Raw genomic sequence first — 144179 nt, forward strand, 5'->3', positions numbered from 1 at the left:
TTTTAAGGTTATTGCGATAATAAAGCCCCATGATATTCCTCATATAAATAACATCTCCCTCACAACGCGCTACACAATGATGTTATGTGGTGAAATAAGTTTAAGCTGTTATGACGAACCCCGAATATGAAGATTTGTGCTCTAGGCTTGACATAAAGTGCTATCTACTGTAATTTTGAGACTCTTATTTCGAAATACAAGGGAGGAACTTCTTCATTAAGCCTGTTGTGTCAATAGACTTAAATAAAAAAAAATGAATAAGCCTCCACCTATTTACTTCACTTGGACACAAAAACGAACAGTGACAGAGGGACAGACAACCACTGTGAAAAAACTACGCCTGGCTAACCGTTAGCCGCTAGTGGTGCTAAAGTCGGAAGTTGTTTCAGAGCTTCGTATCAGGCAAACTAAAGGCCTGTTTCACGGTTGATTATTGAGTCTGAACTGCATTTAATCATGCCGGGGTTAAAAATATAAAACAAACTTAAGGAACAGAAGATCTTTCAAACACAGGTTCATGTTTAGTAAAACCTCTATTCAAGCAAAATGTAATTTTCTGTGCATTCTTTGTAATACCGCTTTAGAATGTAATCCTTAACAATGTCAGTCAGAATACCAATCTCTACACTGATGACACAGGTGTTTATTTTCAGGCAAACGTGGTTGCAGTATTGTCCCTCTGAAGGTTGCATTTTTACGGAGCCCCTAAAGGGACATTGAAAGGGAATTTTAAAGAAAATTACTCTCTGGTGCGCACAAGAAAGTAACTAGTGTGCACCAGATTTTTTTTATTTTATTTCCCTTCAATGTCCTTTTAGGGGTTCAGTACATTTGACAATACACAGCTACATTTATTCCACCTCATACTCATAGTAGCCTAAATACTTTGCTGTTTCCAAACAAAAAGAAAATACATTCAGCTCTCACATTATACATATTTAAGAATTCAATCCAAAATATAATTTAAATACGTCGCAAAAAGCCTCACTGGATAGTTGTTCTTGTTTCTAAGGTTTATTGCCAGTATCTGCTGCTTTTATTCTGATACCTTCAGTTAATTTGTTGCATGATCTGTATTATCTAATTTCTGTTTTTACTATGAGGTTACAGTGCATATTTATACAAAACATGTCTTATAACCCAATGTATCTATATCAAGAAAGTTAAAATAAGGTTTGTGAGAATCACAGCTCTTTGGTTGAGCTGGGAAAACCTGCTGCGCTGTCATAGCCTGGAGGAGAAACACTCAGAGGAAAAACACATCCTCCTGTCTCCTGGCCTGACGGCAGCCAGAATGCTGAGAACTCAAATGCAACAGGATGTCCTGTTAGCTGCTCCTTAAGATTGAGAGTTTGGTGTCACCACGCTTTCACTATTCATCCTGCTTCTCTGCCAGACACAATTCAAATTTTCGGTTTTTTTTTTTTCTAGCTGAAAGCATTTACAGGAAATACTCCAGCCTGGTTTGGCATTTAGTGAGGGATATGGATGAGAAACACTTGAGTAAAAAGCGCTGATTTCAAATGGTCTTTGTTACCCAGTAAATATTTAGCTGGACTCTGAGGGAAAACTCTGCCTACCCTGACGGCTCTACAGCAAACTACAAACAGAAAAAAAGTGAAAGAAAAGATGTATGTTCTAAGGATTAATTAACCGGTTGTACTTTAATTTCTTATGTCTCTTTTTTACAAACATGCTGCACAATATGTGCTGAAACCCCAGCCCAATCGTTTGCCCTCTTCTCCAATAAATATGGTATATTCTTGCAACTCTGACCCTTGTTGACCGGTTAGTGACTAGTGTTGTTAGAAAATGACATGGAGATGGCCGAACACGAACAGAAGGTTGCCAAAACCTGACAATAAACCATCTGAGGCAAACACAACTACCACTTGGCCTCCTTGCAACCATGACAGTGAGGAAGGGTCCTATAGTATCAAATATTACTATTTAGAGGATTTATGCTGAGATTTCACAGGCAGCCATACATGCATGAGCCAAAGAGACAGCTAATTGGCTAAACCGTCTATAATAGTGATAGTGATAGTTGGAAAGCTGAGAATGGCCTTTTTGGTGCCATTTATTGTTATCTCTTCAACTCTTTTTGAGATGCATCATTCTTCAGGAAGAAGTTGAGCCGCTGAGTTGAGTCTGCTTTGGCAGATTTTGTTATAAATTTAATGGATCACTCTTGGGTTTTTACATTAGATTTAGAAATTATCCTCGGGGAAGTCAGCAAAAAATACTTGCTTTTGTGTAAATTCTACTATGGTCAGGTGTTTGGAAAACTCACACATTTGCAAAGGTTTGGGGTTTGTTTTCACTCCATTCACTATCACACAGGTTTTGTTGTTTTAATACACATTACAGTAAATCTGTGTCTTAATGCAATCGGGAAGAATCCTCATTGCCAACTACTCAAGAGCCAGTCCACCGGCCGAACGACCATGTGGATGTGCAAAATATTGTGTGCTTGGAGACGGACTCTGAGCCAAAGGGTATAACACAAGTGCACCATTGCTACATTTTTCCTGCTTATTTTTGTCCTTTGATATATTTACAGCTGCAAGTGCACATGTAACTTGGACATTTGATGGTTAGACGAGGTTTGTTCTTTTGTTTTTGACTGGCCCAACAGTAGGAATGCCCAAGTCCAGACCTTGAGAGCTACTGTCCTGCAACTTTTGGATGCATCCCTTCTCCGGCACACCTAAGGAATGGAGTTGGGAACCCCAATTCTAGAGCAACCTCTCTGACTCTAGCTGAACAGCATATCACGGGTCTCCAACATTTAGTCACTTTTCAGATATGATAGCTGACAGTGTTTTTGAGATCAAAATTAAGGGACGCTTACAAAGACAAAAACATGGCATTCTAAAGTACTTTTATGCTTCTATTTGTTTAAGGGGAGAAAAAAAAATCAATATTTATGACTAGGCCAACAATCGACCTCTTTGCCACATAAACATTGATCTAACCGTTTGAGAATAAAAAAAAAAATCAAGAATCACATATTTAGTGGGACAAAGAGGGAAAAGGAGGCCATTGAGCTGGTGTGTAAACATCAATTTAACTCTGAAATGGTCTCTTACCCTCAAGGACCACACGCAAAGAGAAAGACAAGAGATCCTTAAAAGTGGCTGGTAACATGGCAAAAATCCAGCCCTCGTTTGGAGACCAGTGGGAGCCACATAATGAGAGTGATTTTAAATAAGGGTCTCAAAGAGTCATTACTGAGTTAAGCTGGGCTTAATTAGCATGCTGATTTGATAGTACACATGCTGGCTTGTGACATGGCAGTGCTTAAGTTAATGTAAAATATAATGGAGAAAAAAATTGAGCCTTGAGGGAACAAAAGTCTGGTGAAAGCAATTTGATTTGCTACTTAAACTCTAACAGCTCTGCGTTGTGTGTATTACAAGATAAAATGTCCTGGGTAATTAGTTTTTTATTTCATTTTCCTCTTTGGGGCTTTCAATTTGAACTGCCTAAAAGGCCAAACTAAGTTGATACGTCACTGTTGCAGAATATAAGAACATCCACAACATATAACTCAATGAAATGTGTACAGTTAATGCACACCAGTGAGAACCGTCATTAGAACAAAATAAAAACTGGCTTAACTTCATGTCTGTAAGTTGTTGGCAGTTTACTAGCTCAATTCTTCTTCTTCATCCGATCACTTCTGACCATCTTCCATGTCCTTGTTAAAAAAAAAAACATTCCCTTGACATGATACTGCCACCACCACCATGTCTTGGCAACTTTCTGATCACTATTGTTCTCTAGAAACCTTGAACTGGGATTAAAGAGCTCCTTACATTTCAGATTTTTGCTACTAAAACATGCTGAAACCCATTTTTTGTGTCACCTCACAGTTTAGGCGATACTTAGACGTAAAATACTTTGCCGTTTGTGGCAGTATTTAAGCAAGGCGCTGTAAACCACAGATGTTTGCAACATGCTCCAGAAACATTTGGTCTTTCATTGTTGCTAGTGGACACATTTGAAAAGGGATATGCTACACAGATGAAGGATGAAAGTGCATGAGCTGAAAAATCTCTCAGGCTGGGAGCTGGTTGTGTCATCTTTGTTACAATGAGTACTTTATAAGAGGCCTCCGGACTGCGCCGGGCCATTCAGCGCACTGGTGCATCCAGAGAGCGTAACCCTTCCGTTGTTAGAAGACAGAGCGCTACCTATAGCCTGTGGTCCTTGGAGCCCTTTGCACCCTGAGCCTTTCCTCGGAGAGTCACGACACTGAGTGCAGCAGAGGGACTAAATGCCCTTGAGCACAACAGGCACTTTAGCAGCAAACACATGTCAAGATGTGAATGTGCCCATTGTGCCTGACCCACCAGAGGGCTTGTAGCCGCTACCAGGGAACGCTGCCAAGCTGAAAGTCCCATTTACCTCCTGTCATGTAGAGGAGCATCCATGTAATTGCATGCCAAATATTTTTTATGAAATTATTCTGCGCACTCTGACTAAGTGCTTCAGCTATCAAACAGCAACAGAACCAGCATGAAGGAGCAGAATATTGAATGTGTTTGAGAGAAAATGTGGAAGTTTAATATAAAAAGAGCTGCTCATGAATTATCATTCAGCGCCTTGTCAAATCATTCATACCTCAGGAAATGTTTCGCATAGTGTCACGTTATATACAGCCACAAACTTTAACGCCTTTGATTAGGATTTTATTAAACAAATCTAAACACAACACCACACAATTTTCAAGAAGGAAACAGAAGGAAATGTTAAACTTTTTACAAAGAACAATCTGAAAACTCTGCATTTACACACACACACACACACACCACACCCTTCTACTCTAATACCCTTAAATAAAACCCTTTGCATTAAGAAAGGCCTACCCCTGCCTAAGTATAAATCCAGCTGTTCTTGGGGAGGACTCAGACGTATGTTAAAAAAAACTTTAGTGAAGAAACAGCATCACAAGACCAAAGAGCCCAGCAGATAGGTCTGAGATAAAGCTGTGGAGAGGTTTAACGCAGGGTAAGGTTATAATCGAATATTATATGCACTGAACATCTCGCAGAGCACTGTTCAATTCATAATCTAATTATGAGAAGCATAGGGGAGAAAAAGTGGAGGATTATTTTAAAGAGTAATGCACAACCGCAAAGGGCATGGCTTTCCATTTCCACTGTCAGGCTGGATAATCATAGCATTAATCAGCAATGCAGCCAAGAAGTACGTGGTGACAAGGGAGGAGCTGCAGAGATCCACAGCTCAGGTGGGGGAATATGTTTACAGGACAGCTATAAATTGTCCTCACTACAAATCTGGTCTTTATGGAAGCCTGAAGAAGCCGTTTGCTGTTTGCCATTATCTATGCAGGTTGCATAGATGCAGGTTGCATCTATGCAGGTTGCATAGATAATGGGTGTTATGTACAGATAAGACAAAATGACACTGTTTGGCCTACATGCACACTTTGAACACTGCCGCCATCACAGTGAAACATGGTGGTGGCAGCGTCATGCTGTGACGATGTTTTTATTCAACATGGACAGAAAAGTCAGTCAGAGTTCATTTGAAGGATGGAGCCAAAATATTTGAAGCAACAAACAACCGGAGACTGGGGTGGATGTGCGTCTTCTGGCAGGACAAAATGGAATAGTGTAATTTAATGTGTTAGAATGGCACATTTAAAGTCCACACCTAAGTTATTATGGAAATGAGTGGCAAGATTTAAAAATTGGTTTGTATAATTTTGCTCTGCTTGAGCTATTTTGCAAAGAAGCGGCCAAAATGTCTGTCTCCAGATGTGCAAAGATGGCAGAGACAGACACCAAAAGATTTGCAGCTGTAATGGTGCCATGGGTGTTTCTGCAAGGTATTTACTCAAGAGGTTGACTGTACAGTAAATGCATGCCGAGCTTCTCAGATATTAGTATTTTTGTATTTGAATAATATGCAAAATATCTCTCCCACTTCACAATTGTGAACTGCTTTGTGTTGGCCTATCCAATAAAGTCCATTAAAGTGTTGGGGTTGTAACATGACAAACGTGAAAAAGGTTAAGGTACGAACATTTACGCATGGCACTGTAGTTCAGTATCCTGATGAGCAGCATAGTGAGCGTGCCTCTGCATTGGCATTGCATCTGTCCAACCACTTATTACAGAGTGGGCTGCATTATGCCTGGGTTAGCAGGCTGGGCCAGGGAGTTTGGCGTTGTGGTTTCTGGGTGTGTGTGCCGATTTAGATGCACAAGTGTGTGACCTATCAGAGTTATTTTTATGGAAAGTGTGCATGTTTAACTCTGTGTGTATGCACAAGTGGTCCAAAAGCTGCCAGTCTAAAATTAAAATCCGGGTTTTCAAAATGTCTCTAATTAGAGAGGGGAGGACTGAGGTCTATTTTGAGAGCTGTGGCGGTGCACGCCCTTCCCACATGTGTGTGCACAAGCAAACTAACACACATCCACAGTTCCCCGGCTTGCAGTAAGTCTTATTAGACAATCCATCAAGTTCTGCGAGCAGTAACTGTCCGTGGAATGTGTTTCTATACACAATTTATTACAACAGTACAACCAGTGGCCTTTAAAGACATAAACAAGTAGCTGCCACACGATATTAACAAAAGCTGAATCACAGCTGCTTTACTGTAAAGATGCAATAAGTTATTGCAAAATTTGGAGTCTTAGATTCATCAAAACGGGCCAAAGTGGAATGTTTACGGCTGCAGAGCAGGAACACAATGACCAGTTTAATCACTGTCTAAAGTGTTTTTACAATTTTAATGAGGCAATTTAGTGAATTTAGCTGTTTGAGAGAGAGAGAGAGAGCGAGGAATGTGGTGTATGCCTGGCTAACATTGTCTCATTGTTCTGTCTCATAACAAGCCTCTGTTTTCCTCTCCTGAGCAAAGATGGCTGGGAAATCAAGCTGCAATTTGTTTTAAATAAAAAAGGTTGCCTAAAACATTTCTGCTCCAAATACCATAATTTTTATTATTTTTCTCAACGCATAATTAAGCTTTGCTTGTAGGCGTTTTTCTAAATCACAGCGCATGTTCGGTACGCCGACATTGTTTGGTTTCTCGCGACTAGTTGCAAAAGCGCCACGTTCCGCAAAATTATTAAACAACAAAGATGGATGTTACAAGATCATGGTAGACCAACATGCTTTCCAGTGACTGATTGGATTACGCATCAAGGAATACGTCATTACACTATATCTATAAAGTGAGTTATTGCGTCCACAGAGATTTTAATGAATACTCATTGTTCTGTTTCACAACTGGCTTCTCCCCTCTGATTGGTGCAATAAACTAAAATAGATAAAGGAAATTTGGTGATGGAGTTTAAAATTTTGCAATCTTTAGCCGTCCTCATATATTTACATCGAAGGGGAAAAATGTACATGCTATATATATCTAATTATATGTCATCCACAATCTCCAGGTGTTTGCTTTGGACTGTTTTTGTTTTTTAGTTCCTGGATCGTGCTTTCTAAAATTTACTCCATGAAGCAGCACCATGTAACCTTTTGCCATTAGGGGTGCTAGACCCTCTAAAGTTACATAGACAAGTTTTTGAGTAGGGACCACACAGAGCATTGATACGTGCCAAGTGCTACATATTGACCTGAAAATGTATTTAATATATCCCAAGCTAATACTTGGGTCACAACGTACACAGTGCTGCTTTAAGCGAATGTTTATTTCCACTTTTGTAGATTAGTTAGTGAGTTCTATCCTTACTTCATCCTATATCTTCTGTCAGATTTCTTCCTGTGTTTCTTCCTTGATTTCTTACACCTGCTCTCCATGTCTTCTCTCTCCACTACCTCTGTATATAAGCTGCCTGGTCATCCCGTCTCATTTGCTGATTCTGCCATTATGCTACCTCTGACTCATTCCTCTGTTCCTCGTTGAGTCTTGTGTCCCTTGTGTGTCCTGTAAGATGCCAGGGGAACTGCATTTGGCTAAAGTGTAAAGTTTGGTGGAAAGAGGGTTTATGGTGGGGCACTGTTTTTCAGGGGACGCGCTCAGCCCTTTAAGGCTGGTTCACACGGCAGGTTTTTTAGCACGATTTTTTCCCCCGATCTTCCCCTTCCCCGATTATTGGTGTGGCTCTTAAGATAATATTAAGAGATATTTCTGCCATGTGTCGCGTGTTAACACCGTTTGGGTACACTCGGTGGAACGCCGGGACCGCTCCGATCTCAAATCTGGGATATTCAACATGTTGGACGGTCCCCCAAGGTCAAACGAGCAGGCAGCCTGTTGAATGTGACATGTAGCCAATCAGAAAGCGAGTTGAGAGAAACCCCCCCCCCCCCAAAAAAAAAACAGCTCATATTAAAGTGGAGCAAATAAAGAGCCCCTCGTTCATGTTCTCTCCACTTATTCAACCAACACCTATTCTTTTCTTTTTTACTCTGTTAAAATTAGTCCACAATCTATCGCCATTATTCTTTCTTGCCATTCATGTTTCTGAATTCACGTTTGATCTTGAGAGGTTTTGTTAGAGTTCCCATGAATGACCCTGAGTAAAATCTGTTTGTCTGTGGTGTGTTGTGCTTATTGTCTGACCGGACGCCACACGCTGTACGAGCAAACCTGGTCTAGCTACAGTCTCTTATCGTTACGTGTGGTGTCGCTCAGGCTTTGTAAATTGGCCGACTATTTTAAAATGTAGTTTATGCTCCCCTCTCTTTTCCCTCCCCAGCTCCTCCCTTTTCATTAGTTTCTGTAAGAGGAACACTTAATGTTTCAGCATACCCGGACATTTTCATGCTCCAGACTTGAAGGTATAAGTCTGAGGATGTTCTCTTCCTCTTCCATCATGCTTGTGCACCGGTGTACAAAGCAAAGTCCATAAAGAAATGGGAGATTGTGTTAGGTGTGGAAGACCTTCACTGGTCTGCACAGAGTCCAAACCTTTACCCGATAACACCTATGGAAAGGATAAGAGCAGGGACAACTAACCAGGCTATGTTGTCCAACCCCAGTGTCTTATCTCACAAATGCTCTTCTGCAAAAACTATAAAAATTGATGGACTCCAACAGTTTTTGTTACAGCTGCAAAGTGGGACCCATACCATGATAAACCCAGTAAATTAGGAATGGGATGACACTCATGCTCGTGGGTGTGAAGGCAGACGAGTAAATAGTTCTGGTAATACAGTGTATTGTTTCTTTGTTTTATTCAGTCTAACATTTCTACTGTTTTGTTCTTCCAATTTTTGTGACTTTTACTATTCTAAAGTTGTATTTTTTACGGTATTAAATAGGTATGTAATACATGTTATAGTAGGCTTAGGCCTTAGGGTTACGGCATCTTTTAGATTAAAGTTATTTCATAAAAAGAACTGTACGCACTGCAACCAAGTTTTCTTTCTAAAGAATGCACGTATCAGAAAGACGCCCCCACAAGGCAGCCACAGGCCTCCCCAGCGCCTGTGGCTCCCACTATTTCAGTTTGTGTTCCTGTGTTGTTGACCCCGAGCAGGAACTTTAAGGGCCGCTGTGGTCAGACACAGGGAGCGGGAAGTTAGCGCTGGCAAAGAAACGCAGAAGTCAGGCATTTTTGGAGTAAGATAAGAAGAGAACGGCGAGAAGGGAAAAACTAAAATAACAAAAAGCCACTTGGTGGGGGGGGGAGGATGAAATTACTATGACAACACATGACTGTTTTTGCCAAGTTTTGAAATATGTCAGCAGTCCAATCAACAAACACAACAAGGTGATAAGTGAAATATGCGTTCGGCATCCAAATATGCAGGAAGCTGCAGTGCTGGGGGGGATATGGGACGGGGGGGGGGGGGCGCTGGTGTCCCACTGTGGTCTTACTCCAATGACCTGCACTGGCACAATAAAATCCAGGGTTTGTGTGGCACTGGCAGGTGCTGCAGCTGTAGTCCAAAGCTCCAAGTATCCAGTGTCAGGTCTTTGTTTGCTTTTTTGATTTATTGCTGACCACCGCCCCACCTAACATGTGCAGTGGAGAGCCTGCTCCCCTCTTCTCTCAACACCTTTCCACACATAAATAAACCCCACCACGGCAGGAATGCCTGGGTTCAAGCTTTCTTGCCCACTACTGGAATTCTCCCCGCTGATAAGAAGAAGGCTAGGGACATTTTGTCAACATCCTCCCATCTCAACACGTATGAATCAGGGGATAAACCGCCAGAACAGCTGCAGGCTCCTCAGGGTAGGTCTACATTTGGCACAGCCGAGAGAGTGACAATGTGACTCAAAAGATAAAACGGCTTTGAAACGCACACAGAGTTGTGCTGTTGCTGTTGAATCACGCTGCGGTAATGAGGGGGGGCTTTGAAATGACATAAATTCAGAGCACTCATCAGATGCGGAACCAGGAAAAAAGCAAAACATTAGGGTCAACCACAGGGAGCCAAACGTGCTCTAAAAAAACAGACAAATGTGATTATCTTAGATTTACAGTGCTTTGTGAAACTAGCCATATCCCTGAACCTTTTTTCCCATTTTGACCTGCCACAGGCACAAATATCAAGGTATGTACAGGTTAGGATTTTATGCAATACGCAGTGGAGCAAAAAGAGAAAAAGAATATTCAGTTTTGAAAATGTTCCACAAATATAGATCTGAAAAGTGGGCCTGTTGGAAGGGGAACTTCCTCACTAGTCTGAAGTTTTCTGCAGCCAACAATGTATCCTAGATTGCCCTGCATTTATCTCCATCTATCTTCGCATCAACTCTGACCTGTTTCCTGCTCCTGCTCAGCATGATGCGGCCACCACTATGTTTTTATCAATGGACTGGCCTCTTCAGGATGATTTGCAGCATTGGGTTTTTCACCACACAAAGGTTTCTGCATATAGATTCTGCATACAGTTCTCATCTAATCTAATAAGATTATCTACACAGTTTTGTGTGCCCCCCATGTGTCTTGTAGCAAACAGAAAACCAACAGCTTTTTTCAGGCCACTGTTAGGCCAGATATCTTTGATTCACAACTCATAGTTGTCCTGTCTGCAGATCCTAAGATGTGGCTCTCAAAGGTTCAAATGCAAATGGGAGAGTCAGACTACAACAACAAAAAGACAGGGGAGAATGGCGGCGCAATAGAAAATTCAGTCATTTATTTAGAAAATAAGAAATTTCACAAGGCTTTTGCTGGGGGAAAAAAAGGGAATTTATACCAAACCGGCCAGACTTAACAATTTAGCAGCAGACGCTGTGACCCTGGACTGATTTATTGTAGAGTTTACTGTTTTGCTGTAATCCCCACCCTTATTTTCACAAGCCACCGCTGGAATTGATCAAGAGTTAGTAGTGGTGGCCACTAAGTTGTTTTGTTGATACAGCAATGGAGAAATGCAAAGTGGGGACATTTTAGTGATTAGACAAACGAGACTTCTAAATGGTAAAAAAAAGGGCATCTTATCCTGGCAACTTTTGAATGATATCTGCAGCTGAGGCTGGGCAATATATCAAGATTTTGTTAAATATAGATGTTTTTTAAAATGAGATATAAGATGAGACTGTATCGTTTAAATCCAGATGGTTTGTGTTGCGTTAGAATTAAACTTTTATGTAATCCAGTAGGTTATTTTTCAGCCGTTTCTCATATTATCTACAGCTGTTTGTTAAAAAATGTGGATGTGTGACATTTGGGATAACGCTGTCATTCAAAGATGCTGTTTTATAATTACTTTATGAAAAGAAAAATATATCGAGACAGATATCATGTATCAGTAATCAGAATAAAATCGAAATATTATTTCTGGTCCATGTCTGCAGCTCCTTTAGGGGTACTGAATACAAATACAGGCAACGCTTTTTATATTTTTATTTCCAAAGAAAGAAATAAAAAACATCACTTTCATTACACTTTGATGTTATGCATTTGTTTTTGTATGTTCGTCATCTAAAATCCCAATAGAATACATTGATTTTGTGGTTAAAACATGATGAAATGTGGAAAAAGATTAAAGGAGTAAAGGTTTGTGCACTTCTATCTTGCCAGGAGTAAAAGCTAGAAGTGCTAGGTACAACTGCTCCTTTACTACCTCAGTTGTTAATGATAAAAGTTTGGTTGCCCGGCCAGGATATTTTGGTTTCAGACCCACAGAGTCCAACAACGCTGATATTCATGCTGGACTTTCCTGCAGCTGTCTCGAATGAAGAGGGCATGGTGACCCCCCACCCTGAACATTTGTGCCCACCCGCTTAGGTTGGCACCCACCAGAACCAAAGCTATCAGTCACTGTCTATGATGACAACTGAACTATGCGTGGGGAGGAGTTCGGTTTTGACTTTGGTAGAAGCCACAGGATGAAGCACAAGCTCCTTCACACATAAGCTGCCACCGTACATTCTCTACATTTGTCTGTTATCCATTAAAGCATTACAACGGGCACAGCTGCTAGCATGGAGCACTGAGAGAGGCTCTTTCTCCACCGTGATTTCTAAGCAAAAGTTATGATGCATAAGATCTGTATTCATCTTCAGGTATATTTCATGATTATGTTCGTCGTCCCTTATAAAGAGTTCATACCCTTAATACTTTCTATCGCCGTAACCACAAACTTAAATGGATTTTAATGGAACTTTGTATAACATAACAATACAAGTTAGCCCATATTTGTGAGCTAAAAAGTGAAGGATTCCTTGTTTTCAGTCCTCTTTGCTTTGATATCCTTAAATAAAATCTAGTACAACTAACCACCTTTACAACTCACTTGTTTTGCAAAGAGATTTATTCTGTGTGTAATTGAATATGACCGTCCAGCTAAACTGACAGCTCAGAAGCAGCCAAGAGGCCAGTGGGAACTCTGGGGGAGCTGCAGAAATCCCCAGCTCAGGTGGGAGAATCTGTTGAGAGGACAATGAATAACTATTCATTGTCCTCTCTAACTAGGCACTCCAGCAAAAATATGACCTTTGTGGAAGAACAACAAGAAGAAATGTATTATTCAAATAAAGCCTTAAGAAGTATTGCCAAAATGTTGCCACAAACCATCTTGGAGACACAAGAAAACATGGAAGAACTTGCTAAAATCAGATTAGAACAAATTTGGACTGTTTGGCCTAAATGGGAAATGCTAAGTGTGGCTGAAGAGTCTGAAGAGACCAGGCCAGTAGTGAAACACGGCAGCGGCAGCATCATGCTGTGGGGGGGCTTTTCTTCTGCGGGGACAAAGAGCCGGTCAGAGCTGGTCAGAGGAAGATGGATTTAGGAAAATACGGCTACCTGGTGGTGGATCATCACATAACATTTCCTATAAGTAAGATTTAAATTCGCAATTTCACTAAACGCGTAATGGTTTGTGTGGTGTGAGTACTTTTGCATGTCACTGTAAATTCTGTTCCTTCACAATCTTCAAAAGACAAATAATAATTAGAATGGGAAGCGGCACTTTGGAAACAAAGTTATGTTGCTTCAAGAGGCGCCTGGCCTCCTCCTCTTCTCTTTCACCCCAGTGTTGTAGATCTGTTAGTCAGGGGCTGGGGAGTTTTCAGTCTCCAGGGGCACATCCCTCTGAACCGCCTGCCAAGCTTCTCCCCTCCATCCTCCCTTCTCTTTTTTTTTTTGCCCCCCCCCCCCCTTTTCCTTCTTTCCCACTCCTCCTACCCCTCACGTTGAACTTTCTCCTACTCCTCGACCTCTTATCAACCTCTGCCTTCTTTCTTCCACTTTCACCCCAAAACATTTCTCTTCACTCTCACCCTCCTATCTGCTCTCCCCTTCCCTTCTCCTCTCTTTTCCCCTCCTGCTCCCCCTTTTTCCCAAAGCGGCGATCCGGCTCCTTTGCAGCCGTGCATAATTAGGCCTAAACACAAGCCTGTGCAGTCTCACATCTGGAAGAAGTTTGGACATGGCAGTTTCCTACCAAGTCGACTAAATATTTAGGTTGAGAGTTACTGCATGTGGATGAACTCATGATAGAATGGGGTGGGAAGAGGAGAGAAACCGGGGAGCTGCAGATAAAGGAAAATGGGGGGAAAGTGGGAGCTCACGAGGGAATGTAGGGAAGAGGTTCTGTATTCGCTACGTGAAATAAGAATAAGCATGCAGATAGGATGCAGTGTGACGAAGGAGCAAGGGACAGATGGTCAAACTGGGGTGCCTGCTCGCTCTTTTGGTTGGCACGAACAGCAAACAGCCAGCTAATAGTTTTAATAAACAAATCCCCATTGGGATTTCCCATGATGCTGAGGGGCCTCAGCTTGAACGTTCACAGGGGCCAGCTGTTGAGCGTTAAACGAAGCAGTCGGCCCCGGAAGCCAAGGACCGGGTGTCCTTCAGTCTTCGCCTATTCCGCTTGGAGTAGAGCATATCTCCAGGCAAGCCTCAGGAGAGAGAGAGAGAGAGAGAGAAGGTTCCTCGAAGCGGGCACGAAGAACCCTGCCGCACCTGGGATACCGTCTGCAGGGTCTGAGCAGACTGAGGAATGTCAGGAATAACACGAACATCAGCGAGAGTTCCCAACATTCCACATCTGGAGCTAATGTCATGAGCTGCGCTGGGAACGCGGGGCGTTCAGAGAACTCGCTGAATGCATCAGGAAAAAACAAAACCTTCCAGACGCCGCTGTTTCTCAGGCAAGGTAACAAAAATGGCACCCTGGATTGTTTGCGCCTTGTGAAAGGGCCACGGAACGCCAAGCGGGCTGCACGAAAACAACCCGACCGAAATTAGTAGGTGCGGGAATGGAAGATTATCTTCAATCACCTCGACCACTGCCAACCGAGCCGTTCCATCCTCCACTTTTCAGCAATGTGTTCCACAGATGTTTGTCTTGCCTTTATTAAGCGAAAACACAAGGCCCTATAAATGGACTGGTGGCTGGCCGTAGTGTCCTGGAGCTAAAATCTCTTCCACTTTACCTCATATGCTGGCTGCAGTGAAATATAATTTGCTCTCTCCCACATGTCTTCCGCCTTTTTATATTTTGTCACACTTAACTGTTTCACATCAACATACACATTTTAATCGTTGAAAAAGATAACCTGACTAACATAAAAAATGAAAGATGACAATAATACATTTAAGCAAATTGTGAAATCATAAATTGACTGTGATTATCCATATTTGTTGGGTCCCTTCTACTTGCCATTCCAAGGTCAGATTATTGCAAACCCTGCAGAATGAAGAAATCCCCAAAACAGCTCCTGTCTGACAACATGAAGTAGACTAAAAGATCCCAAAAGATAACACAGCTACCTTTCACATTTTAGAACAAAACAAAATCATTGATATTTATCATCTGGGAAGGGGTTAAAATTATATTTCAATGGCATTGGGACTCCATCGAATCACAGAGAGAGCCGTTATACCCAACCAGAGAAAACAGGAAACAGTAAAAAACCTTCCCAGGAGTGGCTGGTCTACCAAAATTACTCTAAAACAACATCTGAAGCAACAAAGGCCTCATTTGTCCCAGTTAAGGTCAACGTTCGTGAAACAACAATAAGGAAAAGCCAGGGCAAGGACAGCATCCATCGGAGTTCCTGTGCCAAAACCAAAGACAACACAAAGGTGCGTCTCACATTTGACATAAAGCATCTTGATGATCCCCAAGACGTTTGGGAAAACATTCTTTGGACGGACAAGACAAAGGCTGAACACTCGGGAAGTTGTAACTCCCGTTCCATCTGGTATTAATTTAACCCAGACTTTCAAAACAAGAACATCACACTAACAGTCTGACACGGCGGTGGTAACGTGATGGTGTGAGGCCGATCTTGTTTTTCAGAACCTTAAAATCTTTTTTTGTAATTAATCGAACCATGAATTCTGCTGCCTAGCAGGAAATCCTGAAGGGAAAACAACGGCAAGCGCATTTGGGCTGTGCGACAGGACGATGTTCAGAAGAGCACACGCAAGTTCATCTCTGAATGACAAAAATGAAGGGTTTTGGAGTGGCCTAGTCAAAGTCTGGACTTTTATGGAGTGACTGTGGCATGGCTTTGAACAAGGTTGTTCAAGCTTAAAAGGTCACCGTTTTAAGCAATTCTGCATGACAGCGTTGCACACACTCCCTCCACAGCAATATTAAGGCCTTATTCCCAGTTATCCTAAATGCTCCATGGCAGTTCTTGCTGTCAAAGGGTGACGCAACCCGGTATTAGATGTAGGTGGCAAACACTTTTTCCCATAGGCCTGGGTCAGTTAAGACACCTTTTGGCTTAATAAATGAGATCAAAATTTAAGAAGTGCATTTGATATTTGCAAGGCTTATCTTTGTGTTATACTGAAATTTAACATCTAAGTGGTGACCAAAAATAAAAACAAAAACAGAAGAAAAATCTTTAAGAGGGGCAAATACTTTTTTTTTCCACAGCGCTGTAGACAGTTTTCTTCTCCGTGTGCATCTTGCGTCTCCCTCACTTTGTCAGAGAATGGACAGAGCAGCCTAGTGTGAGAATGAGCAACGGTCTAAGGAACTCTGAGCAGCTGTGAATAACGTTCTGCATCGCGAACGGGCCGAAACGCCACCCCAGAAATATGTGCCACTAACAGATCAGCAATCTATCAAGAATGATAGTGTGTTTTGGCCCGTGTCGAGGCCCTTTTAAGTGCGCTCCAGAAAGACCACACAACTAAGAGGCTCATAATTAAAAATGTTGCACCAAAGCTGTGCTGTTCCCGCTCTCAGACGGAGACAGAGACAGGCTGTTGCTGTCTTTGACGTGAGAGCCACGGCCGCCAGTTCAAGCACAGGCTCCCATGTAAAAACGCTCAGAATGTGTTTCTGTTTATTCGTTTTTTTTTTTTTGCAAGGCCGAGTCGGCCGGACCATGTGTGGAGGCGGAGGGCCGAGGAGCGAGCTGGAAGCAGAGGGCCTGGTTGAGGCAGATTTAAAGTGACAGAGTTGAGCCGAGGAGGCCCGGACCCTGACGATGATCACACCGCTCCTTAACGCTTCACAGAGAGGAAACCTTCAACCCTCCGCTGCAACGTGAGAGTGGATCAAGATGGAGACGCCTGACCTTACAAGCTCTCCAACAGCTCCAGGTTCTCGGCACAGTAAAACCTGACAGCAAGGAGGCGGAGACCCGACCGATTCGAACACAGCGCCCTCCAAAAGTATTTACACCCCTTTCAAGATTCTCCCAGTTTGTTTTCATGAGGTTACGACCTCAAACATCAGCATGATTTGTTGGTATTGTAGGTGGTAGAACGGCACATTGTAGCACCGGACTGTAAGGCGGAAGGAAAATGATACCTGGTTTTCCAATTATTGTTCACAAATTCTCCACTGGACATTCATGCGCCTGTGCTTTGACTTAAACCATTCCATTGGAGCTCCGGCTGTGTGTTTTGGGTCGACGACAAGTTGCTGCAATCGCCGTGTTTCACAGTAGTGATGTGTGTTCAGGGTGATGTGGAGTGTCATTTTCCTGTCTTACAGTGTTGTGCATGTGGGGCAAAAAATTTAATTTTGGTCTCCTCCTCCTCCTTCTCCTCCTCCGTCTACATGTTGCGCCACATGCGGCCTGCAACGAAACTTTAAACAACGCTTCTTTTTGCTTTCTTTCTCAATAATGGCTGTCTTCTCGCCACTCTTACACAAAGGTCAGATATGTGGAGTGCGTGACTAACAGCTGACCTGTCAACGGATTCCTCCACCTGAGCTGTGGATCCCTGCAGCTCCCCCAGACCTACCCTCTCTGATTGGTGCTCTCCACGCCCTGCCTGCCGGGTTAGGCGGGCGGCCATGTTCTGGTAGTTTTGCTTTTATACCATATTCTACTCTTTTCCGTTTTTAAAGGATGAGTTGGGTTGAACTGTGAGATGCTGAAAGCTGGGGATATTGTTTTATACCCTAACAGCCTTATTCCCAACCTGCCTGCTGCGTTCGCTCGTCTTCATTATGCTTTTTGGTTCTCCAATCTTCTCTAACAGACCTCTAACTGGAATCTTTACTAGCTGGAAGTCTGGACTGGGGGGAGATTCATATAAACACACTCCACACTTTTTTGTGGTATAAAAATATATACATTTTCAGAGGCCGGAATAATTTTCGCAAGGGACTCTAAGTCTTGGCATGGAAACTTTTTAAGTTAACAGTGACTATCCTTGACTATCTCTGACTATCCCATGGAGGTTTGCTTGACACAGCAAAAGGACAAACCCCCAAAACGAGGGAACCTGGATGCACACGAGTCTGTTCAGAAGTTAACGTTTCAACTTACAGAGTGACGGTCCTGTTGGGGAACAAACTGAAGTCCGGAAGCTCAAGCAGCTCCTCCTTGCTGCAGCTCACCCTTCTGCCCACAGACTGTGCGCCGTGCGCCTTGGGGCGATCCTCCGCGCAGCTGCAGCCGCTGGTGGAGGCCAGCGGGCCAGGGCAGACCTGGACGAGTCCCTCTCCGGAGGAGGACAGCAGGAGCAGCATCAGTACCAGACGCCTCGGCAGCAGAGGGATGCCAGCTGCGGGCGCAACCATTGTCCTTCGCCTGGATCTCACCTCAGCTGCACCCCCGCCTCCAGTCATCCCATATCTCCACAATGAAGATCTCGGTTGGAGTTTAAAAAAGGGGAAAAGAGGCACACTAAACTCACAGACCTTGAATAGATGAATGGATGATAAAGTCCTTCGCTCAGTAATGAACTCCCATCTCATCCGGTCATTCCAGAAATGTTCAGAGCCGCTGGTTTCCCAAATGTCCCGTTATGTCATGGCAGCCCGGGCGCACGGCTCCCCCTTGCTCCAAAAGGTGAATAAATCCAAGAGACGGGGGTCCATCCGAGAGTTTACAACACCAGTTACAGCGAAGGCTTTCTAAATCCTGTAAAAGATAGATGCGATTTAGACTAAAAAAGATTTACACTCATTGTAGGATTCGTGGGAGTGTCCAAATTACCGTTATCTTTCCCTTTGAAAGTCAACCCCTGCGCTGATCTAGCGCAGAACTGACGCACATCCAGTCCGGGTCCCTGTTATTTCTAAGGAAGCGATGAATAAAGTCCCATCTGTAACCTTACTGTCTCGTTTCGGTGATTTTCCCCAAGTTTTGCTCGGCTTTTCCTCGATTCCCGGGAGGTCCCCGCGCACGCACGCACAGCTTAAACTGAATTTGAACCGGAGGGGGAGCACGGAATAAAACCGGACAAGAAGTGAGTTTGTTCCTCATCTGCTCCCGAGTAATTGCTCCAAATAAAGCGAGGGGTTTGCATGTGTGCTTCAGTCAGTCCCAAAACTCACTCATTTGAGGCTATACTACCCAAAGTGCGCCCATTCCGTCCCCGTCTGCGCTCTGGTCCCCGCGGTCCTAGTGCGTCTGGATCAGGGTCACCCCAACAGAAACCACTTCATAGTCCCAGAGCAGCCCCAACATTGAATGATGCCCTGAACGGATTTTTACTTCACATGTTCCCTTTAATCATTAGCACAACATATTACAGCCAACTATAAAGCCATTAATTAATTAAATTAACAATGTGACATTATGCTTCATAATCACATTATTTCATTCTATTCACATTTTAACAGCATTCAAGTAGAAATAATTTTTTGGAAGAGCAATTTCTACTTTTGTCAATAAATATTTGTGTAATAATAATAACTCAATCACCTGGAATTTAGGTGCTTTAAACTGCTTTGGAAAAACAATCACTCGGTTCAAAAAGTGAAACTCACACTACATGTAGACATATCACTGCGGTGTATTACAGTTAATTTGAATGATTATGGCTTACAAGCAATAAAAACAAAAGTAATATTTACAAAACTTAAGATGTTTATTAAAGGTCTATTTCAAAAAAGAATCTAATTAAAAGATGCATTGTGACCTTGGAATGGCCTGTGTAATCACAAAGAAAAAAATGCTGATTTAATAGCTCTCCAGAAGATATTGACACGTTCTATAAGGAGGATAAGAGGAGAATGGACTGGATCCGTTTAATGCGCAAAGTTGTGTTTTGAGATGTAATTAAAGTTTGCATTTCATTTCTGAATCAAAGTACCACAGTCTGGAGGAAGAGTAAAAGGTCCAATGTTTTGTTTGTTTGGTTGTTTTTTTTTACAGCCACTGTGAAGTTTCCAGTCAGCGATCATATTGAAGATATTGGTTCATTGTGTGTTATCAAGTGCAAGCACAGCATAAACGGAACATTTTAGAGCATTTCCTTCTTCCCTATGAAGGGAAACTTGTTTTTTTTCCATATTCTTTTTCACATCTTCAGTGCCTGTACACTACATTTAATTATAGTTATTGAAATCAATTATTGTTTTAAAGATGATTGAGATTCATCTTTAATAGTCAGACTAATAAAAATATTAAATTAGCTTTATTAAACTATAGAAAGTTAAACCACAGTGCCACGAAGGGGACTAATGTAACAAGAGCAAGAAGCTTTCATTTAAAGAAAAATGTTCTCAATAAAGTACAGATTGGACTTTTGTTTTAAATTAGCTGTCTCCATCTACAACACAGGAAGGTCTTGCTTTCAATGTGGGCAGGAGGAGCGAAGTAAAGTTATGAATGAATGCTGAAAGCCTCTAGTGTATTGTGTACCAGAGCGGATCAAAGGCTGTCCATTCAATAGGCGGGGAAACGAGGAAGCAATGACTTTTATAGATAGGCTGCACTTCACTAAATTCTGTATTGTTCCTGGAGAAAGACCGATGATCAAATAGAGGACTGTACGCGTGAAAACGAACAAAGACTGAGCTGTAATAATGGCGGTGACAAGTGTTTGCTGGCACGGCTGGTTGAGATGTGTAAGTTCATCCTTTATTTCAGCAGCATGATCTCAAGCTTATAACGTGAGCGCAGTTTTTCAGGGGCAGAAAATTCCATCAGAAAGAATGGTGATGTTTAACAAAATTTACCACAGGACTATTAACACTTCATACAACCCTGTTTTGCCAACAGCACTTTGTTCCAGAGAAACTTTTCTAGTATTGGAGCATACATAGAGCAGGATCTCTTGTCTTGCCTTTTTTACGCAATCTCTCCAGAACAACTGGAGTCCTGGGTCTCGCAGGCATACATCTCCCCAGCTTACTCCTCACGTTTCCTTTTGGATTCAGTTATGCGGACTGAGGACATTTCAATGGATGAATGTTGGAATTATATCTGGTGAACTATTCTGGGGTTGCATGGTGATGCAGTTGTGGGCACAGTTGCCTTGCTGTAAGAAGGTCCTGAGCTCCCATGTTCACCCCGTGCTTTGTAGGTTCTCTCCAACTTCCTCTCACAGTCCAAAAACATGCATGTTAGGTTAATTGGGATCTTCTAAAGCCATTAAATGTGAGTCTGTGAACGCTGGGGATAGGCTCCCTCCTATCTCCCCGTGTGACCCAGCATCGACAAATGGGCGTAGACACTGAACCGTACCGGGTCGATTCGGCCATAGTGGCTTGATCAACATCCCGATAATAAGACCCAAATGCAACCCAATTTTAGTTTTCTGATACAGGTTTTAAAACTCTTTGTTTCAAAGAATTCATGACGCCGAACACAGACAGCAATAGAGAGCCACAGCGTCACAGGTCCACCTTAACAGGTATATAAAAGTGGACATGAAGCTCTTTCCCAATGTTTTTGTTGTTTTATGCCAGATTCAGGTGGAGTGTTCCTGGCTGAAAAGATCAACCTTAGTCTCTTCTGAACAAGCTAAAGTCCCAGTGGCGATCAGCAAACTGTACAGATCTACTTTGGTGGTGGCAGGATGCAAATGGAGTTTTCTCGACATGCCTCTTTGAAACTCAGTTGGTGTGAAGATAACCTACTAGAGGTTGCCAGTGAGACACGCTGATCCCACCATGCAGCTCCTGTCCAACACAGAGCTTTGGAGATTTGTCCTTTTCCTCGCTTACCGTCCTCCTGACTGAGTGTGTTGGTAAAATGGACTGGAGTCGTGGTCTATTGACATGTACATGTTTCTTTGTATAGTTTCTTGCTGCCCGTTCCTGATTTTTGAAGATCAACAGACACCTGCCTGTCTTGAATGACATGTTCTTTTGTCTTTCCCATTTTGGAGAGTGACTTAGTGAAAGTGGGCTGCATTGCATGTTATTTAAGCCCCAGGGAAAGAGGAAGTCTTGCGTATTTCATCTATTCTTTACACCAAGCCCACCTGGAACATTTGCTACCAAACTTGTCTGTGTCTTTATTCCCGCAAAGCTACTCCTGTACCGGTGGATGCCGCAGACGACAACAGCGAGCTCATCGTACAAACAATGGGCTTTAATGCAGGCCTGTTTGCAGCTATCACCACAGCAACAAAGCCAATTGGTTGAGAACACAAATGGGTTTTTGTCCACTTCAAGCATGTCAAGCCGTGGCCAAACATAAATGTTTCAAAGTCGACAGAGATTGAGAGTGTTGCTCTTAGCATACCATATGTTGTTTATGTTGTAAGAGTAGTGAAATATACGGCCTTACCGATCCACTGAATGTGTTTGCACAAGCAAATGCTTTGATTTAGTCCCGGACCAACTCTGAAAGAAAAATAATAATATTCCCAAGCCTCGATGTCGTTCTTGAAAAATGTATGTTTTGATTTATTTATCTGCTTCTTTTTTTTTTTTTTTTTTTTTAAATTGAGCCCCGCTTCCTGTATCCTCCGTTCAGATCTGCAGTTCATTTCTTTTCTTACTGTGCGCACACAAAAGTTCCCAAAATATGGTGGGTTATTCTTGTTTTTAAAAATAACTTTTGATATATGAGCAGCCCGGAGAAGACGGAGACTGCGGCGATTCAAATCTGGAGAGCGTTTCAGATTTTTTTATTTTTTTTTTTTGTGCGGTGCAGCGGGGAAAGCTTTTGAAAAGGTTACTTCATGCAATTGGGCTTGACATGTGTTCACTGACACATTCAAACTGCAGGTCCCCCCAGTCATGCGAGCAGCCCGGCAGTATATAATGGTGCACTGTGCTCTGACCCCTGCAGCAGACCCCCGGTTTGTTATTCCTGTATGTGATACTGTACCCTGGAGCGGGGCTCAGACAGCCAGCATGGTTACCGAAAGAAAGCACAAGGAGTAGATGGGCGCCTGTTCTGTAATGAAACAGAGGGGTGTTTATCCAAGCTGTTAAATAAGGCTTCAAGTACAACACCCCCTTCACCGACTCCAGCCCCACAAGGCCCAAATCTCTCTCATCTGGAGAGCACAGTTTCCATTTTAAACTTTACGTCCCAAACTGCACATTACATCAAATTGCACTTAATGGCATCCAGACAAACTTTAATGTCGTTCCAACATTTTCTCTGCAGCCAGCCACCCCCCCTCTCCACCATATAGCTAAGCAAGCAAGCTCTCCTTTCTGTCTTCCACATCTGGACTCCATTCCAGGTGAAGAATGGGGAGAGCGGAGAACCCTCAGGGAGAGAGAGGTGAAAAGTAGAGAGGGCTGGAAGAGCAAGGGGGGGGGAAGAAAATACACAAAAAACACAAACTGTGTTATTTTTTTAATATTAGGACGGAGGTTATGCAAGATTTTGACAAATATTAGAGATGGCGGCTCGTGAGAGGCATGGTCCGCGTTTCCTCCTGCTCAGACGGTCGGGAAGAAAGAACCGAAGCGCGACGCTGTTTTCTGCACAATCAGAGCACCAGACCAAGTGACTGCTGAGATGAGGTAAAGCTCAGTATTGTGTTTCTTCCAGTGGATAAACAAAAGAAACTTCCAGCCAGGAAACTTTTGCCTGTTGCTTCCCTGGTAATTCAGGGACATCTAGTGGTGATCCATGCAGCACAGCTGTGCAGCTCCCGCTCCCTCTGCTCTTTAAGAGTTTGTGGTGTAATGTTTTTTTCTTCATCAAAAATGTCTGCTTTAAACACATGTTTAACAGTGAGCTTAATTACATTGTAATGAACATATAGATATAACCACAGGCCTTTTTTTACACTGCAAAAAGGGAACTAAAAGTAACATTTTCTTGAAATTAGTGTATTTGTTCTTGATTTGAGCTGGCAAGTTTAAATGATCTGCCAATGGAATAAGAGTTTAGCACTTAACATAGAGCAACTCATCTCCATCGTCATATTTCAAGTACCATTTATCTAATTATCTTATTGGTCAAAATACCTGTTGCATTGGCAGATTTTCTTATTTACCTGAGCAAATCGAGCACAAATGCACTTATTTCAAGAAAATTTTATTCACTTTTAGTTCCCTTTTGCAGTTGTTGGTATACAGTACTGGTACCGGGAGGGAGTCGGACGCTCTGTTGGTTTCAGAGCTGCCTTAATTTTCCTTGGCATAGATTCAGCAAGGAGACACCAGTTCATATTGCCATCAAAATATCACACAGTTTCTGCAGACATGCTAAAAATCTTCAGTTCTGGCATATCACAAAGGTGCTCAGTTGGACAACGATCTGCTGGAAACCATTTGAATACAGCAAACTGATTGCCACGTTCAGGAAACACATTGACCTCTGTGACATGGTTGATTATCCTGCAGGAAGTGACCATCAGAAGATGGGTACACTGCCGTCACAAAGAGATGCAGATAACCTGCAGCAACACTCAGTTAGGCTGTGCCAAGAAATTATCCCTCACACTATTACACTACCACCATCGGACTAAATTGTTGGTATAAGGCACGCGGCATCCATGCTCTCATGTTGTTCTGACCCTGCAGGCTGAAGGTTGTAGCTGAAATGGAGACTCACTAGACCATTTTTCTCCAATTTGTTGCAGTCCAGTTGGTGTGAATCTTTGGTGAATTATAGCCTTAGTTTCCTGTTTTTTGCTGCCAGTAGTAGCACCCACAGTGGTCTTCATCGGTTTCAAGGTGACGCATTCAGATGTTCTTCCTTGGTTGTAATAAGTGGTAATATGAGCTACTGCTGCCTTTCTTTATCTTCAGTCTTCCCATTCTCATCTGACAAAACAATGGACCCCCTCCCCCCATATCTGATACTTGGCTTGAACTTTAACAAGTTGCTTTTACCACATCTAGATGTCTTAAAGTATCCAGCTGCCACTAATTGATTGGTTTATTTGCCAGTTGTGTAGCTGTTATACACGTGTATACCCAATAAAGTGGCCTGGTGAGTGTACATACAGGGTTGCATGTATACAGTGGTATGGAAAATGTGAGTGACCCACTTTATTTAATTTTTTATCAAAAGTGTTTAAGAACATAAAAAATATTAGTCCAAGACAACCCAAAATACAGTTTTTAAATTGAAGGTTTTTAATCAAGGGAGAAAAAAAAAATCCAAATCCAGGTTAGTGATTGCCTCCTAACCTTAATAACTGGTTGGCACAACCTTAACAGCAACAGATGTAATCAAGCCTTTGCAATAACATACAGTGAATCTTTTCCAGCGCTGTGGACTTGTGGCCCACTCACTTTTGCAGAATTATTGTAATTGAGCCACACTGGATGGTTTCTGTTTTGAGCATAAACACCTTTTTAAGGTCCTGCCACAGCAACCTAATAAAATTCAGGTCAGGACTTTGACTAGGCCACTCATCGGTCTTTATTTTGTTTTTCTTCAGCCATTCAGAGCTGGACTTGCTGATGTGTTTGGATCATTATCCTGCTGCAGAACCTAAGTTGGTTAAATTCAGCTTAAGGTCACGAACAGATGGCCGGACCTTCTCCTTCAGGATGTTTTGGTAGACCACAGGGTCTACCAAAACATCAAGGGACCATTTGTCACAGCAAGTTTCCAGGCCTTGCAGCAGCAAAGCAACCACATTGCCTTTTGACGGATTTTGATTACATCTGCCCCTTCTTTCACAGCAATCACTGACGGAGTAATGTCTGCTTAACACGGTTTAACTTGTGTTTATAAGATTGCATCAACCGTATTGGGCTGATCATTTTGTGCAAAATAAAATACAATAAAAATGGGGCTTTGTTACGCCCTAAATGCCGCACTAATTCAGGCCTTTCATACAAAATACATCTGAGTGCCACCAATCAAAAATAAGCCGAGTTGTCTCCACAAAAACTGACAATAGTTTGCAAAAATGCAATATTTGTTCTTTGATCGAGACTAAATAGGCAGCGGTGGCGTCACCTAAAGGATAAAAGAAAATAAATTGCTGGAATACTGCCCCCTTGTGGCAGGTAAACTGATTATTTTTATTCAAAGCGTGTATTTAAAGTAATATTCCATAGCTTGTGAAAAAGTTGAACATATTCTACAAACTCATTACTAACTAAACCATAATACATCCGGGCTTTCTTCTATTTTACTTACCGCTCTGAGGCCGCTCCAACTTGCTTGTATAAATATGTTGCCGTCTCAATTCAAGAGACGTCAGCGCCATTTTCACGTTCATCAGGTTGGTGTAATGTGAACGTAGGGTCAAACAGAATATAGAAATCCTCAACAGCAATATACAAACACCTAATAATAATAATGATGAGGCAGGAAATGAGTCACACTTTAAACATATGTTCAAACAGTCACACCAGGAGAGGCTTCAGGCTGTGCAACTTTATTATATTCCACAAAAGAAATGTGAAGATTAAAGTCCATCTCTGAGTACTGTTAGAACAGGACATGTGCTGCATCAGATCTTCCCAAAGCATTGAATGTCCCACGCATGCAATATGCATTTAAATGAGCTATAATATAACATTATAGTCACACAAATATCAAAAGTACTTATATATTGAATGGATATCTTGTCCCTCTAAATTAACAAAAGAAACAAACAAATCATCATTTTCACCCCATTAACAGTTCTTATCAATTCAATCTTGCAAAAAAAAGTACAGATGAGTCCAAAAGGCATTTTGGTCTGAATCTACCACTCTCCACAACTCTACAATAACTTGGCCACCATCTTTTTCTTTATCTTTCTCATATGCACACATGCACACAACCATACACACGATATGAAGCGATGCAGAAGCCCCGTCTCAGCACGAGAAAGCTTGCACTCACACACACACACACACACACACACACACACACACACACAGCACCATCTGTGTATTGAATGCGAAGTTGGTTAGTTATTGGTCCCTTTTTGTCTCTAGAATATTCAGATGGTGATCCTCGTCCTCCAGGAATCGGTTGTAATGAACCACTTTTAAAGCATTTTTGCCATGGAAATCTGGCCTTAGCAATATTGTAGGTAAAGAATGATTTGCAGAGGTCATAAAGGCCGCGATATATGAGGAAAAAACAGCCGAGGTCTCATGAAGCAACATAAAAGGCAAGAAAGTGTGTACAGCATTATAAAACTGCTATATTTGATTAAAGGTCAGAAATGAGTAATGTCCTCCCCCCAAAAAAATATTTTCAAGGTGTATCAGTGAGTCAGATGAGGTGGTGTTTCAGGCAGGCAAACGGCACTCTGTGCAGAGTGGGACAGGTGAGGAGGGGCCAACTCATTGGCGGGGGGACACAGCAGTCTTATTGCTATACCTCTCTTTGGCATGTTTCTCACAATAAATTACATCTTCAAACCAAAAGTGACCTCTCATCCTCAGGTTAAGCCCACAATCTGTGCAAGTGTAGCACTCCGGATGACGGAAGTGGTCCTCGGTGACGCGCACCGCCTGTGTCCTGTGGGGGAGAGATGAACACGTCAAACACCTGAAAATATTTGTCTTTTCAAATTTACTAGGCTGGCTTTTTGCTTAAATGCCGTCTGTCCTATCCAAATTTTGTCTTTAGGGTCATTCCTTTTGTAATTCTTAAATTTCTTTCTGTAAGTGCCAAGTAATTATTAATTTCAGATGATTAATTCTGTAGGGGCTCCTTGATTTGATTTAATCTAACTGTACATTAAATTTACAAAAAGTCATTTTCAGTGGATCTAAAAATCAATTAATGAAAAACAAAGTCCCTAGTCAACAAATGATTAGAATCCATATGCTAGCCAAACCACAGACAATTTTTCCACTGCCTCAGAGATTTAGATCTCTTACAAGGCAATTTGAAAAATTGCTTTTAATGATGCGTTTGAATTTTTTTCCCCCTAGTTTACAATGATACAACTAATGACTGCAAAGGACTATAAAAACAATAATTGGGTGCCTGAGTTTGAATTTATTGTTGATTTTCTATAATCACATTTGTACACACTATCACTGTTATCAGGATACATGTTCCTTAGGAAGTTGCAGTGAAACAGAAAACTTTTTGTGGACTTCTATAAGCTTCTGACACTTTTCTGCATTGATATCTGACCACTTTTTCTTTTTTAATGGGTTTGTTTCCAGAAACCCGGCTTTAAGCACGGCTTCAGGATATGAGCTATGCACTTAGAATCCACGTATTTCAAAACCAGATGCGTTTTTTGGGATCATCGACCTTGTGGAACAGCCAACCGTGGACACAATTCAAAAATCTGATCTGACGCTTCAGCCCAGACGGTGTTGTGATAAAGGAAAATGAGGATGTTCAGAAACAACGCTGGATCCATCCAGGCTCAAACCTATTAGGAACTGGAAAATATCTGCGTCACTCTCCACGTGGGAACAGTTTTTACAACCGCACGGGCTGAGGGCTTTCAGATTTAGAAAGAAGTCTCTGCTGCAAAATGAACGGGGAAAATCTGCAGCTGCCCACATGGGCTCTATAGTTTTGACATTTTCTGGATTATGAAAACACTAAATACACAATGAATGCAAACTTGTACACTCAGTTGTCATTAAAGTTCATTGAGGTTTTGTGTTGTACGCACCTTTCACCCTTGAAAAGCAACAGTTCAAAGGCATCATTAAAAGTTCAAAGTCACATGCAAGCTGATGAGTGTTTATGACCTTCTGATGAGAAGCATCCATTACACTAGTGAGCACAACGCTACAGGCGGACTTACACAATGCTTGTACCACACTTCTCACAGTTGTGGTGTTTGCTGACGCCTCCGGCAGATGTTCTTTGTTTTGGGGCGTTGGGGGAAAGCTTCCCAGGAAACTGCAGGGCTGCCTCTGAAGACAAACATGGATATGAACAGAGCTGCTGATAAAGACATTCTGACCATCTATGTTTTCCAACATTTTCCTCCCCCTTTTTGGCTGATGCAAATCCCAGCGGAGCTTCACTAACCTTTCTCATCAGCCTCCAGGACTTCTTGCAGCATTTTAAAGGTGTTGGACTGACGAGGTGCAGCGCGGGACTCCTTGTTCTCCTGGATCATCTTGTACACCTCCGAGTCCCTGTCGAACCGCTGCATGGCGAAGTCAGAACTGGAACTACTGCAGAGGGGAAAGCAGGAGAAGAGATCAGAGGAGGACAGGAGGCCAAGGCGGTCTCCACGCGGATGATGTGCGCCGCCTCGCACAGACAGCACACATCAAAAGCTTCAGGTGAACGCTTGCCGTTGGGCAGGAACCTGTTAGGCAGGTATTCTTCTGTCAGCCCAGGTGTGGGTTGGGCCCTCAGGCCTGTTGACCTCACGTCACGCGGCATCAGTCAACGAAACCTGACAGCCTGTCCAACCTGTTGCCACTCTCAGCAAAATACCTAGAGAGCTGCTCATCAACACACGTGTTGTGTGAAGAATCTGCGACAGTTTAATGAACGCTACAACAGCGGCACAGGAAGAAGGTCGCAGCTCATGAGAGCAGCAGCGGGTCAAAGATTTATTTTTTTTTTTAAAGGCTGATTTTCAGGACAAAATATTTAAATAATGTTAGTTTTTTTTTTAAAACGTGAAGTTTGTTTGCAATTTATAAATGTATGTTTTGATGTTCAAATATAATTTTTTTTCCCCAAACCCACCGAATTGACTAATTTAAAATGTGAAATTAAAAAAACATTTGAAAAAGAATATCAGTCATATCGACTTAATAAAATATGGATTTATATTTATCCAGAGTTTATTTAAAATGATGTAATGGCTTACTTATGTCTTTACTAATATAAAAAATTCCGTTCTTATATGCAATTTCATTATTTCTAAAGATAAATACAAAAAACTTCTGAAAATCATTTTTCCTACAAAACACTACAATAATTTGTAATTACATAAAAAATACCTAAAATTTGATACAGCAGTTAATAGATTAGATAAAATGCTGTTGGAAAAGAATTATACACATCCCATCAATAACCCATGAAACAAGGAGGCAAAATACTGAATAGACACATTTCTGTATTTTACATGACTACTAATTTTCAACGTTTGATGTTCTTGTTTTTATTAAAACCACAAATATGTACAGAAGCGTTGACTTCTTGTCTTCCAATTTTGTATTCAGTCTTCAAAGGAAGTTTGATTGAGATTGGGTGACAAAACATGCTTAAAACTTACAGTTTGTAGAAAAAAAAAGGCTTTTCAGTAGAGCCTTGTTATAGAGTCAAGTGACCAAAACACAAGCTGAGGTTTTCAAAGCTGAACTTTTATCTCTGTAGGGGTTTTATTGTACGTTTGTTTGTCTGAACTGTATTTCAGCTTCAGACAGTAAACTGTATAAACATGATTTCAGCAGAACACAAAACAAACACGCTGTAGGCCTTTCCTCTGCATCAATGAGCAGAGGTCCAGATTAAAAACAGACCTCTGAAGCACGACCTCCAAGTTTTCCACATGCACAGCTCCACCCAAAGCTACCCATTTCCTCTCACATTATTCTAACATGTTGTCACAAAACGGCTACAGACAACAAAAAAAGCAACTTAACAAGCAGTCAGACACACTGGCAGGTGGTCAAAACGTAAAGATCTAATATATCAGATCACATGGACACGTCCTAATTGCTCAGAGTTGACTGGTCACATCTTCAACAAGCAGAATGCAGCATTTATTTATCTGACAGAAAGCTGCAGCTGGCTGCACACCCACACTGGCCCAGAGAAGCAACGATAACAATCTAGTCAAAGTAGGGACTCAACATGCGAGAAGCCAAAACACAGAGATCAAAAAGCCACATTCCAAACCGCATTTCTGGACCTGATTTCCTGCTGGTGTAAAACAAAAATGTAACTTTTGTACTGAAGTAAAATCTAAACGACATCTCAATGACTCACTCACCTCAGGGAGAAAAAAAGTAAGCGCTCCGCCACAAAAAGTCCTTTAATTTCCAAGTCTGTGAAACTACTCAGGACAACGTGGAAGAAGACAAAACCTAATATTAGCAGAGACCTCTCGCTAAACCCGACGAGACAGAACAACAAGATTATGAGTGAAAGGTGTGCCCCGGCCTGAAACTCATTGGCCACGCAGCGTGAGGGAGGCGTCGCTGCTCCTTTGACTGGCTGCAGAGAAGCAGGGAGAGGCTTATTGTGCTGGCTGGGGGCTACAGACAGGGGGCCGATCAGGGGGAGAAGTAATTGGTCTTTTTTGAGGAATATATGCTTGTTGGATAGGACTTCTAGCTGCTGACATGACATATGGCTAGCCTGAGTAAACCAGCGGGGATCTAGGGCCAAAGTCAACCATCCTGCTCTGAGAAAACACAGGCACCAGCTTCTCCAGCAGTTTGTGTGAAAGCAAAAGCATTACAAAAGGAGCTAAAAGAATCATTTGCACTTCTGCTGAGACAAAATGCATACCAAACAAAGTAAGTTGAATATCCACACTGGAAAATGAGTCAAATTACAGCTCCATCAACTCCCAGGGTGTGGCTCTGAAACTGCTCAGCTGCAGAGTGAAACAGTCCAGAGTTTCCAAAAGGCTGACAAGGTGCCCAGAGCAAACAGAGGTGTTGTCCAGGGATGTCAGGCTTAAGGCAAGATTGTGTTTTGTCCCAAAGATCCTTTCCATGGTCTACTTTTAATAAACAGCCCTTACACAATGACTCAGCATATCCCATAATGCACCAAAGCAGCTCATTTCAGCTCACGATAAGGGGGCAAAAGCTGAAATTGGGGTAGAATCAGATGCTGCTATGAAAACATTGACCCTTTCTGAGTCAAATAATGACAAACCAAGTTGCTCCCAACAGCATGTTCCAAAAATGCAGCTGGCTGATACACCGAGTACTTTGCACAACGCCTCAACTTCCCCTCGAGCTATTCAGATGCTCATGCATGTTGGGCAGTACGTACTTGTGAGTAACTGTACATTTTATTCTAAGTGTTTTAAGGGCGTCCACAGTTTAGAAGCAAAAACTAAGTATTAATAAAATTCTTGCCAAATGATTCCAAGCATCATCTGACAAAAAAGCAGTAAGAGCAAAAAATTAAAAGTCTTTCAAATTTCAATATGGTTGTGTTTTCCCACAAAATTAAGATTTATTTCCATTCTGCTTGCGCTTAACTGTGGGTCCCTGCTTCAAGTGGGGGAGTTTGAGCAACTTGTGGTCTTGTTCAAGGGGGAGAGGAGAATGGAGCGAGAGCTCCATTCTTGTTGTTTTTTTAGACAAATTGCCTGTTTGAGTAAATAAGATTTGTATTCATAGTATTGGTATTTATATAAAATATTAGAACAGAAGTCAAACATTTGGTGGTCACTAAATGGCAATCTGAGGAGTTTTTACCTGCGCCGGGGGGACATGGGGACATCCCGGTCAGTGGGGCTATGAGGTGAGTAGCGTCCTGGTGGGGTTGGGGTCCTGCTGGACCCAGAGGGGTGTCTAAAGTCTAAAGGAAAAAACTCCTAGAAGAAGAAAAAAAATATTACAAAATGAGAGCAAAAATTAACAGGGATCAAAAGCCTAAACACACCCTGCAAAAACATAGGAATCAGTTTTCTCTGCCACGGCTGCAAGAACAAGACGACATTTTGTTCTCGCAGCTTGTCAGCTCAACACATCATCTGGGCAGAACTCATTCCCTGAGTGCCATTGGTCTGATTTACTGCTGATAGAGAGGCCTTGCACTTTCTTGTGAAGTATGAAATGTCCTGGCAAGAAAGAACTTTGTTTGTACAACCTGGGGAAAAAGCACAAATGTATCTGTTCTTGTTGAGTATATAAAGGCCTTAAGAGTAACAGTTCTGTAAAGTTCACACTGGTAATGCAAAATCTTGTTCCTAACACGTTTCTCTGTCTGCGATAACGGCAGTCAAAATAATCTAGAAAGAAAGTTACTATCCAGTCAAAATAAAAGACAAGACACTGATGTCCTCAATACTGTATAGTCATAGGGTACATCATCGTATCTGACTAAAACCTAAAGAGGGTACTAAAGCTTCATTTAGCAAAAGAACAGTACATCATCGCACTTTGTATTTATTGTCCTAAGTTGATATTAAGATACATCATCTCGACTCTGCCGATCAGTATCAGCAGCCAGCATCAACATTTTTAATCCAGATCACCTTTTATAGTAAGAAATCTGCTTCACTCCATTATCTTATTTTAGCCACTCCAGATGGTATGTTTTAATTACAGTGTTGCTTTTATAAATGAGCCTTCATCCACTAAAATAGTTTTCGAATGCAAGGCATGTAGTGCTGCTGCTGAAACGTTTATGAAACTAAGTTTTACATTAACAATAAATCAGGCTAGAATGCTGTGGCTCATTTACGTGAATGGTGTTCTTCTACCAGAAGAGGGCGCCACATACCAAACGGACACTGAGCTAAAGAACACGATATCTGAACAGATGTGGACAATGTGTCAGCTGCTTGTGCAAAAACAAGCCAAATCAGAAAGATATACTTGCATTAAGACCAATGGTCGACTTATTTATCTTAAATTAGATCAGTGTTATTAGGTCATCTGAAAATAAAATACAAATGTGTACGCATGTTGTGAAGACCAGGACAAGCTCTGCACGGTGCATACATCATTCAAGACACTTTTACTGTCAGGAATTCCACAGCTTTAGTTTCTAACCATGTCCACCTGTAATGCTGACCACCTCAAGCTGCCTAAAAGCATTTTTATTCACTGCAACAGGCAAGGCTTATCAACTAAAAACTGTTTTTAAACTTCAGCTCAAAATCATCTTGAATAACAGCCATCATAGTCCCTAAAAACTCTTAGAGACTAAACCTCTTACACAATAAAGCTCAATGAGTTTTCCTCCCTGTTCAGTCACCAGCTGGCATCAGTGCTGCACAGGCTCCATCCAAGAGAAAAAAGAATGACTCCACCCAACTTTTTCAAGCGGTCTGAGACTTGAGTCAGAGCTGATGGTGGAACCCGACAAAAACACAGTGGCACGGATGAAGTAGAAGATTTGTGCGGCCGTTGCCAGCACCCGCTTCCAATCCAGCGGCTCTTTGAACAATAGCTCTGTTCTCAATTGAGTCCAATTTTCCTCTTCTTTTTTCTTTCCAGAGTGGGCAGATTAGTGGTGCATGCCAGGGAGATTTTTTTTTTTAAAACTAAAAACGATCATTGGGATGGCTCTGAAAATCTTTTTCCCCATAAAAACCCAATAATATGACTCAAGACTGAGGATCCATCAGACTGCAAAAGTACTCATCTGTTTGCTCTCCTGCTGTGAAGCAATCTAAAGCTCATATACCTGACGGACACACGTGCTTTAGCAACTTTTTTCAGATGGACCAACCGAAGCCCAACAGTATGTGCACATAAATCCCTGCTAATGCAAAAAAAGGGAGATGTTCGCCAGATGGGCTTATGAGTGTTTCAGAGACTGCTGAAATAGAGATTTTTTTTCCTCACAATGTTTTAAAAAGTATCCAGTGAGCAGCAGTTGTGAGGATGAAAATACCATGCTTATATCAGATGACTGAAAAACAACAGTAGCTCTGATTATCACTCATGACAACCAAGAGTATGAGGCAGCATTTAGATGGTAAGGTCAGAATTTAGCATTATCAGCCTTAAAGGAATGGATCCATTCATGTTTTATAAAGGGGGTATCTTTTATTTGCACAATTCCAGCCTCCTGTCTCTGACCATGCACATCACTTTTATGATGACATATTTACCCATCATCTGATGGTCATTTCCAACAGGAAAATACAACCTGATGCAAAGTGAAAATCATAATAAAATGGTTTCTTGAAATGAGTTCACAGGTTCACTGTTCTCCAGTGAACCCATAGTCAAAATATCTACAGGGTTATTGGGATGTGCTGGAAGAAGACGTTTGCATCATGGATGTGCAGCAGAAAAAGCCTGCATGTCAACATGGACCTAAATCTCAGAATATTTCCTTCTCCTGGTTGAATCTGTGAAGAATTAAGGTAATGCTGAGGGAAAATCTGAGGGTACAGCCCAGTATTCGCAAGGTGTAGCTAATAAAGCGCCTGGTCAATGTAGGGAACTGTGGTGGATGCTTGGCTTTAAACTTATTGGTCAGACTTTGTTCTGTGAGTTCTATTTCATCCCTCCTGACCGCCAGAGGCGGTGCTGAAAGCACTGAATGTTCCCTTCGGGCATGCGCAGTTCGAGTAATTATACCAACAGAGTCACACCTGTGACGCCGGATGACCACTCGGAGGCTATATAGCCTGCTGTCATCCTTGGCTCTGTTCCTTTTTTCTTCTCGCAAGCGGTTCGCTAACTTCCCCGTTGTGTGACGCCCCAACGCGCGGAGTTGCGGTTTTTCCTCCGCCCTCCCAGGGCTGCAACGGGTTGATTGTGGAAGTTCTTTGGAAGGTAAGTAAGCTGTTTGTTGGTGACGGTAGCGTTCGCGCCCCCTCTCCCAGCTCACGGCTTTTCGTTACCCTGTTACCTACAGCTGGGGCTGTTGATTGTGTACGGCTAATGTTGTTAGCCCATTTCGGTTTACCAGTTTATACCTGGTGACGGCAGCGTGTTCGCCCCCTCTCCCAGTGTGACTAATAAGTTAATTTACCGAGGTCTAAAGACGACTAACGTTGTTAGTTCTTTGGTATATCAGTTTATACCGGTGACGGTAGCGTGTTCGCTCCCTCTCCCAGTGCGACTAAGTTAATTTACTGAAGTGTAAAAGACGGCTAACGTTGTTAGCGCCTTTGATTTATTGGTTTTATACCTGGTGACGGTAGCGTGTTCGCCCCCTCTCCCAGTGTGACTAATAAATTGATTTATTCAAGTGTGAAGTACGGCTAATGTTGTTAGCCCATTTCGGTTTACCAGTTTATATCTGGTGACGGCAGCGTGTCCGCCCCCTCTCCCAGTGTGACTAATAAGTTGATTTACCGAGGTCAAAAAAACGACTAACGTTGTTAGCTCCTTTTGGTTTACCAGTTTATACCTGGTGACGGCAGCGTGTTCGCCCCCTCTCCCAGTGTGACTAATAAGTTGATTTACTCAAGTGCGAAGTACGGCTAACGTTGTTAGCGCCTTTGATTTATTGGTTTTATACCTGGTGACGGTAGCGTGTTCGCCCCCTCTCCCAATATCAGCCTCCTTGTGTTTGCAGCCTATTTCTTGGCTCTGCCATAACTGGTGACGGCTGCGTTCGCGCCCCCTCTCCCGATTTTAGCGCATTTTCATTTAATTGGGTTGAGCCTTGCCGACCTTAGACATGGATGGCTTCCATAGCAGCAGGGATTGTGGGGCTGCCCTCCAGGCAGAGGATGGCCACGACCTGTGCCCTACCTGCCTTGGACATGAGCACCTTGTGGAGGCGTTGTCCGAGAACCCCTGCATGAATTGCAGTTTTATGCCACATGCAGTGAGGGTGGCCGGTTGGCACAGTTGTGCCCCCAGGAGGGTTCTGACCTTCCGCCCTCTGGACAGGTGGATCCCCCCAGGCGTTCTAAGCGCCGTGGTGGGTCTGCGGTCTCAGCACCCCCTCCTCGGAGGAGACGGGCCAAACTTGACCAGGGCCTGGCCACAAGGGTGGAACAGTTGTCAGCGGAGTTGGCAGAGATGAAGTCCTTGCTGCAGACACATCGGTCTGATACCTCTCTTCCAGTGGCTGGGCTCTCCTCCCCACCCATGCCTGAACTAGTTGCGGAGGAGGACGTCATATCTCTGGCTGCCTCTGCTTCTCATTTCAAAGATGAGGAGGAGGCAGGGTCCTCTCAAGCCTCTGACAATGGGTTGTTTTCATCCCGGAGTGCAGTTGGGGAGGCCAGTGACAGTTCCATGCGGGATGTCATGTCCATGGCCCTGAAGCAGCTGCAGCTAGAACTCCCGCAAGGAGAGGTGTCCGACTCCGGGAGTGCCTTTTTCAGGCGCGGACAGGCCCCTACTCCATTTTCTGTACCTCCATCAGAGGAGTACCTTAAGGAGTTGCACGCTTGATGGCGGGACCCGAGAGCGTTATCACGGCTCTCCTCAGACGGTCGGGTGTTGGCTGCCATGCACGAGTCGGTGAAAGCCGGCCTGGACCGTATGCCAGCAGTTGAACCAGCTGTTGCTTCACTGATTGTGTCACCAGATGAGGCCCTACGTCCTGAGGTCAGGTGCCCACGGACTCAATGCCGGGTTACAGATGACCTCTTGTGTAAGGCATACAATGCAGGAGCGCGTGCGGGACGTCTTGGCAACTCCCTGGCGCACCTCATGTTCGCCCTCTCTACATCCGTTCAGGACGCTGGTGGTGCAGCTGCAGCGGTTGGCTTTAGTGATGCAGCGTTGCAGGTCTTTGCGCTGATGACCAGAGAGCTCGGTCGAGTCATGTCATTCCTTGTCCAAGCTCGTAGACAGGTCTGGCTTGCACAGTCTCCTCTCACGGAGGCTTGCCGTAGGACCCTCAGGGGTGTCCCGGTCGTGCCAGGGGAGTTGTTTGGGTCAGCTGCCCTGGAAGCACTGGAGCGGACTATTCAGGTGCGTCAGACCAGCCAGCAGCTTTCTGGCCTTCGCAGGAGCGTACCCCCCTTTCCTCAGCGTTCAGGGCGCCCTGCTACTACCCCCAGCGTTCGGCCACGGCCTCAGACTGGTGATGGATCTGGTGGTTCCTATCCCCGTGATCTGCGGCAGAGACCCAGCAGGGACTTTCGTAGGCCAGTCGGCCGCCCAGCTAGACCGACCCGGGCCTCAGATCCTGGACGTCCTCCCCCCAGGGCTCCCAGAGGCCGAGCGGATAGAAGATGACGCAACCGGGCCAGCCGTCGGACATTTTTCCCATCAGCAGCTACGTTTCTGGGCTGCTCACTCTGTGGATCCATGGGTGGTTGCCACCCTAACCCATGGCTACAGACTCCAGTTCCGACGGCGGCCCCCTCTCTCACGCCGGGTCAAAATGACCATTATCACCGACCCGGTGAAATCCTTGGCACTAGACCAGGAGCTTTCCGCCCTCCTAGCCAAGGGAGCAATCGAGGCTGTGGATCCTCTGCGGCAACCCAGAGGCTACTATTCCACGTACTTCCTCGTGGCAAAGAAGACTGGCGGTTTTCGCCCCGTTCTAGATTTAAGGGGACTCAATCAGTACCTGAAAGTCCTTCCATTCCACATGCTCACCACAGCAGAGGTCCTTCAGACTGTCGTGGCAGGGGATTGGTTTACGTCAGTAGATCTGACAGATGCCTACTTCCATGTACCTATTGCGGCAGAACATCGCCGCTTTCTCAGGTTTGCTTATCAGGGTCGCCATTGGCAATTCAGGGTGCTCCCATTCGGGCTCTCCCTTTCCCCGAGGGTGTTTACTCGTTGCGTGAAAGCGGCCCTCTCTCCTCTGCAGGCCTCCGGAGTAAGGATTCTGCCATACCTGGACGACTGGCTTCTCTGTGCTCCCACTCAGGTAGCTGCCTCTCGGGATACGTCCCGGCTTCTTCTACAGGTGTCACGGTTGGGCCTCAAAGTCAACCTTGCAAAGAGTTGTCTGGTTCCATCTCAGACAACCACCTTTCTTGGGATGCATCTGGACTCCACTACCATGAAGGCCCGTCCGTCTGTTCGCAGGGTGGACGACATACTCCAGTTTGTCGGTCGATTCAGGCTGGGCAGGCAGTTTCCTTACAGCATCTTCCTGCGAATGCTGGGCAAACTGACATCGGTCACTCGTGTCGTGCCCTTGGGTTTGCTCCTTCTGCGCCCTTTGCAGCGGTGGCTCAACAGCTTTCACCTAGATGCCAGGCTGCACAGACGTCACAGGCTCATGGTGACGAGGCTGTGCCTCCGTGCCCTAGCTCATTGGCAGGACAGGACCCTCTTGTCCTGTGGCGTTCCAATGGGGTTAGTGGTGTCTCGAAGGGAAGTGGTCACCACGGATGCCAGCCCCAAGGGCTGGGGCGCCGTGTGGCAACACAGAGCGGTTCGGGGTCTCTGGGGACCAAGGGAGCGCACCGAGCACATAAACGTGCTGGAGCTGCGGGCTGTGCGCATGGCCCTCAGGTGCCTTCTGCCCCACCTAGAAGGACGGCATGTGTTGGTTCGAACGGACAACACCTCTGTTGTTTACCATATCAACCACCAGGGAGGCACCAGGTCAGCACGTCTCCTGGAGGTGTCCAGGGATCTCCTGGAATGGGCGTTTCCCCGTCTGTCCACCCTGCGCGCAGCATATCTACCAGGGCGGCAGAACCAGGTTGCAGACTCTCTATCCCGCCAGGCACCTGCTCCGGGAGAGTGGTCTCTTCACCGCGACGTAGTGCGCAAGATCTGGAACCTCTTTGGCCAGGCAGAGGTAGATCTGTTTGCCACAGAGGAGTCAACCCAGTGCCCCCTATGGTATTCCCTGACAGGGGTCGGGGGCGCACTGGGCCAGGATGCGCTGGCTCATCCATGGCCACAGGTTCTCCTGTATGCCTTTCCACCCCTGTCGCTGATTTGGCCTACTCTACGGAGGGTTCTCGAGGGAGGCCACAGGGTGTTGCTGGTAGCTCCGTTCTGGCCAGCACGCCCATGGTTCCCGCTGCTTCGGAGTCTGTGTCTCAGTACTCCATGGCGTCTTCCAACAAGGAGGGACCTGCTGTCTCAGTTGGGGGGACAGATATGGCACCCCAACCCTCAACGTCTCCAGCTGTGGGCCTGGCCCCTGGGAGGCTGACTGGGTGTTCAGAACCTGTCAGACACACCATTTTAAGTGCTAGAGCGCCCTCCACTAGGCTGCAGTATGACAACAGATGGCGTCTTTTTTCTCAGTGGTGCTCTGCCCACAATGAGAATCCGGTTACCTGCTCGGTGCCCACAATTCTGGAGTTCCTCCAGTCTCTCCTTGATAAGGGCCGCTCTCCTTCGACCCTTAAGGTGTATGTTGCGGCAATTTCATGTCGTCACCTACCTGTCGACGACCGTACAGTAGGGCGCCATGATCTGGTCTCTCTTTTTCTGCGCGGTGCTCGTAGGTTACGCCCGCTGCCGGCTCCACGAGTGCCCGATTGGGACCTACCATTGGTTCTTGCGGCCCTGTGCCATCCTCCATTCGAGCCTTTGGCACAAGCGGACCTCAAGTGGCTTTCTTGCAAGACCGCCTTTCTGTTGGCTATCGTGTCGGCTAAGAGAGTCAGTGAGTTACATGCTCTCTCTGTCAGCCCTACATGTATCAGGTGGGCTTCAGACGACTCCGGTGTTACCCTGTGGCCTAATACTGCATTTGTGCCTAAGGTGTTGTCTACTTTTCACCGTAACGAGCCATTGCAGTTGGCTCGGTTTCAGCCCCAGTCAGGTGCAACCGAGGGGTCTGAGTTATTGTTCCCAGTAAGGGCATTGGAAGCATATATTTCTGCCACCGCAAGTCTAAGACGCTCAGACCAGCTTTTTCTGTGTTATGGGGGTCCGAGGTTAGGCTACCCTCTTTCCAAGCAGCGTCTGTCTCATTGGATAGTGAGTGCCATCTGCCACGCCTACGCTGTAGGTCGCCGCTCCCTGCCAGTCAGGGTGAGGGCACATTCCACCAGGAGCGTCTCTGCTTCCTGGGCGGCTTTGAGAGGGGTCCCTCTGGAAGCAATATGTGCTGCTGCATCATGGGCTTCCCCGACCACCTTCACGAGGTTCTACAACGTCAATGTGACTGTCCCTCATCCACTGGGTCAGGTCCTTTTACAAGGTTCTGCTGGGCCCTCTCAGTGAGGTATGTGCTCAGGATTCCTTGTGACATAGTTGGCATTAGTCATTCAGTGCTTTCAGCACCGCCTCTGGCGGTCAGGAGGGATGAAATAGAATGAAAGTTACCTATGTAACTACGGTTCTATGAATCCCGGATGACCGCCAGAGCTTCGCTGTCACTCAGAATCCTTGCTTCTGCGAGAAGATTCTGTAGGAACAGAGCCAAGGATGACAGCAGGCTATATAGCCTCCGAGTGGTCATCCGGCGTCACAGGTGTGACTCTGTTGGTATAATTACTCGAACTGCGCATGCCCGAAGGGAACATTCAGTGCTTTCAGCACCGCCTCTGGCGGTCATCCGGGATTCATAGAACCGTAGTTACATACGTAACTTTCGTTTGATTGTTTTAGAAAGCAAAGTTGACCTTCTCTAACAAAATGTCAGCATGTGTGTTTATTTTGGTGTTTCGTTGGAAATTGTTGATTAACGTGATAAAATGTATTTTTACAACAAACCAACACTCCATGTTCATCACTAGGAGTCCTTGGTAGAGGCGTTACCTTACAGAGCAGAGTACTGCTTAGAACAGCAAATGTGCTTAAAGAGTAACTAAAACCCAAATCAACTTTTTGCAGATAAACTGTATAAATTGTGCCTTAAGGGCACCATCTTTACGTCACTGTGCAAATCTTGACATTTGTGTAAACTTGTTTAATTCTGCAATATTGGCCTAAAACTGTCTTAGTGCTGACCTCTATGGGTTCAAACGTGGCTACTGCAGGTGAATTTTCCTATTGGTTAAAACAGCACAGCTTGTTACAAGTCTACTTCACAGCCCCATGTTTAGTAATAAAAGCATCTCACTCAGACATACGCCCCTGTGAGTGACAGTCAGACTAAAGTCTGCTATATACCAAAAACTGAGACATTTGCTCTCGCTCCCACGGCGAATCATGTCATTTTGTTCTTGCAGCACTTATCTTGGGGAGTCTCTCTGATCGTTTTCGAAACCACATCCCAGCAGAACTTTTTTTCTCCAAAATAAAGTCGTGTCCGACTACTGCACTGTGATTGGACAGGGTTTGGATGGGCGTGTTTAGGTTGGAAAAGCGGAAATGTCTCACGCATCTGTCGAACTTAACACTGTGGTTGTGCTGTTTAACTTCTTGTGGTTTAAGCGGTTGAACGTGTCACTTCCACTCACTTGCAGTGTTTCATCTCCAAATTATCCAAGCGTGGCAGTCCCAACCCTGTAGCACCACATGCCCTCACAAGCGCTTTGGGCTCATTGGACTTGATAAAGCACTATACAAGCACAAGCCGTTTACTATTCACCATTTCCATATAGCACCAGAGCACACCGCAACCTATTATCTGCTGCTCGACTTTCAGCTCTCCGCCTGCTCTGTGTTCTGCTCCCTTTTTGTGCTCCCCTCCCTCAATAAATATTCACCAATTGCAAATAAGGGTTAACCATTTTGTTCTCCTCCTCTATTCCTGCCATTCTGGTGTTGTCTGTCAAATTTTAACAGTCTTAAAGCAGATGTGATGTCTTTTGTAGTGGGGCGGACTTTAACAACCTAAACTTCTCGTTAAGTATGAATCAACAGAGCCAAAAACTTTTCTCATGCTCTTGCCACACAGACAACAAAAACAAAACTCTCAGTTCTAGTGGCGTGTGTAGCAAGCTTTAAGAGTTGAAATCATGAGCATTGATTAATAGTGTTTAGCATTTGTCACTGCTTTGAACGTTAGCCTATGTTAGCAAAATCTATCTGTCCAAAGTCACTTGTCCAGTAAAGTGCTTAGTAAAGCCAACAAATTAAACAACCTAATTCTTTGTGTTGATCCTTCAACCCTGTTGAAGGATTCTCCTCAGTGCCTAGGACGTTCATTATGGGGAAATAATCAGGAGTTTTTAGTGCGCTTTTTAAAAAAACGTCATATTCCTCTTTTTTTTTTTAAATCACAATATTTCCTTTTAGTATACGTGTACACTAATCAAAAAGAAAATACACCTTTGACCATTTGACCACATACATGCATAACCAAAGGGGTGTCCCACCATCAGTACCTATTCTGCAGAATCCAGTATCAGAATTTCAGTCCAATAAACAAGACACAATTGGCATACCGTTACACTGCAACTCTCTATAACTATAACTTAAGTTATCATTGCTCCCTTCAAAAGGGTCCAACATATTACTCATAGTTGATTTAGGAGCTTTGAAAATGGCACTCTTGGCCATCCCAACAGTGTCCCTATTCTTATTTACCCAAAAACTCGGGGAGGGCTACATCTAAAGAACAGCTTGTTTTTTTTCTTGTCCAGATAGCCACATGGCCATAGAAGGGAGAGAATGTTGAGGAATATCAGCAAGTTTTCAGCGGTTCCTGTGGCTGCCAAGAGGAGGAAGCTTTGATTAAAGCTATACAGAACTGTAATCTAAAGTTCATAGTCAACAAACCCAAGATCATTAGGGCAAGTCTCTGGTATGCTGCCCTGGCTTCGAGTTGCACATCCAATACCACATACAGCTTTTAACTTTACAACCGATGATCATTTAGCTGCAGAGGCATGAGAGTACATGCTTTAAAAACATGAGTGTTTGTAATAGACCTTATCATATTATAAAAGCACAAAGTACTACTAAAATGAAAGGTTTCATTTATTACCGTTTTGTGGCTGTTTTTCATACATGTTTTTCATTAGAAGTAGATGGCATATTTTTCATGAACTTTACACATTTTTTACTGTTATGAGGAGCCTGACCAAAGGGGATAGAAAACCAAGTTACTTTTTGTTTCTCAATCTTTGAACTTTTTCCATAAATTGTGCCATGGTGCTGCAGAGAGACAGCTGCAGAAAAGATGTTCCCCTTGTGGAATATTTATTTGAATAATTCTTTAATTTATACTCCACCCAACAATGGCTATGGAAATGTTTCTAAAACTAAACAATATGTTCTTCTAGAAGACTAGTACAAGCTGGGATCTAAGACTGTTTTAGTCCTCCAAGTCAATAAGGATGCCAGTTTACGTGTTGCACTCTACTCAAAAGTTGCACAAATACAAATTAAAAGAACCAAACACTGAAGATGACACAATGTTGTAAAAGGGTGGCTGTCGGAGACCAATGGGAGACACTGGGGACAGTGCCAGTCGATGAGACTTCAGTCTGGCTCCAAGCAAACCACTTTGCATCATCATTACCACCCTGCAGCTTCAATTACAGGGCATTGGCTGCAGTACATAGAAGTGATGCCCAGGAGAAACATGTATTTTGGGAAGTCTGGTGCTGCTGTGAGAGGGTGCTATAACTGCTGATTCTCTATTCAGAGTAGGCTGCCTCCCATTAGCTTTCAATTGGTAAAGGTCCTGAGTGAAGATTAAGACTCAAAGCAACTTTTTCTTAAACTTCGACGGATGGACAGCACCGTAAAATTTGAACCCAAGTAACGATGCATTGCTGTTTCCAAACCGGGTTATAAGGAAAACATAAATGGCTGAAAAAGGCAAAGCTTTACTTCATTAACATTAACTTTTGCTATACAACATTCAACTACTGCTGTTTTATAGTAACTATCAAATATTGTGTCCACTGCAGCTACAAAGCAACTACTGGAACAGTAAATTGTTGTGTACATACCAACACACTATCAGATGCATCCATCCAGCACATGCTGTGTTTACATACCGCCGAATGATCTGGCTGCACCCATCATAATTTCTGTGACAGAGTAGGGAAAGGCCTACCAGCTGAAATTGCTTTTAAAATGTCTAGAACGTTGCTTATGTACACCTTTGTTTTGTAATACTCAACAATCAGCAAACCTAGGAAAGCCGTGAAAGCCTTTTGTTTTTGCATTACCCAAACCACAACCAATACAGTTTGTTGGGTACAAGGTACATTATTAAAAGGAGACATTGCTAAACACTGATAGCAAGAGGAAGCTAATACTACATAACATACAGTCACAGCACCAGTAATTAACTTCCACATCATCAGATCAGATAAATAGCAAAGACAGGTCAGATGGAAGCTGCTTGGAACCATGAGTCAGTCCAAAATACAGGAAAAACTGCTTGGAGGATTTCATTTTTATATTCCTAGCTCATTATTATTTTATTTCCTATTGGAGTTGACCATTAGAACCCCAGTACAGAGCCCAAATAATACAGCAATACATAGATGAAGCTTTGAAAGTACAACAAAGTCCTTTCAATCCCCTAAAGTAGTCCACATATGAATTCTAGGCAGAAGCTTACCCAGTCCACTATTCAATAACAAGGAATAAAGTGTTGCAGATCTTTGGGCTAAAAGGGTCCAATACATCCTTCTCACCCCATTCATTCACAATAGCTACACACCATCTGCCTGCTGCAGATATAAACCACATGTGTAAGCTTTCAGAGCATATGAGCAATGGAGGGAAGATGACAACAGGATGACTGAGCATGCAGTAATTCCTTTGCACTCAATATATACTATTTTATTTGTTTACCTACAGTTAAAGTCTTGACATCAAAAGTAAACCAACCAGATACTTCTATGCATGCACAGGTCTGAGAACAGAAATCTGATAGTTTTAAGACGACGATGGAGGCAGTAACTGGGGACTGGACTTGCACACTTTTCAGCATGACGGTTCTGACTAGAGACCAAAAGAGCATCTACATTGTTCTCCTAATCGCTGAACCAAGGTACTACCAAGTCGCACTGTTAGGGGTTTTACATCTAAAATGCAGCTTGTCACTGTCTAAAATATGACATCATATTTTAGCTATGGGGAGGAAGAAAAAGTGGCTCAGAAGGTTTAGAACTATTTTATAATAGCTGCAGAGCTGAGGATGGCACCTGATCTTTCTTTTTTTAAGATGATCAGTGGGAAAATAAACAACATCTTGGATTTTGTGTATTTGTTTTACTACTACTTTATTACTCTTTGGTCCAGACCATCCCGGACAGATGCTTCCAAAGGATCTAAACCAGGCAGTGATGAAGTTGGTCAGGATGGCACTAATGATGGAGCCCAATTTAATAGGAATGTTTCTTTCATGTCAAACATCTTTAGAAAGATCAGATACTGCCTAGCTTTGTTCACCAGCTGGTTATTGTGTGATCAAGTGAGATTCCTATTTGAGCAAAGAATAACTTAAAACTGTGTACAGTACAATTGAGCCCCTCTGATGATGTGCCTTCTTGGTTATGTCCACATTAAGACAGGGGTTAGGGTTAGACTGACTTTCCATTGAGTTATGCTGAATTATCACCGGTGATGAGACCAGTCACTTCGGTTGCATCTGAATGGTTCAGAGGGATGTTGTGCAAATATGTGGAGACATAATCAGTCAATGAATACTGTAGCAATGGTTTCAAACTGCAGTCCAACTTGTAGACGCATTTCTGCTTCAACACACCTGACTCAAACATGAGCTCATTAGCAGAGCTTGACTGCATGCTAGTGAGGAAGTTTATTTTGATTCAGGTGAGCAGGGCAAGGGATGCATCTAAAGTGGCAGGAAACCGGCCCTTGAGGATTTGAGCTTGAGACCGCTGCTGTAGATGATGGGGCTAAGGACGGGAACTCAAAGGTTTGCATTGTTAGAGAGAAATTAAAGATACCATCAATGACAACATTGTTCTTTTAAAAGCCACAATGAAGCATTGACTTTGCATCTTGAACACATCCTTTTAGGACAAGGTTAATTTAAGTAGTTGTCCATGTCAGACAGTGACAGGAATATGTTTTATAGCCACAACTGCTCTCTCACACAGCATTGCCTTTGCTTCTAATATAAAGAAAATAATGATTCCTTATGGATGGATGATCATATTTTCTTATTTAATTATGCTTAATAAGAAATAGGAATTGACTAAAATCTGTATCAGCAGGTTCTAAACTGGAAATCTGACAATCAGTGAATTTCTATTTTTTGTTATATAGTGTATAAATTAATACTACTACATTATTCTCATAATTAGGAATAAGCCTGATAATACTGTGGGTGGGCTAAGTCAGCCTCTATCCCACATTGTCATTAAAAATCTGAGGGATGGAAATGAATCTGAAGGTTTATTGACACATATTTGGTGCCACGAAAAACAATTTCTCCCATTTTAACAAGTTTATCCAAAAAAAGCTTCAGTGGAATCGAATATGAAGCTCATTAGACATCTGGAGCTCATTATGGACTATAAATGGTCACATAAATGCCCCTACTAACATTTTAAAGAATCAAAACAAGTTTACTGTAATGCAAAGTCAGTGAAACAGAAATGAAGATGAGGAGAGACTTGTGAGTCTTAAAAATCTACAAATCTGAAGTGTGCAAGCAGCAGTGGATTATAAATGGACATCTTTGTGTGGAACTCACCACAGTGGGAAAGGAATGCGTGAAATCTTTAAGGAAACAAAATATTGAAGATTTACATTTCCACCAACTACAACATAGTTAAAAAACAACAATTTAATCCCATCCATCCAAACTAAGAAAGCTGAAGAATTAAAATTACTATGAATGAGTGTTTATTTTGAAGATTTTGACTGACAGCATACTGTATGTAGTCCTCCTATAATGCCTTAAACAAGAGCAGCCTGACACCACAAACTCACTCCAATTCTCCAAATAAATCTAAATCTTAGCCAGATTTCTGCATTTTATGGTTTTCTCTAAAGTTCGGGACACTACATTATATCCTAACAGAATTTACCCATGATTCCCAACTGGGAAAGTTTTGCTCTTGCAGGTGATAGACAGCAAAGCTAGGTGCAATAAAGATATATGTTTGAGAGAAATCTGGAAGAGGGAAAGTCTCGACTTGAGTTGCAGCTCAACATGTCCGTTTTTTAAACCAAATCTGGATGCAGACGGATAGTGTGAATAGATCACGGATCCAACAGAACACAAGTATTGGCAGCTGACAATTAAAAGACGAGGCGAGACGAGACACATGAAAGTGCTTTGGAAAACGTCTGAGCTTGCTTTTTGGAAAGAGACTAAACATGACCAATAGTCATTTGGGGTATAGAAAAGAAATGATGGCAAATTATCCCATATTTTACTTCCTTCTTTTTATCTTCTTGCTCTTAAAAGTTTGCATTCACAAACAACAAATTGCTTGATTATAGCCATCACCGTGTATGTTTTTTTTAAACAAATTGAATGTCACCTTGATGACAGTTCATGCAGAGTTGTTGGTCTGCCAGATGAAGTCTGTGATCCAAGTCATAAATGTTGGGTATGATCACCAGGTATTGTTTGTTTGTTTTTTACATCAATTTGCTTAAGTCAGTCCATTTGTATGTAGTCCAAAGTCTTATAAAATCAGCAAAAAAGTGACCACAATCAACACAATAATTTACCACGTTCTTCTTCTGCCAAAGCTCAAATGCTTCACTGACTTTGATTAAAGACAACTACATACAAGACATGTCTTGATTCTTAATGTTTATTGGGAATTCTTTCTTACAAGTAAACTAAATTGTCTCTGTATAGCAGGATTATTCCACTTTTAATTGCAAATGTTATCCCACCATAACGATTTGTGATCAACAAATGTAAACCATTGCTCTAAAATACAGGTGTTTTCCAGTGTAAACTTAAAGCTACCTATTCTGTTTTCTTTGGCGTGAATACATTGAGGATTCGTTATTAATGCCGTTGCCTCGAGAACAGCTTCAGGAATGATGAATCCCCGGCCCTCAACCACCTTCGTAAACAGCATCAACTCACAAAAAGGGCCCTCTGCTTCCCAACAGCATCTCCCCATTAAATGCAGAGGGCCAAGTATTCCTCATATGTACACCCGGAGGGCTGGAAAGCTCAGGGAATCAAAAAGGGCCCCAGTTTGATTTTCCACTCCAGGGGAAAGAAAAACAGACTGGCTCATCAGTCAGTGGGGATGAGGAGAGGCATGCTGCCCATGGAGTGGCCACAATAGACCCAAGCTTAACGGCTAGTAGGCCACGTGAAAAGGCCTCACACTGGCCAGTCACAGAACTCGCTGTGCAGAGGAGAAGAAAACATCCATCCACTAAAACCACAGCCAGTAGCATTCCCTGGACACTGACTTGGCTTACCCCTGCACCAACATGCCAAGCCAAACAGGAAGAGCAGGCATAGCAGACCTGAAATAGTAAATCATTCAAAGCCATCATCGTCACGTAGAACATATGCATTTGTGTACTTGGTGACAAATGAAAAATAAAAGTCTATTTATCTCAAGTTTCCACGGGTAACGGCAAACATTTTCTACCAGCATTAGTTTACAGCCAGAAAGGTTTCGTTTGGCCTCTGAGAAAAACCTTCTTTTCCATTTCTGAGTCTACTGTTTCAAAAGACCACAGCTTTGCATCACTATAACCTTGAAAATGGTCCAACAAATCGCCTTATGCTGCTATGCCTGCTTGTCAGCTCTGGACATGGAGACAGAACGCATGGAGGCAAGCTGACTCCTCCGTCTTTGAACAAAGTGCTTGGTGACACATTTCAATGCCAAGAGCATTCAGTTGAATTTAGCAGAGAGGAAAGGTTTGGGCTACAATTATCTAAAAGCGTGTGTTACCCCGACATATTTGGCCAAGCTGAGCTTGAAGGAATATTTATACGGCAACAATTGTGTCACAGCAAAGCATCATGCAGGCCACTAAGGCAAGCCTCCGCAACCTCAAAATGGACCCTTAAAAACACAGACAGGGAGCTCAGACATAATGACCGACTTATGGTTCATGTCTCAGAAGGAGCAGTTTTGTTTTGGCCCCATTCAGTGCAATCAAGGTCTCATTGTGGCCACTTCTTGATGATATAAACAAACGCTCTGAATCATGACAGTCATCGACTGCTTCAGATTCTATCTCAGTTTACAGGAATCTAGGAAATATTTACCTTTTGACTCAGCGATGAGCTTGCAGCTATTAAAGTCTGCAAATACAAACATGCCAACCACATCCTGGCATGATGGCGCAAATGGGCAGGTATGTCAAAACCATTAGTTTAATACTGCAGTTTTAAACTCTAGAGGCTTCTTGCTTTTCTATCATATAATCCACCCAAAGCTATGGTGTTTTTAAGAGTTGTGTTTTAAACTTTAGCAGGACTAAGGCTTCCAGTAATGAGGAACAAAGTGCCTTGTAGAAGGATTCATACCCCTTGAACTTCCACATCATGTCCACCACCACAATCTTCATTGTATATCATTGGGATTTTGACAAAAGCTAAGTACTACTCTGTGAAGTGGAAGGTAAACTATAGCTGGTCTTAAAACTTGTTTTACATATAAAAATCTAAAAAGTGAGGTGTGCATTGTATTCAGCCTACCTGAGTCCATCCTTTGAAGAACCACCTTTTTTCTGTGATTACCGCTGCAACATTGTTAAGTCAAGCTTTTACAAATATAACCCATCTAAAGACTAAAATTATTACCCATATCACTTTAAAAATAGCTTGAGCTCAGTCAGTTTGGAAGCAGAGCTTCTGTGAACATCATTTTTAAGTCTTGCCACAGATTCAATTAAATTTATGTCTAGATTTTTGACTGAGCCATTTGAACACAGGCATATGCCATCACTAAGCAATCCCATTTAGCTCAGGCTGCGTGTCGGGGATTGTTGTCTTGCTAAGGGGGAAACTCCTCTCTAACCTTCAGTCTTGTGCAACCTTTAACAGGTTTTTGTCCAGGATTGACCAGATTAAAGTCCATCCATCTTCCCAGAAACTCTGACCAGGTTCCTTGACCCTACTAAAGAAAGACATCGTCATGGGATGAAGCTGCTACCACCATGAGTTTTCTGCATGTAAGCCACATAGTTCAATGGTAGTGTCATTTTACCAGAAAACATTATTCTACATGCTTGTTATCCCCTTCATTTGTGACACGAGAAACAACGGAAGATGCTTATTTTGGCTTTCTGTCATCTTTGGCTTTTGCAAGGCACAGGATAGCGATGTGAAAGTGTTGAATGTTAAAATGCAAAAAAAACAAATTTTTGAGCATGAAATTCTAATCCTTTTACATCATCATACATGTGCTCGGTGTGATGCTGCAGGCAGGGTTAAAAATACAAAACTGAAGAACATTTTGCATTTACATTAAGATTAACTTGGGAATGTCAGACGCTCCCTGGTGTCCCCGCTGCTCAATCTCGGGCCCCCCTCCAACCCCCGCCCCCATTCGCCGTCCCAGCTCACATCACACAACGAGCATTGTGACACGAGGGAAAAGCAGCACCAGGTTTCCACAGCATCTGCCATCACAGCCACTATTGTCACAAGGCTCTTTCTCAAGCTATCCAACACCATGGAAAACAGGGGATCCAGTTGCGCATCCCAGTCTCTCAGCTCAGGAAGCGAAGTGAGTAGTGGAAAAACCTTTTAAAGGGGTTTTCAGTGATCTTGATCACCTGATACAGCAGGGCTCTGCACCTTTCAGGCAGGACAGAGGGCCTTGTCATGGACTTTCCACATCTCCGCACTCATTGGGCTTCAGAGTTCCTGTCAGTCTGAGGAGCATAATGCACAATGAAGCCATGGCAGGCCTCTTCCCGGCCATTTCCCCCCAACAAGCCGTATGAAAGAAATCTACTCATACAGAGCTGTAGGAAGCTTACCATCACTTTAAATACAACTTAATGATCAGAGGACTGAGTCAGCCATAACAAGTAAAATGCTCAACAATATGTTAGTATACAATAAACAATTGCTCAACAAAAACTAGATTTAAGGACACGAGACTGTAAGGATTCTGGTGCAAGAAAAACTAAAGCCAAAAAGATCTAATCAAAGAAAACAGGAAACTCCATTAATACAAAAAACATGCTAGCTTGTTCCAAAAGTAGTATATTACTTCCAACGAGCTTGCTAATGAATCCTTCCATCAAAACATAGCTCCTAATGTGCTCTTTGGATGGCCGACTTCCAGTTCGCTCCTCCATGATTTGCAGGAAGCCACATCAAGTTGGAACTCCTCTGTGGGTTTTTGAATGTGGTTTTAAATGCTAAAAAAGCACAACTCTAATATTTCGCAGTGGGCTTTTTCGGGTCACAGTTAGAGAAGGCACCATTTCAAACCCGATGGTAAATCAAGCCACAATTTGCATAAGTGAGCTCAAAAAGAAGACGTACCAAACCAGCAGTAAGCAAATATGTTTTCACCAGCTACCCAAACCAAAGCCCCTGACTTAAATGCAGAATACTTCATTGAAAATTCCTACAGTTCCTACATGCATCACATTTTTTTGTAGTTAGATCATTCTTGGAGAAATCCATGCAGTGCACGGCATTCAATAAATCTCTCAAAACGTGAGTTTTTTTTTTTTATATGATTGAACTGTAAAATATAAAGTGGCAATTAATTAAAAATATTTGAATATCAGAATAAATATTTATTTTAAATAAAATTTAAATCAATCACCTTAACTTCAAGAAATCTTCATGAGATCTAAAAGGGCAAATTGATTTATCAAAGTAATTCTGCCAACGAATCATTTGTTGCTATATTTTAAAGCACGTTTTGGCACAGACTATAACAAACAGCTCTGTTGTTTAAGCTAGCTACTGACCTCAACTCACCCAGCTGAGTAAACACTTGGCTTTCAAATCACCAGAGATAAGCAACGGGTGAACCCATTTTGACTTTAGGGGTTAAGCATAAAAATGGCAAAAGCTGGCATGCAACAGCTCCTAATTTCCCAAGAATTACTGCTTTCATTGAGAAACATTAACATAGCTGGAGAAAATTAAATCAATACAGCGAATTCATTTTACTCAACTGCACCGTTTCTTTTCATGGGAAAAATAAACACCTAAACTAAGCTGTCCTTATAATTTCTAAGCAGAAAAAGAAAACATATAAAGCAGCATATAAATTAAATTACATGCTCCAAGGTAAGGTATTACAAAATGCCACCCAGTGCACATGGTTTTTATTTTTCATAACCAACTAAATCTGAAAAGGTTGGTTGTGTCTTTGTATTCAGTTCCCCTTTATACTCCAACACCCCCACTTCCACTCGTGTGTAATTTGATCCAGGTATAATTATCGTCCTTCTCTGAAGGCCTCAGAGATTAGAGAACAATAGTGAGGTAAAAGCATCATGAAGATCAAAGAACAAAGAAAACAGCATAGTGAATGTGAAGAAGTCTAAAGCAAAGTTAGATGATTTAAAAAAAATAAAAGAAAATGCAATTTTTTGAGCTTTCGCAGAGCATTGTTCAGTCCATCGGCCAAAAATGTAGACTGTGGCACAACTGCTAACCTGCAAAGAGATGGCTGGTAACCTAAGCTGACAGGGTGCGCAAGGAGAGCATTAATGAATGATGTAATAAAGAGGCTCAAGGTAACTTTGGAGGAGCTGCAGAAATCCATGGCTCAGGCAGAAAGCTGTAGGAAAAAAATGGCTGTGCAGCTAAAAAACACCTTTATTAAAGAGTGAAAAAAAAAAAACTATGGTTGAAAAAATCCAATAGGTTTAACTGATGCAGGGGGAAAAAAATGCTCTACTTGAGATCAACATTGAACATTGACCGACATCCAACATGTGTGATGGAAACTGCACAGCAACATCATGCTGTGGGGAGGCTTTTCTTTAGCAGGGATAAGTTATGCTGTCAGAACTGATGGGAAGATAGAGGTAAATACCTGGATGAAAAGGATTTTAGAGCCTGCAAAAGAGTTGAGACTAAGATGAAGGGTCACCTTCCAGCATGACTAAACATTCAGCCAAAGCTACAATGAAGTTATTTAGATCAAAGTATATTAATGTGAATCACCAAATCAAACCCTAGACCTATCTCAAATTTAGTATCTGTGACAAGGCTTGAAATTAGCATTTACAGATGCTAATCAGCCAACCTGACTGAAATATTTGATTATTCTTCACATTATAGATTAACCTCAGTTTCTACCTGTGCAAAGCTTTTAGAGAGTAAAGGCGCATCCCAACTACAAAGATTTGATCTAGGGGGTGGAGCATGGCTAATATAAATGTGCACCACACTTTTCAGAATTTTTATTTTTTATTTTTTTTACTTTTCAATAAAATCTGATGTCATTTTCCTTACACTTTCAAAAGAAAGAATTGTGTGCTATGCACAAAAGGCAGCTGGAAAACTAGCCCAGTGATAGTTTACTCTAGCAACTCTAGAACAATGGTCTCATCTCTTGCCGCTAATTTTGTTTTCTGCATTCCTGACAGGTCTCACAATCTCAAAAATTGAATACATTTAAAGTATAGACAGAAGTCCTTGGTTTCAGTTCTGAATAGTGTCAAATTTTCTGGGCGACAGAAAACACCTTAACATCCTCTAGACTCACTTGCACCCACTGGACCCAGGATCCAGTGCAGTTTCAGAAAATCTCCATAGCTTTGAGTGACAATCCATTCAACAAGCAAAGAATCCAAAAGGATCCATATTCTCTTCATTATCTCATGAACTGGACCTTCTCAGCCAGCTGCCTTCTAAAAAGATGACTTGATTGTTTTTAAGTTCAAACCTCTGATTATTTATCTAACTTGGTCTTGTCCAAAGTTAGAAAAAAAATGTCTGGAATTCTTTGAGCCACCACAAAAGGTCTTCAATGTTTCTTTCTTTCGTTTTGTTGTCATTTCACATGTTTTGTCATCTACTGGGACCAAATGCATGAGATCAAGTATGTAAGCATAGCTGAAATAGCTTGTGATGAACTTTCCCACAACATTTTTCTCTTTAATTCAACGAAGTCTTTCCAGATGCCCTGGTCTAAACCCCGGTTTTTGTTGGAAAGGGTAAATAGACTGAGCAAAGATTACAAGCAGTCTTAGAACCCCAAGTCTGTATTTTACTTCTAGTTTACTATCCTTGGAGACCAATGAGTCTCTGCTCAGACAGCCAAAGGTTAAAACATTGTCATGACACAATGCCATGATTTCTTTGTTGAACTGATCTCTGAATGGCTTCATACTGCTGCAAAGAATAATGCCAAATATTTTTAAACACTGACCTTTGATGCCTATACACTCCCTTCTATAAAAATGTCAAAGCTCTCTGTTCCCTGCCTTTCCTGTCGCATGTAGCAGACTGTCCACAAACCCTTTTTAGGGCACCTTCTGCGGTATTGGAGACTAACAATCCAATGGGAAGGGCAAAGAATTCAAATATGTTATTCTTGCAAACTGGGTCATTGCAGTTAAAATAAATATTTCAAATAATGGAAAGGCGAGAAAAGCAACCACGAAAACTGCATATCTCAGTCAATTCCAGTCCAAAACTCTAGCTACATATGCATGACAGATTTATTTTCAAGGAGCCAGTGTATGTTCCATGTACCCAGACAATATTGCTGCTGCCTATATTCAATGTCAAAAAAAAAAGGGGGGGGGGGATTCAGGAAAGACAACCTTAGCAAACTGTAAAAAAAAATTATGAAAAAAAACCTGTTCTATCTAATTAAATACATTTTACAGTATGAGGACAACTTCATTATTGCAGAGTAGAATAGCATTAGCTACCCAAATGTTGGACATAAACACAAGCATCAGACAAGTAAAATTCTGTTCTGACATTAATATTGAATAGAAAACTCAAAAAGAGTTTGGCTGAAACCAACCTGGGACTGGGGCCTTGACGGTTGACGGTTATTTCTGTCCTCTGGTGACCATGAGCGCAGCTGCACGCTGTAAAATTTGGACACAAAAAAAAGTCACTGATGACAACGCCTTTGAGCTTACCAGTATACAGTGCATCGTAAAATTATTCACACGCCTTTAACCTTTCCCACATCTAGCTAAATTAGAGCTATATTTTTCAGCGTCACACAACCAACACAAAGTGTTTGCTGTGGAGAGAAAAGTACAGCAGGCATGCTGCTGGTGGCAGCATCATGCTGCGGGGCGACCTTCCAACTGAGCAAAACCCAAAACATACAGCGAGTGACAGGGGAATAGTTTACATCAAAGAAACCTAATATGTTTGAAGGCAGGTGTTAAAATCCAGACCTCAATACAATTGAGTTCTGTGGAAAGACTTGAAAATGTTTGTTGGCACCAGAAGTCAATCTGATCTAAACTTGAAACATTTTCCAGAGAAAAACTGGACAAAAAATAAGATCCACCTCGAGATGCACAAAGAGAGTAAGACTGTTCTACAAAGCATTGACTCATGCAGTCTAAAGATGGATGCATGCAAGCATTTCCATGCTTTTTGTAAAAGATTTTGAAAACCATATAGGTTACATGTCACTTCAAATTAATGCAAATTATGAAAAGGTTTAGGGTGCATATTATTTTTCTATTCCAGCCATCATACAAAGAACAAGCTGTTCATTAGTATCTTTTGTTTTTATTTGTCCTGCTGTTGCATAGGTGATTTTAAGAACCCCTTATGTACCAGAAAAATGTGCAAAACCTTTAGTAGTTAACAAAAAACTCATATCTTTGTCTGATTATTGATCCCTAAATTTTGAATGAATGCTTCAAAATGCTTCTTTTCCATCTTCTTCTACAGGAACCAAATTGAGAAGAACGCAAGAAGACTCTACTGATGATCCCCAGAAGTTTAACAGCAGTTTCTTACTTACGTTTATTTAAATTTTAATATCACATAGTGCCCAAAAAAAATAAAAAATAAGAAAATCAAGTCTTTATGATTAAAAGTTTTCTTTATTAAAACTGATGGGGAACACTGTCCTGGGCTGAAATGTTCATGGGTGCAAACAAAACAAACTGCTTCCAATAAAAAATGCACAGGAGAACGAACAACTGCACCACCCACACAGAAACTACGGTGAACATTCCCCATTCTGCCTTTTGTTAAAGGCAATGCAAAAGAAAGAATGTGATATCCAGTGCATATCTTTTGTTGCAGCAGTACAACCCCATGGCTCCACTTTCTGTGTGTCACTTGCATACCCACTGACTCGCCTGTTGTGGAGTCAAGAGAGCTGTGTTTTGTCCAAATACAGTTTCTGCACTGAATAGCTGGGTTTCTGAACGACAATCAACTCAATTTGGTCTTTTTAGCCCCTGCTGAAGAAGTTCCTTTTACATCTACTTGTTTAGTTACTGCCCATATTCTTTTTCTAAGTAACCCTAACATGAGTGTGTAATTTCTGAAATCGAATACGCTGCCTTACATGCAACACTGACAAATGATCCCTAAGCTGGTTGTTTGTTCCCACCTTTAAATTGTTATACCTTTAAGCATCAGCGGAAAAGCAACACGGATTTATTAATATAATTCAAATCGGATCTGCAGAAAATCTAATTTAATCCGCATGCTATAACGAGGTACTACATAAACTAATATTTACAGTGTCAAATAAGAGGCGCTACCTCTTGTTGATGGTTGGTGTCAGTCTTTCCCCTCTTCTCTCAGGGCTGACAGGAGAATATGCTGAATAGGGTCCTGGGGACAGTGATGTAGGACTGGAGATTTTATACTCTCCGTAGTTCTGGTTCTCGTCTCGACTCACTATGACTACCTCCTGCACCAAAAAAAGAAGGAGAGAAAAAAAAAAGAGAGAAAAATGATCTGATTTCATGTGTCTTCAATGTAACTTCATCTAGCCTACCTCACACAAAAACATGTAAATATATCAGGTTGAGAGGATTATAAAAAGTGAATTGGGACCTTAGAAATACAGAAGAACAGCGACTAAATCCCTATTATGTGTTTCCCTGCTTTCCTCCTGAGGGCAGTAAAGCAGGAGATGCAGTTAACAGGTGTTTAATGCATGCATAAGAGTAAATGAAGCAGCACTGCCAGAGTACTTATAATGCATATATTAAAATGGCTTTGATAGCTTTTCCATGACATTAAAAGTCCAGTGCTCGTGGGATGCATAAATTATACCTGACATTTGAGTTTGAGTCATCAGAATAAGGATGAAAAGATGAAAAGTCTCACAGAGGCTCAGCACTGACCTGGAAGTGTCCAATGAGGTGTTCGGGGGTGCTGATGCCGTTGGTCTGTGCAGGGCTGGGAGGGTCAGATCTTAAAAAGAAGAAAAACCACAGAATTGAGATGAGGTTTAAAGTCAATACCTTAAAACCCAAAGCTTCATTTCACAGGTGTGCACCTGGGTTAAGATCTTATCCCATAACAGCTGAATTAAAATAAAATGTAAGGCAGACAGAAACCTAAGGAAAGATAAATAATCTCAGCATGTAAAACTGGTCTAAACTGAATCATGAATATGCTGATGTACTCACATCAGGAAATAGTATGTTTATGCTGAGAAAGGGAAAAGTTACTTTTTCTAAAGGGTACTACGTCTTTGTGGACTTAGTTTGAGCAGCAGGGCATTTTAAAAAAAGCAACTTTAAAAATATTCCTTTTGCATATATTCCAATCTTATATGCAGCTTTATTTCTTGGACTTTACTATTATTCTGAACAGGAGCAATGTCGACCCAGAGACAAACATGAAGACGACCACTGGCTGAGGGGCCAGAAAAAGTCCACTTCATTGTTGATCCAAGGTAAAGAGGCACAGAGGAAGGCTGGGATTACTGTGGTAAATTGCTATGAAGGAATCCTTCTAGTGGCCTTACTTCCTCAGTATGCATTCACAGGAGAGATTGTAGGAATTTGACAACTGACAAAATCGGTTTGCCATGTAGGTAAGAAAAACTAGTTCAGAGGACCCACAGCTTGAAAAATGCCTGAAGCTGCAGGAGCTGATTGCTGAAGTCAAGGTACAGCGCAGGGAAAAGTATTTGCACACTAAGTTTTTCCTGCTTTTGTCATATTGAAATGTTTCAGATCTAACCAATTTTAACATCAGACATACAAAGATAACCTGTGGAAATGCAATCTGCAATTTTTAAAACTGCCGATTTAATTTATTAAGGGGAAAAGTTTTCCAAACCAACCTGGCGCCCTGTGGAAATTGTATTGCAAATACTGTATTGTATTACAAATGCAGAAAACATGGAACAGTTATGAATGTTCGCCAGAGTGGTCTGTCCATCAAAATTACTCCAAAAGGTGCACGCAAGACTCACCTGGGCGATCACAAAATAACCCAGAATAGCATCTAAATCACTGCAGCCTCACTTAGTTAAGGTCAAACATGGCGTTGATGGTGTGATGGTCTTCAATAACTGGACAACGAGCTTTAATTGATGGCATCATGAATTCTGCTCTCCGTCAGAAAATTGTAAAGGTGGATGTCCGACCATCAGTTGGCAACCTTAAGCTCACGAATACTTTAGTTATACAGCCGGACAATAATACAAATCACACTCGTAGATTATTCACTGATTGCTCACAAAAAAGAAGAAAAAAGAAAAGAAAATCAAGATTTTGTAGTAACCCTTTGTTCAAGTCTGTACTTTAATCTGATTAAGATTTAGTAGGAAGATGTTAAGCTTTTCATACGTAAATCCTCCACTGTGGCTGAAATAAAACAAGTCTGCACATAAGAGTGGGCCAAAACACCTCCAGAAATAAAAAATAAAAAAAAAAAGACTACTTGCCAGTTCTCACAAACACTTGATAGCAGTTGCTTGGTGCCAAGGTGGCACAGCAGGTATTAGGCTTAAGAGCAATTGCTTTTTCCACAGCTAGCTTGGATAGCTTTTTCCCTTAATAAAATGGAATCATGTTAAAAACTGCTTTTTATATTTACCATCTTTGTTTGATGGTCGGAAACTTTTACAGATGACAAAAGAGCAAGAATGTTAAGGCATCTGTAAGGGACAAATACGTTCTCACAGCCCTTTAGTTTAAGGTTTTAAAACATTTAAGTTTCACAACCATAAAACCTCTCCATCATACCCACAGCTTAAAGTCCTTTCAATGAGAAAGCAGAGAGCGAGCTGAAGTGACCAGAAGCTTTCTTGAGAGGTGCAGGGCACAAAATATTCCTCAACATCCACACATGTTGATGGGCACTGCTTGTCAGATGGCTGAAAAAAAGGCTGATCTACTTTTACTTTCCTTACAAGAAATGCAAATTCAGATGTTTGGGAATATTTCTGGTTGCAGGGAACTTTTGGCATTGGAACAAAGGGGGCATCGTGCTTCATTCATGTACTGAAACTACAGAAGGCAAGCTAAGAGAGCCATGACTGTAAGCAGCCAATTGCTGGCTCATTCTGAACAGACCGACCAACTACTTAACTCACTGATGACAGGGGGATTGCGTTCTGGGAGTAAACCATTACTCTTCTAAAGAACTCATTTAAGAAATGGTTTACAACCTCCACAGACTGCCTTGTACCCAAAACTGAAGTCATTCAGTAGTCTGGATTTACAAGAAGCAGGTTTAACTTGCCTGTCAGTACGACAACAAAAGATCTGAATTTTGTATCTCTAGAAAAAATACTGTTCAGTAAAACCAGCAGAGCTGTGTGGTAAAATACTAATTAGGATGTAAAATCTGAGAAAACCTCGGTCAGCAATGAAAGAAAAAAAACGAGAAGCTATGTAAAACAAATATTTTTTTAGAGGTGAGAAGTAGGCCATACAGAATGCCAAGTTAGATATTAGTTTGAGTTAGATATCCTGAATAAAGTTTTAACATCAGTACAGAATCAGCCAAAACCCGATTGTATCAATCCAGCTTCCAACAGTAGCAAACACCACCTCTCTGTTTAACGACTACTTCTCTTTTGGAGACCAAACACCAAAAAGCTGCTATGCTGGGGGGGAAAAAAACTGTCTGAGCCTAAACAATGAACAAAGTAAATGGTGCAGATTTACAATAAATTCACATCTAGTGTCTGAAAATAACCCAAACCACTGATTGGTTTGAGGAACCAAATTAATGAGAAGGCTGGGAGGTTAAGTTTTAGGTGTCGAAAACCCACAGAGAGTTAGTGACCTGCTGTGTCAAAAACAGGGCGGAGGCACCGCAGTGGCATTGTCCTGGGCAGCCAAGGGGTAATGGTGTTTTTGGCCCGACTGAAGACATGAGGTCAGGAGGGAAAAATTCACTCACATGGACGTAGGACATCCGAGGAGGAAGTCTGTGGAAACGTGCGCAAGTATGTCTCTGTGGATGTTTGCATGCCATAAGGGAGGAAGACTAACAAAAACAGATTGATGGGGAGGGATTTGAGAGTCCTGACTACCAGAGGAATTAGGGAGAATCTCTATCAAAATGCCTGCCGTCAGCAGCGTGGCTTATAAGAAAGGTTTTTCCAGTAGCCAACCTCATGGCATTCAAACCTGGTTTCTGTAGCTCTCACTACAAGGCTCATTAGGAGGGAGCAGGGAAAGGAACAGAGTGGCTCTCCTACATCCTGGCATTTCCCCTGATTACAATCGCTTGTTTTGTTTGTACAGTGCTTGCGTGATGGAGGTGAACACAGTACACAGATTGTAGCTTTGGAACAAACAAACCATTTGGGATATAGAAGATGATTCACGATTTTTAATGAATGAAACAAACGCCTTTGCATAGCACTACATTTGTTTTGTTCATCTATCCAACTTTTAAATATCCACTAAACCAAAAAAATGAGTCTATAATTACTGAAAACGCAGATGTGTTTTTATACCTCTCCACCACCAGCTGAAGTTGGGTCTTGGAGTTCTTGATTTTGTTTTGGGCCTCTGCATTCAGCATGTCTGCTGCGTTTTCACCATTGATTTCCAGGATGATATCACCAGCTTTCAGGTTCGCTTGCTCTGCCTTGCTGCCCCCATTGACCTGTTCAGAAGAATAAGGTCCAGTTATTGCCCCAAGCACTAAACATGACCTCCATTTGAAAAATAGTAACAGGACTTTTAAGTGAGTAGGCAATCCAAACCATGATAATTGATGAGAAAATGTGAAGCGGAGATGCTCGGTGTATGTTACACAGAAAGAAAAACATGCACATAAGACAGCACCGTGCTGATTCACAGTGGAAGTATTTGAGATACTCTTGTGAGGAAATCATTATTGTGACACATGGTTTGACCGCTGCTACATGCGTCACCGCATGTCAAAGTCACTACTTCACCGCCACAAAGAGATTTCAGATTATGGCCTAAAATATAGCATCAGTTACACCACTTTTACAGCCCCTGGGAAGAGTCTTCAAACCATTAAATTTTTCACCATTTTGTTTAGCTTTAACTAGGGCTGCATGACGTATTGCAATTTTTTCATTACAGCAACATCTCTGTAGGCAATATGCATGTTGCTAAGACCGCATGGACTAAAATATATGGAAATGTCAAGTCTACAGATTCAGTCTCTCTATTCCTGTAATGTATTTATTGACACTTGTAGTTTCATGCAGCATAAAAGTTGAAGATGGTAAAGAGGTCAAACCCTTAATTTATTAATTCATTTGTTGTCCTGGTATCTTGAAAGACTAGTCATGTTCAATGGACCATGTTTGCTATAAATCCAAAGCTGAAAGATGTTCAATCTGAGATCAATTATTCATCTGCAGCACCTGAGTATAATTGCACAACAAAGACATTAACATAATTTAAATAATTTGTTTATTCATATCGTTATTGTCGCATTGATTAACATTATCACATATTGCATGTTTTCCTAACATTTTGCAGCCCTTGCTACAACTCCAAACTCAAAAACAAGGATTTTGTTCGAATTTTATTTGTTAAGCACATAACTGTAACTTGGAAAACATGAGTTATGTTTTGATATTTATTCACATAAAATCTAAATAAAATTCATTGTAACATGAGGTAGAAATAATTTTGCAAGGCAGTGCAAATGTGAGGTAAACAGGCGTTGCTGTAGTGAACTAATATAGTGCATGTCTTGTGAGCAGAACAAGCCTGATTTCACACAAACAAAGATCAGCTGGAGGTTCTTTTACATAGTTTGGGCTCCAAGACAAACAGGGGTAAGCCATCTATCAGGTCAACAGAATAAAGTGGGCCTGCATGTCAACACTGAGCCACTGCCAACAGCTTAAACCGCTCCAACCATATCGCTACTTACACAATTGTGTTAAGCCCAAGCATTTCCCCTGGCATTTTTCCAAAGCATTTTTAACAACTCTATTATTTACAAGCCTAAAGTTTTTTTTTTTTTTTTTTTTGCATATGTTATTTAATGAATGCTTTAAAAGGTGAAATAGGCCTTCAACTTCAACCATTTGAAGAATTGGTACATGACCCTTAAGCAATAATTTATTCTTAATAGTCTTAGGAACTAATAAAGAAAGGGTGTTGCTGCAAAAGGGGGAAAAAAAGTAATGTAAGGATATGCAGTGGGCCGTTCAGGGTGCCTCTCCGTTATGAAAGTTTTCCGGATTTTGTTTATGTCACTCCGCCTGCTTACGCTGACAACGTTTCTGCATTTCATATCCCACCAAACTAAGAACATACCACGAGTAAAAACACAAACATGCTTAATTTAAAATGCAACCATGATGCACAAGGGATGAACAAATTCTGATCTGATCCTCCAGCATTCCCCTGTTCAGACCAGGCATCCTTCACCTCCCACCTCAGCTTCCACTGTAACTGTAATCAGTGGTTTCCTTCAAATACAATCCACATCCACTTTATTCCAACACATCCAGTTGTCAAGGAAATGAGTAGTACAGAGCGACAGGCAAACAAAGACAAGGAGATGAAATAAGGAAGTTTGAGAAAACAGGGGATATAGCCTTTTAACTAAAACAAATTTGAGCAAAATTAATAGAATTTTTTTTTTTACCTTTGATACGGTAATGGCCTTCTTAAAGTCCCTTCCTCCAAATATTCTGAAGCCCCATGGGGAGGGCCCGATCAGGTTCAGCGTTAGTGCCATTGAAAGATCAGATCAGCACAGGCTCAAGTTTAACCCTGGGAAAAAAAAACAAGGAGACAGTAAACATGACATTAGATGCAAGTGATGTGCCAAACCGCAGCTTGTGTACGGCTCTACGTTTTCATCAGTTGCACATTTCTTTCAGCCAGACTTAGTATTAGATCAAATAGTGAAGACAGTCAACAATTGCATGGATTTCCTTTCATCTTCAGCACCACTTCACTTTGACTGGCTTAAGTCCCCTTGACGTGGCTTGCGCAACCACATCAAATAGGAATGGGAAGAATCTCAAACCAAAGACACATGTCCAACATTGCTCAAGTGGCTGCAAAGCCAAAGACTTTCATTAAATCCAACTGCTCCTTCAAGACAAAGAAAATAAATAAACAAAATCATGCAGACAGTGAACAAGTAGCAAAACATCCTATCAGGCTAACGGCATCCATTCACACAATGTCTGTTTATCCAATATACTGCAGTGAATAACGACATGGCATGTAGCACATATGGTAGCGCTTTAAGGTACGAAAGCCTCGCGCTACAGAAACAAACTTGATTTGTTCAACAATTTGCACGGTCAGGGTTTGATGATCGTTCACAGAGTCTATAACATATTCCATCCGTCTGCATTTTTAACTCTAGTAGGGTAAAAATAAATCAGATTTTAAGGTCAAGAGAACCTAAACATTTAGGAAGTATTAAAACTAATCACAGTCTTTCCTTTAGTGTAAATAGTAACACTAATATAACTATTGCTCTAGGTTTAGTCCTGTGTTTTCTAGAATGTGAATGAAACTTATCCATTCCGTTGTTTTGTATTGTTTTTGTCAGTAGAGCAGGGCTTTAAAAAAGGCTTTCATTCATTTTTACACCAAATAATCCACTATTTTTTTATTTTATTTTATTTTTTTTAGAAAATAGACAATTCTGGTTTTAAACCATGAAATACAAGTACTTTTATTCAAATTAACAAAGATTGAGCCTATAAAAAGTGTAGATTATAAGATGTTTTCTGAGTGACATTTGGGAAGGATCTAGAAAATAGTAATTTTTTTACAATAAGCACTACGTTACTGCTTGTTTTAGTCTGCAGAATGTAACCTCAAAGTTCTTTGTCCAAGCTTGTAATAAATAACATTTCTGTTAATTTTAAACAATCAATATTTTATTTTTTAAACCAACGCTGTATTCAGGTTGTGGCAAGTCAACTTTTCTTGTGGATAATTGAACTTGCTAACAATTAGCCACAGTGGCTAATAGTTTTTGAGCTCGAGAGAAAACATCAAGCTTTGTCAGAATTTGGTAAACAAAAGGGGAAACCAACATTCAAAGGTTCGTTAAAAACTACCCCCCTCTCTGGTTTTGAAACAAATACATAAAACCTTGAATTTAAAAAGGATGTACTTTCGGTTTCAAATAACTACATTTCAAATCAGCAGGACACTATAGTTGAATGCAGTTTTTTTTTTTTTTTTAACCGTCCCGCTTCTTTACTATTTGAGGTGAGCAAATCATACCATCACTGTTCAATTACTAATTAAAACTTTGTTTCGTTTTGACAGTCATCACTATCGTGTTTTATGACATTTCTTTAGATTAGGTTATTCCTAATCTGATTAATTTCATCCATCAGACATAGAGAACACAACATAAAAACACAGATGGAAAATGGTGTTCTTAGAGGGAGAATTTGTACTACGAGCACTTAAAAAATGTATGTTAAAACATGTTGTTTGGTTACCATACTCCTAGAAGCCAATGGTTATCAGCAATCTTCCAAATAGTTATACAGAACAAAAAACAAATAAAAACATTTGCTAAATGTTAAGTTAGTATGTTTTATATTAATTTCTTGTTCGTTGGCAAAAAAACAAACAAACAAAAAAAACGTTTGCGTTTTCGAATCAAACCAAATGTTACTCATTTACTCGTTTTCTTCGGTCTGGAAAGCGTGACAGCATTATAAAAGGTGATATCAGTAAGGTGCAAAAGGGTAATTACGTAACAAAAAGCAGCACTGATATCCTTTACAAGAAGAAGCCAAAACATTTTATGGCTGAAAGGGCAAAGGGCAAATTCTTTGCATGCCATTATAATTTAGTTCATGCAAAAAAAATAAAAAATAAAAAAATAAAAATAAAAAAATCAAGCCTTTGTGACTAAATGTGTACATAAAAAGTGTGACAACACATTTATTTAAAATTCTGAATTTCATTGGTCCCAAACGAGAGCTGAAACTACTGCCCTTTGACTTACCTACAACCTGTAATTAGACTGTCGGCTTACTCGAGCTCTGATAATTGCTGTATATGAGGCTTGCCTGTCGTTCGACTGGCTGCACAAACAGATTTTTAGCAATACTATGTGACGACTGGATACGTGCTGCAGCTACATACACACATTAACAGTACAAACACACACATGCAGAGCTGTTGTGACCATGACTAATCTTGTCCAAAAAAGGGGTGGGCTATTTACAGCCAAGTTATAGTGCAGAGTTAATGTGTAGGTAGACACGTTGTTGATGCTATAAGCCATTTTAATTATAGATGCTCTGCTGAAGGCAGAAAAATCACCTGACATCCATATAGTTTTAAGTTAAATCTTGCCTCAGTCTTTGTTCAAATAAATACACAAGATAAAGAGAAGGATTACCTTTTTATAGTAGACAGTAGAGCTCTCTTGTTTTTTAAGGTTAATATCAGCCCACTGACAGATGAAAACGTTAACAGTAATTATCTTACAACTAAATGACTAAATGAACCGGATGTGTTGGAAGCCAACCACCTCTCTTGGGTAAAGGTGATTTTCTTAAACATTTATGCAGATTATAATGCCTGGTTCAATCAGATAATAAAAAAAAATGTAGAACGATTATAAAGTCATGGTCAAACCTTAAAAATATGTAATTAAAAATATGACCATAACCATATCACAATGTTGAGTCAACAAGCTACTGTGTAAAAAGTAAATGAGTTTTAAAAGAGCAATAAACATTAATCGTTTAATAATTGCATAACAGTGGTTTAAACAAAATGTAAACGTTAGATTTGTATAGCATAAAAATGTAACAACTGCAGCACAGCTAAACTATAAGCCAGTTTTCTGGTGGAAGGGAAAGCCAATAAAACTACAGATTACAAGCTACAACACATGACCTGGGCTACTACTCAGTAGATCTGTAGAAACTTTCATGTGTATAGTATGGTGTAAATTATTTTAGTATTTACATTAAAAGACCATTAATGCAATACAAAGACTCAGAACAGCTACACAAAAAATGCTCCAGAGAGGTAGGTTTGACCAGTGTGATCAGATTAGGTGGATAAGTAAACCGAGACTCATGCAATTTGTTCAGCTTGAAGATGCAATCTCAAAGAAAAAGGTGTAGATAAAATAAAAGTTACAATAAACTTAATATGCAAGGCAGATTCAGGCTTTTAAAAGAGCAAACAACAGTCCACATTCAGACAGAGAAACCTCTGCGGAGCCCACTTTAGGTCTCAGGGCAATCAACTGTGATCCTGTGTTTGTAAGACTAAATCTTAAAGCTACTTTGAGAACATAATGATACGTTTGTAAAAACGATATACACAAAGATTTCCCCCTGTATAAACACTGGAGTACTAAAATGATATATACATCAAGCCGTGCAATCACAAACTCGTTGAGCCATTTGTGTTGGAGTTTCAGCACATTTCTTGAGAACTTCATGTAAGAGCGACAGTGCAAGCTGTTGTAACAAGTGCCAGAAACACTAATAGACCAAGCTCTGCCATTTTCTGTTGTACATCATATTAATAGTGGGCTTATAAAATTGTGTAATATTTTGAATTTTGGGCCACTGTAAAGTGGCCATGGGCTAAACGTTTTTATGTACAACTACTACAGCTCAACAATGAAGGCCCTAATATATCCTGTTTAACACTTCCTTATTTAATCAGTCATCCGTAAACCTAGGACTCTGTTGCTCCACGTTTATCACTGTACGAAAGCCTCATCCAATCCAATCTACTGTACTCCTCCACCTGTTATTATAACATGCTTACTGTCAAAAACCAGACTCAACTCGCACGTATAACAAGCAATGCTGGAAATATGATTGGTCTGCCCCTGCCCAACCGTTCTCAACTCAATAATGAGGTCATAACGAGCACTGCAATGTCAATAATATAGGAATCTACTCAGCCACTAGAGGAATGCCTCATCCCACTGCCCTCAGGATGCAGATATTCGACATTAAGGTCGAAGTGGCATTAAGGTCGAAGTGGGGCCTGTTGTGTACAACAGGACCCACTTAGGATGACATGTATATGATGTGTTCTTTGCTGTAGTTTTATGATATATTCCATATGGTGGTCTTATATTGTGTCTTGTGCTGTATTGTTTCTGCCTCCTGGTGACGGAAGTCCAAGGGCTGTTCTGTGGAAAAGAAATTCCCATTGGGACAATAAAGTCTAAAGTCTACCCTTGCCGCGTCAGCACAATATATCGCAAAGCATTGCAAAATGCGTGTGTTAATATTGCAAAGGACTGCTTGGAATGAAACAATTGCATTCCAAGTATCAAAGTCACACTTTACAAACTATTGCAACATTTAACTTGGAGTAATGTTGCAGTAGATGCCCAAACCTGACAGACGACAGCACCCAAGATCCTGAAGGTCATGAAGAGTGTTTGACACAAGAGACAGGATGGAGTACATTTTTCACATCAGTGTTATGCAGCACTAATCCTTTCAACCAGCCCACTCACTCAATCATCCCTTGAAGCCTATTCTTGAGGAGCAGGAAAACTGAATTAGCGCTTAGGTGCACTATAATTTCATTATTGCATGCCAGTGCACAACACTATAAAATCATGCAATACAGTTGGTTAATGTTGCTAAGAAGACACTATTCTGTCAAAAGTATTTGATCACCTGCCTTGACTCGTACATGAACTTAAGTTACATAACATTCATGAGCCAAAGGGTTCAAAATGACATTGGTCCACACTTTGCAGCTATAACAGTTTCAACTCTTCTGGGAAGGCTGTCCATAAGTTTTGGAGTATTTTTAATGGGAATTTCTGACCAGTCTTCCAGAAGCGCATTTGTGAGGTCAGACACTGATGTTGGACGAGAAGGCCTGTCTTCCAATCCCCACTGTAATAGGTCAGGACTCTGCAAGCCAGTCATGGTTATCCATACCAAACTCTCATCTTATAGCTTTATAAACTGGTGCAGTCAAATTTGGGAGAGGAAGATACCATCTCCAAACTGGTCATGTTACCTTTGGACTTTTGGTCTATTGATAATTGTGCACTATTCATCCCATTGAAGCAAAATAAACTGCAGATAATGCATTAAGACAAGCCTAAGGATTGGTACAGGGAAAGACCCAGCTGACAAAGATCTTTCAGCCGCTCGTCCTTTTTGGTGTCAAAAACAACAGGTGTAACTCACCACTCAATTGCCCTTTTATCTACCACTATTAAAATCCCATGAGCCTAAGAAATCCAATTAAATTTCATCATACATTTATACAAAAAAATAGTTTGCCTGTATGTTACACAGAGCCTACCATTAAAACTTGCATTAATACTGTATAATATTTTAAGTTTGAATATGACTTATGCAAAATCTAAAAAAAGTAGTTGACTACTTCAATCAGGTTTATTGTCAAAGCAGTAAAAACAATGGTAATTTAATGAGCCAAATCATCCAAGTGAATCTGCCTTCAAGTATTTTGACATTGATTCAGTAAGCAAGAGCGTCTTCTTGAACTTCTTACGAAGATTAGACAAATATTACAGGCTTGAGTGGATCTAGGACAGCAGCCACACCAGTCCCTCTACGCCCATTTCATTGTCTGCACATTCCACAAGTGTTTAGGACAAGCACCGCATACCTCGTTTCTCATTAAAAGTCTGGGCCAATTAACAGGGTTACTGCGCTCACCATCATTAGGGTCTCTTAATTACTGCGGCCTGTAAAAATAGGCGCAGCAGTGATAATGACAGGGAGCGGCCGGCCCAAACTTTCCCAGCCTCCAGGGGAGTCTTTTAGCACTAGGAGTGTCTGCATCCATTCCTATACAGCGACCAGAACCAGACGAGCACCCTGCCAATTTCGTGAGTCCTTACTGTTGGCATCACACACGGAGAAGAATGTCAAAATAAAAGGATGACAGCTGAGGCGGGTCTCAAACACTGGAGAAAAGGCTCAAACAGCACTGTGGTTGTAAGAATCTGTGGCCAAATCATGCATGCTGTATAAACTAGTGAGATCAGACAAAGTGTTTGAGAAAGTTTTCCTTTCCCACAGTTACTGTCCAGCAGTAACCAGCAAACACAAAACATATGTATTGTTCTGCTCTCATCTTGTTGCCACACAAATTTATTAGCACATTAAAAATTTTCACAATAACAGGAATTCAGACCGACAATTTCAGCTGCAAGCAGGATATCAGCTTGACGAGCAATCATGCTCAGCTGTAGAAACCCACTGTCACTTCTGACAACAGCAGACAGGTTTATGACGCGATATGATTTGACACACAACAAGAGGCATAACATACTGAAACGAGTTTATTTTTCCTCATAAAGATTACCAGGATTTACTCAAAAGATAACATGTTTGTTGGCTTAGGATGGAGATGGGACCTCCTACCCCTTAATGGCTAGCATTATAATTCAGCATTTAGCTGAACTAACCTTAGTGAGAGTCTTGTAGCCATCCGCCATCTATACTGAAGGATTTCCTTCATGCAATCCCTGTTTCAAGTCACCCCTACAGCACCTCAGTGAGAATAAAATCTGGGCTTTGACTAGGCCCAAGACTTTCTGTTTTTTAGTCTTCAGTCAGTCCTTGTTGGATTTACTGGTATCTTTTGAGTCATTGCAATGTTTCAAGGTGCAGGCCTACTTCAGCTTTACAGATGGTCTCACACTTTCTTCAATCTCTCTCTGATACACAGTAATTCATGCTGGATTCTGTAGTGCTGAGCTGGCCATGTCCTGCTGTGTCAAAACATCCCAAACCATGACACTGCTAGCTCCATGCTTCTAAGCCGGCATGTGTTTCTCTTCCCAGAATACCGTTTGGTTAATGTTAAATGTGTCCCATCTTGTGGTGTCCAAATAATTCAATTTTAAGATCATCTGTATGACAAATGTTAATCCAGAAGTCCTGGTTTGTGTCTAATTTCTCTGTATAAAACACTATAGTCTGGTCTGGCCTTAATGTTTTTCTTAAGATATCAAAAGCTTTTTCTTACTGCACATCTCCCATAAAATGGTAAACTTGTCTTTTTTCTGATTTTACAAGCATCATAGCAATAGTAATAAGAGCATGGTGTAGTCCCATAATTATATTTTAGGGGTCTAAAGTTATTTTTAGACCTCTTAAATCCCTCCCCAAACCATAAGTGGTTAAAACCTTCTCTTTCGTATCGCCACACGCAGCTCTTCCAAACTTACCATGCAGTTGATCTCCCTTTAACAGAGACCAAGGCAACTTTATAAAGCACTTTTCAGTAACAAGACAATTCAAAGTGCTATACCAAACTACATGTCACAAGTTTTAACATAGAAAATCTCTTTGAAAATGCTGAGTAGTGTTATTCTAATCAGGTGGATCTGATGTTATTTGCTCATATGGGGGTGACCTCATTTGTTGATCATTAGAAACTGCCTTTTTAAATTTCAAGTCTTTCAATTTTAGTTGTTCATTTTTTTTGTTGTTGTTAAATGCTGATATTAAAATATTCATATGTTCATATATGTTAGAGATACACAAAGGCTTTCACAAAGTGTCCGAACCACAGTTTAGAAAATAAAGCTCACCAGAGATGTAAATGTTGATAGCAACGTTACAGATCTTTTTTTTCTTTGGTAAAAGTTTAGTCATTAAAACCATTTCAAAAATATAAATATTAGAAAGAAAAATTGTTGCAGGCCTACTTTACAGCAACTATTTATTTTTCCATTCTCCTACAGGAAACTGTACAGCTTTTGTAATGCACCAAAAACCTTGCAAATCAGCAATCTTCTGTGGTTGTTAATTAGTACCCAGTAGTCCAAAATCTTGTGACCATATCATATAAACATAGTTATATGTATAATGTTTAACTTAATGTCAGGCCCAATATGCAACATTGTATTACTATGATAAACCATGCATCCATCCATTTTCTAACACATCTATCCCTTGTGGGGTCACGAGGGGTGCTGGTACCCATCTCCAGCTGTCAATGGGCGAGAAACAGGATACACCCTGGACAGGTCTATGATAAACCAAATGTAAGAAATACCAATACACCCCCTTAAATATATCTAAATAAAAGGTCTATCAACGACTTAATCACCCAATGCAATCAACCTAATAGGAGAGAAAAAAAATACTTGCATAACCATTTGTTTTTAGAACATAGATTCAAGTAAGGTCCAAGTCAAGAAAGTTAAATCAAGTTTCAGACACGACCCTTTATTTTGAATTTTTTTTTAATTATTTTTATTAGTACTATTAGAAGAGTTCCAGTTTGCCATCAAAGCAGCTTTCCCCTTGTTTGTTTGTTTGTTTGTTATCATAGGGATGTTCTTCTTCTCTGGGTAAAGTTCAAGCCTGTCATGTACATGCATAGTCTGTTAAAGACTATTTGGCCCTTGTCAAGTCTGAAGGCTTGTCGCTAAAGGCACAAACAGAAAGAAGGTATGAGAGGAAAGCAGAAACTTAGTCTGAACACTCACCACTATTGTATGCGGAAAGCTTTGAGATATCAGTTAGCAAATAAAAAGTGTCATTTGCCCCAAAAAATGTTTTTAAAAAAGATATCCAAGAAAACTATTTTAACAAGAACTAAAACTAATTTAATATTTAAGTGGCAATTTACACTCACCATAGCCAAAAATTATAATTATGACAGTTTTCAGCAGTTTCTTTTTTCTTCTTATTGTAAAAAAAAGAAAAGAAAAAAGACACATGCAACCTTTACCACACAGACATATAATATCTAGCATGCAATCGTCAACATTTCACCTCAGTACTTATGGGTTATTCAAGCTGAATAATTGATGCCTGTGCACACAAGTCTGAAGCTGTGCATGTAATTGACTGGAGAGGTAAAACGACTAGCCCAAGATGAGTCAGTGCACTTTGTTTGACATGGCACCAGATCATCATGGCAACCGTTGCCTATGTTTACAGGTAGATTTGTGTTTAAAGCTGGGAAGAATGAGTTCAGGTAAAGAATTACTATAAAATCAATGTCAGACAATTAATCAAAACAGCAAACATCACAGATAACAATTGTAATCATTGTGTTTAATAATGCCAACTTGCAAGCACAGCACTTAATTTTAAAACAGAAATGAAATGTGGAAAAACAATTTGTTACTTTATGCGCTTCAACTGGTATCCTGACAAAATGTTGATTAGATTAATAAAACACCTTGCCACCTAACTTCATCCACTCTTTCCTTTTCTTACTAGGCCTTTCCCCTGTCCTAAAAGAGATGTGTTAGAATTTTTTAAGTTAAGTAAGTTTTTAAGTCAAAGTTGAGGTTAGTGGTGTATGCCATCAATATTGTTTTGAACTTTAAAACTGCTGTCATGCTATTTACAGAGAAATGGATGATTGTTTAGACGGTAAATGTAAATAACCAGACAATCAGTACACATTATTATATCAGAGAGCTACTGACTGGAAACAGTTTACATGTTCCTTCTCTGGATCACTGACGGTGCACTGCCTCCAACCTCCATTCACTGCATAAATATTCATCAGCTTCTGTGTAAATAACTGCCAAATCAAAATGTGTCCACTTTTCACAAACAAATGAGACATTTACATGACTGGGATTGTTTAAAGACAGCAGCAGCTTGCGTTGTTGGAACCGCTAATTAGACCTTAACTTCTAGACCCGCTAATGTGGATTCATACTATGCAAAAATGCGAGCGGAATCATCCGCAGCAGGTAAAAGATTACTTGCTGATTACTTTTTAACCAGCAATGCGATCACACATTATATTAGATTCATGAGAAATGGACAAAATTTCAACCATATTTTGGGTAGAAATCAGAATCCAATTTTTGTTAGCAGAGTGGTTTAGCATTAATATGAAGCTCTGAACCAGTTGCCAACTTTCGCATCTTATAAGTTAGCTTGTCACAGTATTCTCACAAAGCATATATAACAAATGGTATCTTGTTTATCAAAGTTTTGTTTTCATTTTTTTTTTAATTGAGTAACAAAAAGTCCTGTCAAACAGGGTTTCCTGCAGCGCTATCTTGGCCAAACTCACACTACCGCCTCGCCAACATTCCAAAAAACGTACTCATGCTTGCATGTTTATGTGACGTTAACACGCGGATTTTTTTGTTGTTGCTTTCGCGCGTACGTGAATGGCAGGGAAAACACATGGACAACCCCCCCCTCGCTCCGCGACTCGGTCCACGCAAAACTTGTCCCCACCAACTCACCGCCTCGCCTAAGCACATTCCTGCGGGAAACACTGTGTGAAACATGAGCGAACAATTATTTTTAGAGAATGCCGAGGTAGCAGGTGGTGCACCATCAGTGACACTCCTGTGTGAAACACATGATGTTAATAAAAAGTGTAAACTAGCAGTCTCAAAATCAAATCCTCGAGGGCCAGTGTCCTGCAGCTTTATTTGTTGTTATTTCAACTTTTAGTTCTGTCATTTTTCTCTTCATAGTAGGTACACCTGGTCTAGTGTTCTGTTAGCTGTGACACCATCTAGGGTAGACAGATCATCTGCAATTACCCTCTAACATAGAAAGGATTCCTGGATCAGTGTGTGCTTCTGTGCTTTTTGTGTCTCTGCTCTGTCTTCTCTAACTCACAGTCGATCGAGGCAGATGACCGTTCACACTGAGCCTGGTTCTGCTGGAGGTTTTCCTCCCTGTTAAAGGGGAGTTTTCCTCTCCACCTTCGCTTCATGCATGCTCAGTATGAGGGATTCCTGCAAAGCCATCGACAATGCAGACAACTCTCCCTGTGGCTCTACACTCCTTCCGGAGGAGTGAATGCTGCTTGTCAAGACTCAATGCAATCTACTGGATTTCCTTGGATAGGAAACTTTCTGACCAATCTGTATAATTTGACTGACTTTGACTTTGTAAAGTGCCTTAAGATGACATGTGTTGTGAATTGGCGCTATATAAATAACATTTAATTGAAGACCACTGATTTAAAACATGGTCAACGTTAGGGCGGGGTAATAAATGGATTTAATCGATTAATTCAAATTTACACTTTTAAAGATTTAATTTCTGGAAGAAAAGGAAAGAAAATCTGGATTTTATTTAGCCAATTGTGCTTCCATGAAGGAGAACAGCATGCAATGCTGAATATATGTTTAAAAAAATATATAGTCAAAATATTGTAAAGAGGAAATGTTTTATACCATGGAGGCACTTTATCCATTTACTTTTTTTTAAGTTAGCTTGAAGTCACACAAGTGAAGCCTCTTCTTCGCTCATTGTTTAATACCACTACCAGCAAATATTTTGTTTTTCCATTTCCATAGTTTAAAATAGCAGGAAGGGCATCTTCTTTTACAAGAATATTTCACAGCTAATCTTTAGTTGTACTTTGAATTCAGGTCAACTCCCAGACGAAATGCTTGACGTAAAACAAAGTAAAAAAAAAATAATAATAATTTAAAAGGTGGAGCAGATTTAGTATCAAAAAAAAATCTGGCATTTTATTTCTAAGTCTTATCATCTAACCCTAGTCAAAGAAACTGTGATATAAAAAGAAAGCTAAATCGCTTTCAAGCTAAAAGCGACTTAAGTAAGATATCTGACTAGTTAGCTTTGGCCTCAAGGACTAATTAATCTGGACTCATACTGAATGAAAATGCCATGGGAGTCATCAGCTGCAGGTACTTTTAACTGAGCCTCACTTGAAAAATCCTGGTCTATACCTTTTAATTCTTGGCGAAACCATACTGATCTAAAGTAAGCTAGCACTGACTCTTCAAAACTGAAATAGCATCTGATGAACACAGCAGACAAGCATATTAAACTAGGAGCTTTGGCTGAGATTTGATGTGGAGTAACACTTAGATGAACCACTGTGGCTTCGGGGGAAATATTCCCTACATGAATCACAGACACTTGTCAAGGCTCTCTCTGTTTGCCTTTCACCAAGTGCGAACTTTCCACCACCCATTTCAGTGATGCCATCTTTTACCAACTCTAACTTGGGTGTTGTGCAAAACACCGACAGCTTAACCAACTATACCTGGACTCACACCCTGTGAAACTACAAGGAGAGGAATGCAGCAGCAAAGCCTCTCCCTGGGCCAGACAGAGAGAAATGCAGTAACTCCCCGTATATTCACCAAATCACACCCATTTGGTCAAATATAGCTGCGGTCCCCAGGGAGATGAGAACACATCAAAACAAGTGTTGTGATGTCAAAAAGGGGTGTTGGCACATTAGCCTTTGTGTTTAATGCTGTCACCACGTTTAATTGCTTATGTGTCAGCGCAGCAATAATAACCTGAAACATACCTGTAATTTTTGCGGTTCCTCCCTTTTCGAGGGAGAAACCTTCAAGGGTGCAGGCTCACCTTTTAAAAATCTGATCTAAAAACATTACTTGGCGCACAGCAGCAACACTGAAGGGAGGCCTTCTCAAGCATTACTTGACAGAACCAAGAGACAGAAGCTGAATTCAGTCTCTTCCAAACGCCTGGCATCACCACCACTGTTCTCACTAAGCAGATCAGACAACTTCCTCAACTGTTTCATAATCGGGGCAGCTAACCACATCCTCTGCATGCACTGTTGCTTTTTTTTTTTTTGAGAGAAGATCTTTGCTGGTTGAAATGCACCCTCAAAATGCACTGATGCAACTGCATGCTTTCCAGATTTGTGTAGCCAAAGCTTGCTAAGCATTTGTTTCCCCTTACTAAGCATTTGTTTTGTGCCAAGTTTGACCCCCAACCCTTTGCACCAAACTTGAAACAGTCAAAACTCTCTCTACTAAAACTAAACACACAAACACTTCCTGCAAACCCTAAAACATGCAAATCTAAAAGCGTCTTCAAATATTTACTTCACTTTAAAGCATGACCACAACTGTAAAACAGAAGACATCTTTCCATCAACTTCTACTTGTTTTCTTGAAAAGCCACTGCAGTCTTCTTTCTAAATTTGTAGTGCGACTGTCTTTGGCTCTGAGACAACTTGAAACAGAGTTTTCAGTTAGCAAGCAAAGCAGGAAAATCTATGAAAACCCACGCAAAGTTTAAGAAGAGGGTAGGTAGAACATGCAGATGAAAGACTGCCAGACACAACGGAAAACATATCCAAACTGCAATCACAGGAGGTTTGAGAACAAGACTGTTTTACTGTGACCGTTCTGGGCTCTGCTCTGAAACCCCTCGAGTAGTTTTCCATCTGCTGAGCTCACAGTCAGATCCAGTTATTTCTAAAAACCTTTGGTGAAGTACAGCAAGAGGGGAGCATGCCTATCCAGACATTTACCCCCCAAAAAAGCCCAGAAATGCAGCACTGGAAGGCTGACTTTTCTAATATGAAGTATGAAAGCATATTCAGAGTCATTACCGTTCAACAGGCAACTTTAAAGGTTAAGGAGGATAACAGAAACAGCTGCTGGACTGATGTAATGTGTCTGAGGGCTTCAGGAGGCTTGCACCTGGTTCAGCTCCGCCACAAATCAAACTGACTACCTAATGAAAGAAACCGTTCAGAACAGAAACAGGAAAGGCATGGACACACATCTCAGGTTCTTAAAACATCTCCGATGGCTTCCTTTCTTTCCCCCCCCCCCTTATTCATTTGAACATTTAATTGTTCACTTTCACTTTAAATGCTGGTGAAGATTCTCAGTCATCCAGGTCATGGTCATTCCAAAAAAAAAAAAAGTAAAAAACAAGGCAACTGGACTTGTTATACGTAGTAGAAGACGTTTCGCTTCCTCTCCAGGAAGCTTTCTCAATTCAAAAAGTCTGGAGTAATGTGGAGTAACCAGCTTTATACAAAGGCCTTGTAATGTGGTTACTCCACATTACTCCAGACTTTTTGAATTGAGAAAGCTTCCTGGAGAGGAAGCGAAACGTCTTCTACTACGGATAACAAGTCCGGTTGCCTTGTTTTTTACTTCTTTTTTTTTTAAAAAGTGACTTGTATTACCAGTTGTTTGGCACTCTGTAACAGATGTGAACAAGATCAAGTATATGAAGACAAAAGAGATATGAACAGTGAACATTTTGGCTAAAACCCATTGACTCCAAGATGGTATGAAAGACTACATTCACACCATTACTTTCAGTGACTTTTGAGGTCTGACCTTTTGTTTCCAGGTTTCTCAAAACTAAAACACATTAAACATAAACAATGTTTCACAGGTTGCTTGATAGAGGTAGTCGTTTTAAACACGGACAAAAAGGGAAGACTTGCCCTATCCATTTTCAAATCAGGTAAACGCATAAATTGGACATTGATGTTCTATTCGAAGCAGCCAGACTGGAGTGTGTCCTTAACGTTTAGGGTAGCCAACTGTCCCTTGAAAAAAAAAAAAAAAGAACTGACCAATATTAAGAAACAAAAATATGTGCCTAAGTAAATTAAGGTTTGAGTCAAATGTTTACAAAATAATTTCATACACAAAAAGGCAAAAAAAAAGAAAAGATTCATCATGTCAGTAGGGTGGAAGACAATGGTTGGCCAAGAAGTGTCCCTTATCTATTTTTCAAGGAGTTGGCAACCCTAACTGACCACCGTGGGTTTTTTTTTTTTTTTCATTTATTACCAGTACAGACAATTCATCTGCTCACATCACTTTAACAAGCACTGTAGGCGTTAAGCCGATTAGAAACTCAGGTATCCTGCTTAGCATCAAATCAAGAAACACGCAGCTCGTTATACATAACTGCGTGCTGTAATGTAAACCACCAGATAAATGTAGATTTTCTTTTCTTGAATTAGTGGAGGTACTTACCCAGTAGAATGCCGTGCAGTTCAGAATATCTTCTCTAACACCGGTTAAACGTTATTTCTTAACAACAAAAAAGAAAAAAAATAACTTTCAGAGCCAGCACGCCGAGTGGCTACAGTCTGGCAGCCACTGTCACCAAAAAAATGTTATTTACAAAGGAAATAAATGCAGCTTTAAAACACCGGAGTGCCCGCTGCTGCCTCTGTTTGATCGAAGGTTTCAGACGGCACGCGAGAATGCCAGCTGTGAGTGTGCGCGCGCTGTGGTGCCACCGGGACGAGCTCGTGATGCCATGTGCCGTGTCACCAAAATAAAAAGGTTGACACAAGCTGAAAGTGAGAGGGGCGGGTCGTACCGCGCAGCACACAGCAGAGCAGAGGAGGGAGCAGCAGAGATAATTGAGCTATTGATCCAAAGCCAGCTGCGCTTTGTATCCACGCGCCCCCTGCTGTCGAACAGGAGGAGGTGCAACAGAAGCACACAGGTTAATTGACAAAAGTTGGGTGTCAACTGAAAAGGTTTACAGGCGCGCTAATTAGATAATGTAAAAAAAAGAAATCAAAAAAAAAACTTTGAAGTGATTTAAAGGTCCTAGCGACTAAAAGTGCAATGGCAGCTTTGTCAGGGGCGATTCAACGTTTGACAGCGGTTGGGCTGGGTGATCACCCATCAGCCAAACCCATTCAAACCTGTGACCTTTAATTTCACAATCTTGTAATAGAATTATGTGTCTACAGGAACCAAGTTACATAATCATTGAGTGAATAACCCTGGAAACCAATAATAATCACACAGATGAATGATTTAATGCGACTGCTATGAAGCAAGAGTACTGTCTTTAAAAAATTCCGCTAGCATTACGCATGTGTCATGTTCTGAGTAAATCTATTTTACGGAAAGAGAGAGAGAAAGAGAAAAACGAGAGAGAGAGAGAGAGAGAAAGAGAGAGAGAGAGAGAGAGAGAGAGAGAGAGAGAGAGAGAGAGAGAGAGAGAATAATGAGCTGAATTTAAAGTTAAGATGTAAAGCACAAGCGGAAAAAAATATCAGACAGGAAAAAATAATGGGTAATTATTAAAAGATAAGGCATATTCAGGTAAAAATGCAATGTTCAAGTTATATTGAAAGGAAAACAGCTGCCGCTTTGCAGAACAATGTAAAAAAAAAAACATTCCAATGGAAGCTAAAGCATGTGCAAATGGACCTCAGCATCTGAGAGACAGAGTAAATAATTCTTGATCAGATCAAGAACTCCTGGAACCTTTAGAATGTTTGTAAACACTTATTGAGTTTCTTGTGAGCAGCAGAGATTATAAAGTCTAACATCAGCTGGGATGAAGGCAGACCCAGCTGCAGAAGCAAATTAAGGGGGAATTCCATTTTTTCCAGTGGTGCACACTTTTTCAAAAAACATTTTAGAAGCTTCAAGCTGAACAGTGGCTCTGCGACCACTCCTGCAGTGATGAGAAAAAAAAATTGGCAGATTCCAAAAATCTAAAAAACAAACAAAAAGCAACAGTGTAGTCAGTGTTGCCAGATTAGGCAGATTATTTGCATTTAACTGGGCTTCTTTTGAACTCATTGAGCGGAAAAAAAAATAGCTTATGGGCAGGTTGTAAATATTTGGGAAGGATGGATGGGTTTTCACAACATTTGGCAAGCTTTTAAAAAGAATAATAAAATATATCAAAATGGTTGTCATTATGTGGCAGAAAACTAAAAGCTTAAAAAAATGAGCCCCCATGAACTAATTTTACTAGTTAATTTATTTTTGAAAAGAGTAGAATCTGTCAAACCTGCCATCATCAATAGCTTCTGGTTAATCAAGTGTATTGGTCAACAAACGTCCCAAATGGGGTTGAGTTCTACTGAGCCACTTAAAAAAGTTTCATGGCTGTGCGTGTTTAAGATTGATTTATACTGTTAGAGAAATTAATTTTATATTAAGTTAGATTTACAACTCATGCTTAAAGGCTATTTATTTTTATTTTATTTTTGGTTGCTATAACAAGTGATCTTGTGTTATTTGGTTGCCTGATTGCACATTTTTAGTGGAGCAAACGTTTTTTTTTTTTTTTTTCGTCTTTGCTCCATTTGACAGCATGTTTTTTTAAATCTCAACCTATCTTGGACGCATGTTTTAAAACGTAGAACTATTAAATACATAATTGATTTTTTTTTTTTAGTTGGGCCAGTTTACCCTGTGTTTGGGCTGGAAATAGTCAGATCTGGCAACGCCAGGTGTAGTGCCATGTCCATTCAATTAACTCAAAGGTCAGGCATAAGCATACGCACTGTGATAAACAAGCACTGATGTAAGGCTGAGCACTGAAGCAAATACAGTAGAGTTATATACAGCAGCCAGGGAACACAAGGATCAGAACATGGCAGTGTTCCCTTATGGCTGCAAGTAACCCAAGTTTCTTCAACTTGGCTGAGTCTGCTCAGTTCTGCGCCTTGTGCTCCCTAGCTCCCATAGCTAAACCTCCTAGGATGAAGGTTTACTCGTGTTGACTCTAGTGCTGACTTTCCCAACAGAAATGAATGCCGCTGCTTCCTGCTCGCTCTCGTTTGCTCCGTTGTCGCTTCTTGTATCTGTTTGGAAATAAGTTTGAATATCTGTGCCGCACTAGCCACACAGCCGAGCCGTCTCTGTAGGCTACGAATGTCTGACTCGATGACACCCCCTCCAGCTGTAATTGGCTAGCATGTTGCCTTCAGTCGTTGGTTTGATTAGCTGAATTGTATGACTGACAACTCAAATATAGGAATAATAGAAAGTTTGCCATTCAGAGATAAAAAACAAAAACAACAACAACAAAAAACAGCTTCCAGTCCAGAGCGGGCACGACTTGCTATGTGAGCGGGCACGGCCCCCCCAATGCCCGCCCATGCCGCCTGGTCTGGATGAAGGACATACGGAAACGCTCCTTAGAGCATCTAGGATGCAGCAGTGTGTCCCTGAAAGAGCTCTCCTGCTCTGCAACAATTCCATGCATGGGGTGGGAGACATTGTCCACCAGTGATGTTATTTTTCTTACAGTCCTTCTGTCTCCCACCACCTGCACTGGATCCAGGAGAGGGCTGGCCCTCCTAATGACTTTATCCAGCCGCTTCTTCTCAGCTACAGATAAGATGTGGCTCCAACAAACCACAACATGGAAGATGGTGATGCCAATACAGTGTCAAAGGAGGTCTTCAAGTGCACACCTCTCAGTATCAATTGGATGGGTCTGCCAAAGTCCACCATCACCTCCTTTGTTTTTCCAGCATTTAACATGAGATGGTTCCACTGACACCGGTCTACAAAGCTCTGCATCCACTGTCTGTACTCTGAGTTGTCCTTATCTGTGATGAGACGGACTATAACGAAGTCATCCTAGAACTTCAGAAGGTGGCAGCCTGGGGAAGTCTGCAGTGCAGAGGGGGGAACAGAAACGGTGCCACAACGTAGCTCCCTGCTCCCGTACTGCGGACCAGCCTGTCAGAGACACAGCACCGTCTCCTCACGTTCTGCGGTCGATCCAGTATCCACTGGGACAGGTGGCGATCTTCTCCAGAACGCTCCAGTTCGTCATTCAGAAGTCGTGGTTGGATGGTGTTGAAGGCGGTGGAAAAAAACATCAAACACCATGATCCTCACAACGCTCCCGGGTTTCTCTGGTTGGTATATAATGCATACATGTATCTACGTGTTTGTGTGTCATGAAATAATCAGTGTAAGTTACCTTTTGTTGCCCAAAAAAAAAAAAGATTAAGGAAGCTACATGTGGATTCACAGCAAGAAACAAGTGGTAGTCTTGACCTCGTCTTACCGTTCAATTCCACATGAGAACCCATCAGTAAAACCCAGCGCTGTTTACATCGGCTTCATCAGAAGCATCACTGAACCTCTAGCTGCAATAAATGATCTGTGATATTATTGAAACATGTGGCAAAATGAATAGCTGAACACAAGTTGCTTTTTGTATCACTCGTTAATATTTAATCAACTTCTGTATGAACTGCGTACCATAGATATACAATGCATTGTTCTTTTTAAGCAAATATATATTATCCTTTCAGTTTTACAAACTGTTACAATCTGTACAACCATTTTACGTGGCTACTAAATGAAATTATATATATATATTTTTTACAGTGAAACCGTCACTTAAAGTTGATACTTTTTAAAGTCTTACAAACGTATCAAGTTACGCTGGAACCAAACACAGAGGATTTTTCTCGAATACTGCGCTTGAAATAACTTCAACACACGAACAAAGTAAATATCACAAAAGCGGTTTCTGCAAACATGAAGAGGACGCTGGGAATGTCTCGTGGACAGTTGAACACATGCATGTCATCCTAGGCTACTTTTGGCACACACAGCATTAAACTTAGCACTTCAAAGGATCATTTAACCATCAGAATATTCTTGATCCAACCCCTTAAACACAGCTGCTGCTGCTGCTGCTGCTGTTGGACGCATGACAGCTTCTTTTGAAGCAGAGAATGTGACAGGGGGGGGTGTTTACTATCACTACAGGCATACAACAGCAGCTTCGCACTTTATTAACAGAAGAAACTAGCAGATGCATTACGTCACAGACTTGAGGAAGGCAGTAAACAGACGATATGTCAAACCAATTTCCTGTCCTACAGATGTTTGTGAGGTTTCTTCAAAAACTGCTGTAGCTATTTCAGACATCTGAAAGAAAATCTGGGGAAACATATGTAAAAGAGATATTAATAATAGTTCAGTAAAAGGCTACAGAAATCCCCATCCTCGTTTAGGAATCCCAGCTGTGGTTTGTGTAGGCACTGTGGCGACAAAAAGAGGACCTCAGAGGGAACGGTGCTGTTCAGTGGGAAGGAATGCAAATTTCCTGCAGCTGCAAAAAGCTGTGGAACAAGGGAAATAAAATGTCCTGTGCATATGAGTCGCATCAGCGTTGCTCTCAAGTGTGTTAAAAACACTCCTCCGATTTCTGTGCAACACACGTTCGCATTCAGAATGTGCTCATACATGCAGGGAAGAGGAGGAGAGAGACCACAGCGTGTCCCTGCCCTCTCTTCGGGAATACAGAGTGCACATGCAAACCCCACAAAACATAAGCTATAATGGCACGAGAAAATGATCGCTAGCTACGCTCCTATGAGTCCCACTGAATGTTGGCAGGCAGAGTGAGGTGGTCAGACTGGTGTCACGTAATTCCCAGGAAAAGTCCCAAAAGTATGAGTCCGTTCTGACGTACCTACAGACAAAACAGCAGAGTGCATGCACAAGATCACAAAGCAGAAACAAAAAATATTCTTGACACATTTGAGATTTGTAACAATGAGACGTAATGTTTCATGGTGTCCAGTAGAGGGAGCTCTGACACAAAGAAAATACATTTTTATATTGTCTGCTGTTCTGCTAGATTTGTCATATTTGCAAGAAGTAACTTTGAAACGACACAGATATAAAAACATAAATGCAACTGAAACTGCAGTGATGATTCTGCAGTGCTACCTAAATATTAACACATGTTGCCATAAGAAACCGTGCCGACTCTTTACAGGAACTTGGGCAAGGCTCCATTCGGCTGACCCTACTCTGTCTATAGATATAGCTCTGACAATATGTGCCTGGATTGCAAAAATACAGATGTTTTATTATAATTATTATCAATATTAAACATTTATTGATACAGGTAGTCTCACAGACACATGAGAACTCATTTATAAAGGAAGACTTGTCCACAATATTTTTCAGAAAACCAAGAAAGAAGATTTGTTTCTTTTCCTTTTTTTTTTGTCCTACTCTTCATAAACTATGTTTTAGAAATCTGTGATCAGTTTTACTTTTTCAATATTCCTGACGAGGTTTATCATGTCCATGTCTATAGCGTAAATCTAAAAATAATCTCTGCTCAGGGCAGAATAATCCAGTTCAGCTTTGATCAGTATTTAAATTAAACTATATTCTAGATTATAAACTAGAACTCAAATGTAGCCTGGATTATTAAAAAAAGAAAACCTGTGAAAGAGCCCTGCAGGCATTATATAGCAACTTCAGTCTAATTCGGCAGCCTGGGTGTATGGTCATGTTTTCTTACAGTGCTCTCTCTGAACACAGCACATGGTGGCGCTCACGCCCTTATGGTCTGAAAATGTCAATCAGATAATAAAATCCTATTAAGGGCACAACTGACAGGTCACTTTCTGGGGGGAGGGGGTACCCCCTTGCTGCCCTGGATAAAGAGCTACATCACCCACAGTGAGGGATATATAACATTTGTTTTCAGCACTCTGGAAATGTTCACTGTTATTTTAAACCGTAATACCATGAGTTAAATCTGTTTAACATCCCACAGCAGTCATTTAGTCTATGGGCTTCTTTCTAACTAAAGGTGAAAGCATGTTCAATTTAGAGAACACCTTCATAACTTGTCCCAGATTACAGTAGTTAGAGCACATTTTCAGGCAGATGCCTTCAACAAGTTTCAGAATCTTTTATCTGACATTTTGTCATTTAACGCATTGAGCAGAAAATGGTTATGTGTCTTATTGTAAAGTATATACCTGGTTTCCAAATGTTTAATAAACACTTTTAAAGTGACAAAATGTGTAATATTACAGAACCCTGAAACTAGATGGTGAAATTAAAGTTTTTTGTTTCATCTGATAATTGATTTTTGGGTTTGTTTGTTTTTTGCCTGTCCTATATACCGTTTATTTTAAGGACAAGTGTGTCTGAGTTCCAATGGGTTAAACAATCCACAGTAAGACTAGCATCATTCAAAAGGATGTTAAAAACCAAAAATGAATTACCTACAAACCAGCCGTCGTCACATTTTTCCATCACTTGCACTATGTCCCCTTCTCTGAGCTCCAGCTCGTCTGCGTTCTGCGGTGCGTAGTTGTAAATAGCTTTATACCTGCAGCAGAAAACCAGACAAACTGCTCTAGACCAGAGTTTCACCTAATCCAGGATGTTTGTTCTGTTCTTAAGAAGTTAAAAACTAGACGTACGGCTGCCGTTGCCCCACTTTTGAGCCAGGGTTGTTCTGCGCTTGTAGGCTGACATGTGCATTAGAAGGCGCATACGGGCTTGGTATTGCACCCTGGGGGAGGAACACAAACTTCATGTCAGGTGACGAGAGATCGTTAATGTTGCTATGTCGACACAAACAGGGAGAACACAGGTGTGGGCATGCTGTGATTTCTGAAGGCGACAGTGAAAGCAGACCTGTGAGGAACCAGTGAACCTGGGAGCGTTCTCTGAGGGAGCTCCGGCTCTGTGCGCGGACGCTGAAGACTGTGGCGAAGATGAAACCGCCCTAACCGTGGAGTGTGCCTCAGCCAAGTGGCTGTTTTGGTTGGTGGGGGGAGCCGTATTGGGGGTGCCGTGGGGAAAACGGAGGGGTGACAGTGTCTGGGTGTGGGAGCGTGTCTGTGAGGCTGGGCTGCCATACGGTACGGGTGACAACGATTTCAGGGGGGAGTGCTCAGGTTTGGGGCTGTGGGAAGGTGGGGTGAAAGGGGACAGTGGTGACCGCGGGGATGGGGAGTGGAGTGGACGTCCCGGGCTCAGCGGTCCGGGGGAAATGGGAGACATGGGACCCGGCGAGTAGTCATCGGTGGAGTATTTGGTGCGAGGCATCTTGTTGACCTGGACATAATTGGCTGGGAAGATGCCACTCCGGTTCGTTCCAGAGATCCTGCCCTCCAACCACTTATCGTCAACGCACCGGGTTACACAGATCACTTCACCCTGCCAGGGACAGAAGAGAGTTCAGAAACGGTTCTTCAAACATAATTTTATGATGCAGACGTGCAGCACTCAAACTGTTGTTTTTAGACAAAGAGATTTCTCCTGGAATCCCTTCCTAAGAACCAAAAATGTAATGACTTTTAATATTTGAGTAAGAAAAATAAGAAAAGATCTAACATTAGATGCTTTTACAAGGACAAAAGCTGTCACAAAACTCTGTACACAAAAAAATTATAGCTATTAAGATTAAATGGAGTGATAGACAATATAAAGATACAACACAATAAACCAAAAGGGTTGTTAAAAAATTATTCTTCCCAATTAAAGCTTGACTAGACATAAATCCATAAGCACACACAAATAAATGCAGCTGAGACCAGATATGTACATACACCGCATAAAAAGACAACCTTTTTCCCAAAGTGTGTCATAAAATCAGATTAAACTTTCACTGTTTAGGCTAAGTTTGAATTTCCTTAAGACTAAGAATAACACACTCTTAACTAGACCAGATGTTGTGTTGTTATGGAATGGGATAGGTTCTGTGTGCCAGAGATTAACATGTTGTGGTGAGAAATGTACAAATATAAGCCAAAAGATAAAGAAAACATTCATAAAGATGCTGGCTAAGCCTGGTAAGAGAATGTCATTATCCCAGGTGACATATAAACATGAGCTAATAGGGCCACTCAGAGAGAAGGATGTCATTACTCCAAAAGCAAAATGAAAAGCCAGATCAGTCTTGTGGTCTGATGAAACTGACATTTAGGTTTCTGGCTATAATGATCATCACTGCATTTAGAGGAAAGCAGGGAAAACCTGCAAGTCTTACAGCATTCATCCCAACTGTGAAGTACGGTGGTGGCAGCATCATACTGTGTGGGTGTTTTGGAGGGACTGGTTCACTTCATAAAATATGCAGATGGCCTCATTATTATACAACATCCCAAGACATCAGCCAGAAAGTAAAGCTTAGGAACAGCTAGATCTTTTAAATAAATATTAACTCCAAGAATGCCTCCATATTTGTCCCAAAGTGGTTTAAAGCGAGCCATGGTTAGTTGAACATGTTGGCCTAAATATGTTGTAATTTTCCTATTAACTTTAAAAAAAATCCTGGAACCTACAGAGAACACAAGAATGCTAACATTACTTGAGTTGCTTTTTTTCTTGTTTTTTTTTTTTTTTTTTTTTTTTTTTTTTTTTTTTTTTTTTTTTTTTTTTTTTTTTTTTTTTTTTAAATCGGCTTGCATTTGACTGGTGTAAATCTAGACAATGCCACACTGTGTCACTGTTGGCTGTAATTTCAAAACAAAAAACAACAGAAAAAAGTGAGGTGAGTCTTCATCGCTTCTCCCATGAAAAAAAGACAAAAGTGTGGTTGGAAGAAGGCAATTTCCGAAAGTCCCACATTTGTGCTATCAACATTTCTCTCCAAAAGACTTTGAGTCGTTTGTACAAACAAAACTGATGAAGGAGTCAACAAGTGGCCATTACCATCGCAAGCTAAAGCCAGCCAGCAAACTATTTTTTATCCATTAAGCGCAAAACCTTGCGAGCGAAAGACACTGACAGGCATCAGAGACAAGCAACACTGGACGCACTTTTAAATAACTGAGGTACTGCCATTCGGTACCGAATATGAAATCATACCAGACTGAAGACCAGACCCTAAACAGGTGTTAACGGACCAAAGACCACACCGATCGTATCCTAAGCAAGTGTTATTGGGCCTGTCACTGGACACAGAGCATTCCTTGCCGGATCACAGAGTCATACGAGTGGTACGTGTCCCTCATCGTTTCATTATTATTATTATTATTATTATTATTATTATTATTATTATTATTATTATTATTATTATTATTATTATTATCATCAATTTTAATGTACCCCAGTTCAAACTGAAAAGGTTAACGTTGCTCATTGCTGTTTTGCCTGGACGGAGCCTGCGCTAAAGGACCTAGCATATGACATTTATCCAGAATGCATTGCAGCATAAACAACATGGCAACATCTGTGTAACAATATTTTATTTAAATTTATAAAAACTAAACAGCTTACAGTATTTTAATTGTATCGTTTTTACATCTAAAATATATATTTCTAAAATAATGTTCATTGTTACTACTGATCGTGGATCCCTTTAAGAACAACAAAGTCCATGTTTTCAAGTGGCCAGGAAAAAGTCCTGATCTCAGTAGGCAGAGCTGAAAAGCTGTGTGTGTGAGCAAAGGCCGCCCACACACCTGACCCGGTCACAGCAGTTCTGTCCAGAGGAATTTGTCAAAATTATAGCAAATTATTTCAAGAAGCTGATTTATAAATTATTTTTCCAGTTTGGTATTGAACCGGGTTAACACACTTTAGTACATTTGACTTGTAAAATCTCTACTCGGTGAGTAGAGTGGACTATATATAGTTGAAAATGCTGCATATTCTGGAATTAGAATGGGTTTGGATGGGAATTTTTAAATCAAGAATACTGAAATATCTTATGAGCGTAGCAGAAGGGAGGCAAAGGGAGTCCAAATTGCTTCTGCATCCATGCCAAGAAAAAGACTGGCCCAGTACAAACAACAAGTAGTTGTGATCCTTCCACTCTTTCAGGGATTAAACAAACAGCACCTGACCATATAATGAGTTTGAGCTGTGCTGGTGGGTGGATCTTGTTGCAAAGCCAGGCTAGCTGCTTATTCTTTCTCTCCAGACACAAAAAGTTATTAGACACGCTTCATAAATTCCAACAAAAGCTTTCACTTCCACTTAGTGCATTGGATCCATTGGACAGCAAAACTATCAGCCTATACTTTTGATGTGTCTTTTTTTTCTACAGTGATTAAAACAGTAATGATGAACCACTCACTTTACGAAAGGAAAGCTCAACAGGTAGGTCAGCGTTGAAGTTATAAAGAGCTACAGCTTCCCCATACTCCAACACCTGGAGAGTGGGAGACTTTATCGGTGTTGGCTTCTCTGTGGGAGGCAGAACCTGAAATAAAAGACACAGTTATTAATCATTGATAACATTTATAACATACAGAGCTTCACAAAAGTATTCACACCTCTTAAATATATCTGATTGTGTGTGTTATAGATCAACACAAAGGAATGCATAGTTGTGAAGTCAAGGGAAACATGAACGCAGTTTTTTTTTTATTTTTGAATAATAATCTGAAAGGTTTGAGATGCATACGTATTCTGCCCATTTGCTCAGATAACCCTAAATAATATCTGGTGTAACCAATTACCCTGAGAAGTCACATAATTAGATTTGAATAATTAAATCCCAAGCTTTGAACATTTCATAGATATTCCCATCTCATAATGGAAGGAATCCAAACAAACACATGGTTGTGCACCTAAACTGGTGGCCGGAGAAAGGAGAACATTTATCAAAAGGCCGCTGCCAACACTGGAGGAGCTGCAGCAATCCACAGATGGGAAAATATATTAGCTTTACACTCCGCAAATGTGGTTTTTAGAACTTATTGCTGAAAAAGAGCCATGGGAAGCCCTGCTACAAGCCATATAGGGGACATCACAATAATGGAAGAAGATGACACTAAAATCTGACTTTTTCAGCAGGGACAGGGAAGCAGGTCAGGATTCATAGGATGAAAGAGGGAGTTAAGTTCTGGGCAATCCTGGAAGAAAACAAGTTAAAAGCTGCAAATGTCTTGAGACCGGGGCATAGCTTCACCTTCCAGCAGGGAAATGACGCTAAACAAACAGCCAGAAGCTAAAATGGACTGGTTTATATCAAACCACAATAATGTGCAAGAATCGTCCAGTCAAAGTCCAGATCTAAATCAAATTGGGAATTTGTGGCAATATGTGAGAATTCACATACATTCTCCATCTATAAGTCATTTTACAAACAATAGGAGGCAAACATTTTAACCTCTAGATCGGCAAAGCTTCTAGAGATATAGCCTAAAACTTTAACTGTAGCAAAAAGTGGTTCTAAGTATCAAAACTTAGAGCCACCGTCACCAATCAGTCTTATTAAAATTGTTATTTTTTGACTCAGGCGAGCTTTCTTCTGTTCACAATCAGGCACAATTTTTTGTTGGTCTGCCACACGAAATACCTTTGAAACGCCCTGTAACCTCGTGAGAAAAAAATAAAAGAAAGTATGCAAAAATTCACCTCTACATAGGAAGTTGGGAAAATACCAGCTCTCCCATGATGCTCCCCTTCAAACCAGTTGGCATCTACCTGCCTGTGGATGTAAATAATGTCGCCTTTCTGCAATGGGAGCTCCCTAAAAACGGCACAAAAACACAAGAAGTTAATCATTTTGTGAAATGCAACACAAAAAGGCTAAACAATTATAACAAATCGATATTGAGAGAATGATTTAGCCTGTAAACCTGACGCCTAAGTTTGCATGCTCGTTCCTTCCTAGTTTCCGCTTGCTAGCTGCGCATGCACACTTCTAGAGTTTATGTATCTGGTTAGCTTAGCAGTTAGCTTTGATGTTAGCCGTTCATTGTCGCTCCGCTGCTCTCCCTGTATACTTTGAACATGGCTGAGAGTCACAAGGACCAAACCGCGTACACCTTTATGAGAAGGCCTCAGTAAAAAGAAATAAGACCAGAGTTATTTGTAGGAGATTTTTGTCACGCGATTCCCCTGAGGAGCAGAAAAGCAGGTAAGACGGTCTTGCGCATGCACAGTTATTCAAAAAGGGACTTGGAGAAACTTCCGGAAAAATCGCAGACTCTACCTTTAAGTGAATATGTTTAAAATAGAAACCTGCTTTAATTTGTCAGGTTATGTCTCACCTGGGTGACTGAGCCTTGAAGTCAAACTTGGCTCTTGCAGCTTTCATCTACAAATGCAGAAAAAAATGATCTTTTAAATCCTGAAAACAAAACTTGCATTTATCAGGTTCAAATCTTGCAGTGGCTTTGGCCATTCTGGCTTTTTGGGTCACCAGACGACAGTGAAAACATACCTTTTTCTCTTCTTTTTTTGATGCGGGCTCCATGGTTTCATTTGCAGGGGAGGAACGTCCTACTGAGAAACACAAAGCAGGCGTAAAGCCATCAGAGGAGCCTGATACGTACGCTGTATTGTTCGGCTTGCCTGTTTTTAAATGTGCTGCTATCTAAAGGCCATTGCAGCCTAAACAAAGGCTAACGTTTGGAAGGGTACTCGAACTTCCCGGGGGGGAAAAAATTCTTGATAGAGCTAATCTTAAATCAGCTCTTCGGAGTTTCACTTCCTATTTTTGTGAGCTTCCTCCCCACCCATTAACATTCTAAATGGGGGGAAAAAAACTGCTAGGACTTTTCACGATCTCTCCATTGTCTTCTCATGAAAGTGATGGCGGGAACGGAGCATGACCAATAAAGTAGAACCATGAGACCATCAGGATATATTAGATTACTTAAAGCTTTCATCGAATTTACTGGACGAGTGGCCTGGTTTCTAAATATATCAGTAAAGAGGCAGTCATTCAGGAAAGAGGAAAGGCCCAACAACTTGACGACAATAAAAGACAATAAATTATTGTTCCTTAAAACCTAACTCTATTCTCATAAGGGTTTCTGAACAAAAAAAGGTTTGAACAGCTGTTTTTTTTACCATGTGCAGGAGCAGAAGTCAAAGGTGAGCCACCAGCACGTTGGAGAGGCTGCTTAGACGCTGAGAGATTGCTGGAAAAGTGGAGAAAGTATGAGTCTTGATTGGTTTCAGTAATGTCTCTAAATCTTAAGGAGGAGGATTCTGATGACAGCAAACCAGAGGAACACATTTATAAACTAGGCATGGGCTGACAGCTGATGTCGTCGAGGATTTAAAGAGTTAAGATATCAAAACTGCAAACTATTTCTGTCACATCGGACCGCCGTTTCAAAGTGCTCTCAAGACAGATTTATGGAAAGTGCTGTAAGATAGTCACACAGCGCTGTACCCTCCCCCACATATTGCTTAACACTGATGGTCAGCTGGCTGAAGGACGATCACTAAGCTTTTCCCTCGCTTTCAAGGAAGACACATTAGGTTGTTCGAAAGCATTTCTGGTTGCAACAAACACAAAGAGTCATGAGTTTGGGAACTTAAGGAGCGTCATCAATCGGTCTTATTCAAGTAATAGATGAGGACAGCTCAGAGTACAGACGGTGGATAAAGAGCTTTGTAGAATGGTGCCAACAGAACCACCTCAGGTTAAATGCAGGGAAAGCAAAGCTGGCGGTGGACTTCTGCAGGCGCTGACCCAACCTCACTGACACAGGTGAACATTCAGCGAACTGATGTTGAGATACTGGACTCTTTTATGTACCTGGGTGTTCACCTGAACAATAAACTGGACTGGAGTCACAACACAAATGCTCATTCCAGGAAGGGTCAAAGCAGACTCTATCTGCTGAGGAGGCTATGGTCCTTTAGAGTGCAAGGGGTGCTCCTGAGTCTTTCTTTGACTCTGTGGTGGCATCAGCCATTTGTTGGAATAGCAGCTTATCTGTAGCTGAGAGGAAGCAGCTGGATAAACTCATTAGGAGAGCCAGCGCTGTCCTGGGATGCCCCCTGGACCCAATGCAGGTGGTGGGAGATGAAAGGACTGTAAGAAAAATCAAGTCACCGATGGACAATGTCTCCCACCCCATGCATGGAGCTGTTGCAGAGCAGGAGAGCTCTTTCAGGGACACACTGCTGCATCCCAGATGCTCTAAGGAGCGTTTCTACAGGTCGTTCCTCCCACTTTATAATCGCTGCTGCTTACAAGGAACTCAATAACTGTTGACAAACACGCAAATGGTTGCACAGGTTCTTATCCAATCATGAATCATTTACGCTGCTTCTCAGATACTGAGGTAAACCTTAGCTACTTTGAGATGCTGCTGTACTATCATGCATATTGCATACTATCTCAAGTTCTGCGAATTGGCTGGAGTTTTTCCACTGTTTAATTTGAATATTTCATACTTTTTGAAGTGAGTGTGCTATACTATTAACAATTGTGCAAAATTTACTATGGTATTAATTGATTACTGTTACTCTTGACATTTCTGATTAAGCTCACCCTCTGCTGCCTTTGAACTAACTTTCTATTAGCTTGTTTTTCCCCATTATTATTAACTTTGTATAACTCTGCCACTGTCATATCTTCCCCATTGTGGGACAATAAAGGAATTTCTTATCTCTTTTCTCCTGTTTGCTTTTGGATCCTTCTCCACAATAAATCATGAACTACTAAAATTAGTTTTCCTCATGTCTTAAAGCCAAAATCATAGGAACAATAAATAAATGTGGAAGATTAAATTTTTACAACAATGTAAATTCAATATGTTTTATTGTTTTAACATCAGTAAAGCAAACTCAAAACATCTGTTCAAGAATGCCTATTCACTATAATTATCTGTTCTTTTTTGTTTTTAATCATGATTTGTTGTCATTGTTGAATTTAAACAGTGTCATTGGGTGGCCTGAAAGGTGCGTTCAAATAAAATGTATTTGATTATTATTCTTATTTATTAGATTATTTTATACATGTTTCTTTAAATTTTGTGTCTTACAAGATTATTATACTATGAAAAAGTCATGATTGGGCACATTTTCTGTGGGCCGCGATCAAGAGAAACCCTTTTTTAACTTTATTTAACAGTAAACAATAACTTTTTTATATTTGTTTGATTTTAAGTCTTAGAACCTACTAAAGAAATGACTAGAGATTGGGATTGATTGTTTTCAATTAATTAAGGGTAACGGGGTGTAGCCAATGCCTGGATAAACTATACAACAATAAAACCAATGGAAAGTTGAATTTTTATATAACTACGCTTTGAGAATAAACATGTTTACATCACTTCTTATAAGTTCAGCTGTCCAGATAACAGCTCTCCTCAGACAGAATCCGGCTGACATGTCTGTTGCTGTGCAGCGTTGTAACCTAGGCCGGTTAAATGCTACCACAGCCAGCTACCTTGTAACTTTGCTGATTTTTCTCCAGTACCAGTGGTGTTTACATTGAAGTTGTTTCAGCTGAGTTATGAAGTTAAGTTAAACCCTAGCTGTCCTTAAAAAGCAGACTTAAGTCATAGTGAAGAGTCGACACTGTTCTGTTTTGGTGTTGCACAACAAACCTTAGCTCTGTGCTAAGGTTTTTGTTCATTACACGTGTATGCCAAACTTAAAGGGCTGTACTATCCTAAATGTGGGCTTAGGCTACTGGAGGATATCAGGATCTAATTTTCTCACTCTATAGAGTTCTACTGTTCTTCAATTATGCATTATGTGTTGTCATTTCTGCTTTAACTTTCTGTTCTCTCTCTTTTCTCTTTATAGTAGGTACACCTGGTCTGGTGTTCTGTTAGCTGTGACATCATCCAGAGAAGACGGCTCACCCCCTACTACCATCTAATGTAGAACAGATTACTAGATCAATGTGTGCTTCTGTGCTTTTTTGTCTCTCTTGTTGTGTCTCTGCTCTGTCTTCTGTAACCCCAGTCGGTCGAAGCAGATGACCGTTCATACTGAGCCTGGTTCTGCCAGAGGTTTTCCTTCCCGTTAATGGAGAGTTTTTCTTCCCACTGTCGCTTCATGCTTGCTCAGTATGAGGGATTGCAGCAAAGCCATGTACAATGCAGACGACTCTCCATGTGGCTCTATGCTTCTCCAGGAGTGAATGCTGCTTGTCGGGACTTTGATGCAATCAACTGGTTTCCTTATATAGGACATTTTTGACCAATCTGTATAATCTGACCCAATCTGTATAATATGATTGAACTTGACTTTGTAAAGTGCCTTGAGATGACATGTTTCATGATTTGGCGCTATATAAATAAAATTGAATTGAATTGAATACTAAAAGTTTCCGATGCGTGTTAGTGTATCATTACAGCCCTAATGCCTGTTATGCACAGCTAAATTCCTTTATTCAGGTTTACTGTGTAGGTCATCTGTTTGCAACTAGTTTTAATACACTGAACAAGGATAACACATATAATAAGAAAGCTAAATGATAAATCAGCTGTCCCGACATGGAAAATCTGATTCCAATAATACCCATAATAAGAATAATGACTCACTGTGTTTCTGGGTTACAAATTAACCCATAACCCAAAAAATGTTTGCCCAGCCAGACTTTTTTTTTTTTTACTTATTTGAATTGTATGAGACAATATAGCCCGGTGTTGTCTTTGCAGCTGGACCCAAAAGCTGAGAAAAAAATCACAATGCTGCATTTTTACATGAAAAACTTCCACAGCAAAATCCCTTCAGGACTGTAAAAGGTCACAGTCCATGAACTCAATTTAGCAAACAACAGCGAGAATCATCCAGGAATGCCTTGCACGCAAGATGAAAAAATGTGGAATGCTATCCTCGTCTGTCAAGGAACAGACAGTAAAATGTAAACCTGGTTAACAAGACAGCTTTAGAACACAACTCAGAAAGGATAAATGTATTTCACAGATTCACGGATAGTTATCAGGGTGTTTTTCTAGTAGAATTCTAGTTCTGGGATTCCTGAAACAGCAGGAGGACTTCATGAAGGCAATGATGCAATTTCAAAAGAGATTAGAAGGAGGTGGAGAGTTACAGTCAGTGAAAAAAAATGTGTGGGGAACTTTCTATGAGCTTCTGATGCGCCTATTTAATTTAATCTAATGACTTCAAGGATACGCAAGTTTACTTATATAGCATCTTTTAGACATTAAGTGATCCAAAGTGCTTTTCAGGAGATCAAAGGAAAGACACCAACAAAATAACAAAGCCTTTTAAGATTTAATTAAAAGAGAGCTTAACATGTCAACCTGTCAAAAATGTAAAGAAACCGATTCAAGAGGAAAACTTAAATCTAAAATTTAAACTGAAGGTTTTATTCTAAATTTAAACAGATCTGCTGTATGCACAATTTTTGGAGTCCAGTTTTTCAGGGAGCTTGTCCCACAGACTACGAGCTGTCTCAGCTTGTTTAGTTCTGGTCCAGGCAACACTGAGTAAGAAGGCCTTTGAAAACCTGTTCACTTCGGATCTCTGGACTGGGGAGACACAGAGATATAAACTTGTATATTGCCAGCAGACATACGCTAGGAAATGGTAGTATTCTATAATCCAAGCTGGTGGGCTCATATGTTAAATAAAATGGCCTCATAATAGACCCTTGAGGAACCTTCCACACATTAATTTTTGGTTGTCCAGTTTTATAATTTACAAATTAAACACAGTCCTTGTTCACTAAAAAAGGATCTGAACCAGTTTAGCACAGTACCAGACAATCCCACCTATTTCTTAAGTCTGTTATGATCAACAGCTTTAAATACAGCACTGAGATCAAGTGATACCAGGACAGGAGTCTAAATCTAAAGCCTGGCTGGAAATCACTGAAGAGAATGTATCCCCTTAAACTACTTTTTGCCAAGCTTCTACTCTTAGTTTCACAAGATAGCTTAGTTCATGTAAACACGCTGTACTTTTCCACTAACTGGTGAGAAGAATGCATCATTGTAATGTGAACATTGACAGAAAAGGACACATTTGTTACCCTTTATGTGTTTTAACCCCATAAATGCTAAGAGTATGTTTTTTGAGGCAAGTATTTCAGAGACGTGTAACTCTCCAGGAAAGTTAGTAGTTTCCTAAAAAAAAAAAAACACCTGCTGTATTGAGTAAACATGTTGCTAAGTATATTTCATATATTGTTTTGAAAAAAAGAAATCACGGATTTATTAATTGAGCTTTCTTCATATGATAAACATGCTGCATATCAGACATTTTCAATTACAAAACCCTCATTCCTCCTTCGGTTGATTACAGTATATTCAGAAATGTTTAACCCAGTAGGACTCAAAGAGTTTAGGACTTAAAAAAAACTTAAGCGATATGGTAACAAAAACACCAGTGCTTTGTCAGACGTAGCCAGTACAGCAGGAAGCAAGGCTAGCTTTTTCTCCTGTTCAGATGCATACTAAGAAAGCTAGCTGTATATAGCCTAGGTGCAGAGGAGGATTAATTCCCTCAGGAAGCCCTTGGCATAGAAGCTCAGAGGTCCATAGACATGACATTTGGGGAATATTATTTAATGTAATTCATACACCATGGTAAAGTAAAGCATTACCTGCAAAGTCTGCCAGAAGATACCACAGTCATATTTGTCAACAACCAAATAATTTGTTAATCTGCTCAAAAATAAGTCCACTGTGTTAGAACCTGCTGTGAAAGTTCTTGAAGAATGTCAAAATCTGTGTTTTCATGATGCATACAAAATGTATAATCTTACTTGCAAGGCCACAAGATCCTAATTTATCATTCATGATACAATTATTTTTTTTAATTAAGCAATGTTTTATTTGAAGCAATAAACAGTGTGTGTATTACTTCTTATATCAGACTTTAAAGGGTTAACTGTATTCATGGTACTTTTAAGGAGACATTTAAATTAGAACATGAGCCAAATCTAAGTTTGTTTATATATCTTGGCTCATGCTGGTATGCAACCTTACAGTATTTTATATAAATAGAACAGAAGTTTACATCAAAACTCACACATATAGTTTAAAAAAAATAAGTAATGAAACTACCACTGCACTTAATCGTATGTAATTCTCCTTTTCTATCAGCCTGTTTTGATCAAATGGTGTGTTGTCCTTTGACTAACCTGTGGTTGGTAGTGCCAGCCTTTGGAACTGGATCCCTGCCTGTGGCCTCCTGCAAGCAGAGGGAACACTGTGTGAACACGCAGTTTGTTCCCTGCAGAAGCTCTCTGCCTTCTGTATCTTCTCACAGTTCAGAGGAAATCTCACAACAACTCAGACAAAGTAGAGGTGCTGACCACTCCCAACTTAGCAAGGGAATCCCCAGGGTCCTAACCTCCTCGGCTTCAAACGGCAACAATGCTCTTGGTTTGTCTGGGCTGTCTGTGAGATCCATGCTCATTTAATCACGAGAAATTTACATTTTCTACTAGTTGCTCTGAAATTAAGAAGGGAAAGTATGAAACAACCTGATCAAAAAGTTCTATACATACATTTTTGTTTCTTGATTTTGTTTACTGAAAGGTCTACATTGGCTTTGGAGGAGTTGCAAGCAAGTGAATCAGAAAGCAGATCAATCTGAGTGCAATACAGGCAGTCAGCTCTCAGGCAGTCATTGAGGTCAGAGGGAGTGAGAACATTCATATTGACAGCTAGCAAGCAGATGGATCACACAGCTTTCATTGGGAACGTGGGGAGGGAAGGTGTGCTGGGGTTCTGCTAAATCAGAATGCAACGGGAAGGGGGAGTGGTTCTTAGCAAAGAAATTCGGTAGGGGGGCTCAGTACCTCACCCCGGCCTCGACGCTGCCTCTTCTGGGAAATTGTCCTCTCCAGGCCCTGAATCTCCGAGTCCAGCTCAGCTTCAAACTGGCTCAGCTCAGACTGCAGACTGGCCTGAGCCCCAGCAATTACAGTGTTGGAATGCAAGAATAAAATGCTACCACAGAGCCTGATATTTGGAGCTAGTAATTTCCTTTCTGAGCTTAAAAAAGTGAAATATCTTTAGCCAAATTGGAAAAAGCTACGTTTGGTTTAGGTTGTAGATGCTCACCTCAATGGAAGGTGCTTTTGGTTTCTCAAACTGTCTCTTCGGGGACGAAATAACCTGCAGAAGGAACAAAACCACACAGCAGTAGATTTTTGGCCTCAGATTTGGAGCTGAAATAGCTCATAAAAGCCAACCACATTATGGTGGACCATAAGCAGTTTTACAAGAATTTAACCCTAAATAACAGCTGTGTAAAATAGAATTAAACTCGAATAAATTATCTACAAGTCATCAACCTTGTGAACCTGTATTTAATCTAAAATTAGTATAAAAATGCTGAAACAGACAGAGTTCCAGTAAGAAATTTGCAATTGAATTTATCATGCATCCTTCTGTCACATGTCGATGTGCCCCTGTGCAAGGCACCAATGTTGCCCGCTGATCTACATGTCTGTGTGCTCCTTTATGAGTGAGACTTAGTGATTGTGGCTCTAGTGTAAAGCTCTTCGAAGGTCAAAATGATGGAAAAGCACTACAAAAAATAAGTCCATTTAGACATTTTGCAAAATGCTCCTTAGCAATTATCACCTCAACCACAAACCTTTTTTGTAACTACCAATGAAACTGGTATAATTCTGGCTGCACATCACTCGTACTGCTAAAATTGGTTGTGTTTATTTTAATTAGCTGTTATTAAATTGGGTTTTAAGCAAAGTCGACATATAGGAGAGTTGGAGCCGTCTCCTGAGGGCAACGTACTCCTTCTAAAACCAAAACAATGTATTTTTGGGGATCCCTGTCCTGTTGGGCAACAGAGCTGTGTCCAGTTTTTAATCAGCTAAATCAAACTCTCATTTAGGTGAAAGGAAATCGGTTATGATGTTTAATAACCAACCACCAAGCCTCAAACCTGACATGAACTGGAAGCCTCTGGACACCACGGGTCTCGGTTCACTGTGAAGCAAGTTTAACATCAATGCGAACGGAGAAAACGCCGACCAAAGGAGACGGCCCTGCTCCGAAGTCCACATATTGAAGCTGAGACAAAGATTAAGCCGTTTGGCCGCAACGATAGAGAAGCATGTTTAGATGAGACAAGCCAGAGAATAGGATAGCAACTTTCAAGCTGGGTGGTGGCAGCATCCTGTGGCGTGACTGATTCACTACCAGCTGTATGGGCGTTTTGTACAAAGTGAGTGGAATAATAAGATAAAAGGATTACATTTCATTTCTTTAACTCCGTCTCAAATCTACCGCATGTCGGGATGAATTGTTTATAAAAAGAAAACAAATAAAAAAATTGTAAAAGATTGCTTTAAGCCAATTTGGTTCAACATGACTGGACATTTGCTAAAATGTTTAACTCATCAAAATAAAAAGGACAAATTCTAAAAAGCAGAGATCCATTTGCAGCTTAGCAGAGAATATTTCTATTTTCACGAGATCAACAATATTTCTTTTACTCTCGTTCTCAACAAGGACTTGACACCTTCAGTAGCCAGTTTTATCAAACATTACCATAAAAGGCACAGAAGTTGAGAACCACAAGGTACTTGTTGGCTTTTTTTGTGTAAAACCTTGGCTGAATCCATCGCTTTGAATGCCAGACTTACTGGAGTCATCCTGTCTACAATGTCACACTGAAGCAGGACAACACCTGATATGGTCTGTGAGCTGCTTTTCCAAGCACCGTCCAGGGGATACAATACAGCTCATGAAGACAAAATGAAATAAGTCTCCATGCTGTGAGCCATTATGCACCAGAAGAGGTTAACGGCATAATACAAATCACAAGACCAATCAGCTCCCAGGGGGGGAGTAGAAACAAAGATTTCTTTTCTCCACAAGTGCAGACGCAACTGACAAAGTGCACACCAAATTTGGAGAAGCATTACAGGAGCCATTTGAAAAAAAATTAAAATAAATAAAAATGTCTCTGCAGCTCTACAGCTAGGCAGGGAGGGGGTTTAAACCCACACCTAAAAGAAATGTTACAGAAATAACAACACTGAATATAGCGAACTGAAACTGTGACAGTAATAGATTAGAAAGTGAAATATGTGTTTACCAGACTCCACTCTGTACAAAATCTAACATTTAAAGATCATTGGTTTTCTTTTTTATAACAGTCTTCAACATTTACTGAATCTACTGACTGCAGGAACTGAGCTCATCTTGTGGCAGGAATCCATAACTGAGCCCTGAAAAAAGCTGTGAACGTACAGGTCGCACTGCGTGAGAAGATGTAATCTGAGGAGTTAGACTGTAATCCTTCAAGAAAATGTGACCAATCTGCTCCTGAACTCCTCACAAGGAAAACAGGCTCCAAAGAATTACAGCTATTAAGCCCAATAACAACTCTGGATCAATTTAAAGACTGCAGACTTACATGGGAACTATGAGCTGGAATCAGAGCTTTATCAGAGTCTATATTTAAAATGCGTCTGTATGGGAGGTCCGTACCTGGCCTTTACTCTCTGATGCGGAGCTCCTTTCAGGCTCAAAGTCGAATATACTCCTAGGTTGAGAGTGTTGCTTTCCAGGGTCCGACAGCTTAGCTACATCCTCGCTCCTAAAAGGTAACACACACACACACACACCACAGACACACACAATAGACGGCAACTTAATCATGGTTTCATTGTGAGTGCATGTAACAACATATCCAAACTTGTCTCTCCAGCAAATTTGCCCTGAACAAGATTTGGCACAGATTTTTAACTGGTATTCACAGAAGCAGTCAGCTGTGGGCTGTATGATGTAAAAAAAAGTCAGCACAGGTAAGTGTTATGATTGGTTTCCAGGTGCTGGAATAAAGTCACCACACAAACATCTGCACAGGGGTCAGTTCAATTTCAACAGCTCTGACTGACTACTAATAAAATATTTCTTGATTCATTTCTTGATTTGAAATCGTAACACACTGTGTTTTATATGTAAATATTGTATCTTCATCCAAACAAATCGATATAACATGGTATTGTGATAAAGCTGGTGAGTTACACCCTGATAGACACAGATTTAACTCCTCCTGGCCAGTAGGTGGTGCATTCGCCCACTTTAGTCCCAGCCTTCAATTACTGTTTGCCAGGCGGTTGCCAGGTCCGCCAAATAGCGGAGGTGGGCAGGGGCAAGCTCTGCATGGCTTCTGAGCTCCTCTGCTTCCTTAAGTCGGCACCAGCGCTCAAAAGCTGACCAATGTTTACCCTCGTTTAGCTTCTTTTTGGGTTTGCTTAAATCTGAGAACTATAACGCCTAGAAGAAGCCGTTTCTCAGCGCTATCACGCACAATCTGCAGAATCGTTTTGTGTCGACGTTGGCATTGTAACCAGAAATAAATCTGTATATATTTTGGACCCGTCTAAATTTAGAAAACAGTTATTTATAAATCATGTATTTAATTTTCAGAAACATTGATACTTTTATTTTGCACCACTCTAGACATTCAGTGGAAAAATGTATCATTGCTGTAACCTTTAAGACAAAGGCTAACAAAAACACCATCATCATCAACATGGTGATTTCAAGTGATTGCATCACTGCAATGTTCTTAAAACACTAAATATGAACTTTGATAGCTTTGTTAAATTTTGCAATTTATTACTAATTTCTAGATGTTTGAAAGTTCAGGCTCCTCAGGTGCTAAGTGACCTCCACTTCTGCCTCCCTTTTGCCTTCATTTGGGTCCCCAACAACCATTGCCCCAATTCAGTTCCAAAATGAATCTCCGGTTTGGTCACACATAATAAAAGGACAATAGATTGGCAAATATATCTGCAAACAGCAAGCTGTAATTTATCATCTAAGATAACAATGACCAGAGCATGACCAGAGCACACAGGTGCCTCAAAACACATAAAAAATATCAGAAAAGCATACACAACTAAATAAAAACAATTGAATGAAATCATCACAGTGACCAATGACTGGAAGAGCAGTCTTTTAAACACATGCCACTTTTCATTTTTAGGTTTAATATAAGTATAGCACAATGTCAAAAAATCTGTCAAAAGATCAATATTTGCAGCTTTATGAGTCATGTAACAACTGGTTCAAAAGAATATTTAGACAGACAAGAAGACATCAGTGCAAAGATGAGATTAAAAGCTGTTTTAAAAAAAAACATGCCATACACACAAAATAATCTAATCAAATATTAAATGACAGCATTATATCACAGTTACAAGCCAAGAACCAACACACAGAGAGGAGCTAATAAAACCGCAGTCTGTTAACACAAGCTAGGTTTTGTTAAACCTTGTAGGTTTGTAACAAAAAAAATGTAACCAGTAACATTTGTAATTATCAGTATCAACAGTACATTAACTAAGTATTAAATATTTTAAAGTAACTTTAAAAGCATCTGAGATCAAAATAGAAGCTGTCTAACATGGCCGGACAAACCACATTCTTCACCCCCTGGATCAAGAGAGTGATATCAAGAGTTAATCATTTGTTTGTCAAGTTGGCAGCCAGAAAGTGGCCTTCAAAAAGCTGATGAGGACCAACCTGAAACGTCTTGTCCAGGTTGACTTTGTGCTAAACGTTCCTTTTGTCCTGACCACTAATGCTTGATCCAGAGCTTTCAACAAATCAAACATCTGACACTGCAAACGAACGACGTCATCCTGCTTCCTCACCTCGCTGTGTAAACAATCTGGGCAAATCTGTGAAGTTTTCGCACGGGCGGGCGAGGGCTTAGAAAGTTATGTCAGAGCCAAGAGAAACTGAGCCACCAGCCAATCAGATTACACGCATGCAAGGGTTGCCATGGTAAAGTTATACTCGAATAGTCCAGATATTATCATTTTACACATCACATGTGAGGCATAGCACGATACATCAAATGTATCCATTATGTCGCCAAGCCCTCACTGTGAGGTTTAGAAAGGAGGAGGATTTGATTAGATTAAGGAGAGCATCTTCCTTCTGCATCCATGAGGGCAACATGATCTGTTTAACGCATCAAGCATCTGCACACCAGAAATGATGCTCAGTGTTAAAGAATTATGCCAAAGACTCCTTATCAGTTTAATTAAAATTCTGTGTTTCTGAAACAGTAAAACTGACTCTCTGAAACTGCTTCTTGCCTCAAGCTGTTCTCATTTGTTTGTTTTGGCTGTGGGGCGCTGGATTTAATTATCCAACCTCAGTTAAAACACCAAAAAAAAAAAACCACGCAAGGCCTTTATTAAAATGCATGAAAGTGTGAAGTGAGTGACAGCCTGTCTCAGAGCGCTATTTTTGAGCCTGTCTTCTTTTTTTCCACTTCTTTTTTTTTTTTTTTTGCCTGTCTTCTTGAATCCAGAACAATAAAAAGACATCCCTGTGAACCCAAATACGTTACGTCAGATCAAATAAACTCACCAGTCGGGCAGGGATCCGTAAGGCGTCAGCCTAAAGAGATCCGTGTCCTCTTCCAGGATTTTTTCACTCTCTGCAGATGACTGGAGCCCTGTGGATAGGTGAATAACAGAACCCTAAAGCAAAACCTTATCATACACAACAATGATCACAACGTGCAATATGGTGGATCCACTCACGTTCAGGTGACCACGGCTCTGAATCCTCCAGCTCTGGTTGAGGTAAACAGAGATTAATTTAAAACCTTCTGCAGCTGTAAAATCCAGATATAATGTTCAATAGCTCTGTGGCATACGTGAAGCAAAAATGTTAAAATCTCTATTTTTAAACTTTTCTTTTATTAAGCCTAACATTGTACTGGATTGATGTACTGGATACTGTATTGTACTGGAATATTTGCATTTCTACATGAGTTATAACATGTTTTGCTCAGTAAACTTAAGCTTATAAATTTGTCCTTTTAAAGCAGTCGACAATTTGCGCATTCTGCGTTTAATTGGTCCATTATAGCAATACTTTATTGACTGAAACAGTATGTATAGCATTTCATTTTGCAGTATAAGTTGTCTTTGTTTTTATTTCATTACTAAAATCCTGTTTTTTTTGTTGTTGTTGTTGGAAAGCTGAGAGAGGGGTGCAAGTTGTGTCACACCGTCGGTCCATAAGATAAAACAAACAGGAGAATAATCTCTGTAAAAACAACAACACCCTCGTCGCTGCAGAAAAAGCATTGAAAAAAAATGTGTTTTTCACAGCACATGAAAGAGACAAATGACTAGGATTTGGGAGGGGCTGAGAAAAGAAGCTGGATTACTGTCGGATCTCATGAACAGAAGCGCCAGGAGACTTCAATACTCTTCTATTTTTGCCTCAGTAATACATATTTTGCCTGATAATCTCCATAGGGTCTGACATATTGACACAGTGAAATGTATTCAGTATTTGCATCTGTAAAAAAAACAAAAAAAAAAACTAGAGTAAGAGTTTCTTACCTTCTGGCTTCTTGTGAATCTGTCTGAACATGCTCCTGTACCAGTCTCTGGGCCTGTTCACGCTCTGGTGCACAGCAGGGAGGGAAACAGAGAGGGGAAATCTACTGGTCATGTTGTCGGATCACGTCGGTTTTCACAAGAAGTTCTGCTTTTTTGTCCTTTACCGATCTGGACGCGATGGGCATCCCGGTCTCATCGACTGGACCTATTCCTGAGAACTTGACAAGCCTCCCCTCGTTGCTGCGGGGCAAAGTGGAGGAGCCCTGGACTCCATTGGACAGTTCGGCTGAAACAAAGGCAGAAAGCAAAATTCACATAATCGTTTTGCTGGTTTGAACAGAGTTTACAGGTCCAGTTAGCCGTGAATGCCTGCACCTGCAGTCCTAAACATTTTGACACTAATCATTCACTTTCTCGTTTGATAAAATAAAAAGAATATGTGATTCATATAAGATTTGCAAACTTTACATCAAAACACATATACATTACAGCTTTTTTCTACACTTTAATCCCAGTTTTCCTGTTAAGATGATTATTTTTTAACAAAAGCTAAGGTTTAGAAAAACATTGGGGCAAATGGCACCATTCTGGAAATCTTGCTTTCATTTATATATGCCTCCTCTTGCTTTTTCCATCTAAAATTTTGTATAGTAAAATAATATGTTGACGTACTTTGACTTTGTAAAGAGCCTTGAGATGACATGTGTTGTGAATTGGAGCTATATAAATAAAATTGAGTTGAGTTGAATGTATAGATTTAAAACTTTTCAAACAATTTACCTTGTGACTGTGAAGGTCCATAGTACGAACCAAAGCTCAGAGTGCCTGGGCCTCCTCCGTTCAGCTCTGACCCCTTGAATAAACAGAAATATTTAAAGAAGTCTGTGTTTTGTATGGTAGGTTTTAGATTGTTAGGTGAACCAATAAGTGCTCCACAGGTGAAAGATGAAAAGGTTTCCCATTCAGATTAAAATTTGAATGGGAAAAAACCCTATATTATGTATTAAGTTACGGTAATACAACACACAATATGTAAAGTAGGCAATGCAACCTTTTTTCCACAAGGAGGAGCCCTTGTTTAAGCAATTCCTTTAACTCACATTTATTATGATCACAGATAATCACATTAACACGGCCTGCAGGCTGTAGCATACCTTGACAACCCCAGGTGTTGGTCCTCTGGAGCAAAAGGGGCTTAGCGGAGGAGTGGGGAGTCCAGGGGAGATGACCACCACTTGCTCCGGAGAATTCAGTATATGCTGGCTTGAAGAAACTTCAGGCTTCCCAGAAAGATGAGCCTGGGAGCCATTTGGATGGGCCGCTACTTCCGTACTTCGCTGCACACAGAGGAAATTAGAAAAATATGGATGAAAAAAAACAATATGCGATCTTTGCTCCGTGGTGTCTTCCTGTGGACCCTGGGTAAATAATGCTCTGTGGAAAGGTCGTGTGAACTTGTTAGCAGCCATTCTATTCTCCAGAGAATAACTGTCCTCTGTGGGGGGGGGGCCTGGGATGAAAAGACACTCACATTTATTTAAAGCACAAACAGTGGGAAGGGGTGTTTCACCACTTCCATCGTTTTTTGTCATTAGAACTGCAGAAAAGGCCGATATAGAATTTAATGAGCTCATTAACAAACTGTTCACAGGTCAGAGGGTGGAGCTGGGGTCCGACACGTCAGTGTGAGGATGAAAATGTCAACCTCAAAGTCCTTTGGTCTCCTAGGTGATCCTTGTCTTGCTCTCCCCGCCAATGATTGAGAATCTAAGCCCACCATTGAAATCAAGTGCTTTGGTCCTGTCTTTGTGTTGGTCCGAGGTCATGGGTAAATACCAGACCCTTAGCAACAGCTCCACTGGTATCTGCACTAAAAACACGTTGTTGTGACTCAGACTGTACTGACATGATTAACAGTAATGTTGTATTTTAATTTGACTTTAATGTTTCCACTCGGGTCGAATGCTGCGGACCCCCCAGAGTGCTGGAATGATTTGCAAACGATTGCAAAACAAATGATTCGTCATAGTCAGTGGACACCGAGATAGGCCCGCCTCTGCGATGTAGATAAATCTGAACTATAGATCCCACTGATAAATAATCCTGGCTGCTGGCTGGGACAGAAGAGCCCGATCAGGACACAGTTGCTGCCACTTAGTAAAAAGATGCTTTACCTGAGTCTGCATATGATCTGTTATGGTTCCTCTGTGCCAGAGATCAATCTTTTGCTCTCAGCATGAAGTATCTGTAAAGACACATAGTGAATATGTTAGGTTTGCTCGTGGTTGTGTTTTTTATTTACTTTAGTTGTGTGTGTTTTTTTCTTGTATGTTAGCGTGTGTGCCCGTGTACGTTTGACACAGTCCACAAATCCAACAGGTTTCCTTTAACATTACAACAACATTGTAATGTTGTTGCTGAAGTTAGGAAATGCTTTAAAATACTACATCTTGTGTGTTTCTTTATGGATTTACTGTAGCCTCTATGTAACTTTAAATGAATTCAGAAAAATCACACATTCTTTTTCAAATAGTGTCAAACCATTTAACAAAGCCTGAAAAGAAAATCAAAATACCTGATATGCCTTCTTTAGTCGATATACTTTGCATAAATTGCACACTGAATGAGAACAGAGCCTTTCCTGGGTGATGCCTTTCGTTCAAAATTTTAATGAAAAGTTATCTGGAGGTATTAAGACTGTATCTCATGTCTCTTTATATTCCTTTGTGTCTTTAAATAGGAGTAGTCTATTTTCGTGAGTAATAGGCCGAGGCTTCTCTATCATGAATCTACAATCTTCTCCCAGGCGCACTTGACAGCCGTTCCATTATCACATCCAACCAGCATCACGGCGGGGGAAGGTCAACGTCACCCAAGTTTCCCTCCAACAGAGGGAAAAAACCCACCCAGCATCAGAGGAGTGACTCACAGGCCTCCGTCATTTTTCCCAGTAATACTATTCCGTAATGAGCCCAATTTAAAGGGGTCGGACGATGGAGAAGGACAGCTCCGAAAAGTTATATATCAGTCCCGGTACCTGGTATTTCCACATCAAAAGGCGCGTTGACAGCGAGCAGGAAGCTCTTTCAGCTTCTGAATGAGGAGGACACCCGTAGAAACTAAATAGTCCATAATGACTTTGCAGGGAGGGAAACCACCGCTTCTACACCACCTCAAATCCCTGAACCAATACTGAATGTTCTTGAAGGGTTTTTAAAATCGGAGTAGCTAGATTGTTGTCAAACCACCGTAACTGAAAATAAAAACTTGGCAGGGTTGGTATAAGGATTGGACTTTTTTTCATTTTTTTTTTTCCACTGAAAGCTACTCGTTTGCTGCTTGGCCTTAAAGTGCGGACTGCGTGTTGGCCGGACTACTCCAGTCTCAAGCTGCGTGACACAGTTTGCGCTAATGTGTTTTCCATGTGGCATTTCCAGCAGAGTATCAGAGTTTATAATCGCTGCAGTTAGGACCATGAAAACTATGAACTCTCAGTCTCTTCTGTGTTTCTCCACACAATGACCGAATCAATGTTCCAGTTTACGAACAGCAGTGTCACACATTCGAATCATCGTCTTCCAATGAACTGCGTAGCAGGGGAAAAAAAAGATGACTGGGAGACTGTGACAACAACAATGGCATCAGTGCTCAGGCATGCCTATGGATTCATCATCCTCAGTCACAGCCGTTGAATTATCCATCCAACCGTGCAAACAACACCATTGCAAATAATGGCTTAAGCTCACATCCAGTGTGGTTTTACACGCTGCTCCGTGTTTATACCTGACCTCCTCTATGGTGGCATACAGTCATTCTAAAAGTCCTTTTGCCTTTGAGAACAAATGGCAGGATGAGTCATTTCCTAGCTCTTTGAATCGAAACGCATACTTCTCCATTCAGTCCCGAAATACAGGTCTATACAGAAACTACAGTGTCTTGCACAAGTATTTACACCCTTCACATAATTTTTTTTTTTCACATTTTGTTATGTTACTAAACGGAACTTCCAGCGTATTTTGTTCTCATTTTATATGATAGACCGACACAAAGTTTCTAATTGTGAAAAGGATACATGGCTTTCACAATTTCTTACAAATAACGTCTGAAAACGGTGACATGCATTTGTGTTTTCTATTTTGCTCTTTACAATATAGCTCAAGCTGTGGCAGATTAGACAGAGTGTCTCTAAACAGTCTAATTTTGCCACAGATAAAGTAAATTTTACTTCAGCTGAGCCGTAGCAACACATGAAGGTGCTTTGATCTCAGCCACTGAATCGTAGCTCAGGCTGAATGTGTAGTGTCGTCCTGCTGGAAGGTGAACCTCCATGCCAGTTTCAGGTCTTACTCATCATCTGACAGGTTTTCCTCCAGCATTTTCTCTAATCAGCTTCGTATCAACTTGGTTGTGGTGTAATTAAATATAAACACAATTCTTTTTTTTCAAGGCAGTGTAGATCATAACAGTCATCACATTTGATCCGTGCCTATCTCTGTGAAGGCCTTAAATAAATGCTCACGTGCTGAAGCAGAATTAATGAGGCTGACTGAAGGAATACGGTTATATTCAGTCATATTCCTCAAATTAGAATATGCGTTTTGACGAGGCTCATTTGTGAAAAGTATCTCTTGAAAACAATTACGTTTGAGCAGGTATTAAACGCACTCTTCGTTAAGACAATATTTCTATATGTTTTTTATTGGTCTGATGTAATATTCTAATCTTAAATGGCCGTTTTTAATGAACTAAATTTCACCAACGTTCCTGAAAACCCAGCAAAGAACCAAAATAATAAAAAGGAAGACATCCCAATTAGATTATTGTTGTTTCATGGGTAAATTGTGCAACTATATACATCTAACTTAACTTAGGAGGGTTCACTGATGTTCCTTTTCAAATCAACTAATAGCTTTATCAACATTAACAGAGTTACCTTAGTGCTCACTGCATTGAACTCGGCTCGTAAGACAACCCTCAAAGAAGCTATTGCAAAAACACTCTCAAAGGTATTTGATCGATGACAACCTTTCTGTAATGTCTTTATTTATTTGACATACGTGTTCCTGTGTTTTATGCACGCTTAGCGTTTCATTCTTTTGCAACAAAATAGCTGATCTGTTTTACCTCGCATAGTAGCCTAGAAACTTGAGTCATAACAGTGGCTCTGTCTGGCTGTTCTTGGAGGCAACAAAAAAATCCAAACCAAGAACTGCTTCAACCCCTCACGCACGCATCCCGCTTTGAAAGCTGCAAACAAGATCCTACCTAATAAGGAAAATCCAGAGAGGATATTAAGCGAGAAAAACCTGATTCAGAAGTCTGGCTGCCTGGGTTTCTTCTGAAATGCTCGGATCATTCTTACGTAATTATTGAAACCGAGCTCGGGAGGCATTTTTATGCTTCCACACAAAGACCGGGTTTTAGGAGCTGGATGCAATCCCTTTGAAATGTGAACGTCATAGTTCACATATTTACAAGCTGCACCCCCCGCAAGGTGAGAGGTCCATTATCACCACCAGATCGGACTGGGGGTGGAAGAAAAACACAACCATAAAAGGCCCCATGCGTACCTTGGAGAAGGAGATGATGTTCTGTTTCAGACATGTTTTCACTCTAACTGGATTTTTAATGTTCCCAGCGTGCTTCATATCTGCTTGTGTTTCACATTCAGCTCGGCTCAATGCAGCTGAGGACGTGGGAAATCAGCATCTGCAGACTTTGACATGGAAATCTTTGCATCTGTCCCCAGAAAATAAACTAAAAAATGTCAAAGAACTGAAGCAGATGTTTCTCTGTTTCTGGTGCAAACAAAACTGCGCTGAATAAACCAAATGCGCTCAAGTTACTTTTGTCAGGCGTGGGTTTTTTTTTTTTTTTTTCTGTCTTTCCCTCTCCTTTTCGCTTGTTTACATGGGCTGGTGAAAAAGTAATATCAGAAGTTCCTGAACCAAAGCTGACCAACTCAGCAGCTCCAAGGTCATGAACCTGACCACACCCATTCAGTTCCTGAGAAAAACAATGGGAGGTTTCACCCCTGACATTAACAGTAGCACAACCAGATTCTACTCATTTCTAATGGGAAAACCTACAAATAGACACAAGTCACACATCAAAGAGCTCTTATCCGACACCGGAACAGAAAAGATAATGACTAAATTCTCTGTTTTCCACCGGAGGAGATCCTCCGGTCTCAGTGAGAAGACCATGACCCAGATGGATTCTCTACTCAGTCACACACACACAAAAAGGGACTTGCTTCTTTTTCTTGTGATCAACATAGCTGTCCAGTTGACAGCCAGCTAAACAGCGGCAGCGGCAGGCCTGACCCCTCCGCTGCTGCGATCAATACCAGCTAAGACATGATTTGTGGTCGGAGGCTGGATCGCCCTGTTGTTCTGCCAGGGAGAAAGGACCTTAATGAAACTGAGCAGCATTCATCAGCGCATGGTTAGCCGTCTGCCCGCAGGGTGGTGAGCGGAGTTAATCATTGACTCCAGAGGGTGGGAGCGGGTTAAGTTGTGCTTACATCCACAAAATAGTCAACCTCACACTGGCAGCCTTGAAAAGTAGTGATGTCCTTTGAACCTTTCCACATTTTATTATTTTACAGCCAGAAACTTCAATGTCTTTTACTGAGGTTTTATGTGATGGACTGACACCAAGTGGTGCATAGTCGATGGAAATGAATACATAGTTTTCACATAAAAAAGTAAAATCAGAAAAATCTGTTTTTTATTTGTTATTTAGTCCTCTTTACTCTGATATCCCTGAATAAAACCCAGTGCAACTGATTGCCTTGATGTCGTTTAACCTCACCTAATCAGTGACTAGATGTGATCTTTGTGCAGTTTGATCTCAGCGTAAACTCAGCTGTTCTGTGAAGGCCTCAGAAGTTCGCTGTCGAACATTAGTGAACATCAAAAGTAGGTCAAATTCATTGTGACATACACCAGAATTATATTTAAAAAAAAGGCTCTGAGTGCAGCAAAGGGTGATTATACAACATGTGGACTCACGGGGGGCTGAATATAAATGCGTGGCAAACCTTTCAGACAATTTTTTTTGCAAAAAGTGATTTGAAAGCCATGTACCACTTTCCCTCATGTTCATAGCCAAGCAGCACTGTCTAGCACCTATGATCAAAAAAATAAAAAAATAAAAATTTGAAGTTGGTGAGCGTAATCTGACAAAGTGTGGAAAAAGAAGGATGGGTGTGAATACTTTTGCAAGGCACTGCATGTTGGAGTCTAAGACGTGTCACATTTATAGGGCCAGCCAAATCTTATCACACCTGTGAGAGCGTAGATTTGCTTCTCCGCGACGAGTTACGTAACAGGGCCATAAAACCCTGCAGCCCTGGACTTAAAACGTGCAGAGAGTGCTAATTACAAGCACATTCGTTGGATAAATAAATGGACGTTTCATAAACACAATAAATGAGTCACCGTGCAGCTACGCGAAGGGTCAGATCCGTGAGGCTGATCACACAACTGAGTTTCCCTTTTTCAGAGCTGCAGATGTTCAGACGGAGCCCATACAAGGCCCTGCAGCTGTGAGTTTATTATATGTAGTTGTGGTCGGCTAAGGGGGGGGGGGGGAGGGGGAGATACACAAATTTATCAGGGAGAGAAGTGTTTCACCTCCATGTATGGTGCTCCTCTGGCCCGAGCAACAGGAGGGGTCTGCGTGCTTCTTGTCAATAGAGAGAAAACGTGTTCCCAGAAGAAGCTCCAGGCCCGTAAATCACAGCCTCTTTTTTTTTTTTTTTTTTTTTTGCTTTTCGTCAGACTGAAAAGCTTCAGATTATCAAATAGGGTTTGATATCAGACAAACTTATCCTGAGTAATTACAATCAGCAATGTTGAAACTATCAATGTGTTATTTTAAGTGAAAAAAAAGGGAATCCAAATCCAAAGTGGAAAGATTAATTTCCCACCTACGCCCAACCCACAGTTAGCTTGTGCCACTCCGGGCTGCAGGATTTGCCATCAAGCGTTTACAAGAACTGGCAACGCTACTCTCACATTGCTGCGAGGAATTTTGCAGCAAAGATGTTTTCCTGAGAGTTATTTTAATTCAGCTACACTGGAGAGTCAGCGAGCGGGAACGGCCTAGTTAACGTAACACCACAGCAGCTCAACTGGATTCAGGCATGGACTTTGACTAGACCAATCAAAGTGGTGGTCTTAAAGGTGGTGAGATTTCTGGTTATTGTCCTGCTGAGTGAAACAAGTGGGCTTAAGCTTGTGATCAGGAACTAATGGAAGCACATTCTCTTTTTATTCTACTAGGGAGCTGAGTTCATGGTTCCATCGATTACAGCTGATCCTTCGGGTCCTGAAGCAGGAAAGGAGTCCCAGACAATACCAGACGCTACCACTGCCATCACTGTGTGATATTATTTACCAAAAACGTGTTCATTTGTTACCAGACGCATATCTTTCCAAAAAGTTTTACTTTTTTTGTGTCGTTTCACAGAATTTTTATTTTGTTTCACTTGGATTCTTGAGAATCATCAATAAGTTTTAAATGTGAGATTTGTGGGTTTATTTTGTGTTTCCCCCTTCGAATATTCCCATTTTCACCAAGGTTCTTTCTTTTTGCTGATTCATGAATTTCAGTGCAACAAAAAACTGAAATAAAATATCATCTCTAATGCCTTATTACAATACTGTAACCCTCATCAGATTTGATTTCATCAAAATAATATTATTTGAGATCACTTCTCAGTTAAACACATGTGCAGTCTGAAAGTCAGAGCATGGGAAAGTACCCTCAGAGGGCAAAAAAAATGTCCTAAATCCTCACGCCTGTCACTTTGCATCCTCGGAGCTGAGCGCAGGGCTGTGGATATGAGCCTCGGCAGCTGGACCCACAGTAATATGACAAAAGGAGTCACAAAGAGAGTCAGGGTCAGCTGTGAAAATCACCCCGACAGTCTGGGGCCCATTAGGCTGAAAATCTCCGGCAGGATGGGAAAAGGAGGGAAATATTTCCGCTCCCTGGCACCATCATGTTTAATCCTGGTTACTGTATGTTTCTATGAAGGAGGACGTATTGGCAGACGATGTCCATTAATTCCATGCATGTGCATCGTCTCTCCTTCCAGCAGCAGAGGTGCACAGATTAAACGTGATGCCCTGTTTTCACACACAGTGCTAAGACACCAAAACCCACGAAACCCCTGAATGGTCAGGCAGGTTACTCGACTCACTCCTCAAACCACCAGAATATGTTTCTATTCATCCAAAAAAAAAAAAAAAAAACGTACAATCACCTGTTTATGTATTCTTTTTAAATCCAGGGATTTCACTCACCTCCCTGTCGGGATGGACCCGTGAACTCACACGTCTCTCTCCGTCCGCCTCAGCTGTGCACGGACACCTCGCTGCAGACCGGCTCTCCCTCTCTCTGACTCCTCAAACTGGCCAGGACACACAACCCCTCTCACACTCCTGGCCCTTGTTCTAGCTGCCTCCGCGGAGGACTTCCCGGCTGACAGCCATCGCCATAGCAACCCGCTTCAGCACTATGTTCAGAATACCCCCCCCTTCAGCGCCTCCTGGCCTGTCAGTTCCTCCTCTTAGCATTGTTGCGATGAGGTGATATATTTGGAGGAAGGGGTTAACCGAAGGGGAATGCAAATGGCTCATCACCTTCACCTCCCAGAACGCTGCTCCATGACTCCCTGATGTCCCGTCCTAACTTTATCTCCCTCATGCCTCACTCTCCTTTTGTAGACGTGTCTTTGTGTGTGTTTGTGTGTGTGTGTTTGTGTGTGTGTTTGTGTGTAGGCAAAGACCAGGTCCCTGTCCGGCCAAAGGCCTGATAGGCGAAGAAGAGCCCCTTCTGTTCCTGCTGGAGATCTGGAAGTGTTTCAAGGTGATTACTCTATCCCACAGAGTCAAGCACTGACAGCACAAGTCTTACAGGCTGGTTTCCCATGATCACACACACACACCGACGCACACACACACACACACACACACACACAGTCACACAGACAGACAGCAGCTGTAATTTTGGATGCCAAAGTCGAGAAAACAGCTCAGAGCCCGGTAGATGTTTGCCCTGGTGAAGGCAAATTATTCAAAGCAGGAGATGCGTTCTGTGCACAGATAAGTCAGTCAAATTTCAGCTCTGATCGCCAGTTGTCACGGCGTGCAGCCGACAACGGCCCAAAAGAGGCACAAACTGCTCGTTTTGTGTTCGCTCCCTGTACAAATTAAAACCAGGATTTCCAGTTTGCCCACAGTTCTTGCCAGTGACGACTAAGCCAACTTACTGACTAGCTCTGGCGCTGACTCTGCAGGCGACTATGAGAGACAGTTACATCTGGCTGGATTGTGTGTGTTTGAAAAGGGAGGAGAACATTTGCCAAGGCAGCGGTGTGCAAAGTACTTGGCACATGGGAATGTTTAAGAGTACGCGCGGGTAACAACAATTTGAATTTTTAAAAGGAATATAATTTTTCTTTAAATTACAGGATAAAAAATAATTTCATGTGATATTTATTTTTCTAGGACTAAAGTATGCAATGAGAATTTTACTGAAAAGAACAAAGTATTTTTAAAAAAAGGCCCCTTATGTTAACCTCTTTTTTTTTTCTTTTTTTTCTTTTTTTTAAAGAATGCACTGTCCTGAACTTTTTGGGTCAATTCTATTTTCTCGCTCTTGAAAAAAACGTTTTTGTCTGTTCTCAGTTACAAGAATGAGATATGGGTCAGTTTCTCTTCAAAAAGTCTTTGTGCATTTAGCCTGGTTTAATGGGTGTGTGTGCCTGGGTCTGCTTTGGAGTAAAAGTTGTTGTACATACAGGAGGGAACAAACTTTGTTTTCTACCTAAAGTTTTACATTTTAAGAAAATGTTAACCCAAAAATTATTTTTAGTTGTCCATCTCCAATGACTGCCATTGCCAGTGGGTCACGTTTTCACTAAATTTAACTGGTGGTCACAGGCTGCACAAAATCCTTTTCAGGACCCTAAATGGCCCATGGACCGCTGTAACCTGTGGACACCCCTGGTTTAAAGTTACCTGCTAGACCTCAATTATCAAACTCCCTTTAAATATAGTTTGTCACATATAAAACCAAATGTCACGGTTGATTCTTTGGTTTATTTGCCAGTTCTTGTTAATTTTGCTTTAATTAAGATCAAATCTATTCTCCTAATAATGAGTTTTTACATGCACATGTCTCTAGTGACATCAGTTTAAGCATTCTGGTTATTTCATTCCTCCTAATTTGTATGTTGCAAATCAATTCCTCCCTTTAAGGTGTTCACTTGTGTTCTGTACTAAAACACTTAAGCCAAATGTGAGAACACGGCTTGAATTTCAAGAAATTTTGACAACAATAAAACATGTGGTGGCTATTTCTGAAAAGAACTTGGTTAGAATAAAATGACTTCATTATAAAACATCTTGACCATTAATTTTGAGTCCCGTTGTTATAAAAACCATGAGACCAGGTGGACCACGTGTTCAGTTAAGATGATTTTCAAAATCTAAGGACGTTTAAAGAAGAAATGCTGCATCAGCTGTTCTGCCAAACATTATCAATTACAACAAACATAAAAAAGCCAAATATGATCTGACCGTTTTATTTCTAAGCTTATACAGGTATCTAAATCAAAAACAGCATTCTTCTAATTTTTAATTCTTCTAAATATTAATAGTATGCCTGAATTTCAAAATAAAGGCACATCTTTAAATATGACGATATAGATAGATTTTTTAAATTTTGCATCAATTGGGTTGTAAATCATCAATATATCGATGTGGATCAATGTTTTTTACACCCCTACAAAATACCAATCAGGTGGAAACAGTAACACTGGAGAATAAACAGAATCATACCTCTAAAAAGACCAATGTCTTTGTCAGCATTTCTCTCTCCTTTAACCATCCCCTAATGTATCCATCATGGTTTGAGATGCCTCAGGGTCATGACCGAAAGGGAACAAAAATCCTTTAAAATCTACGTAGAAACCTGCAACACTTGCAGTCAGGCCCGTATTAAGACAATGTGGTGCCCCTGGGCACTATACCTAAAACCCCCCCCCCCCCCCCCTCCCCCCTTACCCGTGCTGTCCTCCGGTCAAAATCATCAGACATAATCAAAGGGATTTCTGTAATGTAATTTACTATTTACTAACTTACACAACTACATGTAGGCATATGAGCAGTGAGCAATATTCAAATATCTCATTTTAAAATGTTAAAATCAAAAAAATCTTGATTTATTTATCATTTATTAATATTGTGACATCAGTGTTCACAAAACGAATAATGCATGGTCTTTCAACAATTTTAAGTAAATAATATAACAATTTATGAAAAATATATTTTTAAAGCATGTGTCATGTGGTCCCCCCCCCATGGTTGGTGCCCCTGGGCACTGGCCCACTGGCCCTTATGGATAATCCGGCCCTGCTTGCAGTCATTTAATGAACTGAAAGCCCTGGGGAACAATCTGGAGTCTAGGATCACTGTGTTCAAGTTCCTCTTTATGTACTTTTATTACATTTTCATGCAACTGGCTATCCTGTTTCGTGATCATTATGCTGATGCTGCTGTATTGGTAAAGAGATCCTCGCTGTCAATGGGACAGCCTGGTTACTAAGTAAAAGAAATGAATGAATGAATGAATGAATGAATGAATGAATGAATGAATGAATGAATGAATGAAAATCTTGCTCTTTCCTCATGGTGTTTACTACACCAGCTGATCAACTGAATAATTATTGTCATTGACCCAAGCACATATGTAGAATAATGAAGCGATTTCATTGCCCAGCTGTGTTTTAATGGTTTGAGTACGTCTGGATGTGGAAAATTACCACTCACACACTGTAGGCAATCTATTTGTTTGTTTGTCATCATGCTGGCTAGCTTCATGCTGAAACTAGAGGACTCAGGCCTTTGAATAATTCAGCGCTGTGGCCTGGTAGAGCAAAGCCTGGGGCAGATATCCACTTACTGGGCCTGTGCTGCTCAAAGGGTTGTTTTTACCGAACACTTCAGCCTCTACATGATGGGCACGCCGGGTAATAAAGCCTCCCAGGAGGAGGTTCGCTTCTTGACGTGCGTCCTGCTGGAGCAGACTTTCACCCTGCGGTGACCACATCTGACAACCTGCCAGTCTGCAGCTACGTGAGGTAACCACGCAGGAGGACGCTGGGAGGTTTGGCTATCCGAGCGGGCGTTTACGCGGTCTGTCTGTAAAGCCAGCACACGAGCTCCTCTTCTCCAGCTCCGTTTGAAAACACAGGCAACTGAGACAGGAGGGAAAGTGATGCTGAATCTGGGGCTTCAACGCGCCGGCTGGGTTCCAGCAGACCTTTTGCTGCGCCGTAAAGCACAACCGCCGCTCTGTGGCACAGAACCGGGACGCTCCTGCCAAGCCTTGTTAAAATGACAACAGCCAAATTCCAGTGAGCAAGCAAACCATGACATAAACTGCTTATGTAATCGAAACCTTCATCACTTGCTGATTATGTCCTGGGGCTTTTCTCTTTTTCAATATATTTCTTATTTACATCACCAAGTTGTCTGAGACAAGAGACAGCACGTCCATAGAAATCACAGGATGACGCTATCATCCGATGCAGATATATCTACATAAAGCAGTGTACAGGGAGATTTAATCAGAATGTAAAGAAACCATAAGAAACTGTTTGTTTTTTGCAGAACATTAAACATCTGGGGGGATTTTTTCTTTTGATTTTTTTTTTTTTTTTTTAGCAAAAACAGCAGTTTTGGATCACAATCGCTGACATTTTCAACAAATTCACCAATTCTCTTGTGCCTGTATGCCTGTTTTCCAGATCCTGTCCGAAACTGTGTTTGGACACATTTGCAACAGGTCCAGCCTGAAACAGGAGAACGTCATAGTTCAGATAAGGATCTGGTGATAACCTGCTTCAGAGCTGCAGATGTTAATGTGGTAAAAATCCACCTCGCGTCACGTGTGACTGCAGAGAAGTCGCTCAACAACATTGTGAACATGCCTGAGAAAGCATCTGAAAAAGCACCCAGCAGCTGGCCTGTGACGAGCTTTATCTTTCCTATCAGCAGGTTTCCCATCAGAGAAAAGGATTCTAAAGCAGTCTCAGTGATTACATAGGTAGGAAAATCAGAACTAGAAAGTGATTTAAAATCTGCTTCCCAGTCAGTCTAACCAGTCTGTAGTTTGTCTTAGGACAGGAGGCAGGAGTCGTACAGTACTTACAGACGAGCGCCGGCTGCGCAGCGATGTCTCCGCGGCTCTGCAGACGAGAGGAAGTGAATGAAAAGGAAGGAGTGAACCTCACCACCACTCCTCTCTCCCTGTCTCTCCCTCCTCCTTTTTTTTCTTTCTTTCTGAGGACAACAGGATGGCTTTTATCTCGGCTGAATGATTCAGCTTGGGCTCTGAACGTCTGAATGTTTGACTGGCTGTCCGTGGTCATGCACACATACGTGCGCGCGGGCCTGTGTTTATCGTGTGTGAGCTTGTACTTTAAAGCTCATCAGGGAGAAGGCGCTCAGTAATAGTTTCCATCCACAGCTGGAAATAATAGAGATTCCCATCCAGGCACAGGCTGCACTGGAACCACCCTCCAGTGTTTTACATGCTGCCGAGAGGGGGGAGTCCATTTCAATGACCGTCCTAATAAATAGGCCTAAATGACACACATGTTATAGTAGCCCGGTATATGTCACTGTCTGGGCTTTTTGCGCATGTCTCGTTTGAACTGAGTCTGGACAGTTGTCTAGAGCAAAGGAACAACCTTTTACTGAGAAGTAGAGCCTCAGTTCTGTTTACCCATATAGCACAGAGAAGACATGTCACCTCAAGGCGCTTTGCAAGACAAACAAGTCCAGTTCATGTCCAGAAAGATCAATTCAATTCTGTCTATTCCAACCTGGTCGTAGTTACAAAGCTATTGTAATGTAGTCAAAATTCGGTTTCAAATGCCAGTTGGCAGATGGTTATCTGTGTAAGGAAACCCAGCTGACTGCATCCAGTCATTGACTTTGCACCAATCCCTCTTCCTGAGCAAGTATGTGGCGACAGTGGGAAGGAATGCCCCCCTTTAGCCTCCAGCAGAACTAGGCTCAGTGTGGCCAACCATGCGCCCTAACCAGGACTGGGACTGAAAGGAAATAGCAAACACACAAGGGCAAACAAGGGCAGAACTGGCCCTGGTCTGGGAGTACTTTACGTTTAATAAAAAATCTGAGGACAAGCAGTTTTAATGACAGCTTCACCAGTGGGTTTGAAAAACACAGCCAAACAAACAATTGCTGAGCCAGCACCACTATCTATGGTATGGAAAATAGAGTACATATCATACCTGTAAAGTAAAGGCGAACACTAATATAAACTTAATTACCTCCGTAATGGCAATGATAATATAACATCTTTATTCACTTCCATGTTATGTTCAATGGCATCGGCTTAATTCTGCGCTCCTTTAAAATTCATCATCAGATTTTCCAAGTTCCAAGTTTGAAAATGAACAGGAAGCCCGTCCCCGAAGTCTGAATTACAAGTGACCAAATACGGTTGACTTGTATCTCATTAGACCACGTCCCATTCACAGGATGGCACAACTAAATACATTGTTATTGGCTTATATAACTAACAGCAAAAAATAAATAAAAAATTGCTAACAAAAAACACAGATAAGCAAAAATGTATTTTGCGGGTCCAGGTTGTGACTTCTGAGGTAAATGTTACACAGAAGTATCCGCCAACATTTGCTCCAGATTAACTGTTGTCTATTCTAGTTTCTACTAAGGCTCCCTAAAATATTATGAGCCCCTGATTTGAGTAGTTTTTGACCACAGCAAATATCAACGTAGTTGAACAGTGTACCTTCTTTGCTGCTTGTGCATCACAGGTCATCTTCCATCAGTTCATCTGCCTTGGATTCACCTCGTAACGCACCACTAGTGCTACACAAACCACAGGTTTAAAACCACGAGTTGATCTACTGATCCGCTGCCTTACATTGTTCATCTGCACATCTATCAAACTATTCCTCACCAAGCTTTGTAATAAAAAGGAAGCTGACACATTCATACCTAAAACACATTTAATTTCAGTATGTCAGTACTTACCGTCTCAAAACACAACCGAAGAGCCAAAACCTCCTGAGGAAATGTGACGTGTCTGTTCAATGTCTGAGTAGTTTATCTGCGAATTCCCACTCTTAGGATTCCTTCACAAGGAGATCAGAGGCAGCTCGGCTCTGCAGTCCAAGATAAATATTTAACAGGTAGACGATGTGATCAGACCAAAGGTCACACTTCTGTCCATTCGTCTGGAGCTCATCTACAAGTCCAACAAGTACAGTTTGAACATAAACGAAGGGGAGTAGAGGTCAATAGTCATTACTCACTCATGGAGAAAGACTTGTAAATGTCTCTTCTCTGTGACAAGCAGCAGTTTCTTAAAAGCTTGGGGGGGGGAGGCATTGTGCCAAAAACATCAGAACTGCTGAGTGTTGTAGGGACATGCGCACCAACAGTAGTACCACACTGCCCCTCAGTGGTTGTAATTTGAATCGCATGTCTCGTGATTATTTGTATCAGAGACAAAGACAAGGGTTGCCAGAGTTGAAGCGTGAGTATGAATCTGTGGCAAAAATGGGCCAGAATTAAAGTGAATTAAAGATGGACATATTCACTGCAAAAATATCAATTGCATATCATAAATGTTTTAGTTATATAATCATGGTGCCTTCACGGTTACCACTTAAGGAAAGTCATTTTACTGTTGTAATATTGATTGAAGTGCATCTATTCACAAGAATAATTTGAAAGTTGTTGTTTTTTTCTAAATGATGTAATCAAAAACTCACATATTTAAGGGCCTTCTCTTCTTTTATACAAAGCTTCAGTTAAGTGTGGTTGTTAAGGTCCCTAAAGAGGATATCATCTCAGGATGAGGTCTGGACTTTGACACCTACATTTATTTATTTTATTTTTTTAATCATCCTGTTGTGGATTTGCTGTTGGGCTTATAGGATATTGGTCCTGTAGATGACCCAGTTTTGGCCAAGCTTCTGCTGTTGGACACAAGTGATGGAGGTTTTGGGTTTTCAGAGGACTTCAGTGGGTTAATTCAATGTCCGCTCCTGGGAGGTTCAGCTACCGGTCTGAATGTTTTCCACTGTGAATAATCTTTCCTGTGGAAACAGTTTGGAGATACCGTAGCCCTGCTGACCTGTGGGTTCCCAGCTGCTGCCAAAAAGGCTTTCATTCCTTCAATGCACTGTGACCACCGCAGTGGACAGTCATCTGTTGTATGTCTGTCTGGATCCATGAGCCTCTTCATTTCACTGTATTAAACACACACTGCTACCCTCTGGTCAGTCAGTGTAATTACACTGAAAAATCAATTCAAAAGCAGCCCAGCCAAAAGCGCAGAGTGCTTCAGGGATAATTTTATAGTGATTCTGTACTATTAGACGTTTACATGTTAGAAACATACTGGTTACCAAGAACTGCATAGGATCAATACAACTGTGAAAGTCTTGAAGTTTTGATCTGTTATAAAAAAAACAAAGCAGACCTTTTGAATATTTTTAAATTCACTTCTCTGAAGCGCATCCCATTCTGCAGCCCGAAAACACCCCCACCTCCAAACATGTGGGGTGTACATGCACAAAGATCAGATTTATAGATTGTGATTTTTTACCAAAAGATCAACAAACAACTAAAAATCAAGGATTCCTTCCTTAAAGCCAATGTAGTGAAGAGGGATTTTAATGCAGCTACTTGTAGTGTGAGAAAGAGAAGATGAATTCAGCTTTTTCTTAACGCACATACAGCAAATCACGAGCCAGCCTGTATTTAATGAAATATTCAGCACTGGATCAAATGTTGATGATGCAGATCTGTCCTTGCATCACCAGCAGCAGTTGGGCTTCTGAATTAATTTTAACCGTTTACGTGGCTGCACTGAGAACACCCACTTTATGTTGGATCTGGTATAATGAGTACTCTGTAAATAATAATGAATTAGCTAATATTGAGTGTTATGATAAACCATTAACTGTTTTAAGAGCTTTCTGGATGTCAAAATTTGCTGAAATGTTTAAAAATAATATAAGAGCATTCTGTCAAATGTTGACAGACATTCAGAGATGACAGTGGGCTTTAAAATATTAGTCATAAAATAATTTATATTCTGAATCTTTGGGACACGGTTTACGTTGGATAGGAGTTTGTTGTAGCTAAATCTAAAAAGTCCATCAACAATAATTTAAAGGGACTTGGCAAAAGCGGCTTTTCTGGGTAAAAGGTCAGATCTATGTGCTTTTACTCACAACAAAGTGAATACACTAAGTGTGGAAGTGAGTTCATTTCACATCCAAGATGGGGAATCAACTTCCAATATTTTTGATAATTATTCTGGTAGCATAAGAAAATCAACTTAAGAGATTCATGCTGTATAAACTGTCCCTTTTAAGAGCACATTTTACATAATTAATAATAAAAACATTCTTGATCTGACAAATGTACTCCCTAGAGAAGGAATTTAAAGAAATACACTCCATTTTATTCACATACACACAAAAATATCAGAAACCCAGAAGTTCTCACGTTGAACAAGCATCATGTTTCCATATTCGCAGCTTTAAAAGCTCCTTTTTTGATTTAGACTTAGACTTAGACAACTTTATTTGTCATTTTGTATGCACAGAGTGTGTACAGAACGAAATTTCGTTGCATACAGCTTGTAAATTACAGTAAATTACAGTATAAGGTGCAGCAGTGATTTAAAAGTAAACAATTGAAATGTAAACAATGCAGGAGAAAGAGACAGTGTGCGATCACAGTGTACAGGTGAGTATTTTTAAAACCATTTGTATGTGCATAATTGATTGTGCAAAGGGTATTTGTGCAAGAATGCATTTAGAAACTAAGAGTTCGTCAGCATTTGTAGTGCTAGATAGAGGTGCAGTGATGCAAATGTGCAAATGTGCAAATATGCGAATGTGGTACAGAGTCCGGTTTATAGTTCAGCAGTTCAACAGTCTGGTTGGCTTCTCAGCAGAATAATATCAACGCATTCTATATTATAGGCGCCATCTGTGGCATTTTCTTTGTTACAGTCTCTCAGCAGTTTGCGTCTCTCAGCAGTTTGCGTCTAATGCTTCTGGACTCAGGTTCAGAGACAAGCCAGCTCCCAAAGAGTCTCCACCCCCATAAAAAATATTGTTTATCTCCTCTCGACACAGCGGGCATCTACCAAACTGTGCCAGGACCCTGGTGGAGCAGAGAGCGCAGAGACATCGGTGCCCACAGGGCAGTTTGATTTCAGCCTCTTGTTCCAGGCACACCACACAGCTGAAACCTGCCAACAGAGGAGAGATGTTAGCAGATAGAAGAAGTCAGAATGACTCCATACTCCTCTTTATTGAGAAATAAATCAGATGATGTCGACAGGAGACAAACCTGCTCGGATTTCCCTGCTTGAGCATGAAACGCCCGCATCAGAGTTTTCACTGGGTTCAGTATAATCAGGACTGATTCTGATGGGAGGTTCAGGTGCAGGACAGGATGTTCTGTTGAAAAGCGTTCCCTTTTTCTCAGAACCTGTAGCAGGGAATCATTCAGAGAACTGTCGGTATTTTTAAAGTATGTTACAGGCTTGGTCAACAGAAAACAACAAAAACAAGCTGTGAGTTAAACTTAATGTAGGTGTGTTAAAGTTACCTAGGAGGAAGATGGAGCACGTCTGCCCGTATACATCAATCATGGCCCAGAGAGGCAGGCTGAGGTCCACTTCTATTGCTAGTGTACGCTTCCCGTCGTTGTTGGCCATATAATGTAAGCGTCCACGAGGAGAGACCCAGAACTCCAGCACCGAACCTTCCTGACAGCAGGACTCGGGCACAGGACAGGCCCAGTGCCCCTGGGTGTTGGTGAGGTTAGGCATGGCCATGCAGGGCAGAGGTAAAGTCCTGGCTGATGGCGGCACGTTGGTGAAGCCTACACGCAGCGCCCCTTTCCAGTGTGCCACCTTCTTCTGCACCAGCACCCGGACCCGCTCGTTGATGCTCACAGGGCGGTTGCTGAACACGACGCCGTCTCTGAAGGTTTCTTCAGTTCTCTCCGCACATCGAAGGCCCTCGCTCAGACGGATCATGTCTCCCACAGCTTGAGGATGGAAGGTCAGGGGGCCGAGGCAAGGACAGCTACAGCTGTGCTGCATTTTTGGAGCTGCAGCGAAACCAGACCATCATTATACCTTTATGTAAGAGCATCAACCTGCACACCATGGAAGAATCTGCACTGGAAATATATGACCTCCATGTCCTCCACCAGAAACACACTCCAAACAGACCAGACTCGGCCGGTTAGATGAGAAAAGGAAGAGCCTTTGCTCCTGTTTCTGTGCACAGCCGAAAGCTGCGACGGTTAGTTTTGAGAAGGATTTTAAAGTTGAGTTAACAGCAAGAGAACTGAGAACAGAGACGGAGCCAGCTGCTCCTGTAAGTACCAGAGCAGCTTAATACAGATTCTCACTCTCTCTATATTAACAGACATAGAGCATCTCAAAACATTGATCACATCCTGAGTGTGAAACGGTGAGCACTCACTGAAACGTTTGAAGGAAGGCAAGCTGTGTGGTTTGTGCAGCTGTTGGACCTAAGAGTGACTCGTCCGCAATAATTCGCAGCGCAAGCCTACGTCATTTATTGCTCCAGGGATCATGTCACGAACGGCGCTCAATACTGGAAATGTTCTTCATCGTTTCCCTATTTGATAAACATGTCCTAAATGTCCCCTCATAGCAACTTGTAGAAATCTTACCAGGTGTCTTGTTGTCGTTCTCTTTCCTCATCTTCAATCAGTAGTCAGTCAGCTTCCTTAAACGGATTGGGGACTTGTGGTCTTGACTGTCTGGCTTAGACATGACACACAGGTGATTTAAAAACACATAAAGCCAGCAACTTGTCACACTGGTATGTAAAAACCAACAGTGCCTTGCAAAATTTCTTCAAGAATTCACATCAATAAATCTATTTGGATGTTTTAAGACAGACCAAAAGAAAAAAATGTCATGTATTTGTATTTGGCCCTGGTAATACACTAGATTATGATTTGCCAAGGGTACAAATGACGAAATGAGCAAAGGTGGATCATGTTTTAACTGCAGTTTATAACTATTGGCCACTAGATAGCACTGTTGTACACTCATTTATACAAAACAAATACTAATTAAATGGCAAGAGTGACCTCTGTTGGCGAAGAGGAATAATAGAACCAGTTTTATTATTAACGAATTTGTAGCAAGAACAGTTCTACTTCACTTCTAATGAGGGACAGAGTATATGCATGTATATCTATCTATCTATCTATCTATCTATCTATCTATCTATCTATCTATCTATAGATAGATAGATAGATAGATAGATAGATAGATAGATAGATAGATAGATAGATAGATAGATAGATAGATAGATAGATAGATAGATAGATAGATAGATAGATAGATAGATAGATAGATAGATAGATAGATAGATAGATAGATAGGGTGTGAGGGGCTGAGTCTGATATTTCAACAGTATTGTGTTGGATGGATTCCAGCAGACCTTTCATGTGCTATAAAGACCAACCCATTTACTGTGACTCAGTGCCGCCTTGTTAATCTGAACTGTTGTCCTCAATAAATGGCCAACAGTACAGATTCCAGATCAAACAAACCATAATATGAAGACCGATTAGTAAAAAAAAAAAAAAAAAAAAATGAAAATAAAAAAAAGGTTCAGAAAGCCAACCTGAATGTATCACACTGGCTTGCCAGCAGCTTTCATTTTACAGAGAGGAAGCAGAGCCAGGATGCACACAAACAGCCTTCTGGTATGATCAATGAGGGTTCAACAAGACAGAGCAGACACACAAAACACTCAAAGCGTTGATCCAAGAGGGATTTTTATGATAAAGAAAAACTGACCAGATCATGGCATCGGTCGTTTCCTTAGTGGCTTGTTCTTGACAAGAAACCTAGCTCCACAGATAAGTGCTGAGTAAGGAAAAAGTGGGAAAAACAGAGTCTGTATGATACATGAACATTAAACATTAAGGTTTTTAAGTTCCAGGACAGATCGTTTTCAACAGTGGGAAATTAAGACTGAAACTTGTTTCCTGGTTGTCCTCTCCAGTTTCTATGTGGGGTTATTAAAGTATTTTTGCTCCATACTTCCAACGTGGCAAAGATCAACAAACTGGAAAACCACTAGTGTTGTACTTCAACCCCATTTTGAGAACCATGGCTCTAAAAGAGTCTGATGGCTCATCTTTCCCTGTTCCTTTGGACCTCTGTGATTCTCAGAAATGCAGAAGTGTTTCCTCATTTTGCTCCGGAACAAGTCCTCACTTACCCTCTCCGTAAAAGGAAAACAGCCGAGTCAAAAGTAGTTGAAGATCTTCTTCTAAGCTGTGCAATCAAAAGTAATTTAACAGTAAAATGTCTAAATAGTTTGTCTGAGAAATCCCACTTCCAGGATACCTTCACAGGGCAGTTTGGTTCTGCGCTCCACTGTAAATGTTAAACAGGTGCAATCAGAGAGCAAAGGTCACATGTCTGTTAACACATCTGGAGTTCACCGAATGACTCCTTTGAGTGTATCTACGATTCCTCTTAGACACGTAGTTCACTGAAGCAACAAATATTTACAGATGAGAAATACTTTTTATAAATAACTGCATACTTTTGACTTGTTAGAACCAAAGTACAAATAGCAAGCAGCTTTCCATCAGTGGTCTTGAATTAAACGAAGCCTTATTTAGGAAAATGTTTTCAAACACCACAAATAAATCACTGCAGCAAGCATCAGCTACTGAAAGCATGGAAATGCAATTTACCCAAAATATCAGAATTGATTTTACTTTCAGTTTCGCAATGGTCATCCAGACATCAAGCAGTACCACACTGCCCCTCGGTGGTTTCTAAATGAATTGCATGGATCACAGTCAGTTTTAAATGGAAAGACAGACAGGCGTTGCCGGAGTTGACGCTTTATGATCAGTGTGGCAAAAAGATAAAATAAAAAAAAAAATGTGCCAAAAAAAATTAAAACTAATATAGCAAACAAAGTAACATAGAATAAAATACATTTAAACTAAACAAAAATTAAATGAAAGAAAAAATAGCTGGATTTTTTATTTATTTTTTTGCAATAAATGTCGCAAGAGTACATCATGCATCATCGGAACATAATTACAATCAAGACACAACAATAACAACAAAACTTTTATTTTTTATATTTATGTGGTGATAGGCACCAGCAACCCCCGTGACCCCATGAGGGATTTAGCGGTTTGGAAAATGGATGGATGGATGGATGGATATTTATGTGGTGTTCCAGTTTATGAATTTTATCTGCATTAGTCATGGGCAAACCTTTTCTTTTATCTTATCTTTCCCAATTATCTTCAGTTCACGGATGTTTGCAGACAATCATTTGCATCCCATATCATACAACTTTATTTCTAAAGCACCTTAAAAAACATGACTGCTGACCAAAGTGCCGCATAAAAATGTAAGCGAGAACAGGAATAAAACAACCATAAGTTATTACATGGGAGCTATAGAAAATTTAAGAGTTTAGGTACATATAAAGGGTAAAAGATTAAAACACAAATGCCAACTCACTCTGGGCAGCCCTAGCCAGAAAGACAAATTGTGTTTATAAAAGACTTTTAAAATGGATTTAAAACTGAAGGGAAACCTAGTGAAGGGATGCTAAAACCGGAGTGTTGTGCTTATGTTTACTTGTACCAGCTAAAAATGGTGCAGCAGCATTTGGTCCCCGCCCTTTAACAACTCGTGTCACTTTCGATTTGAGTCTTGCTCAAATCAAAAGAGAGTTACAATGGTCCAGGCATGAAGTTATAAAAGCATGGACCACTGTCTCTAGGTCACCTTAAGACAGGAAAGGGCTTATTTTTTAAAAACTGATAAAAAGAGGATTCAACAATAGCGCTGAAATGTGAGTCAACTTTTTGGTTGGGTGGTCCATTTTTACATCTTAATCAGAGGTGCAAGATTTTGCATGTGGTAGCAAAGAGGAAACATCAAAGGAAGGAATAAGAGCTGGAACCATTGAATTTAAAAAGCACAGTCCTTTTTTAGTAAAACCAAAGAAATTCAGTGCTAGTCATCCCCTGATGTCAACGAGACAATCAAGGAGGGACTGAACTGAACCATCATGTTTTAAGGGGAAATAGACTGGGCAGCCATCAGCACATAAATGGAACGGCACACAATGCTTCCAAAAAATAGCACAAAAAGGTAGTAAATCAAGACAGAGCAGGAGAGGACCAAGAATGGAGCCCTGAGTACCCGACCAGCGGAGGGCAGCAGAGGCTGAGGTAAAATCCTCCGTTTGGACACAGAAGCTCCTGTCAGAGAGGCAGGACCCAAACCCCTGCAGAGCTGAGCCAGTGATTCACCCACTGGCAGACTTTATTGATCCCTTAGCCGGAAATTTTACCTGTTAAAGCATCTCACAAACGTGAATAAAGGCCGAGGAATGCAAACGCGAAATGGTCTATAAAAACAAAATTAATCAAATCAAGAGACAGCATGCATAAAGCTATTGTTCAACAGAAAAGAAAACATCTGAATAATTTCCGATGAGAATCGCTGGCTCGTTTCTTTGCACACACAGATTTACGGGAAATGCCCGCCTCCAGTTGTGGTTTATGAACAATCGTAGGGATTTATGATGGAAATGTTTTTTAAAAGAAACCATTATCTCTAATCTGATTTCAATCTAATTGCAACAAATCAGCCGCGCACTCATTCAGTCACAAAGACAGATTACATTTAAGAACGCACACTCCAGTGGGATTCTGAAAGTAATACAGGACAGTTTATTTCGGTTTATAATACCTACTGGTGTAAAGTTATCTATGTAAGCATCCCCATTCCTTCTAACTGCAATACACCTCTGGCCGGAACAGGCTTAGGTTGAGCAGCTGCTGCAACTGATCGGAGGTTTCCTTTTCAGAGGAAAGAATATCCAAATGTATTTAATTTAATAGGAGCAATTGCTCTGTTAGAAGCCCCACCTTGAAAAGAAAATATTTAAACAGAAAATGAGTGGGTTAGTAAATCCTTGGGCCAAAAAACAGAGATCAAATATTTAGTCTCAGCAGTAGTTCGTTAGATGACTCTGTGGAGTAATGAGACACGGTCAAAGACACAATCACTGGACAGTGGTTAAGATCTGCCTGATGGGGGCATGTTGACAAAGCCCACGCAGGACACCTTTCTACTGTGGCACATTACTCGACGTTCTCACACAGACCTACTCGTTAGAAACGGGGTGGCTGCTGAACCTCACACGACCCCTGAAAGTGTTTTTGATTCTTTCAGTGCACCGGCACACTTCACTCAGGAGGATCTCATTTCCAACAGTCTGAGGTTGGAAGGCCTGCAGTACGGCAACTCTGAAGCAAAACAAGACGCCTTTATGAGGATGTTAACAGATCGTGCCTATCAAATTGACAACAACAACAATAAGAGTGATATAAACACAAACAGACTGTTAGCCTGTTTTTATTAATACACTTGACTGATTATGCTATTCCAAGTTGCACAACCATAACCACAGATATAGCTGTAAAACAATATCAATGAAAATTATATTGAAATCCTGTAAATAATTAGCTTTTGTTTGGAGTAGATGACTGCCCCATTGAGCAGATTTAGTTCAGCAGCTAATTTCCAATAAATGAAATGAAATGAAGGAAACACATTTCAAGAGCCCTTTAACACTCCCATCTATTAATATATATGGATAAATATATAACATATTATTTCATACCTTAAAAAAAAGAGAGACGAAATTTGTTCCCAGTTTTCACTGTTTAAGCTCAAACACAAGATGAAAACTCACCATCACACTGCGGCCTGCCTGCCTTTTGTTTCAATGGCTCAGCTTTCATAAAATGGATAGGCCGCATGTGCACTACTGCTATAAATCTAATGTAAATATGGCTGCAAAGCCTAAAAATAACATTACTTTATCTTGCACTTCAACATGCAGACATTTCACTCACCTCACCATGCTGGACGCTTGCTCAGTTGACTCTTCAGTATGATTGAGCATTTTCATTGACCTTCAAAGTAATGTACCCAGCTGCCAACTCCTGATGTCTGTGGACACTTATCTATTCTACACTGTTCATGTAGGTCTTTCGGTAAAAAGGAGGGAAATGCCGGATGTAGAAATGACGGAGCTGAGGATGTTTGAAGTCGCTGAAGGTGCTATGGGTAACCTGCTTCCTGACAGGGCAAAAAATAGCAAGAGATCAGTTATGCCGAGGCTTAGTTTTGTGTTCCTGATTTGTAAACAAAAGATTTGTATCCAATTTATTTTCAAATGAGATTGAATAGGATTCTGTTTTTCTTTTGTGTGTGTGCTGTGGACAATGTTTTTGTTGGTTTTGTTGAAATTTCCATGGCCAAAATACACAACTCAGAAGTGGAAAGTAGAAAGGGTCTGAAGATGTGAAGGATCAGGGAGGGATGATAGGAGCATGTAGAGAAAAGAGGTGAAATAAATAAATGCATTACTTAATAAAAGGTCAAATAAAAAACAACAATATTATTTTATATGTGTCTCTCAACAGAGAGTATTGTAAAGTTGTCTGTCCTATACACAATTGAAGTGGACATGAAAAGGCTTTGAAAAGCACATGCTTAGAAAACGTCATTTTCAGTTTCCTCTTTCTAACAAGAAAAAGAAATTAAACACTTAGGAACAACAGATCCCAAGTAAGGTTACAACAACTGACGGTGTGAGAGGTTGTCACAACAATGATCATCTATGCAGATCTTTAAATAGCAGTGCAGGGTTGCTATCCTATAGAAGCAGCTATGGAGAACATGTTATTGGCACATTTATCCCTCAGAGAACTGTGTATGTTCATTTCTGAGCACCTGCTGGCTGAATTTAATTGTCATTGTAGGGAATATTCAGGCAAAGTAGCTATGCTGCATTGCTTGTTGTGCAACACCCATTCAAAATGAGAAGATGGGGAAAATACTCTAATGAAACAAACATTTTAATAACCAGCGCTGAAAGGTAACACACACGTGATAAAATCAAGAATGACAAGAAGGGGGTGGGGGAGGGATAAAAAAAAACAACTTATGAAGCTAATTTTTAAATACCCAGCACTGAAAACCAGAGTTTGGAAGACCTGCAGGCTGAAACAGTTCGGCAACTTCGAAGCAAAACAAGTCGCCTTTATGAGGATATTAACAGATCGTGCCTATCAAATTGACAACAACAACATTAAGGGTGATATAAATCCACAACTTGGCAAACAAACTGTTAGCCTGTTTTTAGTGATAAAAGTGACCGGATCCTGGCAATTAAGGATAGTAAATGCCTTTTCCAAGTTTCACAACCATAACCACAGATATAGCTATAAAACAATATCAATGAAAACAGAAATCCTGTAAATAATTAGCGTTTGTTTGCAGTAGATGAGTGTCATGTTGGGCCACTTTAGTGCAGCAGCTGATTTCTATGAAATGAAATAAAATGAAGGAAACACATTTGAAGAGTCCTTTAACACTCCCTGTCACGGGAGCGACAGGGAGTGTCACTCCGGTGACAGGGAGCGCTTTTAATTTCTTATAAAAACATATAACACATATTAATTGACCATTTCTTATTATTCAGACATAAATAAAAGTGAACTGAACCCACACATTCCAAATAGTGGTCAAAAATAATTTTGTTTCCCCTCCTGTTTGTTGTCCCACCAGACATTTGTCCAAAAAAAAAAAACGTATCTTCCCACGTGGCATGCTCTCCTTCTTAAATAATGGCAGGGTCTAAAAGTTATTAAACTAATCACAGGTTTTCTAAATATAATAATTAATTACAAATTTTGATACCAAACTAATAATTATGTTCTTACCGTTTTAAAGCAAAAACAATAGTGGATAGAACTTAAAGAAAAACCTGTCGAGGAGAACTTTTGTCAACCCTGCATCCGTTCTGAAATTAATCAGGTCTCAGATTTCTCTATCTTTCAAAATAGTCCCAAATCTTTATCTTGTTTTACCCCGCCTTAGATCGGTTGCCCTTTTTGAGGATGCTGATACTTCTTAGGTATTGGTGAGTGTTTCTGGCCCGCTTCACATACTGGCCTCGAGGTTTGCAGGCTGCTGCTCTTTTGAAAACATAAAATGAAAACCAAATGCTGCGCTCTGTTTTGGGAATCATGGGAACTCTCATATGATTGGCTCAGAAACCAGGAAGTGAACACGGGCTACACACTGCACCAAAGCTGTTCCACATGGTACCTCTATGTTTGAACGAAGAAAAACTTGACTAAGACATTGTTGATGGAGAGGACCGATTATTTATAGAGAATGTAACTTCATTGGGGTGACATGTGTGAATGATTTCGGTTAATGCTACAATAAATTTCTTATTTATTGCTACTTTGAATATCAACTTATACAGCAACCAATTTCATGCAGAAAGCCATGGCAAGGCCACTTTATTTTTATTACACATTTCAGTAACAACATCATTCAAAGTGCTTTACTTGAACAGCATATAAGCAAAGAAAACTTGCAGAGAAAAGTACATTGCAGTGGAATAGTAGCAGGAGGTCAAGATACATTGGACTACAAACTTAATCTAATGATGTTTCAGTTAACTACACAGTTTGAATTCAATATTAACATTTAAAGGCAACTCTAAACAAACAGGTTTTTAACCCTATTTAAAGGAACTCAGAGTTTCAGCACTTTACAGTCTTTAGAGAGTTTGTTGGCGCATAAGAACTGAATGCTGCTTCTCCTTGTTTGGTTCTGGTTCTGGGTACGCAGAGTAGACTTGAGCCAGAAGATCTTAGTGGTCTACATGGCTGATACACTGATGACAAGTCTGTAATGTATCAATTTAGACTTATTGAGGTATTTAAAAGTCTATTCTCTGAGATACAAGGAGTGTAGGGACTTTAGAACTTGGGTGATGTGCTCTACTTTCTTAGTCTTAAGGCTGGTTCACACGGCAGGATATTAAAATAGTCGGCCGATTTTCACAGCCTGAGAGACACCACACGTAACGATGAAATATTTTAGCTAAAACAGGTAAGGTCGTAAAGTGTGTGGTATCCAGTCAGACGGCAAGATCAACACACCACACACGAACAGATTTCGCTTAAGATCGTTCAGATGTCAGATGGGAAATCTTGCGAATCCTCTCAAGATCGAACGTGAGTTCAGAGTAAATAAACATGGACGACCAAGAAGAATAATGGCGATAGTCAGTGGACTAACTTTAACAGAGAAAAAAACATAACAAACAGAAAAGGCGTTGGTTACAGAAGCGGAGATGAAAGTATGAAAGTTAGTATGAAAGTTTAGTTTTGTTTGAAGGTGCTATGAGAAACCTCCTTCCTGGCAGTGATAAAGATAGAAAGAGATCAGTTATGCTGAGGCTTAGTTTGTGTTCCTGATTTGTAATGAAAGATTTTTTTTATGCAATTCATTTTGCACTGAGATTGCTTAGGACCCTGTTTTCCTTCAGTGTGTGTGCTATGGACCATGCTTTTGTTGTTTTTGTAACAAATGTCCACATTCAAAATACACTCTTTTTAAAAAGAAAAATAAATTAAACACTTTGCTTGTCATTGTAGGGAATATTCATGCAAAGTAGCTATGCTGCATTGCTTGCTGTTGTGCAACATCCATTCAAAATGAGAAGATGGGTAAAATACTACAAACATTTAAATAACCAGCGCTGAAAGGAAACACAAACATGATAAAATCAAGAATGCTTCCTTACAACTGCCTGTGTAATAGACACCAAATTTGTCAAAACAGCTTATAGTGTCAAACAGAAAGTGGATTCAGCTTTTTCTCAGCACACATATAGCAAATCAGTAGCCAGTAAATCTTTCATGAAATATTAAACTCTGGATTAAATGAGGGAAACTCCCCGTTCTGGCCGACAGCTCTAGGTGCTGATGCAGATCATTTGTTGCAAAGTCAGCAACATTTGGGCTTCAAGGTTGAACACCTCGTCTGTGTTTTCGGTTAATTCAAACCCGTCTTGTTAATCGTTGACTTTTCAGCCATGATACCACCTGTTTGATAGTGTATCTGGCAAAATAAATGAAAAATAAGACCATAAACATGTCAGAATGAAACTGCCGGCCGGTTTCATTTTGGCCAAAAATCGGCAAAGGACTCCGAACAGTTACAGAGCAGAAGAGCGTTGGACAGGGGCGCCGCTTAATCCAAGATGTGAATGCAAGAAAAATCTTGACCCAGTTCTTTTAAAATGACTGTTCTTACATGACTTAATAATAAATATTCTCCAAACACTAAACAATAACTAGAATGCACATGGAAATGGAAAGAAGGGGGAAACGGCTTTTCTGTTGAACTCAAGTATTACTCCCATGCTAGTGCAGCATAACATGACCTTTCTGTAAATCTACCTTCACAGTTGGAGATAAAGTCCACATTTTGACTGACTTTGTGGATAATGTTAGTTTGTTTCCTAAATGTTCCGCTCCTTTTTGGCGCTTTCTTAAATCGAACTGGCTTCATAATGAAATCTCATCTGCACAAGCACCACTGTGCATATAACTCTTTGGTGTTTTAAAATCAACCTTTAAGGGTCTTCTCCACTAGAAGGCTGGTTTTGTCCTTGTACCGGGAAAGATTACGCTATTACAGGAAAGCCTGACTCCACCAAAGGAAAGAAAAACACATATTGTACACTGGGAGTGTACAATATGTTTACACAGTAATCCTGATATTAAAATGTAGCTGTCTGATTTGGCTTTGTGTGGATTTTTTAAAAATATACATATTCATTTTGTTTTACTGCCATGAATAATGAGGTTGCTGTATTAAAAACTTACTTATTCCTGTTTTATCCACAATTTCTGTTCATTATTTCATGATACATTTTAGTAATAGTGGTCTCTTGTTTTAACGCTCTCAGGATTTTACCCTCTACGCTGCTCAGTGTCTCATCATCGTCATAATTAACACAGCTACGTTGCCCCTGTCCTTCAGACCAACTTTATCTCTGTTAAAAACACCTTTATGGACATTTTTCTGCTTTCCCTGCATACTCTTCTTTAGCTCTTTTTTGTATGGTCATTGTTCTTTGCTGTTCTTTGCCTCCTGTTTTTATCTTTTATACGCTATGATCTCTTCTGTATAGTTTTATCTTACTTCTCCCCCAGTAAAAGCAATCTGTTGACACCTATAATCACTGCGCCCATAAACTAATTGCTAAGATGAATGCTTTCAGTTTTGCATCAGTCGTCGTATGCCGGCCGTTTTTTCTGTCCAGAGTTACCTCTCCTGTATCAAAGTGCATCAACTTGATATTGATGCAGGTTTTTATTAGTATCATTATTATTATTGATTTAAAGGAATTAATTTATTGGGAATCAAATACATATACTGATATTTTTGTCAGATATTTAGTTGAAATTAGAACACCAAAGTACAAATTTGTGAACTGCAATGTGCTTTATTTTCGTGGCCACAGTTTGCCACAATAATACAATTAATATAATTTACCACATACATGTTTTGCCTGAACATGAGTTTCAAAGCAAATAACATTTTTATCATATAAATAATGCAAATGAGTGCAAGTAACACTTACAAATAACAAAAAAATGCAACAACAACTGCATTTTCTTTTTTATACACAATGTAAAAAAACAAAAAAACAACAAAGGATAGTCACATAAGCATCTTAGAACCCTTACTCTTGCCTCATCTTCATGTTTAATTATTGCACAAAAAAAAGCTTCCTGGTTTTAATTCACCCAGGGAAATATTAGCTTTCAAAACTCTCCCTGATTTTTGCCTTTTCCACCAGGATACATTCAGTCAGAGCTGTCGGCAGTGTCACAGTCTCTCAGTCTGCATCAGAGGCTTCTGGCCTCAGCTTTACGGACCAGCCGGCCGAGGAGAGTCGCCTCCTAATAAATCAGGGTTTCCGCTACATGTAATTGATTGTGGCGCACCGCCACAGCAAAATCAGCTTCTCTTTCCTACAGCCTGGGTCACAAATGTATGAACAAATATGCAAAATAGATGAGGACTTAATCTACCCCCCCCCCCCCCCCCCAAACCCACCACCACAGTTTAAAAAAAATATCCTAAAGGAAACCCTGTATGTTACTGTTTATCTCCTCTCTACACAGCGGGCAGGTACCGAACTGCACCAGGACCCTGTTGGTGCAGCGAACGCAGAGACATCTGTGGCCACAGGGCAGTGTGTATTCAGCCTCTCGTACCATGCACACCACGCAGCCGTCACCTGTGACCAGAGAAGGGCAAATTATAAGACGTTGGACTAAATCCACTTTATTAAGAAACAAATCAGATGACGTTGGCAGGAGACATACCTGCGGGGAACTCCATGCTCAGGTCGGAGAGACTGTCGTCAGAGTTTTCACTGAGTTCGGTATAATCGGGGTTGATACTGCAGGGACGGCTGATGGGAGGTTCAGGTGCAGGACAGGACGCTTTGTTGAAAAGCGTTCCCTTTTTCTCAGAACCTACAGGAGGGAATCATTCGGAGAACTGTTGGTATTTTTAGAGTACGTTACAGGCTTGGTCAACGGAAAGCAAGAAAAACAGGCTGAGTTAAACTTAAAGTAGGTGTGTTAAAGTTACCTAGGAGGAAGATGGAGCACGTCTGCCCGTATACATCAATCATGGCCCAGAGAGGCAGGCTGAGGTCCACTTCGATCAGTAGCTTACGCTTCCTGTCGTTGTGAAATTTCACCCACAAGCAGCCACGAGGAGAGACCCAGAACTCCAGCACCGAACCTTCCTGACAGCAGGACTCGGGCACAGGACAGGCCCAGTGCCCCTGGGTGTTGGTGAGGTTAGGAATGGCCATGCAGGGCAGAGGTAAAGTCCTGGCTGATGGCGGCACGTTGGTGAAGCCTACACGCAGCGCCCCTTTCCAGTGTGCCACCTTCTTCTGCACCAGCACCCGGACCCGCTCGTTGATGCTCACAGGGCGGTTGCTGAACACGACGCCTCCTCTGAAGGTTTCTTCAGTTCTCTCCGCACATCGCAGACCCTCGCTCAGACGGATCATGTCTCCCACAGCTTGGGGATGGAAGGTCAGGGGGCCGAGGCAACGGCGGCCACAGCTGTGCTGCATCTTTGGAGCTGCAGGGGAAGTAAACACCATCATTAGGGTATTTTTTTTTCCAGTTTAACAAGTATAACTGCAGATAAATCTGTAAACATAACAAACTAGCAGTCATGCTCTCTCTCTGTCTCTGTCTCTGTCTCTGTCTGTCTCTCTCTCTGTCTCTCTGACGGCATTCTTGGAACTTCCTGACAATATCTTGACCTCCAGAGTTCCTGTTTATCACCATTTCCTTATCTCATTATAAACAGAGGAAACAGGATGGAAGCACATTTATTTTCTTTAAGAAGCTGAACTGTGTCAGCGTTTAGAGCCCGTCCATGCTGCTTGTTGGGACATCTTTGACACACGGCGATTGTTAACGCTTTGAAATACAAATAGGTCAGTTCCGACTGCCTCTGTTTGACTCACCTTTTATTATGCACTCTGCTGCCGCAAGATCTAAGATTACCGGTTTCCTATCAAACACCTGGCTTCTGGTATTCCGCTGCCCTTCATGGTTTATTGCTCCAGACTGACATCATCGTTTGAAGCTAAGTATCATTTTATCACCTGTTTTTCAGCTCAGTTAGGCTCCTTCTGCTTTGTCCTCCTGCCATTCATGCTAAGCCTCTAATGGTTATGCTTAAAGTTTTCAGAAAGATACTAAATCTATTTTTTTTTTGGTTTGTTGATAAAATAAAATAAAATAAAAAAAAAAAAAACATTTTGTCTTATTTGTAATTTTAGCTTCAACTTTTGAATTTTAAAACTTTTCAAAATTGATAGCCCACGAGGTGTTTTATTTTTTTTTCAAATCTGAATAAGATATTTTTAATTCATCATCCCAAATCTTCCATGAAAAAAGGTTATAGCAGTCTTACCTAATGTAATCCTCTCTCTTGTCATTTATCAGAAGTCAGTGATCTTCCTTACGCTCATACAGGAGTTCTCTCTTGTCCGTCTTGTGATTTGGTTATAAGGCAAGTGGGAGTGTGTCGGCTGGCTTTAAGGCATAGCGCACGTGGGATTTGGCAAACACAAACATCCAGTGACTCACAGGAAAACCAAAAGGAGGCGGGACAGAGGGAGGGATGAACCAAGCTGGAATTTTACCAACACTTCAGATCAATCCGTGCCAACTTTTCTTTTCCTTATCGTCCTGATGCGTACACTGCTTAGGTTTCGAGTTTGACTCTTGAGCACTGCAAAAACGGAACTAAAAATGAATAAAGTGTTCTTAAGATGAGTGTATTTTTCCTTGATTTGAACAGGTAAATAATATGATCTGCCAATGGAATAAGATTTTTGCACTTAAAATAGGAACAATTCATCTCCATCAACTTATTTCAAGTGCAGTATATCTAATTATCTTATTTTAGGGGTCAAAATACTCATTCCTTTGGCATATAATCTTATTAACCTGCTCAAATCTAGGACAAAAACACAAATTTTAAGAAAATTTTACTTATTTTTAGATCTGTTTATGCAGTGAGATTTCTGTCAGAATCTTTTAATAAAGTTTGTAATTTATGAATTTGCCACTATTGGGCGAGTGGTGGATCAGTGGTCAGAGCATGGTGACTTCCTCCCGGGAGGGTGAAAACTCTCCAGTTCAAATCCCACAGACTGCCACTGTGCGCCCCTGAGCAAGACCCTCAGCCCCAGACTGTGGTGATGCAGAGTGGCAGCCCTCTGCTCCCTAAGGGATGGATTAAATGCGGGGGACACATTTCTTGGCACATTTCACATTTTTTGCAGTGACAAATAAAGCAGGTTAGCGTCAACATATTGTTTCCTATTTGCCTTCAACTTATTCTTAATATAATATTAAACCAACTTACAGATACATCTCAAAGTTCCCCTTTCAGCTGAAATAATGAACTTTGACTTTGCTAACAAAATCATAAGACTTCCCATTTCCTCTAGTTTCATAAAGTCCCCAAATATTTTTATATTTGGGGACTTTCTGTCATACTTACAAATACCTATAAAATATTTTTTTATAGGTATGAACATAATAAGGCCTGGATGAAACTAAAGCCAGTTTTCAAATATATTTAAATTGTAACTATATTGAAAACGTTTTGAACTTTGATATAAATGTTTCCATCAGATCATCTAATGATCTAAAACATTAAGGTTTAAACAAAAAAAGAAGGCAAAAACTGAAAGAAATCTGTAAGGGGGCAAATTTGTTCCTAGCACTGTTTATAGTATAGTATCATTCAATAGAATAGAACAGAATAGAATCCAGCACAATAGAAGCATGTTTCAGAGAGTCACATGGTGGAAAATCCCAGTAACACTGTACATAAAAAAAACTGAAATAGACTCCATGCAAAGCTGTGTAATAACTGAGGCACATTCATTCTTTTCTTTGTGTGCAGCTGACTCAGAGCCGTTAACCCAGAGAGCATGCGCAGAAACAGCTGTGACTGGCTCAGTCCTGGTCAGGGGACTTACCGAGCAAATTATATGAGATCATAGACTCTTGGAAATTTACCCTCCATGTAAATGTATGTGCCATCTGCTACAGTATGGAGCTTTATTTCCATTATTCCAATCGTGCTGCAGGACTAACTCTGCAGCCACCATGATGCATAGCAGCTCTGCGGTGTCTGAACTTGTATAACAGGTGAAAAAGTCTTCCCATGTGCGCTTGTTGTAGGGGGTTGATCTTACGAGGAAACGTAGATTGTCTTCACGAGTTTTACAACTTTTTTATTCGACCACAAATCATCTCAACACTTTTACTGCAGGCGGTTCTGGGAGCAGCGAAAACCACCACCATGTTTATCTAAGTCACATGATTTCCTGTAATAAATGTCACGCGGCGTTGTCACTGTCAATGTTGACAGAAAATCTCTGAGGCCTGACTCAATGTGAAACTGAAAGCTACTTTTGGACTTTGTGCAGGGACAATAAATCGATGGCATATTTCGACAGAGACAAACTATGTAATGTGACGGGGATTTATCTACAGTTGCCTGAAGTTGTTGACTTCAATGAAACCCAGCTTTTATTTGCCATTTCGCAGAACTGGACTCTAAACTTTTGATAGTAAATGAAACGGATGTTATTCTGCAGTTCTCCCCCAACATTATTTATCATTTGACATTTTCAATGCAGATAGAAAGACAAGCAATTAATTCTGTGTGTTCTTATGTTCAAATAAGAACATTTGCAAACGCATGATTTTCTTTAAATCTTCTATGTACTTGAGCTATGTACTTCTCTTTTTGACACAAGCTGATTTAAAAGTTTGTTAATTTTTAAAACTCTCAAGTTCTTGCTTTCTTCAAAGCAGTTTCTCTGTTACATTCACAACTTTCTAAATATGGATTGTCAGGTTTTATCACTCTCTCAGAGAAAATTCTCTTTTACTTCCCTTGAATCACGTTTTCACGTCTAACATGTCTGTACAGGCCCAAAGTGAGCTATACTCAGGCTGCAGGTTGCATTTTTTTCTTGTGAAAAACCCATTTGGGTTGACTTAATACAACTTCTATAGGCAAAACCTGTTTGGCGCCCTATGTAGGTTGTAACTGGTTCACATTTATGGTTTAAGATCTTCAGTTCGTTTTGTGCAACCGCTCTAGGGCCTGTATGGGCTCCCATGTTTTACTAAGAATTAACCTGCTTCAATATATGCAGTTAACGCGTTTCCAGCACGTCACCAACGAACAAATCTCTGTGACAGTTTGATCTACGTGTGAACTGCTTTCTTAAAACTGTCAGGTACTGGACACAAAATAAAATCACTTTAAAACACTACAAGAATGTCTGCAAGCAAAAGTAAAGAAAAGAGACCCACAACGATCTGGTCAGTTTTAAAGGGGACATATCATGCAAAATCCACTTTTTTGGCCCTTAAATACATTTTGTTGTGTACTTGGAGTCTCTAGTTGTGGTGAAAATGTGATTGTAGTCTGTCCAGGAGCTTCATAGATATCTTCATATTCTTTATATGTTTCAAGCCATTTAGTTTTCTCTGTTTTCTATCAGGTTTTTTTGGACAATTACCTCACCGTATTTGCAGTGGAGCTGCTAAACATGGTAATGGACTTCCAGCTTACCAGTCTCGTGAATAAGCCATTTTTATTTGTCGGAGCGATTTTGTAGTCCAACCTTAAAGATGCCAAAGCGGACAAGTCATCGGTTGTTCATTACACTCTCCCCCAGCATACTACAAAATTGGCTGAATGGAGTGAAGTGGAACACTCAGCGACCTGGAGGGGGGTGACGTACCTCCTTTAGATTTAAAGAGACGCTACCAAATCAAGTTGCTCTTAGACGCACCTCAGAACAGAGGGAAAAAGGGAGTTTCAAAGGGGGAAAACAATGATTTCAGACCAAAGAATTGCAGTTTCCCTTTATATAGACCACAACTGAATGATTTCAATTTGAAAAGGAAATATTTAAAAGCGTATGTCCCCTTTAAGGATGCATTCTAAAACATTTTAGAGGTGGCATCATTATTTTAGAAATAACTTATGACCAATGACTAACTAATGACGTCCAAAAAATAAAACTGGATGAACAAGTTTAGATTTAGTGGAGATTTTCTCCAATCGACGGACTTTGTATTGTCAGTTTGGGACTTCTTTCGTTTATTAAACACATTTTTTAAATAATTTTACCTTCTCCCTGCCTGTGTTAGGGTCCTCAGGACAGTCTGACCCAAACTGTTGCCCTCAGAATGAAAGGAAATGGGTTAGGATGCTCAGGGAACAACTGCAGCACCAGCGTCAACGCCCCAGTGAAGCCAGTTTTTACATTAGCACGGACTGAAGAATGCGTCACGCAAAGAACAGATTCCTGCTCCAAAATGTACCCCTCCATGTCTGACTGAGTTTGATAGAGCCCACACATGGATCTTTATAAAGCAGGCTAACATCCAGCACCTGCAATGGGCCCAAACCTCAGCCCCGCCTCAAAATGTAGGCACCAAACCTAAAAGTCGGGTCTGCCGAGAAAACCGACCAATAAAATGAGCTCTACCATTTCTGAAAGGTGAGGGGCTAAATGTCCAGAACTCTGTCTGGAGCTTGTTCATAGCTACAAGGAGTGGGAGTGGTGCTTCTGCAGCTTGCTTATAGAGATTAAACTGAATCTTACTGGGAATGAACGTACATGTTTGAATCTGTCCACATCATTTTAACCCAGTGGGAATTAGAGAACATTAGATTTCATATTAAATTCAAACTAGTTCACCCAATTCTCGTTTTTAAATCTCACTGAAGTTGTTTGTTGCATCACCGTTGCCCTTGAAAAAAAATGAAGTTCTAATGCTTCATTAAAAGCCCATAATGATTATAATATTCATGTCCATAATGAGCCTACACAAATTTCTGGATAAAGCTGTACACATCATGAAATCGCTGTAAAAATATATGATTACGTATTCGATCTATCCAGGAGGGGACGCTTTCTCCTTCTCTCCCCCTCCTGTGCTTGATCTAGCAGAAACACAACTTGGTCAGGACATGGCAGGCCATCAAAAAATTCTACTTGTTCCCACTCCATCTGTTCAAAAAAATATTAATCTGCCTCGGTCCATACAAGGCTCGGCCCTCACCGCGGAGCCAATAGAAGCGCATTAAAGCTGTGAGACCCAGGCCAATCCCGGGCTGCATTCTAATGGGGAGCATCTTTATCAAGATGCCACTCCATTTTCACATTCTGCGTATTTATGATTTCTGAGGAGAGAGCCTGCAGGAGGCATGCATCTGTAGGACATAACTAAGGTCTTTATCCAAAGGGCTCAACCAAGACTTCCGACATGGAGCTATCCCGTGCAGATTTGTGGAAAAGAAGCTGGGTGCTGGGTGCTGCATGGTGCATTTTCAAGCAACTTTGAAACACTTCAAGATAAGATTGCCATGTGTGGACTAATTCTTTAAGAACCTAGGTGTGTTCCATAATCTAGACCCCGCTTGCGGCCGTCAAAGCTTTCCTTGCGGCCGCCAGAGGCCTTTTCCAGCTTGGATTTTATTGGATGTGTTCCTGACGCTTGGGGAAAAAAAGATTTTGAGAACTTCCCATGGATCCGAACATCCAGGGGTCTTTCCTCTTCAACAACAGCCTGAACCAGTTCCCCGCAGACCTAAAGGCGCCCGT

At 40.9% G+C, this 144179-nt stretch overlaps 5 protein-coding genes and 1 pseudogene across 12 annotated transcripts in view; 1 reads left to right on the plus strand and 5 right to left on the minus strand.

Annotated features, from left to right (window-relative positions):
* Positions 1-19217, minus strand: part of LOC105926836 (adhesion G protein-coupled receptor A2) — a 57445-nt gene extending 38228 nt beyond the window's left edge. The window contains exon 1 of the mRNA XM_036144476.1: positions 18160-19217. Within this exon, the coding sequence (XP_036000369.1) occupies positions 18160-18590 (431 nt within the window). The 5' untranslated portion in view covers positions 18591-19217. The remainder of the gene's footprint in view (positions 1-18159) is intronic.
* A 7147-nt stretch (positions 19218-26364) lies between these two features.
* Positions 26365-78640, minus strand: pdlim2 (PDZ and LIM domain 2 (mystique)). Its single transcript, XM_012863303.3, has 10 exons — positions 78319-78640; positions 63244-63371; positions 61115-61266; positions 57531-57600; positions 56940-57091; positions 55217-55283; positions 32322-32440; positions 28948-29096; positions 28718-28829; positions 26365-27459 (listed from the first exon to the last, which is right to left on the minus strand). Exons 2-10 carry the CDS (start codon positions 63334-63336, stop codon positions 27282-27284), a joined length of 1092 nt encoding a protein of 363 aa, XP_012718757.2. The 5' UTR covers positions 63337-63371; positions 78319-78640; the 3' UTR covers positions 26365-27281.
* A 3632-nt stretch (positions 78641-82272) lies between these two features.
* Positions 82273-119219, minus strand: sorbs3 (sorbin and SH3 domain containing 3). 7 transcript variants are annotated; one of them, XM_021316915.2, is made up of 21 exons: positions 119117-119219; positions 107059-107129; positions 106039-106221; positions 105665-105737; positions 105049-105170; positions 104885-104948; positions 104072-104104; positions 103896-103983; positions 100992-101100; positions 98592-98645; positions 98327-98434; positions 97664-97713; positions 91651-91721; positions 91019-91080; positions 90846-90892; positions 90208-90322; positions 88922-89047; positions 85531-86055; positions 85314-85405; positions 85113-85219; positions 82273-83551 (listed from the first exon to the last, which is right to left on the minus strand). In XM_021316915.2, the coding sequence occupies exons 2-21, from the start codon at positions 107068-107070 to the stop codon at positions 83490-83492; spliced, it is 2103 nt and encodes a 700-aa protein (XP_021172590.2). In that variant the 5' UTR covers positions 107071-107129; positions 119117-119219; the 3' UTR covers positions 82273-83489. The 7 variants fall into 7 exon arrangements, with proteins under 7 accessions (XP_021172590.2, XP_021172594.2, XP_021172595.2 ...); XM_021316919.2 differs by lacking the exon at positions 119117-119219 and adding an exon at positions 114202-114356 and having other exon boundaries at positions 91019-91077; XM_021316920.2 differs by lacking the exon at positions 119117-119219 and adding an exon at positions 114202-114356 and having other exon boundaries at positions 82273-83016.
* Positions 119220-123741: 4522 nt separating this feature from the next.
* LOC105926832 (E3 ubiquitin-protein ligase NEURL3) lies at positions 123742-125886 on the minus strand. Of its 2 annotated transcripts, none has more exons than XM_036143545.1 (4): positions 125701-125886; positions 124600-125106; positions 124339-124479; positions 123742-124237 (listed from the first exon to the last, which is right to left on the minus strand). In XM_036143545.1, exons 1-4 carry the CDS (start codon positions 125729-125731, stop codon positions 124017-124019), a joined length of 900 nt encoding a protein of 299 aa, XP_035999438.1. In that variant the 5' UTR covers positions 125732-125886; the 3' UTR covers positions 123742-124016. The 2 variants fall into 2 exon arrangements, with proteins under 2 accessions (XP_035999438.1, XP_021172616.2); XM_021316941.2 differs by lacking the exon at positions 125701-125886 and adding an exon at positions 125487-125590.
* An 11152-nt stretch (positions 125887-137038) lies between these two features.
* LOC118564711 (E3 ubiquitin-protein ligase NEURL3-like) lies at positions 137039-139015 on the minus strand. The gene is made up of 4 exons (XM_036143546.1): positions 138941-139015; positions 137588-138094; positions 137317-137469; positions 137039-137228 (listed from the first exon to the last, which is right to left on the minus strand). The coding sequence occupies exons 1-4, from the start codon at positions 138963-138965 to the stop codon at positions 137068-137070; spliced, it is 846 nt and encodes a 281-aa protein (XP_035999439.1). The 5' UTR covers positions 138966-139015; the 3' UTR covers positions 137039-137067.
* A 4621-nt stretch (positions 139016-143636) lies between these two features.
* Positions 143637-144179, plus strand: part of LOC118564789 — an 804-nt pseudogene continuing 261 nt past the window's right edge.

The sequence above is a fragment of the Fundulus heteroclitus genome, chromosome 12, assembly GCF_011125445.2.
Source record: "Fundulus heteroclitus isolate FHET01 chromosome 12, MU-UCD_Fhet_4.1, whole genome shotgun sequence".
Taxonomy (NCBI): Eukaryota; Metazoa; Chordata; class Actinopteri; order Cyprinodontiformes; family Fundulidae; genus Fundulus; species Fundulus heteroclitus.

Bases quoted from the DNA above. Each gene is read 5' to 3' on its own strand.
- pdlim2 (XM_012863303.3), bottom strand. From the start codon at position 63,336: ATGGCACTAACGCTGAACCTGATCGGGCCCTCCCCATGGGGCTTCAGA. The intron at 57,601-61,114 runs GTATAAAAACAC...CTTCTTTTTAAG, and splicing joins CTTCAGCTGGTGGTGGAGAG to ATCTGACCCTCCCAGCCCTG. The intron at 28,830-28,947 runs GTTAGTGAAGCT...GTTTGTCTTCAG, and splicing joins CCTGGAGGCTGATGAGAAAG to AGGCAGCCCTGCAGTTTCCT.
- sorbs3 (XM_021316915.2), bottom strand. The intron at 91,081-91,650 runs GTAAAAAAAACA...TGTGTTTCTCAG, and splicing joins GACTTCTGCTCCTGCACATG to TAGGACGTTCCTCCCCTGCA. The intron at 86,056-88,921 runs GTGAGTGGTTCA...TGTCCCTGGCAG, and splicing joins TTGAGCTTTCCTTTCGTAAA to GGTGAAGTGATCTGTGTAAC.
- LOC105926832 (XM_036143545.1), bottom strand. From the start codon at position 125,731: ATGAGGAAAGAGAACGACAACAAGACACCTG. The intron at 124,480-124,599 runs GTAACTTTAACA...TCCCTGCTACAG, and splicing joins GTGCTCCATCTTCCTCCTAG to GTTCTGAGAAAAAGGGAACG. The intron at 124,238-124,338 runs GTTTGTCTCCTG...CTCTGTTGGCAG, and splicing joins AAGCAGGGAAATCCGAGCAG to GTTTCAGCTGTGTGGTGTGC.
- LOC118564711 (XM_036143546.1), bottom strand. From the start codon at position 138,965: ATGACAAGAGAGAGGATTACATTAG. The intron at 138,095-138,940 runs GTAAGACTGCTA...CTTCCCCTGCAG, and splicing joins AAGAGAGAGGATTACATTAG to CTCCAAAGATGCAGCACAGC. The intron at 137,470-137,587 runs GTAACTTTAACA...TCCCTCCTGTAG, and splicing joins GTGCTCCATCTTCCTCCTAG to GTTCTGAGAAAAAGGGAACG.